The sequence below is a fragment of the Magnolia sinica genome, chromosome 8, assembly GCF_029962835.1.
Source record: "Magnolia sinica isolate HGM2019 chromosome 8, MsV1, whole genome shotgun sequence".
NCBI lineage: Eukaryota > Viridiplantae > Streptophyta > Magnoliopsida > Magnoliales > Magnoliaceae > Magnolia > Magnolia sinica.
The window spans coordinates 85,176,630-85,320,808 of NC_080580.1; the positions used below are offsets into that span (position 1 = coordinate 85,176,630).

Here is a 144,179-nt window from a genome sequence, read left to right on the forward strand (position 1 = left end):
TAAAAACGAAAATGTTCCTTAGTTAATCACCTCCCATGTTGCGGTAGCTTTTCGTAGAAGTCTTGAAAGTCTTTTGAGAATAGAGTGTAGGCCCCACTAAATCAATTATTGGATCTATCTCTTGCCCATTTTAATCCATTCACTTTAATTAGACAGTCATGAATCCATAATAGGATTATTTAAAAAAAAAAAATTGGAGCAGTCAATGGCCCACAATTGCATTAAGGTTGTGAGTTAATTTTAAATCGTTTCCTCTAGTGTGGTCCATTTGTGATTAGTTTTGCCTTCAAATTTGAGCATATGGGATAAAATTAAAACCGTTTTCAGATGAACAGCTTGGATCTGCTACAAGATGATTTAGTGGGCCCCACATAAGATGTGAGATAGGTTCAATAAATGAGTCACTTGCGCAAGAAAGTCATTTAACATTTTCTATCTTTCTTCTTCATTTTTTTCTTCACAAGAGGGGACTATTTTGCCGTTAAGACCATTCACTACCTCCACGAGACCTACTCCAGCAAACTTATGCCATTATTCCATCCATTATGGTAAGCTTCTGAGTTTTTTTTATTTTTAGATTTTCGGCTACATTCATATAAGTTATGACAATCAAATGTAGCTTAAGATTGGGATAATAGCGGCTTTTGTGTGTGTATGTGTGTGTGTGTTTTTTGTTTTCCTATCAATGATAGGAGTTTGTGAAAGTGAAAAGAGTGTGGTAGTTCTCTTTATAATTGTTTTTTTTTTTATGAATGGTGGAAGTTTTGTGAAATGGGTAAATTTTATAATGGAAGTATATTGTAATTGATAAAATTTGAAATAGAAGGATGTTGTAATCAGTGAATGTTATAGTGGAATAATGTTAAAATTAATGAACGGGCATAAATGTTAAAACTCATTGTGGGTCACAAATCTCACGAAAACGGTCATAACTCCCTTATTACGTATTTAATTTTGGTGATCTTGTACTTGTTAGAAAAGTAATTTGATGAACTTTCAAATGACTTTATAATCACCCTATTTAAACACTATTTGATTGCCCAAAAGTGGACCCAAAGTTATTGTAGTTCGTCGATACTCACTGTAGATCACCAATACTCACTGTGGATCATCGGTCTCACGAAATGGTCATAACTCCCTTATTACATGTTTGATTTGAGTTATCTTGTATTCGTTGGAAATGTAATTTGAAGAACTTTCAAATGAATTTAGAATCACCTCATTTTGACATAATTTGATTACCCCAGAGTGAGTCTAAAGTTACCATAGTTCATCGAAACTCACTATGGATTGTCAATCCTATGAAAACGGTCATAACTTTCTTGTTACACATGTGATTTTGGTTATTTTATACTCGTTGGAAAGGTAATTTGTTAAACTTTCAAGTGGCTTTAAAATCACCTTGCTTATACACAATTTGTTTAAAAGTATGTATAAAGTTAGTATGGTTCACAAATACTCACTATGGATCACTTATTCGACAAAAATGATCATAATTCCCTCGTTACATGTCCGATTTTAAATTACCTCATTTGGACACCATTTAATTGCCTAAAAGTATGTCCAAAGTTCATCACAGCATTTATCATGTAATAAAATATCCAAATAAATAAACTTTGAACACTTTTCGGTAATGAAATGATATCCAAATGAAATAATTTTAAAGACATTTGAAATTTCATCAAATTACCTTTCCTATAAGTATAAGATCACCTAAATCAAATATATAACAAGGGAGTTATGACTCTTTTCATAAGATCTATGATCCACGATAAGTATTGGCAAACCACGTTAATTTTGGGTTCACTTGTATGCAATCAAATGGTGTCCAAATGAGGCAATTATAAAGTCATTTGAAATTTCATCAAATTACCTTTCCGATGAGTATAAGATTATCCAAACCGTACATGTAATGAGGACGTTATGACCATTTTCATAGGAATGGGATCCATAGTGAGTATTGGCGAATAACAATAACTTTGGCTTCACTTTTAGGCAATCAAATGGTGTCTCAATAAGATAATTCTAAAGGCATTGAAAATCTTATCAAGTTACCTTTCAAACGAGTATAAGATCATCTAAATTGGGCATATAATGAGAGAGTTATGTCCATTTTCGTGGGACCAAAAAACTTTAAAAAATACTCTGAAGCTTGTTGGAGAAGGGAATGACACTAGATGCATGTCAGAAGTTTGTCAGAATGGGTTTCACGAATTTGACAACTGTTCTAATTGCTAAAACGGTTCCCTCCTGTGAAAAAAAAAATGAAGAAGAAAGAGAAAAAAAATGTTAGATGGCCTTCTCATGCAATCGGACCCACCTATTGAACCCATCCTAAATCTTACGTGGGGCCCACTGAATCATCTTGTAGCAGATCAAAATCGTCCACATGAAAGGAGATTTTGATTTCATGTCATCTACCGAAGTTTAAGGACAAAACTCATCATGGATGGACCACACTAGAGAAAATAGTTTGAAATTAACTTACAGCATTAATGAAGTTGTGGACCACAAACAACTCTCAAATTTTTTTTTTGAAATGTCCCTATTATGAGTTCATGGTCGTCCAATTAAAGTGAACGGATCAGATCAATCGATAAGTTGCCCCAATCATTGATTTAATGGGTCCCACACCCTCATTATAAAAAGGCCCTCTTGACTTCTATGAAAAGCTACTACCTATGCGAGGGGACAGCTGACAGATAGCCATTTCTATCCATAAAAGCCAAGAAGTGCCTAAATGACTAAAAAATAAGTGGCTTGAAATTTTGATGTCAACACTTATATTATATAATAATTTATGGCTATTTTAATTAATAACCCTTGCATAACTACTCACCCAAGCACATGCAACCCACACATATAAAAGTTTGGTGCTATTCATCACGTTTGAGATATATAATAATGTTTGATTGGTCTCAAAATATACTCAGTCCACTCACCATAAGAAATAAATGCTCAGGAAAAAATAAAAAATAAAAAACCAACAACCCTCGTTCATCTTACTACGATGCATCTGACAATCAAAACAACATTGTTGCTAGGCTAATCTAATCAACATCCACAATGCAGGCATGAATGCAAAATATCATATGCTTATGTGGCGCCAAAGTGCAAATAGCTTTCTCTTTATAGAGGGAGGGTCATGATCACAAAAAGCCACAATATGAAGTGACATTCACTCCCTCTAGTGTCAAGTTATGTTAGGACGTGATCTCGAAAGCCACAACAATCCAAAACTCAAATGGGCCACACCATAGGAAGAAGGACCACCAAGGTTTGGATCAAGTTTTATTCGATTTTTTTGTCCATCTTGGTGAAACCAACCTCTTATGAATGAGTTGGATATCAAAGTGGTCCCCAAGAAGGTTTCAATGGTAGCCTTCTTTATCCCACCATGTCCTTTTCATGTGGCTAACCTATGTTTTAAATTTGCCTTACACTTGGAATAACTTTATAACATGAGCTAGCATAAATGATAGATTATGTGGATGTCACGAACATCCCAATGCAGGGCCCACAGAGTTTTTTTATTGCAAGGTCTCCCCACAACCACTATTGTAGGAGATTAGTGGCCATCCACATACCCATCGTGTAGGCCCATTTTCATTTGAAGAAGTGACATGCTTTAGACAAAAAATTAATAACATTAACTCAATTATCATGTAGACCACACTTGTCGGAAAGAAATAGATGGTTAGAAAAGAAGTTCAATTAACCTAATTTAACCACACATGTTTAGGTCAATTCATACATGACATGTTCAAAATATATACCTATAGTGAATGTTCCCGATCTCCCACGTGCATGCTTGCATTCCAATCCAACAGTAGGAATAAGACCCCTCATGGTGAAATCAGAATGCATACTAAGTAACTCAATACCCTTTTATCATACTGAGTAAACTGTGTTGGGTCCACCATGAATGTATGTGGTTTATCCAAGCCGTTCATCCATTTTTCCAGCTCATTTTAGGGGATGAGCCCAAAATTGAAGCATATTCAAAGCTTAAGTGGACCACACCACATGAAACAACAGGAATAATGATTTCCACCATTGAAACCTTCCTGAGGCCTGTAATGATATTTATTTGTCATTCAATATGTTCATAAGATCACAAATACATGGATAGAGGAAAAACATAAATATTAGCTTGATCTAAAACTTATGTGGCCTCTAATATTTTTTCAGTTGTAGATGTTCAATGCACATACTTTACTGTCCACTTGAGCTTTGGATATGCTTCATTTTTTTTACTCAGACCCTAAATTTATCTAGTAAAATGGATGGATGGAGTGGATAAAATACATAAATCACAGTGGGCTGCACGGTGTTTACTCATAGGCACCTTTATGCGCCTTTATTAAGGGGTATTGTACAATGTTATGTCATAGATGCCCATGTAAAAATATCAGATTGAAAGATCTTAGCCATCCAATATTTACATGGTGCATAGCCATCAAAGTGGGCCCGATCACATTAATTAGCCCTAACTTTGTCGGATCAGTTGTAGAAATTGAAAAGGGTGGTCAGGGTATACATATATGGATCATTTCATAATCTCTTTTATTAATGTTTAGGTTTCACTTTTTTTAACATGGTCTCAATATGAAAAGGGCGTTTGTTTTCTTGGATGGGATATTTGAATTAGTTGAAAGGTTTCCAAAAACAAATTGGGTGTGGGGAATTTATTAAAAATCATGACAAATGGCATTTTCACGTATTGTATATTTTATTTTGAAGAATCTAAATCAAAGTTACTGACGTAAAAATCAAAGAAATAGATGAAATTGTCATTATACTTTGTATCTCCGGTAGAAAGATTTTTCACTACAAAATGAATAATCTTTTGATATTTTTATTCGAACATATTTATTTGTCCTATTGCGTAGCACGTCAACAACACACTGAACCGAGATCCAATCTCTAGTCTCACCCACAAAAGATAAAGAAGAAGAAATATAAACTAGAAAAAGAATCAAAGCGTTCCAAACAAACCACAAGACAAGATATACGTGGAAAAACCCCAACAAGGGTAAAAAAAACTACAGATGTAAACTTCCACTATAAAGAAAAACAAAGATTACAAGTTAATATACTAACCTCTCATTTGGAAGTATATAGAAAACCCTTTGTCCACACCTTAGAATTATTTCTTATACCCTAGAAAAGCCCTAGGGACACCTATTTATAGTTTAGGCAACTTCTCTTTCGCACCCTTGTGAAAATCGACTCAAATTTCCATAGTTCGCGTCAAATCCGGAAACAAATCTGCGTAACCTTGACAGGTCGAGCAGACTGCACAACCGGTCAAGCGTACCCCTCGACCGGTCGAGCATGGGCCATGACCGGTCGAGTACCTCGGAACCCAAAAATTGATGCTCGCTGGACTTTGAGTCGAGCTAGTCCACGACTGCTCATGACTGGTCGAGTGGGGCACTCGACCGATTGAGCAGCCCCCAGATGTGGCTCCACATCTCAACAATCTCTCACTTGGAGACACGTCGCCATAAACCTTTGTCTTCTACATCCGGAGTGCACCACTCCCCCGTCTTCAAGCTTGAAGACCAATTAAAGCTGAACAGAGCTTCAGCTTCTCTAGTGTGACCGCCTTGGTCAGAATATTCGCATGATTCTCACTTGTATGAATCTTTTTCAGAGCAATCGATCTATCTTCTAATAACAAACGTATGAAGTAATATCTGATAACAATATGCTTGGTTCTTGAATGAAAGGCTAAATTCTTAGCCAAGTGTATTGCTCTTTGACTGTCACTTACAGCTTGCAATCTGCTTGCTTCTTACCCAACTCTTCCATAAAACCTTGCATCCACACCATCTCCTTACATGTTTCTGTAACCACAACATATTCTACTTCCATCGTACTGATAGATATTATCTTTTGTAACTGAGAGACCCAACTGACTGCAGCACTACCCAGAGAAAAGACAAAACCTGTGGTGCTTCTTCTGCTGTCGATATCTCCTGCCAAATCTGAATCCACGTAGCCTTGTAACTTAAATTCCAATCCACCACGACATAGCCCTACATCCTTAGTACCTACTACGTATCTAAGGACCCACTTCACAGCTTCTCAATGTTCCTTCCTAGAGTTGTTCATGAACCTACTAACAACTCTCATTGCTTGAGCAATGTTTAGTCTTGTGCTCACCATAGCATACATAAGACTCCCAATAGCTGACGCGTATGAGACTTTAGCCATGTAGTTCCGTTTCTCTTGCGTCTTTGTACCTTGCTCCTTAGATAGCTTGAAGTGGTTGGCTAATGGAGTGTTAACCGACGTAACACCTCTCATATTGAGTCAATCAAGTACCTTGGCTATGTACTCTGCCTGTGACAAAACTAATTTCTTGTTTTCCTTGTCACGCTTTATCTCCATGCCTAGGATTTGTTTTGTAACTTTTAAATCCTTCATGGCAAATTCTCTAGACAGTTGTCTTTTGATATATGAGATGTCCTTCATACTTGTACCGGCCACAAGCATATCATCAACGTACAGAAGAAGGATAATGTACGACGTATCAAACTTCTTCAAATAACAACAGTGGTTTGCATGACATCTCATAAAACCATTTCCCGACATGAAACTGTCGAACTTCTTATACCACTGCCTCGGGCTTGCTTCAGGCCATATAAACTCTTCTTCACTCTACATACTTTGTTCTCATTTCCTGGTGCCACGTATCCTATCAGCTAATGCATATATATCTCTTCTTCAAGGTCTCATGAAGAAAGGTTGTCTTAACATTTAGCTGCTCTAGATGTAAGTCCTCTGTAGCCACTATACTCAAGACCATACAAATTGTAGACATTTTCACTACCGGTAAAAATATTTCAGTGAAATCCATACTTGCCTTTTGTTAAAACCCTTTCACAAGCAGTCTAACCTTATACCATTTCGAACCATCATGCCCATCCTTCAGTCTATAAACCCACTTGTTATGAAGATCTTTTTACTCTTAGGTAGAGTGACTGGCTCCCATGTACGATTAGACTCAAGAGAGTCCATCTCATCATCTATGGCCTGCTCCCACTTAACCCATGTATCTGACTGAAACGCCTCTTCAAAACACTCTGGCTCACCATTATCTATCAGCGGTAGATAATATAAGGAGGGTGAGTATCGGACTATGGGTCTCCTCTCCCGAGTAGACATCCTCACAACCGGTGTATGCGGCTCTGCCTTATTTTCCTACTCACTGTCCTTATGCATCACATTTTCATTGAAGACTATGTCCTTGCTTCTGATGATTTTTTTGTTTTCTGCATCCCAAAGCCTATAGTCAAAATCATGCTGCCCGTAGCCTATAAACGTGCACCTCATGAACTTCGCATCCAGCTTGTTTCTATACTCTGCATCAATGTGAACACATGAAGTGCAACCGAACACTCTGAGATGTAAAAGGTTTACTTCTTTCCCAATCCACGTTTCTTTTGGTAGCCCACCATCCAGTGGTACTGAGGGACTTCTATTAATGAGATATGCGACAGTATTTACAACATCTGCCCAAAATGTCTTGGGCAGCCCTACATGTAACCTCATGCTCTTAGCGCGTTCAAGGATGGTCCTATTAATGCGCTCAGCCACACCATTCTGTTGTGGTGTCCCTAAAATCATTTTCTGATGTTTGGTTCCATTTGCTGCACAATACTCCTCAAATCTCTTATCACAGTACTCTCCCCCTTATCAAATATGAGACATTTTATTGTTTTACCTATCTCATTTTCTACCATAACTTTTCACTTCTTAAATACATCAAATTTATGTTTTAAGAAATAGACCCACAGTTTTCTACTGGTATCATCAATAAAGAAAATAAAATAACGTCAGCCAATAAGAGATAATACTTATACTGGTCCCCACACATTAGTGTGTACAAGCTCCAACAGATGCGTCTTTGGAGCGCGTCCCGTCTTCTTGAAGCTTACCTTCTTCTGCTTGTCATACATGCAGTCCTCGCAGAATTCCAAGTCAATAGACTTCAACCCTGGTAGCTTCTCTTTTGACAATAGTACTTTCATCCATTTTTCACTCATATGTCCCAACCTCTGATGCCATAACTGCCCATTCACTCCAGTTGATCCGACTGCGAGTGAACTATACGATCCTGAAGTCACATACAAAGTACCTTCCTTCTTACCTCGAGATATCACCAAGGCACCTTTTGTGATCTTCTAGGAATCACTGGTGAACGTCGTCACATAACCGGTATCAGCCAACTGCCTCACTGAGATCAAGTTACGTTTCAAACTCTGTACATGTCTAACATCCTTCAATTTCAAATCCGTTCCGCCTTTCTGATTTACATAAACATCCCCCTTTCTAACAATACTGCACAGCTCATCATCACCCAGGTAGACTCTCTCAAAGTCACCTGATATATAATTACGTAGAACTTCCTTACATGAAGTGACATGAAACAAAGCACCCGAGTCTATAACCCAAGACTCATTCCTCGCATCAAGAGACAAGATCAACGCCTCTGTGTCACTCTCCTTAGATAGATTCACTGAATCCTTCCCACCTTGAGAGCTTCTTTCTTGTTTCTTGAATGCTTTGCAATCACGTTTCATATGCGCTTATTGCCGCAATGCCAACACTCGTCTTTGTATTTCGATCCCTTGAACTTCTTCCTCGACTTAGAACGCCCGTGTTTATTGCCTCATTTGTTCAGCGATCTTCCTCTTCTTTCAACGTTTAGAGCATTCCTTGAATCCCTTGAAACTCCTGATGCCTTTCTTCTAGATTCTTCGCTAAGAATTAGACCGGCCACATCATCAAATTTCAGCTTTATCGACCCTGAGGAATTGCTCACAACAATCACCAAACCATCCTAACTGTCTGACAAACTAGATAAGATCAACAACGCCCTGACCTCATCCTCAAAAACAATGTCAACGGATTCTAATTGGCTGGTGACTGTATTGAACTTGTTTAGATGTTCAACCACGCTCTCGCCATCTGACATCTTCATGTTGAATAGTTGTTTCATAAGATGAACCTTGTTGGACGCTGAGGGTTTTTCATACATGGTGGCTAGGGTTTCCATTAATGCTTTTGTGGTTTTCATCTTGGATATATTGAAGCCGACGCTCTTAGACAAATAGAGTAGAATCGTTCTTAAAGCCTTCCGATCCAATAAAAACCATTGATCATCTGTCGTCTTCTTCGGTTTTTTCTCTTTTCCTCCTAGATGAATATAGAGGTCCTTCTGATACAGATAATCCTCTATCTGCATCTTCCAGAAGGTAAAGTTGAACCATCAAACTTCTCAATTCTAGTCTTCCCTTCTTCCATCATTGCTCTCAATAGAACTAAACCAATAGCTTTAATACCAGTTGTTGCGCAGTACGTCAACAACGCAGTGAACCGAAATCTAATCTCAAGTCTTACCCACAAACAATAAACAAGAAGAAATATAAACTAAAAAAAGAATTAAAGCATTCTAAACAAGCAACAAGACAAGATATACGTGGAAAAACCCCAACAAGGGTAAAAAAAACCACGGATGCAAACTTTCACTATGAAGAAAAACAAAGGTTACAAGACAATATACTAACCTCTCCTTTGCCCACACCTTAGAATTATTTTTCCATTCCCTAGAAAAGTCCTAGAGACACCTATTTATAGTTTAAGTAACTTCCCTTTCGCACCCTTACGAAAATCGATTCAAATTTCCGCTGTCTGCATCAAATCCGGAAATGAATCTACGTAACCTCGACTGGTCGAGCAGACTGCACGACCGGTCGAGCGGACCCCTCGACCGGTCGAGCACCTCGAAACTCAAAAATTGATGCTCGCTAGACTTTGACTCGAGCCAGTCTACGACTGCTCATGACTGATCGAGTGGGGCACTCGACCGGTCGAGCATGAGCCATGACCGGTCGAGCAGCCCCTAGATGTGGCTTCACATCTCAACATGTCCATCATGATTTACCCTTTCATAAAGTTTGAAATCAAAGTTATTTTGGGATATGTATTATTAGATAAATTAATTCGAGCATTCATCTATTTACATCTATTATGAGATAAGATAATAGGTTTTATTCGTTATGAAATGAGGTAATATGGCTATGCATTTCAACACATTTTCACACCTCAACCCCTTCGAAAATTATATTTCATTTCTCATGCTTTGTTGTCATTTCTAGTTAGTCGTTATAGTAATTGATAGACATCCTTTAATGATATATCTATCCCATTAAGAATTGCATTTTTTTTATACTTTTTTCAATCAATGACATCCATGACCACTACAACTTCAAGTTAGGGCGGTTGTGGCTTAGTTACAATAGTCATTACTACTACTGCCATGGGTTGTGGCAATAATGGCTACTTAATCTATCTTTCTTTTTTCTTTAATAGTTAATAGCAACCATGGCTAGTAGCTTTAATAAAGGCAAACATGGTAGCCTAAACATACTTTATTTAAATTTATTTATCTATTTATTATTATTTTGAAAAAAGGCTAAAGATGGTCTCTAATTTTTTATTTTTTATTTTGCATCTGCGTTACTTGAAGAACCCAATTGGCTTACTTTTTTTATATGAACCATTATAATAATTTTTAATTCTGTTGTTTCATTTTACATCTTAACCATCCATTGTGGAATTACTATTGAAGATGGGACAATCATATTAATAGTCTCAATCGGATCATTGAGCTGAAATTGCACGTGGTACTGGCCCACAGGCTATACATGAAAGGTTGATGGAGCTATAAAATGATGTGTATATCCTAAAGGAAGGTGATTAGGAGCAAATAAAATTTATGCCTTTTTAATTTATAATTACTTAAACAAAATTTTAATTAAACTAGGTAAGACAATTAACTCTAAAACTTCTAAGCCAATATAGAGTATGATCATATAGACTACAAATGATATGTTAATGACGCAATTAATCCATAAGTGGTAGTGTACATATGTGTGGGATATGCTACACATCAATTCCTAACATTCATTTAATCATACATACATATAATTTATCAATCAATTACATAAGCATAATTAAATAAGTGCTCAAAAGACAATCCCAAACATAAGCATGTATAGTGGTTCGATTTTGCTACTCCACTCCTGGCGAACGCAGTTAACCCATATGTTTAACATATTTCACTATCGGAGGTTTTAAATCATGTTCACTTCTAACCTTTACAATCATACATAAGGACCGGTTCCTTCAGAGACTTACGTAGTTTTCTATAAGCTAGCCACGAACTTTAGTCATTATCCAAGGACCTACATTTACTCTCACCGGATGCTCCCGCGGAGACAAACACGTACATACCTGTGTTCGGTGAATTCTACTATACACAAGAGCTTACGTCCTACACAAGAACCTACTAAGTTTTGGTTACAAACTCTTACCATCAATCTTAGATAAGAAAAGAGAGTATAAATTCATACATGACACTTGTCCAACTAAGTTCCTTTGACGCATCGTCTTGGGTTGCTTGACCGATGCTCTCACATACTTCAATCAACTCCCATTTTGTTTCATCGATTTTTATGCCGATGCATTGTCAATACTTCAACTCTAATATAAAACATTTTGCATGCGATGCTCCTTTTGTGGTGACTAAGTTGATGGGAGGTTTGGTGAATCTCTTACAACTAATAGAATATTGTAATCCTAGGTGATTCACCTAGACAAGTGTTGAAGAATATTTAAACAAAGGGTATACCAATAAGTTTGGGTCTAATCTCTAGAAAATAGTGGAGATTGAGTTCATCTTCAACATCGAGGTTGGAATCCTTATTAAAGTGATAAAGCTCAATAAAATAAATTAAATCTCATGAGATTAAAGGCTTGGGTGTAGGATATGAGTAGAGACTCATTTAAGCTTCTATTGCACAAAAAACTCATCAAAATACTCAAATACCGAATGTTATATATAATGAATCGAGTTCCAACAGTCATAAAATGGACAGAAACGACTAATATTTAATCAGACTAAATAGATCATCGGTCGTAACGAATTAGACAGGAAAGCCACTGGACAAATTTTACCATTTTCGGTTGCATTGAACGTAGTCTTTAGTCGAATCGAATGCAACATTTGGTTATAGCTGAATTAACTGAAATTATGTAGTTTTTTCAACAACTCGGAACCTCTAAAGCCAATCTAATTATATTCAAATGACACTCCTAAGGTTAAGGGATGATTAATAAATGGTTTACCTATTAGAGTTAAGATCATTTAGAGGTTTGGGTTGTTATGTGTCAAAGGTTAAGGTCACTAAGGCATCTTATATATTTGTTATTTGCTCATTGATGCTCCACTTCCACTTATATCTTCGATCTTCAACTTTCAAGAGCTCAGACGACTCCTTGACACAATGACTCATATGATTGACAAACAAGGTACACAAATCAGTACACTAATATGAGTTGTGTTACCAACTTTTTCAAATTTAAGATTCGATGATTATATAATTAATGTTGACAAAAATTCAATAATTTTATATAAAAATGATACGCCCTAATAAATGAGCATTAAAATAATTATCTTTTAGAAAGCGCGTACAGGATAGTTATACTATGGATAAACCTTATTAATAATAGGTAAAGAAAGAACAATAATAGGAATTGCAGCCCATCTACTTTGACATTGGCTTCATTTCTAAAACAAACATAATAAACTTTTACTATGTATGTTCCTAATTAATGCATGCGATTATGTAGTAAGTATATTATAAGCTAGACTAGCCTTATCTCTTCCTTGATTGTGATTAGGCTATGCTAGAAGGGCTTTTAAATGATCTCAAACTAGTACATGTACCGGAGCCAATAGACTTAGGGCCATGTTTTAATGACCCAAACCATGTGATGGGCCCACTATTAATAGGGGGATGCTCAAAAGACTTGCATGAGAGCATTTAAAGCTTTTGATTATTAAACTCTTTTTCTTTAAGACTTGTTGATGCTATGAAGAAAAATTCATCAAGAAAATTATGTTTTACTAAATATATGATTTTAAAATAATGTCAAAATTCATTAGAAGAATGTTGTTGGTAAACAATTATGGGAGGCATTGTTTCTTTTCCTACACTTTTTTTCCAGAAATATGATGTATTGAGAAATACTATTTTCTTTCCTAAACTCTTCATTAATCCAAATAAGGCCTGAGGGAAAATGAAATGACACAACGTGTTTTGATTTGTACAGTAAAGCACCTATTTAATATACATGTGACATAGCAATTTAAATCAAAACTTTACACTTACTATGTGAAAAAATGCCCCAATTTAGTGACCAATAACCATCAAAAATTTAAAAATTCAACAGATGAGGAAATCGAGAACGGCCGTTGAAAATGAACATCGACGATTCGAAACCACAAAATAATTTTTGTCGGCCCGATCTATAGGTTAAATAAAAGTTTCGGCGAAGAAAAATCCAGTAGTCCAGAACCGTTAAAAACTACGTCGAGAAGTTTTCGGCGAGTCAGAGGGTACCGTTAAATGAGTTTTTTCACGGGTGCTAAATTCGACGATTATGAGTCATCATTCTAAGCATATTATTTGACGGCTCATAATCGTCATTCTGGGCCAATATTTTTTACATTCAATGCTTTCAAAATTTATTTCGATGTTAGAAAAAAATTAAATTTTAGAGCTTCGAGGCTATGTCTATGTCCTTACACATGATAAATATATTTTATATTATCTAAAATCACCATAATTCACCACACACTAATAAATACATTTTATACAATCTAAAATGACTATAATTTATAATTTTTTTCATTTTCAAATTAGATAAAATACAATACAATTAAAATATATCCAAATTATGAAAGTTTTTAGTACATGTATATTCATAAATGACAGAAAATCACACATTATTAGACACTCATAAATGACACGAAACCACCATTTTTAGGGTGATTTGAATGTGAAATAAGGCTTAAATGGAACGTAATTATAAAAGTAAATAATTATAAAATTTGTCATAATTACAAAATAAAATAATTACAAATTTTTCATAATTACAAATGTAAATAATTATGACATATTTACAATAATTATCTATTGTAATTCGAAAAACCAAACAGGTCCTAAATGTAAAGTAAATGGTCCAACAATGAGAATGCTCAAGTAATTACAATTTGGTCATTTGTACAAATTAATTAATACAATTCAATCCAAATAATACATCTAAATGCAATTGAAAATATAAGTGATTTCACTATAACTAGTTCATAATGAGGGTTTGAGTTTTAATTTTTTGTTTTGAACGGATTCTCTCATAACTAACGAGCGAACTGCTTGCACACCTATCATTATAATAAGATCAGATCGCTTTAATTCATCTTTCTCTTTTTCAAACATGTATTACGAATTTTCAATTGCTATTTCAAAGTCAGTTATAATTGATGACGATGATGAATATGCAGTGAAAGACACGCACCATCTTCCAATGAATGAACGAATTGATAGGTACTATTATTATCCAGGCCGCACATTTACTATCTAAATAAATTGTACCTGGCTTTGAAATGATAGCCTAAAACTCAAAGACACATTTAACAAAAGAGAAAGCAGAAATCCAAACATATATCGTCACAAATCCATAATCTACAATACACCTGATAAACATATTTTATATAATTTAAAATCACCATAATCAATAAATTTTCTTTTTTGAATCAAACAAATATAAGATAATTAAAATATATTGAAATTCTCACAGGTTTGTCTTCTTTCACAGGCTTATAGGCAACATGTGCATGGTGTTATTTCTTAACCATTTTCTATCCACAATTATGAATCAATATTTATATGCTCATGTCCAACTGACTAGAAGATGACATATAACAATCATTCAATGACTACTGAAGAAAAATCAATAGAGAATTTTATACTAGTTTACCAATCTTTCTAACATTGACAATGAACAACCATATTATGTGGTTAGTGGCTTCGATCATCGTAACATTAACCATAAATTTACAGAATTTCACGCAAGAAATATATAATAAAGTGCAACTGAACTTACTCTCCAAGACTGTTGTAATAATAAAGGTGAAGATAAAATAAGAAAATCAACTTCTTCGAGTTTTTTCCTACATTGCCTATTTTAAATGATTACTTATAAAAAATTGTTAATATTTTTTAGAGGTAATAAAAACCAGTGGAAAAAATATATATTCACAACAATAATACCTATATTAATCAAATTATTCAAATGGTGGTGGTTTATTTTTTTTTTACTATACTCTCCTCAATCAACGAAGAGTTGCCTACATAATTATCATCGTAATAAGATTAGATCATTGTAATTTATCACTATTTTTGTATCTTTCTTTTTACTAAATTATATAATTTGCTTGATGTAATACATTAAAGTCGATTATTGTCTTCTGTGACATATTCTCATAATGCTAATATTAAAGGGCTGCATTCATCATTGCCACAAAAAATAATGGACATTCATAAGCATTAACATCCCGGTTCAATTTCTTTAGAGTTTCTAAGATAGCACACCAAACAATTGTAGGCTTATTTTAATCCTTATAATAGAATACTTAGTTACTTGTGATGCAAGAATAAAAAACTCGTTATCTTCTTTAGTATTTCTCATTAATCTGTATAAGTTAACATATATCAAATTCATTATTGAATCAACAAAATACCCATTCGAATTTTTTATACACACTCAGTCACAATACATGACCATCTCTCTGAAGTCAATATAGTCCAACTCAAGTACTTGTTTAATAATGTCATAATAAATGACTTTTTAATCTACCAGATTGGTATTTCTAACACTTGTCATTAAACTAATTATAACCTTCATAAATATCCTAAAATTTTATGTCAACAAGTTCATTTCATATTCTAATATCTAAAAAATTATATCCATTAACTGTCTTATCATTGTATGAAATGACATTAACGCCAGGGTCATTGGCAAGTTACTTTGTGATCGAAGTACTGGATTCGTCGCCTAATTATTTTCTAACCCATGAAACGTAATTCATTGACTTCTTTAATTGTGAAGTTACATTCCGATTATAACCACATGATATATGGCTTTGAAGTACAATACTTTTAATATATTATTAATACTTCCTATGAATCATAATATGAACGCACTTTAGGGCGTGTTTGTTTTTTTGTTTAACTAAGAAATACTATCTCCCCGAGCATTTATTACATGCTTAGGGAAACGCTGTGCATTTATCAGTGACCATCATGACGGTTTCCATTGTTTGAAAAAGTCGGGCAGGAGTGCAAATCTTCCTGCCCACGTTTGTTTTTCGAGGATGTGGCAGTACGTTGAAAAAATTCAGCGGCAGTGGCTACTGACTCTTACTGATGTGACGTTACCAAGTTCTGTGGGCCCCACCTCCTAATGCATGATGTGTATCCATGTCGTCCATCCATCTGGAGAGATCATTTTATGGGTAATATCTAAAAAATGAATCTCATCCAAAGTTCTAGTGGACCCCACCACAGAAAACAGTGGAGAGACTGACAACACCATTAAAAACTCACGTGCGTCAGAAAAGTTTACGATCAAGCTGATATTTGTATTTTCTCCTATTCAGTATCTTTTTTAACTTTTGAACATGTTGGATTTCGAAAAAAAAAACATCAGGGTGGGCCTTTGGAAAGGTTTCAACAGTGGTCGTCAATTTCAATAGTAAAAAAAATTTCAAATGTATATATTCCCTCTCGTGTAACCCACTTTAGTAATTGATCCGCCTCATTCTTGGTCACACGTCATAAAATAATCTCGCAAAACTGATGGACGGAATAGATTTCTTACATACATTGCAGTGGACCCCACCATCACAACGTGACCCCACCAATTCTTGTGGTGGGTCCACTTAAACACCGAGATCTATCTCAATACTTGTCTGATTATATAAAACGATCTCTTTAATGGATGGATGGTATGGATACAACAAATGCATCATGGTAGGGTCCATTCATTTGCCGCATGTTGGCTTAAGCTTGAGACGAAAGATTAGACAAAATTGGCTATCAAGTGGACCACACTGCAAAAGTCAGTGGGGGATTGGACATTAGGATGGGCCCTATGAACTTTTTTAATGGTGAAAATCACCATCACCGTAGCTAATTATGATGTAGTCCAGATGATCTGAGGTTATAATTCATTTTTTTTATAATGCTTTAAAATTATTTATAAAGATATAAGAACAGTGTAGATATAATAAATACATCACTTTGGGCCCACCTAACTATGATCTCTTTTAAGGAAGCGGATTGGCTGGGGTGTACCTCACACTACTACTGTAGGTATGGTTTAAAGGAGATGAAAATAACTCACCCTAAGTTATGAATCGTTACGTAGAAAAAGAAACTATTATAATAACTATTAAATAGAAAGTTGTCATTCTAAAAAAAATACAAAAAAAAATAAAAATAAAAAGATAAGTTGTTCAACAATCCAAAAGACCCCGATATCCACCACATATACATCACCGATATAGAACCATCAACTGAAAAAACATAACCATAATAACAACACCTAAAATAATATACAAAACCAGCAGCGAGTCACTAGGGACGTCACTGCAGCCACGAGACGTCCCTGGGTCGGCTGTCCCTAAAGTTGCTGGTTTCGTCGGAGATGACAGATCGTGACTTGGGTAGTAAAAACCATACGCATCGAATACACCAAGGTTTGTCTCATTGGGCACGACGTCACCTAGGAACCTGCTCCAGGCAATAAATGTCTCTTCTGCATACTTGAAAGATCTGAACCGAGCATGAGAGTAACCATCGACTTAATCCTTACATTCCTCACATGAGTAATAAATACCTACGAAGACAACGTAAATTTTTTCCATCTGTTAAAAAAAAAAGAGTCATTAATCATCTTTAGATTATCGATAATTATATGCAATTACTTACTGGGTAATATGTCAGTGGTGCAATTGTCGCCATAATTAGCGCGAAACTTAAAGCCTGCACGTAGTTCAAATTAATAACAATAATCCCCATTAATGCACATGTTGTGTTCAAGTACTAGCAACGTGTGATTTATTATTCAAAAGTGCGACAAGAAACAAGTAGAAATATCTAAAATTAATTTATACAAGTCCAAAAAATATTATAGTTACAAATTGTCTTAAAGGCAAAGCTTACAAATGATTGCTTCCAGCAAGTCAAAATAGGCAAAATGTTCATTCATACTTGGGGTCCACCCCTATTCAACAACATCCTTATGAATGAAATTCTCTTCTCTTTGGCAAAATTAAGGAAGGAGACCCCATACGCTTCTTCTTTCGATAGCAACTTTATCGCCCATAAGACCTCATCGGTCATGAGTCCCTCTAACTCCTTTAAAGCCAGTATAATTTGTGTCATCCAACCAAAGTTCTTACCCTTGTCGATTGAAATGACAATTGACTTCATGACACTCTCAATATCGACCATCCCGGTGCCAATCATTTCAACAGTTCACTCCACCCTCGGTCTCTTTTTAGAATTAACCGTGGAATTCGTGTTGCCGGAGGCATTCCCATGTCGTGTCGGACTCGGATGAGGAATGTTGTTGCCTCCACGGTTGTCGTAAGACCAATGGATATGCGGTGCATCATTGCTAAGATCTTCAGAAGATATTATGTTAATATCATCATCCAGATCAACAATGTGGCTGAACGACACATCCGTATCTCTCCATCGAGGAGTGGTTGCATAGGGAGAAAAGTTGTCAGTGGCACATGATTTACTAGTAGCCTTGTCGTTTTTGAAAATAAACTCGAGATCATCATATCTGGGCATGGGTTTGCCACGGAACTGAGCAGCATCTGGATGAGACTACACACAATACCAAAAAAAAAGAACCAGTCATTAACATCACACTTTATATGATGAGATATGATTTAACTGTTAAACGAGCTATACCTTAATGTAGTCCATCCACACTTCATCTGATGCGACGATGATTTGTAGGTCTGGGTCCCATCCAAAACCAAACGCACTTTGTAGATCTTTAACAGTGAAAAAGTTTTTTTCACTGTGCGGATGCGATTTTTATGTTCGCATTAGTGATCTTGAGGCTTAACTTCAACATCATATTTTCAATGATTCCTGTAAATGATTCTATTTTAAAGCCAACACCACTTCTTCTTCCAGAAATGAGTAGCTCCATTAGTCCGTCAATTAGGATGTCGTACATGTCATCCATCTAACGAAGAACACCTCCATAGGACTGGTCCTCAGTTCCACTGTTCATTGTATGCTACTTGGGCGATCTCCGTGGGGTACTACTAGGTGATCCCAAGTGAATTTTCGTCGGAGTAAATAGTACGGATCGTTTATTCGGTGACATGGACCCACTTCGATTTACCTCAATCTGTGAAAAGATAATTTATGAATGCAAGTTTAAAAAATTATTCTACCACATGATTAAATAATATGAAGTGAAGTCTATCCGGTTCCAAAAAAAGAGCTTGCATATTTTATTTTATTTTAAAAAATATGGAACTATCGGCATTGGTGATCTAGTTGGGACATTCTTGAATGCTAATTCAAAAAACATCGTTGATGTTCATCTTATTACAATGTATTTAATTTGTCTGACTCACTGGAGGAGCTTGGTTCCACATTCTGGACATTATTTCATCGCGTTTTCTGGCTTGCTCATCTCTTTCTTGTGAAGTGACATTCAAAAGCACATGACCTTCATTGAGGACGGATACTTCTGTAGGTAATGGGGTCACACCATCTGTATTACAACTTGATGACCCATCAAACTCAAACATATCATCGTCTCCAGATATCCTTATGAAGTTGTGTAACACACAACAAGCTAGTCTTCAGAATTGGGAACCTGGCTTTCAAAACTCCAAAACATCTTTCTATTACATTCCTCAGTTGTACATGACGAGAATTGAATAACTCCCGAGCATTGAATGGTTTCCGACTAGTACGATACTCATTGAGATGATAATGCACACCGCGATATAGGGCCATGAATCCAGGTGAGTGCCCATATCCTGCATCCACTACGTAGTATTTACCTACATTTTAAAAATAATTTCTGATCAATATCAATTCTTATTCATTTGATGTTATGAAGTCATCAGACTACTTGATGTCCATGGGTTTACCACAGGGTATTACGAAATGATTGCTTGAGTGAATCAAAGCACTTTGCAAAATGCGTGCATTTGATGCGGAACCTTCTCATCCCGCTAAGGTGTAAACAAACTTCATGTCAAACTTGCAGGCTGCCATGACATTTTGGGATGCGAATCCTTTCCTATTTTGATAAATAACATTATCCACAGATGGTATAAAAGCAGGAATGTGTGTCCCATTTATTGCACCGATAGTCCTAAAGTTAAACTTTTCAAGCATTAAGTGATATTGGCATTTATATTTTGAAGACAAAAGACCGTCAGCAACTAAAATAAAGATATGTTATATCATACTTGAAAGTATTGAGCTCGATGTGGGTTCGATGAGATCTCTACTGCGGTCTCAATTGTAGGGAGCGTAATGTAATCTCCATATAAAGAAACAACTGCATCCAATACTCAATTAAAGTATCAGCTTACTGTTTTGCCTGACCTTATGAAATAATATCCAATCACTCAGTTCCGAACATTATGGCTTAATGTATGGAGAAACATGACTAGCTATTCTTTCATACTTACGTACTTCACATCCGTCAATAGTCCCTTATCTTGTAAGATTGAGTAAAGATTAAAGAACGTGGTTTTCTTCATTCGTAGTCGGGAAACACAATCAATCTCTCTTGTCATAATAATCTCATTGATTATACGGGCATGGTCATAATCCGCACACCTGGACGGGTTGCGAAAGAGGTACGTACGACAGTACTCCCCAGCAGCGATTGCAGCAGATCCCACAACCAATATAACCGCAAAGAATTCCAACTCTTCATCAGTTCAGTCGCTCCCATCCAGGGTGATTCACCCCTCTCTATAGGATGCATGTGACTTTGGTTAGCAGTAAAAAAATTTACACTAATTGGAATTGAATAGGTATGATCCATTTAACTGTCTTAATTGTAGGGACTTTTGAATGTGGGGCCAACTGTGATGTATGTGAAGAGACAAATCCTACTCTCACGAGTAGTCTCGTGTAGCCCACCTGATGATCAGATCAACCTAAATTTTGTACGTGGAACATTTCTCTATCTCACGTAGTGAACTGCAACAGATCTCGTACACGTACCACGTTGGCAAGTGTGGGAAAAGAGAGAGTACAATCGGTGCATTTTATTTTTTTTAAAGAAAACCATATACAAAGGGACAACAATACCACAACTCATGGCATCGTACTATCCTTCCCTCTAACATACCACTAACAAACCAGTACCATGAAAATGGTAGGCGCCACCATGAAAAACACTCATCTCGAAAATCAGACTGTCCCGATCAATAAGTCGTCCACACCTGCATATCGAGTTAATCAGAGAATATCCATTGATTCCAACGGTGTTCCCCATATAATGAAATAAATATTCTTATTTTTGTCTCAATTGATTTTCATGATCAGAAGTACCATTTCAATGGTCTTGATTCGCTATAAAGTGACACTTTGTTAAGAAAGATAGCCAAGTACGATAAGTTATGATATCTGGTATTAATAAGTTTATGTAACAAAACAAAATATTTCCTCTTCTTGAAGAAAAAGACTTCATACTCTGCAAAAGTATGAAGGATGATATGCATGCACTTAGAAATTACACACGTGGTATACGATTGGTCAAAACAAACCGTTCAAATTATGGCAATCCAGTGTAGATGTATCATGAAAAAATTAATCTTAATTCAATTATCTGACCATCGGATTAGTAGACTCAACTGTTAAAAATGAAATATATCCAACGGTCCAATTTACATAAATAATTATCTACAAATAAGAGATTAGAATCATTCAAATAATATGAAATTCGAATCGTAAATTGGAGACAATGAGACGCACAATATAGTCGGTTTATTTGATTTAATAATTCCACGTGGACAATTTTCGCGTGCCTGTGTATGAAGACTCATAAGTAGCCCGAGTATCATACAATTACTCCCTCCAGAAACATCTCCGAGTTGATTTTCCAAAGACGAGAATCGAACGGACTAAGCAACGTGGATTCCGAGTACCTAATCTGCGGATTTTCGCTTTTGCACAAAGTTCCTGCGCTTGGAACCAACGTGGCCCCACTACAATTTTTGTGAAAAATCCACATCGTCCATCCATTATGTGAGTTCATTTTAAGACACGATGTCAAAAATGAACCGGATCCAATGCTCAAGTGGGCTGAAAATGTAATAATTAAACGTCCACAGTTGAAATATTAGTAGTTCCATGGAAGTTTTGAATCATGCTAATATTCGTGTTTTCAGTTCATCCCAGTAGAAATGAAATTACGAACGGTGTGAATGCTATGTAAACATTACTGTTGACCCAGGGAGGTTTCAACGGTAGGAATTTCCCTACCCACCACTTCCTTTAGTACGACCCACTTGAGTCTTGGATCCTACTCACTTTTAATCTCGTATTCGAAAATGAGCTCACAAAATGGATGGACGGAGGGGATTCCTCATAAACATCGCGGTAGGCCCCACCTTAGTTTGCAGAGCAGGAACTTCTTGGTAAAGCCTTTCGCAGGAAATCGGCGTCCCTCATTACTCTACACCGCACTACGAGCATCAAGAATGACAAAAAATTTCAATACTTCGAGGGCACCCTAAGTTATGGTGCTCCTGGTTACAATGGGACACTTGGACAGTGCAGCAAAATGATCCGAGCTGTCCATCAGGTCCAAAACATATTTTATGGGCCACCCTATAAAGTATTAAACCAATTAGAGAACTCTGTCCATTCAATCAATGACCTATAAAATGAACGGTTAATATTATTTGTGAAAGAAAACCTACTCGAACAATTTGAGCAATTTATTTCTTGAGGGGTCATCATAGATTGGTTATGGTCGTAAATAATCACTTATACCAGACAATTCTAACCATCCCATCCATGACTTAAAAAGTGAATGGCTATAAGAAAGAAGTCCAAGTTATGGATGGATTATGTCATCCAATTAATGTGATTTTCACCTGGTAGCCGATGAGATGTATTAAAAACCTGATAGACGGTCCGGATAAAAGGGTTGGTATGTCAATGTCCTCCAATGCAACCAGGAGATCGCATTAGATCATTTCTCAATGATAATTAACGGATTAGAAGGAAGACAAGAGAACAATTCTCCCACCATTTTTCTTCTCTTTTTTCTTTTTTTCCTTCTCTCCAAAAGAGATCCTGAAACTTTCAAGAGGTCCCCCACAAACCCCACCTCCAAATACTAAAAGGGAAAGACCTTACGGTGGTTGTCATCCAACCATCCAAGTGGCCTAGAAGTATGGGGAAAGACAGGTTCCAGGTATAACTACAACACCGGACCCCTCGCCTACCGCTAACCAACCTTCACAATGCCGGCATCCCTCACAGACTACATAAAATCAAGTGGTGATGGTGGACACTCGTACCTGTGGGCCAGACGTCGAACTTGGGTTCCCGACGAAGCTTTGTGATAGATAGAAGATGAACAGTATACCTGCAAAGAGGAAGAACAAAACATCGGTTAGGGAGAATCTTAGCATTATGCTAGGAAGAAACAATGGGGATGATGGATGCCGGTACCTACGAGGAAGGCTAGAGAGGCACGGAGGCGTTCGTTTGAGAGGAGGACGGACTATATAGAGTTCGTGAAAACGCACCGTGCTCTCGCGGAGCATGAAACCGCTGTCGTCCTGTCGCAACAGAGAAGTCTCGAGAGATCGCCCACATCCATCTGGGGATTTTTCAGGATTTCTCAGTAAAATGTAAAAGTAGCAGATCTGCATTTACCAGGCGCGCCCGGATACGCCACCTTCTCATCCATCAAATGCAGGAAAGGGTCGTCATGACCCTTTTCGTTGCGATTTTCCATAAGACGTAAAAACAAGCAGGCCCTAGAGACTTAAGTATACATATGTGCAAGTGTAAATTTAATATAAATGGAAAAGATTAGATGACAACATACTTATCTCACTCAAAATTTAAAAAAGACTACTTAAATTCTCATTTGTGTACTTATTGATACTGTACCAAAGTAAGATTATAAGGCTTACCATTTTTATTGATGGGGCATGTAAGTCCACTATTGTCATTTATGAACATTCCATGTTCTCACAAATGAATTTCCAATTTACATAAATTATCCGACATATAATGCATGGAATACATAATTACTTCTTTTACGAGATAGCATTTGATGATATAACCCTCTTAAAATGTTTGATTCACTGCGTATCGTTTATATCGCTTCATCATCATAATAAAAATCATAATAATTAAATTATGTTTAAAATAATTCATGAATTATTGATGTATTTTTTTTATTACCTCTCAAAAGGATCATCACCGATATCCGATAGATTCACATACGAGTGCTTCATCCACTAAGTGCACAACGAGTGCTTCATCCACTAAGTGCACAAATGAGGTATATTATAAAAATAAAAATGCAGAAGGAAAATACTTTTTACCAACGCAAATCGTTTCTACAATCCGATCTTTCATCGTTTGTAGATCTATATAGTTAATAACCTTCGAGTACAATACATTGAAAAATATCAAAAGTTGTCGAATAGCGGCACACAGTGACTTCTACTTGTATAACTTAAAAGCATGTATTAGCAATACCGGTACTAGTTGTTGCATCATGATGTTATAATTATGTTACTTTAGGTTTTTCAGTTGAAGTTCTTGTAAGTTCACATTATGTTTCTAATTTGATTCATACCTGATAGACACTTTTAAATTATACAATGTTTTCTAAATTATTTATTTCTCTTGTTAAGATAATTCAAAAAGATTTTTTGATAAAACTTCAGTGTTGTTGATATCTACCGACCATAGTCATTTTTTTATCTTCATTTCTTTTGTATTCATTACCATTGCAATAAGGTTTTCTGTCACATTTTTTACAACATACATCAAATTTAGATTGTGGTGAATAGACAAATCTTATAATTGATATGATATATAATTGTTAAAGAATTATATATTAAAAAAAAATCATAAGTAGAATATTAACTTACGCACTTTTCAATACGACAAGTCAAAGAAGATGGATTTCTTTAACCATGAAGTCTCATCGTTTGCAAACATCTTCCTCTTCATGCCTGCTACATTTTTAAAATTAGTCTCAATAGTTTCTAGTTTGAATAATAATTCAACACCGCTCAGATGATGATTTGACTTTTTATTTTTTTTCTCCTCATTAAATTTTATTTTTTGGAATCTAAAAGGATGCTTTAGAGTCATTAAGTATTTTTTGTGTCCTATATATGCAAACTTTTCTTAATGGTTTAGTTATATTGATCATTCTTTCATTACATATATGACAACCATACTTTCTTGTAGTCTCACAGCTCGACAAATGGTCGTACGCTAGAAAATCATTAATAACTCATAAATTAATCACTTTCATGTTAAACATACTCTTATTGGTAGAGTTATATATTTCGATTCCGATGGACCACAAATCATTCAACTTTACAATCGACAGCTAACATAAAGACAAGATATATTATACATAACAATTATAACATGCTAATAACTATATATATTGTTATTATTATAAAAAAGATTCAGTCCATCCATTGCAAGTTCTAACAGAACATTACGTACATCCGCAATAAAGTCTAAAAATTTATGAACCACTACTCTCCAACGAGTATAATCTACTAGCTTTGATGTCATCAAAGTATATTTCTGAAACTACTTTAGGACTTTAACCTTTTAGACTCGGAATTTTAGAATATGATTTTTCTGGCCAATTTTCAAGATTCATTTTCTTCACTTCAAATATTTGATTCTCTTTATTCCTCACTTGGTTTTCTTTGATGTTTGACATGCGAATTCTTCATTAATGACTTCCAAATCTCCAATTTTTAATTTTTTTTAGCTCTAAATCCATCCCTTAAAGCTTATATTCATCATAGTCTTTCGAATCACCTTGCATGATAAAAACGTATACAATTAAATCGAATTAACACTTAAATACCAGGATAATTGATATAATTGAAGGGTTAAATACGCTATATTTGAGTCTCAACACTTTTCAAGCACACGATGCATTATATAGTTTAAATTCAAACACACCATGCACATGACTCACGTGTTTAGTAAATTCTACCAACTAATTCATACCTTAATCGTAATAAAAAAATGAAATTTTACGACTGCAATGTGAAAGATAACCTACAATATCTAAATTAAGTATAAATAGCGTTAACATTATTTTATTATCAATTAAGGTATGATTAGGAAACATATTCCTTACATAGAATCTTAATGTGAGAGAGACGTGAAAAATAAACTTAAAATTAAATTTGATCATTTATCCAGGCTCTTAGTATATAAACAAGGAATAAAGGACATCGAATTAAGAACTTAAAATCATAGACAAAATAAGAGATGGAACCCTTACCTAGGATCCAATATTAGAAGGAATTATAAAATTTGAGAATTGAAAAATCTAACCCTAATTCAAAGTACAACTAGAAAGGAAGATTGAAAAAATAAATGAAAAACCTTAGGAAGAATCACTCACCCGTGTAACATGTATTTCACACCCTAAATGAATCTGGTTTGATTCTGAGTTAACTCAGTGGCTGACTCTGACTTGCTGAAAATAGAGAAATTTCTCCCTCGAACCTTCTTTTTTCTTCTCCTTCTTCCCTACTGTCCAAAAGGTGTTTCTGAGCAAGATAAAGCGTGGCTTTGGGTGGATAGGGCTAAGTTATCCCACCAATGAATCTCTCTCTCTCTCTCTCTCTCTCTCTCTCTCTCTCTCTCACACACACACACACACACACACACACTCACACTTCCTCTCTCTTAAAAAAATAAAATAAATTCTCTCTCTCTCTCTCTCTCGTTGATGTGGAGTATTCTCCCTATGGTTAGAGCTGATTTTATATGTTTAACTGACTTAGTTTCTAAGTTTACTAAATGTCTCCCTAATGACTAAGCAACAAGTTGCCGCAATAGAAACCGCGTGATGTTCACGCTGATCTTGAATTTGAATCTAGTTTTTTTCACAACATTACATTTTGGTAGGTTTTCAGAGATTGGCTAACTTCTATAAGGCCCACCTAATGGACGTTTATGATCTTTGGATCAATTATATAAAGATCATACGGTCAACACATTAACGAGGAAGACAACCCGGCCGTTAATGGTGAAATCTCGCTCAAGTATAATGGCTTCAAATTCTTCATGATGAATAGTCTGAATGGGACCCATGGAGGCCCGTAAGTCTAAGTTTCAGGATTGTTTATAATGTGAATTTGCAAGAAAACTGAAACAATAGAAATTTTTTGTCATGTGCGATCATTTTTCTGAGCACATGATGTGCTCAAACGTCTCCTTGACATTGCTTGCGCTCCAAGATCTACAAACAAATGGTGTAGATTGCACAAAGAGCTCTTTACACAGATATGTAAGAGATTCCTGTCACAACAGTGCAACGGAACACCTCCCGTTTCTAAATTGAGCTCGTGCATGATTTCATGATCTGCGCGATCATATTGTAATGGTTGGGATCAACACTCATGAACGGTTGTGATTAAATGAATTCTTCAATAGGATTCTAAAAGGAATCGCTGTTCGAAATGATTGAGCAATTTCTTTCTTTCTTTCTTTTTTAAAATAATCCAAGTATGCTCGCTGGGTGATATGCGAACTTGGTTTGAATCCGGTTTTTAGTCTTGTGTACATGCCAATGTACATACTGTTATGTTGTATTCTTGAGTATACGCATACATATTCCTGTATTCCTTGGTTCACCAAAATATAACCATTGATCATATAGTTCAGCAACTCGCTAAGACCAATTTCCATCGAGAGGAATCAATTCTAGTTATATATTGTGGTTATCTCTAAGTTTAACAGTCATTGCTGAAATTCAATGATCCGATCTACATTAAATTGCTAATTGATCATCCTACTGTGCTTTCTAGGGTTGTTTAGTTGTTTAGGTATGGGTGGTCTTTTAAACCGACGGTTGGATTGCGTTCTTAAAATGCAAAGGTATACGATGGAGGATACACACAGGACTACCATACAAGTTGGGAGTTTTAGGGCCTATTTGGTGCATGGAATTCAGGCATATTAGATGGGATAGACTTCTTTATCCTTTGCTTCTCACTTGTGATTGCGTGTTTTTGGCATTGGAAACAATGCCGGAAAAAACATCGACTTCAGGAGGATTCACAAAACCTCTTATTCGATTATTGTTGGCTATGGTTATTCCATCAAACCCCATCATATCCACCGGGTGAAAAAAATGATGGAATTTAAACGGAGACATGTCTAGCAGTTCTCTTCCTTATAGGTGATACATCCAGCTGTCACCATCGCCGCTTCCTTCTCCAGCGATATCCCATCGGAAACCCAACTTCAGTCGATGCCCTTGCACTCCTGTTTGAAACCCAACCCCAGCTGTTGCCCCTTCATTCCTGTTGGAAACCTAACACCAGTCGTTACCCCTACACTCGAGCAGGAAACCCAAAAACAGTCCTACCCCTGCACTCCTATCGAAAATCGAGCCTTGTGCTAGCCACACAACCCCCCGCCCCTACCTTCTTCTCCAGCAAAATCCCGTTAAAAACCTATCAGTCGCTACCATTGCACTCCTATTGAAAACCCAACACCAGCCGCTGCCTCTACACTCCTGCCAGAAACCTAGCCCCGCACTAGTTGCATCCTTGCTTGCCCGTTGCAACCCCCGCCTGTACAATTCACAACCCCGCCTAATCACTGCACTCCTGATGCTTGCATGCTATATTGCATTTCCAAATAGCCAAGTGCTTGGGATGGACATAGCTTAAAGCCACCAACTATTGAGCCAAACACGACATTTTAGAAATCCATAAATTAGCTTGGCATTCCTGATTCCAAATATGTTATGGTAATGGGCATATCTCCACTAATTCCATGGCAATCTATACTTTTGACCAATCCTATGCCACCTAATACGTTCTAATACCATGAGTCGAATAGGCCCCTAGGGCCTGTTTGGTTCAGTGTATTTGATGGTAATATTGGAATTGAATTGAAAATACCACTGAACTACTCACATGTCCTGTTTGTTTCCTTCATTGGATATAAGCTTGCATGCTTTGGAAAATGAGCCCTAATGCCATCGACTCAGGAGTGGTAAGAAGAAACCCTCCCTCTGGGATTTCGATGTATACGACCTTCATTCATGTCCTATTTTTTACAAATCGGTGAATGTGGGTGTCTTGATGCTGGCAAGATTTTCTTATCCCACCATGATGTATGGACTATATCCACGCCATTTATTCAATTTTGAAGATTGATTTAAGGCATTGGCGCAAAAATCAGGTAGATCCAAATCTCAAATGAACCACACCACGAAAAGAAGAGGGATTGAATGCCTACAATTAAAAACTTCCCTAGATCAAGTTGATATTTCTGTTTTCCCTTCACCTGGGTGTAACGCCCTGAAAATTGGAGGTCATGCATACGCTCGACTCCCAAGTTCCCGGGTGTCACTTATAACCAATTTTACTAATTTGCGTTTAATCAGGCTTAAAATGCGCAGCATGGAATTCCTTGGAACATGAAGTACAATCACAACTAGTCTACTGAAATGAAAGAGGTCAACATATACAGGTCCAAAAGAATATAAATGGATCACGCAAGGCGTTGCCCAACATAATTACAAAAATATGTCCAAAAAGAATGATAAGCTAAGTTCACCACTCAGCAATCCATAATAGGCTGCTAATCTATGGCGAACCGCCCATCAGCTGGAAGTAGGACAGCTCGTCCTCCTCGTCAATGCCAGCACCGCTCGGCTCCTCGAACTCATCACTACCTGCAGCTACTAAAGAGTCTAGTTGGTGTTTTAAAATACCGTCCCAGAGTGGAAGTGAGTGATCAACTCAGTGGGTGTTATTAGTCTTAAGTCGTAACAAACATCAATTATATTATGAATTTAATGAAAGATAATCATTCAGAAATACCTAACTAATCTTGTTAATGCATATGCATGATAGATGATATGATGCATGCCCTCGCTATAACACTCCCTTGAGCGACTCCATCTAACGATCGCATATAACCAACACTCTCTCAGAGCGACCTCGACTGCTGAGTCGCCAACCTACCTAGTGTGATGCGATGATAATGTTAGCCAAGTTCTTAGCTAATTCCATTCATCCAGCAGATTAGAAAAACTGATACAACCCACGTATAAATGCCCTTAACTAGTTGCGATGCCAAGGCCCCTCAATGCGCGAGGCCAGGGCACCGCGATCCTTGATCTCGTCGGATTTTTCATCCCCGACTTCAAGCACATAGGGAGTGCTGAGAACTGGGATCGTTCACGATCACTACGGGGAGGTTCATCACCCCAGTGTAGGCCGATAGCTCAAACACAGTGTCCCATTCCATCATGCCCGGCTCACGAGTCGGTGGATCGGCTTCAATTGGTTATCAATGGGCTACAATGGTTGTAGGGTGTTTCAGGTTCCATACATATGTGAGCAGATAGGGTTAACAAATAAGGTTGATCAGTAAGTAGACTAGACTGCACGAATTCAAGCGAGCACGTGACAGACGACATCAGGTACGAGCGACCCATGTAGTCGAACTACTGCCGCCCATGCGCTCCCACCTAAATCCACGAGTTTAGTCTCAGGATAGTCCTACCAATGGGACTACCTTCACTCTCCTCATATTCCTGACCAACCCAAGGGTTTGATAGTAATCCATAGCATGCCAACTATCAGGGTTATCAACTAGCATAAACAATATCATGTGTTCATATTTTTTCAACATACAATTCGGATTTCCTAACAAGCAAGCTAACAATATCAGGAAACAAAAGTGCATGTGTTTGTGTGGGGTAGTGAGGAAGCTAAGAACTTCATATATTTCTTAATACAAAAAAATACATAAGGGTTAGCACATCAAACATATTATGAGAAAACATCATGTAAGAATCGAGCAAGGAATATATAACCAATCATCAATTCACACCCAATCATGTTTAGCACATCAAACATTCCATAATCATTCCACATTGATTTGGGGAGGATCTAAGGTATAAGGTCTTGTCTAAGTTTCTTTAGATTACACAAATACATCACCCAACAAGCAAAATCATTACATTCAAAATAAAATTGGTGCTAAGCCACCAAAGAATAATAGTCCGCACCTATGGATCATTGAATACTTTAAGAAACGATCTAGGGTTGCCAAACTCGCGGGTCGATTCGTAGAGATCCTGAGGCAAATGACTTACATGTTAGGATTACATGCATTTCCAAGATCAACATCAAAGATTACAAAAAAAAAGGTGGGTGCTTACCTCCCCAATCGGATGGAAGTGGCTTGTAGTTGTAGATGTGGGAAGGGGAATGTATTTCTCTAAGGTTCCAAGCTTCCTTGGGCCCCACCTCCTATCACACACTCCTTTCCTTTCTTCTTCCTCTCTTTTTCTCCTCCTTTGTCCTCTTTCTCTTCTCCCTTTTCTCTCTTATCTCTTTCCTTTCTCTAGGGTAAATTTGTATGGGGAGAGGAGTGCCTCAAAGAAGACCCTTTTATAATGCCAGATTTGGTGCAAATGGCCCAAGTGTTGGGTTTTTACTATACTAACCCTATGGGAGGGTTTTTCTAGCCTCTAAAGCCTATTATGGGGTGTACAAGTGAATATACACCATAGGATAGTTAGCCCTAATGATGATCTACGTATGGATATGATCGGCTCGCTATTTGGATGTGTCAATCAACGGATATGATTAGAAGTCTATTTAACGGTCACCGATGGTCGATCGGGGCCGCAGCTATATGCATATGAGTAGGGAAATATCTTTACTCCACGTGTAAAGTTTGGTCGTAAACCGACGGTTCGAAATTCTCAACTTTGCATAAGAGTGGATGATCCAATTCACTTAAGTTCTAGCTCCTTTCTTTAGGGTATTTGCACTTCTCATGCACCCGTCATTTAGCTCAAGTTGAGCGGTTCTGGACAATACCTAGGTTCGACTCCCATGATGGACATCAAGCCAAGTAAAACGGACATTATTCTATAGTTTTGGAACTAGTGGCCTGCTAATGAGCGGTTTAGAGCTTGTTTGGAGAATCAGGGCATTTCTGAATTGAATTAGGTATTGAGATTTTTCGTGGGCACTGATTAGGGTTTGGATTAACTATGTTCATAGTGTAGCCTATTTATAACTAGTGAAAGTGGAGATTTGGCCATGATTACTCTAAGCCGTTGGTTTTAGGCTAAAAGAGTAACGGGGTTTACTTGGTCTATTAGCCAAGACCCGGGCCTTATCTGACTCAGCTTCAGTTAAAATTTTAATTTATTTATGATTGTCTTGATTAGTTAGCAATGGGTCGGTTAGATTTTTGGGCCTTATGTGAGTGAATCATGGGACTAAACTTGATGTTCAAGTGATCGGGCGGATTCATTGGTTTCCTACGGTTGATTAATCGGGCTTGTGCGGTTCTTTACTGGTTCCACACGTGTATAGATTAACATTGAGCGGTAATGGTTAGTAAATGATAATATAAGTTAATTACTTAAAAAAAATTAAAGGATTTTTGAAAATCCAAAACAGTAAAAATCTAGGACGTTACACCGGGTCTGTCTAACTTGTTGAACAGGTTTGATGGAAAATAGATATTAGGGTGGGCCCTGGAAGGTTTCAACGGTGGGTATCACTATACCCATTGATTTATGTAGTTTGGTCCATGTAAACTCTGGATCTATCTCATTTTTTTAGCCCATCCCATAAAGTGATGTGGCAAAACGAATGGATGGTATTGATATAACACATACATCATAATGGGGTCCGCATAACTGGGTAATGTCCACACACTACACGGCGGCGGCAGTGGTTTGTGGCAATTCCAAGCAAACGCAATTTGGCTAGTGATGCTGCTACCAGTCAGGTGCCCAGTGGTCGGTGTTATGTGGACCCACCATGATCTATGTGTTTTATCCACGCCGTCCATCTTGAAATATAATTTTAGGGCTTGGTCCCAAAAATGAGGTAGATATAAATCTCAGGTTGACCACACTATGGCAAAACAATAGTGATTGAATGTCCACCATTAAAAACCTCCTAGGGCCAACTGTAATGGTTATTTGACATCTAACCTGTTGATTAGGTCATAAAGACTTGGATGAAGGGAAAATATATATATCAGCTTGATGCAAAACTTTTGTAGCCCCCAATAAGTTTTTTATGGTGGGTGTTCAATCAACACTGTGCAGTCCACTTGAGATTTGGATCAAACTCATTTTTGGGATCATACCATAAAATGATTGGAAAGAATGGGTGGACGAGATGTGTAAAACATATACATCATGGTGGGTCCCATAGAGCACCAACAATGGCTAGTGGCAGGGTGAGTAGCTAATCCGTTTCCATTCCAGATGCGCTAGGTATGGCGGATGAATCTCCACAGCTTTCGCAATTTAACCCAAACATGTTTGTGTAAAATTAGGATATACATTTTCATGTCTTCTCTTCCAAACATGAAGTGGGATGGCCTCCAAGCCGGGATTACACAACAAACCTGATACCATATAATTATTACATTTTGCTAATTCCGTCCCACCTAAACTCATCTAATCCAGTGCACCAAACACCATATAAGATTTGTCCCGGTATTTAACGATATTAAAAATAGTCATGGACTTTTCTAAGTGGGATTTGTAAGTCAATAAGGGGGCGTTCGACGTAGGGTATTAAATGGGATTAGGTGGGATAAAATTTCATTTGGTCCATGCAATTCCATCCAGCATTTGGAGATGATGGGAAATGTTGGGATTAAGTGGGATGGATTTGCATTTAGTCTCATGGAATTGCATTTGGTCCCATGCATGATTTCTATGGATTTTGAAATCCACTACACATGTGGGCCCCACATTGAAGGATGCATTTATCCATGCCGTCCATCTATATACACCATTTACATGTGACATTCTGGTTATATACGTGTACAAGTGAACAACATCTGTTGTGAATTTGGTCCGCTGATTACAATTCCTTGGTCCACCAAACATGATTTTTCTTAATTCAGTCATTCCCTGTAGCAAAAGTTTTATACCACACATGGGATTGGATGGCTACAATATTATGGTATTTTCAGACAAGCAATCATTATGCAATAATGATGTTAATCCCATATAATACAATTCAATACCATTCAATTCCATGGACCAAATGCGCCCTAAGTTTATTAGGAATGGCTCCATCAAGTGGATTCCGTATTAAAGTCAATGAACGGTGGAAGCCACCCTGGCTCATAATGAGTCCCGTCACACAAGATATCTATATTTGTCATTATAATAATGGCAATAACTATAGGTTTTGTCTTCTAACTTGCTAGGTGCTCATGGTATAATAGTTGCATCATAGGATCTTTTGCTGAGAGCGGTCTTCAATAGAGAATACATGCATGACATCCACTCCAATCATCAGGTGTGCCCCATATCTGGCCAAGAGCCCAAAAAATCAAGCTGTTTAAAAAATCATTTAAGAGGGGATACTCCCCCATTAAAATCTTTTAGAATGTGTGGGGCCCACCTGGGTGAATAGATCCCATCCAACCCCATCAAACATACTCCTCCAATTGTGTGGGGCTCACCTTGGTGTATGCATCTCATCCAACCCCATCAAACAGGCTCCTCCAATAGTAACTCTTAGATTTAAATTGCACGAATTTATAAGTTTTAGGCATGATTTTATATTCTTTCCTCTAATGTTAGCTGCTAGATGTAAGACTCCATCAAGTGGGTCACACATGATCATCGGTTCAGATATGACCGTTGGATTATTCAAATTGAGTGATTCAGTGGTGCTTGCTTCAGTTGTGATCATTGCAAATAGGTTTGGGGTGGGACAGTAGAACCATGGTCCCTATATAATATCACATCTGAAGTGGGGCCCACTGAATTGTTCAATCTAAATAATCCAACAGTCAAATCTGAATCGATGATCATGTGTGGCCCACCTGATGGAGTCTTACATTGATTAAACCGGAGTCTCTGATCTACATGATTTCCCCCTTCACCATTAGCATGAGCGGATATGTATAGTGGATGGAGTGGATTTCATATACACATATCACGTAGGGCTCACATAGCTCGACATTAAGACAATGGTGTTGACGTTGAGAACCTTCAACCGACTTAAAAAAATAAGGGCGTGTTTGATTTTTTAGGGCCTGTGTAAATACCCTTGAAATGAGTAATTATTATCATTTCACCCGTTTGAAAATTGTTTGAAAATCCATCCTACTTGTTACATTAGAAACCGGTTCAAAAGAGTTCTTTTATATTTGTGAACCCTAAGCTGATGTATACAATATATCCATTTCGTCCAGCCGTTTTATATTTTAAGGCATGAGTCAAAAAAGAGGTACATCGAATACTCAAATGGCCTACACCACAAGAAATAATGGCCCTAAGAGGTTTTTAATGGTAAGTATTCGAATCCTTTTTTCCCGTGTCCACTTGAGATTTAGATATGCCTCATTTTCTAGCTCATGCCATAAATGCATTAGGCATAATAGATGAACGGTGTGAACAAGTGACATACATGACAATAGGACTGACAAATATACTGTATTGTTCTTGATTTTTGAGTAAAAAAGCACGTGGTTAAATTTAATGTTGAAAAGAGTGAAATAAATACAGGAGAAATGAGCGTAAGATATTTTCACGGTATTTCATGGTGAATTGAAAAATCAAACGCGCCATAAGGCATGGCATGACATGACATGACGATTCTTCTGGGAACGACTTTTCACGGCCCCCTGTGGTGTAATTCATATGAGTTTTGGATCCGTTTTGACTTTTGCCGCGTCCCAATTTCATGGTGGCCCACATTTGAACGACAGGCACGATACACGCCACGGTGGCCCCACACCAATCAAAATGAATGGTCGGTATTGTGGCGTATGTATAACACGCGCCGAGGCGTTGGTCAGAGAATAGTAATAAAGTAGACAGTTTCGCAAGTCACTGTACTACAGAGCAAAAAGGGCATGCCTTGGTATACACGCACTGCAACCACTATGAGAATTAGGTGTACCGTCCAAATTTGGCTTTAAGCTCAAAAGTCAAGTTGATCCGAAACTAAGGTGGGCCACACCATAGTAAACAGTTGAGAGGCCCATCAAAACCTCTTAGATTGTATGTGGGACCCACCTTGGTATGTAAATGCCAGACACTGATTTCCTGTGAAATCATTTAGGTGGGGCTCACAATAATGTTAGTGAGAAATCCATATTCTAATCATTTTTTCAAATCATATTAAGACATGGTAAAAAATGAGCCAATCTAAAGCTCAAGGGGTTGAAATTATAATAATCGAACGCACACAACTAAAATATTTGCAAGCATAAAAGTTTTGGATCCCACTAGTATTTATAGTCCGTATTGATGGCATATAAACATACACTTCGAAATCAGGGAAGTTTCAACAGCAGGCATATCCATACCTAGTTTTTCTTATATTTCAACTCACTTGAGTTTTGGATCAATATTATTTTTTGCTTTATTTTGATATAATTTGAAATAGTAAAATATAATGAACTTGAGTATATTAATTTCTGGCAAAATGAAGGGTGACCACAAGAAACAGATAATTGCATGATTTATGGCCACACCGCATAAATTTAAAGATTTTAAGCATGATTTTACGTTCTTTCTTCTTTCCTTACTTGAGTTTTGGATCTGCTGCATGGTCGGCAGAGTGGAATTCATATATACATCATGGTAAGTCTAATCGTGCAATCTACTCAATATAAGCAAGGATCACCTCATGCAAAATTGATCCAATCCGCTCATCAAGTGGGCCATATCATAGAAACCAATGGATGGCCAATTGGCCATTGATATAATACAACACCGGTCCTCGTTTTACTGCGACCGGAGTCCTCTTGTTGGATGATCAGGATCGTTCGTTGAATTCTTTTCCGCTCAATGGACAATCCACGGTGCTACCCACTGGATGAACGGTTTTGATCATTCTGAGGTAATATGGATGGGCCCAATTCAGCCTCCATCTTTGAGTGCGCATTCCAGCAAATCCTCATTTTCCAATACGTAATGCGCGCGACGTGCGATTGCACCTACCACAATGATTAGTGGCGGGATTAAAAGATGAGATGTTTTTTTAAATCAACGGGTGTGTGGGATTTCTACGAATCCACACGCACTTACAAGTACCACTACGAAACAAGTGTGCGGGATCTGTCCTTTCCATCAGGTGAGCTACCCTTTTAGATGATATGAATTAAAATTCAAGGCCATTTTATATTTTATATGGGCCACAACATACAAAAATAGACGGCTAGAAAGAAGCTATTTCAACCATCAGTTTTACACTGTAGGTTTTGGCCCATATTAAGAGTTAAAACATCTGATTTTTGAGAAATAACATTGAAGCATTATTCCTAACCGAATGGATAGATCAGATCATTCGCGCGTATTTCATGTTGGCACGTACACCTGCGCGTGGATTGGCAGGCTAGACATACGTGCGGGGAATTAACAAACCTCAAAGGAGAAAGCAAAAGTCAAAGAGGCTGCCAGCCGCGGAAGGTTAAATAACTATAGCCTACAGCACCACCCAATTAGTTGGTCCACCAACTCTTTTATGCATGCCTCCAAATTGACCAAGTGGCTTACTGGCCCTCGATCCAGATCGTTGATTAGGTGGGTCTCTACATTGATGGACCACTACCAGAGGATTGCATGGATTGGACAATCCTGTCTAGGCAGTGAGGGACCTTTCATCGTACAACATTGATAGATGCTATTGTTCATTTCTATCATCCATTTGTAGAGATCAGTGATCCAGTGAGATAATTTTCTACCATGGGACCTCCTAATTAACGGTCTGATATCATGCACTGATGTGCCACGTGTCTTAATCCCTTTAAACATTGCAAGGAGGACCCATTCAAGGGGAATCCGATATGACACGGGTTAATTTATGTTGTGCCAGCTCATGTTAATACAAGTTTAAAAGTTATATTTATCTACGCAAGTCATTTGCTTTTCTGGGGAAATTTCGTGTCCTTGTCCTCATTCCCCTTGCATGTCGCATGAGGTACACATGACATGACTTTTGCTAGTATGGAGAAAAGGGCCAGGGAAATTTTTAAATGCAAGTATATGGTGATAAATTAGAAACCTTTCATCCATAAAGAAGGAAGTGGATTGTGGGGCTCGCCATGATGTAAGTGTTTTATCCATGCCGTTCATCATTTTCCTCAGATTATTTTAATGTATGAGACAAAAATGAGGCACGCATAAGGCTTAAGTGGACCACAAAGTGGACATTGAACATCCACAATTAAAAACCTCTTGAGAGATGGAGAAGTTTTGGATCAAGCTGATATTTGTTTTTTCACTTCATCCACGTCTACATGACATTATGAATAGGTTGGACGGTAAAAAAACATCATGATGGTACTTAAAAAGGTTTCAATGGTGAGTGTGGACCTGCTTCATTTTAGGATCATACCTTAAAATGATATAAGATAAGTGATGAATTGTGTAGATAAAACACTTACATCACAGTGGGCCCCATAAAGCCTTGTTCGGATGGATTACCGTCCACGTGAGGTATGACGCAATCTGCATCCCACAAAGAAAGAGAAGTGAAAATTCCTAAATGTGACTAATTGATAGTAAATGAGTAATGATAACAAAGACCTGGTATTTGGTTTTAAGTCTCAGCTACACCTTGAAAATGGGGCAAACTTCAACCTCAGCAACAAGTGGGACCCACTATGAAGTATATGCTATGTTGATGCCATCCATTCATTTTCTCATTATTTTAGAGCATAAGCCGAAGCTGGAGCAGATTCGAAGCTGGAGTAAGCTACACCAAAGAAAACAATAGTAATGATTGAATGCTTGTGAGTGAAATTAATAGGTTTTGAATTTGTTTTATTTATAGGTTCATGATCTAAAGTAACATGACAAGATAAATGAACAACATGGATAAAACACATACACCATAGAACTTGGACGACCCTTCTCCACCCCTATGAGCCACAGGGTACTTACAACTTAAGGGAGAAAGAGTAAAACACCATGACCCTTCAATACCAAAGTCAAGTGCATTGACTCCCAATAAGCATAGTGGAATCAGGGTAACATTGCATGCCTCTCACTTGAATGGGATAATATATTTATAGATTGGCCAGGCCACTTGCATATTTGAGAGATCTTGTGAGATACGGTGGAGGGATGAAGTTAAAATCTACTTTCGTATATTTCTCCAACTACATTTTGATCGGCGTGATCTTCGGTTAAGACCTCACAGAGTGCTCTACCCACATACAGTACAAGATTTTCTCCAAATACTCCTTGATGTGATCCCAAGGTTGGCCTCCGAGGTCGAGGTCAACTCCCAAAGTTAGGCTGAGTCGGGGGGCCGAGACTGGGAGTTGAGGTGGTTAGTCGAAGTCATTACGTGAGAATGAGGTGGGTCACCAAGGTCGGGACCTAGGGTCAGTCCTCCAGGTCAGGATGGTTCCCGAGGTCGTGGTCGATGCTAGAGGTCAAGATTGATGCTTGCAGTCGGCATCTATAGGTATATTAATGGATTTTCTTACCAAGTCTGCAGTCGAGATCTATAGGTATATTAATGGGTTTTCTTACCATGTTTCTAGTACGTCAGGTGAGATCTATTTCACACGTAACGTGAATTATAGAGTTTAGGGTATATTAATGGGTTTTCTTACCAAGTGTCCAGTACGTCAGGTGAGATCTATTTCACACGTAACATGAATTATAGAGTTTAGGTGACTTTTTTTTTTCTTAAAATCTGTGCAGGTCAACATCTTATATGTTATAAATAACAAGCCATCATAAATTATTTGTGATTTACCACAGGTTTTCTTTTTTTCCCTCTGTCAGCTTGTTAGTACACCCCACTGTAGGGATCTATAACAAGACCTCAATTCATTTACCACATGTTTTTCATTTTATTTATTTATTATTATTAGTTTATAACACAACATATACTCATCCCTTAGTGAAATTTCACCACCCATATGTGCTCGAATTCCTATTCAAGCGTTGAAACTCCTGAGAGTCTACCACTAGAGCAAGAGCAAGGCCCTCATTTATCATAGGTTACTTATGTTTACGTGTAACCAAAAAGGCCCTCAATTCTGCTTGTGTCGCATGACTTGTTTATATTGAAAACACAAGCGGCTCAACCTAGTGTTGGGCCTTTACAAAACTAACGGTGATCATCCCATCTCGAAATTTTTTCATGGGTGTGGCCTAATGTAGTTGTAAATGGTCATGGCTTTCAGATTCCATAGAGAAAATGAGGCCGCCTACCTGATGAATGGGGTGGATCTCATGACAGTTGCGCATAAGTAGCTATCGGTGAGCGATGTACGCCAGCGCTGACTCTTTTTATGTTTTTCTCTTACCAACCGTATAAGGAGGACTATAAATTAAGTAGACCGGCGGACTACAGATAATTGCTCTCCTGTCCAACCGATCCAAAACCCAAAACCCACTCCTCTCTCTCTCTCTCCCTTTGCATTTTCTTCCCCAATTCTTGCATTTTCACCCCCAAATTTTTGAAAAATGTGCCCACTGCGTCTGATTTTGATCTTCCTATCAGCTACATTTGCGGGATTTCTACTCTTAAAAGGCCTCAAATCCAAACCCGAACTCGAGAAACCCGACGATTCATCATCAACATCGTCTTCCAATCCTCTCGATGATGACGAACCAGCCCGTCCGGCCTCAAAGGTACTGTGATCTTGCAAAATCTCGTTTCCTTTATGCTGCGTTTGGATGCACTATCGGATTGAATTGCGATTCTTATATTTCGTAAATTGAATAACGCGTTTGGAATTGGATAGACTATCGAATTGGATTGCATTTTTACTGGCCGTGGTCGTGGAAAGTGGAAATATCCTTGATACTCTGGATGAGCGTGAAGGTTCATATACACGCGCTCGGTAATTGCATACTTGGCATACGTGTAACTCAATCTAAACCGTTCAAATCGCTTGTCCCACTTTGGATGGGCCATACACCAAAAATTACACTGGATCTGTGTTCTAACTGTTTGATCTGCAGACCTAATGAACGGTTAAAATTGAAAAAGTCATGGGTACGATTTGACAGAAAAATACCTGATAATCAGAGGTTAGGAACATCCAGTCAATCTGATTTTGTGGTTTCTGGCCCGTCAATGGTGTGTCCCCTGCAAGTGAGGCTATCGACCACTTCATTCACATCCATTGGAGCTGCAGATAAGGAACAAGAAGCATCCAACAAAGCAACTGTTATGCGACGGTTTAAAGAGCCTAGCTTGATGTGTTCCATCAGTCTTGGGGCTTTTGGCGCATTGGTTTGGTTCTTAACAATTGGTATCAGAGCCAACACCATATCCTGTGCTCGAGTCACAGAAGGGGTGATCTATGGAAACAGCAACTTGAACCACAGTGCAGCCACCATGCCCTGGAAAGGGCTACCTGGAAAAGAGGCTAGAGTGAGTGCACCCAAACAGTGGGCTATCGTGGATGCCAGCTGCAGAGCATGGTGGAATGTTATGATCCCGATGGTTTAAAGAACCTAGCTTGATGTTTTCCATCAGTCCTGGGGCTTTTGGTGCATTGGTTAGGTTCTTAATAGCAACAAGGGATCTGATGTCCCGGAGAGAGGGATCAAGCTTCCATGGACCATATGTACAGTTGCTGAGTTAAACGTTTATGAACCATCACTCTTCTCTTCTGTAGCTCACACGGGAATTATAATATCCTCAACACTAGGCTTTGCATGGTATACTTGGGTTTTTTTCGGTTTTAAGAAGTGGGCCCCAATGGTTTAGTGATCGAGGAAAGCAGATTGCCTATAGCACCTGCTGCTTGGGATATCCCTTGCGGCACGACGTGGCCCAAGCTTGTGGGGCCCACCATGTCGTTATCCATTTTGCCAGCTCATCGTAAGGCATGAGTCCAAAAATGAAGCAGATCCAAAGGGACATTGACACCCATTGTTATAACCCTCTTAGGGCCTACTTTGATGTTTATTTTCCATCCAACCTATTCATAAGGTTGCTCCACCTGCATGAAGAGAGAAAAAATGTTAGCTTGATCCAAAACTTATGTAGCCCCGAAGAAGTTTTTAATGGTGAGTGTTCAATCTCCATTGTTTCTTGTAGTGTGGTCCACTTGAGCTTTGCATCTGCTTCATTTTTGGGCTCATGCCCTAAAATGAGTTGGCAAAAGGGATGATGGAATGGATGAAACACATACATCATGGTGGGCCCCATAGAGCTTAGGCCACTTCATGGCACCAAGAATATCCTTGGCAACGGGTGCTGCTGGCAATCTGCTTTCGTGGTAAAGACCATTGTTCTGTTGCATCCCATCATGGATGCACCATGCCCTAAATGTCTCCTAGATTTGAAGATCCTAACCACTAATATCTTTTTTTAACAAATAGCAAATAATCTTTCATTAGAAACTTGGAGAATGCAAAATACAAAAGTCAGAGGTGCTACCCTTGCCACCGCTATACCACAAGCCACCACATTAGCTTCCCGCTTGACACAAGTAAATAAGGTGTTTAACCTAGTTGAAAGGGATCTAATTACATAAAAAATATCCCGAAGCCCCCACTAATATTTTTTTAAAAGATAATAATTTGATTAAAAGGGCAAAAAGCTGAAAAAAAAATAATACAACAGTTGGCCATGCCAGAAACCAACAAACTCAAAAGGCTTCCACTCCCTAATCAGTGAGAGCACCTTTGAAACAATTTGGCCCAAAGAAGAACTCATATTATGGAAACAACAATTGTTTCTCTCCCCCAAATGGACCATAGACCTGCAAGCAACATTAGCCTCCACTTGGCCTTGACTTTCGAACGGGGACCACCAACATGCCACGCGAGAAAAAGGCCTTTCATAGAATTGGGCATCACCTAAGGGATGTTGAAGAAGGGAAGAATACTCGTCCAAACCTCCCAAGCATATGAATAGGGAATGGACAGGCGCACCGCCAGTTGTGCATCCCCTTTGCCCATGAGGCAACAGCTAGTCAACACCATACCTCTCTTTGGGAGGTTATCTATGGTTAGCAGTTAGCACTCTACCATGACCTGCTAGCCACGCGAATGCTGTCACCTTAAGCGGAGGACCACATAGCTCCAGCATGGCCCTTGTTGAAGAGGGTGTAGGAGGAGACAACATTCTCCGTAGGATCGCACAGAGAATTTCCTTGATTGATCCTGAAACCAAATCTAGGAGTCTTTTGAACCCACGGTCGGGCAAAATCCTTCCAACCGGGATAGAAGATGCGAAAATTGAAGATGTCATCATCTCGGAGATGTCGCCTGCAGGGTGGAAGCCAAACACCATCCGAGAACAACCTAACCATATCTACAAAATGGCAAAGATTGGCAACACTGGGAACTCCACACGAAGGGGGGAATCCCCACACCAAACATCATCCATGAAGCTCACTCTTTCACCATCTCCAACAGAAAACCCATTCTCCTCAAAGACTTGGGGCACTAGCTTGGCGATAGACTTCAGCAAAAAGATGCTCGATAAATCGGAGACTGCTCACCACCTCTTAAGCGAAGAACCATACTTGCCCACGATGACATATATCCAAAGACTCCCCTCTTCAACCTCGAATCTCCAGACCCATTTCCCCAAGATGGTTGAATTCACCTCTTCAAGATTGTGAAGGCCCGCAGCACCCTCACCCGTCGTTTTGCACACCTCTCCCGATTCCAGCAGATGAAATTTGCCTTTAGACATCCCTCTCTGCCAAAGGAAGTCTCTACGCAACTTCTCAGTGCACTGGATAACTGATTTAGGGCAATGGAATTGGGACATGGAAATACAAGGGAAGATTGGATGGGGCTGATTTAATCAACTTCAGCCTTCCTCCTGACAAAAGAAGTTTGCTCGTCCACAGTGAGAGTTTTCTTTCCATTCTTTCCAAGACTACATCCTAGAGATGCTTAGCAGGCTGCTTGATACAAAGAGGAAGGCCTAGATGGGAAGAAGGAAAAGACCTGGGAGAACAACCTATCACCTCGGTCATATAAGTCCCTTCCTCCAGCGACATGTAAATCCAAGAACGACGCTTTTGAGGAGGTTAACCTTTTGACCAGATACTACTTCAAAACATCTAACGATATTTCTCAAATTATCTGCCTTAGAGTCTTCCACTTCACAAAAGATCAGCGTATCATCTGCAAATTGGAGATGAGAGAATCTAATATACATTTCGACCTTGAAACCTAAAAGGCCAACCAACTGACCTTTAGAGAGCATTATGCTGAGTGCTTTGGAAACGACTACGAAGAGAAAGGGGGAGAGGGTTCACATTGCCTTGGGCCCTTAGAGGCCCTAAGGAACCTGAATGGAGAACCATTAATGCGGTCGGAGATACTGAATTAACACAGGACTTAATCCGCAATCTCCACTTCTCCACACCGAACCTGCCCCAACATGTAATCCAGAAAAAGCCAGTTCACATGGTTGTAGGCCTTCTCAAGGTCTAGTTTGCAGACTAGACCCTTTTTCCTTGCCTGAACTGAGCATCTATACACTCATGGGCAATCAATGCACTGTCAATAATCTGTCTATCAGTGATGAAAGCAGAACAAAAATAACCTAGGGAAGAACCTTTTTGAAGCGAAGGGCAAGAATTTTGGCTATAATCTTGTAGGGGCTACTGATAAGACTGATAGGCTGAAAATCCTTGAGACAGGTAGCACCAACAACCTTGGGGATGAGAATTATAAAGGACCTACCCATCTTTGAAGGAATCTGGCTGAACTTGAGGAAATCAACGACAAAAAGGAGGAGGTTAGGTTTAATAACTTCCCAGAATACTTGAAAGAAGGAGATCGGGAACCCATCTAGCCCCAGAGCTTTATCACGCTCTGTAAGAACTCTATTTAGTGGGCCTCACTGATCAACGGTCTGGATTGTCATACATTCGGACTGGATGATTAAGTAGACCAGTGGGCCCCACTTCAGGTGATTTGCTGCGCAGTCTATCTGCGCAGCTCTGCGTACTAGGGCTGGAATGCTATAGCTGTCTTACGCAGATAGCAATTTGAGTTGCACTAGGATGCTACAATGTGGAGCGTGGGAGAGAGAGTTGTGATGGGTTTCAAACTCTCTCTCCACAGATTCTATAAAAGAGAGCTGGGTCCCCGATCCTACACCATAGCAGAAATTCGAGTCCCATCTTGTGAATTGCAGAAAGGGTGTGAAGGAGAGGAAGATCCTAAGCTCTACAGGTATTCTGGTATTCTTATCCGGCTTCCATGGCGGTGTCTCAGCTAGGTAAGCTATCCGACCCCTGATCGCCATGTCCCATGCACAGACAGATTCGTGGGCCTATTCCGCATATAGATTAAATCCCACAGTTGGTATCAGAGCCATCTGTGCATCGGTATGGTTGATTCCATTCACCAATTAGGGCTTCAAATTCGAAACCTATACATCAATTAGGGCTTTCGAATTCGAATTCCATATCAGATCAGAATCAGGGATTTTCGAATCCTTGAATCCAGAAACAGTATAGATTAGGGATTTCGAATCCCAAATCCCAAATTGGGAATTTCGAAACTAAAACCCTAAATCCAGTTAATTAGGGAGTATTCAAAACCCTAATCCAGTTAATTAGAGAATTCCAGATCAGCCCCAAATCTAGAAAATAAATTAGGGATTCTGAATCTCGTACAGATTCGAATTAGGGATTTCAAATCTCAAATTCAAATATTGGGGATCCAGATCTTAAAACCCTAAATCGGGGAAAATTAGGGATTTCAAATTCCCAAATCCAGATGCCAATTGGGGATCTTCGAACTCCAAATCCAGATATTAGAGATTTGGAATCCCATATCAGATTGGGGATTCCAAAATCTGTTCATCCAGTGGGCCCTTACCTACGATTTGTGGGAGCTGATTGCCATTGTTAATCTCCAGATTTAAAGTTGCAGGCAATAGCACGCCATCTTCCCTTCAAACCATGTTTCAGAGTCATTGCCAGCGTCGCATGGTTGAATCTTCATCACAGAGGCCATGTCTGCCGCTTCAGATGGCATTCTTGACACCATAGATCTATCTCAGCCCATCAGAACCACCTGATAGTGAGTTGCAGAGAGAGTAGCTTCTTCTCTTCTCATCAGGAAGGCAGAGATAGAGGAATCGCCTCTCTTCTCTGTTGCTTGCGGCGATAGAGGAATCGCCTCTCTCCTCTGCTGCTTGCGGCGATGGGAGAATCCATTTTCAGCTAGGTCATTTATGACCTTATAAGTGGTCGGGTCTGCGGGCCCGATTGCCTACATATTTCGGGTTTCACCTGCGATTGAGACCCGGATCCACCTTCTTAGTGGAATTGGGCCTGGCCCAATCAAGGGCCCATTGTAGATAATGCTGTTCAGACCCGTTTAGGGTGTATGGATCTGAATTAACCCATTCCAATTAGGCCCTTCTCATTCGAGCCTATATTGTGATCCGTTTATTAGATCTAAGCCGTCTATTTAGATTAAAAATGAGGATACAATTTATACCGTTCACTAGATAGGCAATATGGGAATAAGGATCCTTGATCAAGTATTTGATTTGACATTTCCATCTAATGAACACTAATGTTAGGATCAAAACATTCGTCTGACTTGTTCCAATCAATCGTCTATCATGTGAATGCTGTAGAATAAGCTTATTAAACTCATTTATAATGACAAGATCATATAAGAGTTCTGATTCGGCCCTATCACTGGCCCATCACCCATCCTTAGGAGTTGATATGGACCATTGGAATAAATGATGTGAAAATTATCAGCATGTTTCACTTTAAGTTTTCTATATTTTTCAATGATCAATACCGACCATCTTGTGGGCCGCATTAGACTAATTAAAATATAATCCATTGAGAGGCAGGATTATAATAGCAATCTTAAAGTCTATATTTGTAGTTTTGGATTCGGTTGTGTTAGCCACCATAGTGACCTCAATCGATGAAAACTTTACAGGTACAGACTTGTAAAATTGGGATAAGGAGGATTGCATACAGTTGCGTTCATTTTTTCATGTGTACGGTAGCGAAAACACAGACGATTACCGTTTGGCAGTCAAGTGAACGGGTGAAGTAAATGGTACTGGTAATGTAAAGCTGAAAGACTCATCTCACCCACAGGTGTTGAGTGTCTCAGATTTACATGACTTACATCACTTAGCTTCATGTTCAGGAGAATCACTAACATGTTGTTATTACCTCCCACGGAAGGAATGATGATGATGTAACAGATTCTCACCAGGATATGATGGTTGGGCCCATTTTCATCTTGGATGATTCAGTTGATAACTCCCTTAGCAACTGAATTGATTAACTTTGCGTGATAATTTTGTTTATATTCACGAAATTGATTTGTGAAACTATGAACTAATGCGAGTATATATGTATCTCTTTTATTTCAGTCTCAATTCCAACTAATCAGAATCAAGTCCCTGCCCTTAATGGATCTAATTATGCTCAATGGAAGAACGCCATTGAAGTTGTACTGGGCTGTCTTCAATTAGATCTTGCCCTGATGACACTAGAACTGCCAAAGCCATTTGATAATGCCACTGAAGCTGAATATAATCGATGGGTTGCATGGTTTAGATCAATTGATACATGTCTAAAAGTCATTAAGTATTCAATTTCTGAATCGATGAAGGGTGCCATGTCTGAAACAGATAAGGCCAAAGTTTTTCTGACTGAAATGAGAAAACGATTCAAGAAATCTGATAAATCTGAAATGGGCATTCTTCTGAATAAATTGACTCGCTCGTCCTACGATGGAAAAGGCAACATCCGTGAATACATTGTAGAGCAAATCGAAGTTGTTTTTAAGATCCGTGCTCTAGGGTTTGTACTCACTGATGATCAACTAGTTCATTTGATTATGAACAACCTACCTCCCCAATTCGGCACGTTCCTGGTAAACTATAACACTCTGAAGGACATGTGGACATTGGATGAACTCATCACTCAGTGCGTCCAAGAAGAAGACAGGATCAGACAGATGATAAAAGTTCAAAATGTTAATATGGTGACTTCAGGACAAGGGCATGGGCAAGGGAATAAAGGTAAAAGGAAGAGGAAACAAGGTTCTAATAATGGATTCTTTGGTCCTCCATCTGGAAACCATGAGAATCAATCTGGAAATGGATCTAGACGCAAACGGGTTAAAGGCAAACTGTGCTTCTTTTGCAAAAAGGCAGGTCATCTAAAGAAAGACTGTGAAGGTTTTAAGGATTGGCTCATAAAGAAAGGTAATCATTCTGTTCTTGTCTGTTTTGAATCTAATCTGACCGATGTGTCAGTGGATTCCTGGTGGATAGATTCAGGAACTACTATTCACATATGCACTTCTATGCAGGAATTACTACAGGCCAGGCCACCAACTGATGCGGAGCGCTCAGTATACGTAGGCAATGGTGTCAAAGTTGACGTGGAGGCAATAGGAGTCTATAGGCTTAAGTTGAAGTCTGGTCATTTTTTGAATTTAGTAAATACATTCTGTGTGCCGTCTATAAGGCACAATTTAGTTTCAATTTCCTGTTTGGATAAGTTGGGATTTCGTTCCATTTTGGAAATAAAAGTTTTAGTATTTACTTTAATTCGATTAAAGTTGGAACCGCCTCTTTAGTAAACAACTTATACCAGTTAGACTTGATTGCCTCTCACGTCTATAATCTTAATACCTTGCATGGAAATGTAGTGGGATCCAAGCGAAGACTAGACTATGAGAATTCCTCCATGTTGTGGCACAGGCGGCTATGCCATATATCTCGTGAGAGATTAGACGGGCTTGTGCGAGAAGGAATTTTGCATTCTCTAGACTTCTCTGACTATAAAATATGCATTGATTGCATAAAAGGGAAACAGACTAGAACGAGAAAGAAAGGTGCAACCAGGAGTGTAGATCTATTAGAGGTTATACATACAGATATCTGTGGACCATTCCCTACAGCCTCATGGAGTGGCCACAAATATTTCATTACCTTTATAGATGACTACTCTCGCTTTGGGTACCTATGCCTTATCAGTGAGAAATCAGATGCCCTGGACGCTTTTAAAATCTATAAGGCCGAGGTTGAAAATCAACTCGATAAGAGAATTAAAGTTGTCAGATCTAACTGTGGTGGTGAATACTACGACAGATATGACGAATTAGGACGCAATCCAGGGCCATTCGCTAAATATCTGCAGGATTGTGGCATTGTTGCTCAGTACATTATGCCTGGTACTCCAGAGCAGAATGAAGTTGCTGAGAGACGTAATCGCACCCTTATGGATATGGTGCGAAGTATGGTCAGCAATTCAACATTGCCAGAATCTCTGTGGGGTGATGCGATCAAAACTGCAGTTCATATATTAAACAGGGTTCCCAGCAAAGCAGTAAGCAAAACTCCTTTTGAGTTGTGGAATGAGAGAAAACTAAGTCTCCGATATCTACATGTTTGGGGTTGTTCTGCTGAGGCCAAAATTTATAACCTACATGAAAAGAAGCTTGATCCTAGAACCATGAGTTGTTTTTTCATTGGATACCCAGCAAGATCAAAAGGCTATCGATTCTACTGTCGTTCTCACTCCATCAGGATTGTTGAGACTGGGAATGCCAGATTCATTGAAGACACTGAAAACAGTGGGAGCGCGAACATAAGAAATTTTGTATTTGAGGAACAAAGGACTGTGACTCTTGTCATAGTCAATCCAGATCATGTGGACATTAATGATGCAATCGATTCTGCAGTCACTACAGAACACCACGTAGAACCTCATATACAAACTACTGATAAGGAAAATCAAGATCAGACCCAACAAGCTGAACCATTAAGAAGATCTGAAAGAGAGAGAGAAGGCCTGTAAATCGAGACGATTACATCGTATACTTACAGGAACACGACTTTGACATAGGGGTGGAAAAGGATCCTGAATCCTTTACACAAGTCAAACAAAGTGCTGATCTTTCTCGTTGGTTTAATGCCATGAAAGATGAGTTGAAATTCATGCGAGACAATAAAGTATGAGATCTCGTAGAGTTACCCACTGGAATAAGGCCGATTGGTTGTAAATGGATATTTAAAACCAAACGGGACTCCAAAGGTAATGTTGAACGATATAAAGCCAGACTTGTTGCCAAGGGTTTTAACCAACGTGAGGGCATTGACTTTAGGGAGACTTTCTCACCAGTATCCAAGAAAGACTCATTCAGAATCATAATGGCTCTTGTAGCTCATATGGATTTAGAGTTACATCAGATGGATGTAAAGACTGCATTTCTCAATGGGAATCCGAATGAGAATGTGTACATGTTGCAGCCCGAAGGTTTTGTAGATACTGGCTCAGAACATTTGGTTTGCAAACTTAAGAAGTCCGTCTATGGGTTGAAACAGGCATCGCGACAGTGGTACCTTAAGTTTCATGAAGTAATTTCTTCATATAGCTTTGTAGAAAACACTGCAGATGAATGTATCTACATTAAAACCAGTGAGAGTAAGTTCGTTATGATGATTTTGTATGTTGATGACATTCTGTTAGCTAGCAGTGATACCAGGATGTTGAGCGACACCAAGAAATTCTTATCTCAAAGGTTTGAAATGAAAGACCTTGGTGAAGCTTCTTACGTCATCGGCATTGAGATTCGCCGTGATAGAACACTTGGACTGCTTAGCTTGTCACAAAGGGCCTATATTACTAGGGTACTCGAAAGGTATGACATGCAAAATTGTGCTTCAGGAAAGTCGCCCATTGTGAAGGGCGACAAATTTGGTTTATTTCAGTGTCCAAAGAATGATTTAGAAAAGAATCGAATGAAAGAATTTCCGTACGCATCAGTAGTAGGGAGCATCATGTATGCTCAAGTCTTTACGTGACCGAACATTGCCTTTGTCACTGGAATGTTGGGAAGATATCTATCTAATCCAGGAATGCAACATTGGATAGCTGCAAAGAAAGTATTACGGTATCTTGAGAGAACGAAAGACTTCGGACTCACATACAGAAGGTCTGATCAGTTGGAGTTGATCGGATATTCAGATGCAGACTTCGCAAGTTGCGTTGATACTAAGAAGTCTACTTCAGGATACATCTTCACGATGGTGGGAGGAGCTGTGTCGTGGAAAAGCGTGAAACAATCTACCACAGCCTCATCCACTATGGAAGCTGAATTTATTGCCTGCCATGAGGCATCTAATCAGGCACTATAGTTACAGAGTTTCTTCTCAGGTTTGCGGGTACTGGAGCGTATCTCGAAACCATTGAGAATATTTTGCGATAATTCGGCTGCTATTTTCTTTTCTAGTAACAACAAGCATTTGTCAAGGTCGAGGCATATCGACATCAAGTATCTTATTGTAAAGGAAAGGGTTCAGAATCATCAAGTGTCCGTGGAATTCATCGGCACTAAGCAGATGATTGCAGATCCACTCACTAAAGGGCTCCCTATCACGCCATTTCAGGAGTATGTAACATCCATGGGAGTCATTAATCCCACAGATGTTTTCAGTTAGTGGGAGTTGAGCGTACTTTGATTTTCACAGACACTTAGAGATCTCGTTTTATACAGTTTGTTTGGATGATTTTGATATAAAGATTTATTTCTGCTTCTCTATATATATGCGCAAATTTTGAGTAAGTAGAACTACAGTCGTGTCTCGTTGGAGACATGTAAAAGCTTCAGGACCTCTTAAGGATAGGCACATAACATCACATTAAAGTGTGCAATCCTTATACCACATTTCTTAGTTCGTGATCTATGTCGTTAAGATTGAAAGTATTTGCGATAACGCTTAGACTCACTTCGCCTAAATGTTGTGATGACTACCGCGTTTCGATACTAACTGTCTTGATGGACCAGATTGAATAGCATTACTCATATTGTCCAACTGTTTTCATTGGTTAACCATTTGGATATTTTATTAAAATATCAAAACCTGTTTACAAAATTATTATATATGACTATCATTGACATTGCTCAATGAGGCCCAAGTGGGAGAAAGTAAGAACTCTATTTAGTAGGCCTCACTGATCAACGGTCTGGATTGTCATACATTCGGACTGGATGATTGAGTAGACCAGTGGGCCCCACTTCAGGTGACTTGCTGCGCAGTCTATCTGTGCAGCTCTGCATACTAGGGCTGGAATGCTATAGCTGTTTTATGCAGACAACAATTTGAGTTGCACTAGGATGCTACAATGTGGAGTGTGGGAGAGAGAATTGTGATGGGTTTCAAACTCTCTCTCCACAGATTCTATAAAAGAGAGGTGGGTCCCCGATCCTACACTATAGCAGAAATTCGAGTCCCATCTTGTGAATTGCAGAAAAGGTGTGAAGGACAGGAAGATCCTAAGCTCTACAGGTATCTTGGTATTCTTATCCGGCTTCCATGGCGGCGTCTCAGCTAGGTAAGCTATCCGACCCCTGATCACCATGTCCCATGCACAGACAGATCCGTCGGCCTATTCCGCATATAGATTAAATCCCACACGCTCGAGTTCCAAAATAGCCCTCCTGACCTCTTCCTCCGAGAGCAGTCCTCGAGTTCCTCTGCATCTTCTGAAGAAATCCTATCAAAAGCAAGATTGTCAAGGGAGGGGGGAACCTAATCCTCATTGGAAAGCAAATTCGAGTAGAAATCAACAATACCCCCACTAATCTTGTGACTTCTTTTCAGTGGAATGTGCACAATGGCTGTATTTTTCAACATTCTCTTTGTTTACTGCAAATTAAAACACTAGGTTTTCTTATCCAGGTGGTTTTTCTAGGCATAGTTCATCCATAGTGGGTCTTGGAAGGCTGATGGTCTAATGCTCTAATTACTCTACCATGGTCCTGATTCATGAGAACTGAAAACCTGAGTATATTATTCAAAGTCTCAGATTGACGATCCTATAATTCCTTAGTGTGTGCTATTGTATTGCCAAAAGTAGAAGGAAATGGTGTATCTATCAACCAAGGTAGACGTGAAATGCCAGTTCCAGGAATTCATATAATTAAAATTCACTTGAACAACAAAATACTAACTTAGATGTCATTACCTTAGTATTCATATAGAAGGATTGACTCCAAGTCCAAATAGCAGTTGCATTATGTTCAAGTTGGAATTGAAAGGATCGAAGGAATGCATTTATAATTTGAGGGCTACCTATTCATACTGAAAACTAGGGGTTGCTTTTGGATTTTCACTTGAACTAAATTGCAATTTGTTAATTCATGATAGAGGTAATGGCTATAGTGGGTGGCACCACTTTAACTAATTCTAACTTACTAACAATGGAACCAACAACAACAACAAAACCACCATCACCTAAGCCTTATCCCAACTAATCAGGGTCAGCTACATGAATCCTGTCCCACCATTCAACTTTATCACATATCACATCCTCGGTTAAATCATGGGTCATGAAGTCTTTTCTTTCTACCCCCAACCACATCCTTTTGGGCGTTCCCCTTGCCCTTTTACAAGTGTCAACTTGAACCAACTCACTCCCTCCAATTGGGGCATTTCTTCATCTTTGTTGCACACAGCCAAACCATCTAATTATACTTTCCCTTGTCTTTTTAAGTATCGGGTGGTTTTGAACATTGGTATTGTATCGGCTGATATAGCCATATCGTATACATATGGGTCCCATACAATATGAGATGCGTGGCCAAATGGCCCACCCAAAAAATGGGCTGTATTGGTATCGGTGAGATGGGCTACCGATATTGATATGGGCCGATACAGCCAATACAGGCCAACATGCCCATAAAGGCCCAAATTGATTTTTTTTTTTTGCCCAAATTTTCTCTCGTCTCTCTCTACTACATTTAAACCATCGAGGAAGCTTAGGAAGCCATTTTAGACTAGATCTAGGCGTATTTTGAGAAATATAACAAAAAGATTTGAGTGAGATTAAATGAATTGAAGCAGAATGGACCACTATGGGAAAAATAAAAAAGAACGGTGCCATCAACTTTTTTCTTTTTCAGATTTTCATATTTCTTTTGTTTTAATTCTATATTTTGGGCACTATCATGCTCGATTGTGTTGAATTAGTCTCATTTGGTTGACTTTCAACAGGTAAAGCCGATAGTACATTCCCAAAATGCAAAAAAGAAAAAGATAATTCTTGAATATATATATATATATATATATATATATATATATTCCTGTTTTTCTGATATTTTCCTTAATTCGTTGGTTAATTATTATTATTTGTTTTTTCTAGCAATACGGGCCAATTCCAATACGCAACACCTTTATTATATTGTTTTTCAGCCGGGCCGATACGCCCCCTGATAACAATATTCAAAACCTTGCTTAGGCACTACTAAGTTCCCATGAATACATTCATTTCAAAGACAATAATGGCAATTTGGGGACCACTCCCTATGATGGAGTGGGGCTAGCCCACTTTGGTCACTATGGCCATTATGCTCAAGTTGGAATTGTAATTTGAGGCTACTTCTTCAGTACGGATACTAAGGATGTGTTTGACTGCTCACTTGAACTGAGTTGCAATTCATTAATTCATTATAGAGGAAACCACCTTTTGGGTGGCACTGCTTTAACTAATAATGACAGCCAAACCCCTAATTGCACTTTCGTGCAATTCAAGTTGGACTTTGCTAAGATATTAACGAGAATTTGGGGACAACTACCTATAATGGAGTGAGACTCGTCCACTTTGGTCAAGTCTTCTTCTTCTTCTTCTTCTTCTCTTTTTTTTTTTTTTGGAGGAAAGGTAACTAGATTTTTATTAAAAACCTCTTGCCCAAGAACACCTCAGACAGGGGACACCAACTAGAACCCGAAAAAGAAATTATATTATGAACATCGATGAACTTTGGGCAAGAGTCCCAGTCCACCACATCCGGCTTCACCCCTCTCAACACTCCTAGCACCGTCCTTGATGCAGGACATGGAAAATTAAATATGATATGCAAGATTTCAGGCTTAGATCCTACCAATTCAAAAACAATCACACAAATTTCACGTCCCACATGAAAATCCAAACATTCAATTAAAAATGGGAATCTATGCGGGTCCAAGCCGACACAGGCTAGGACTGGACCAATAAAAATTATAAACCAAACGATGTCAAAGGGAAATAAAATCCACTACTCATGCATAAAAATCAGTCCCTAATCTAAGGAATTTCCTAATTTCAATTCAAGGAACCTTAAGGTGATAAAAAGGGGCAAATCAATTAGAGATCATGTAATTTAGGGTTAGGATTGATGAAAAACGGCTATGAGAGGAGAAAAGAGGATAAAAACCTGAGCCACAAGATGATCCCGCATGTGGACAGCAATAATGGCCCAGAAGGACGTGCGTGTGATCCCGGCCGCACGTGTGTGGGGCCCACTATTCAGAAAAAGGCCACCTTGGCCCTGGTCGGCCAGGGTTGGACTCCAAAACCCCCAAATCTCAGCTCGATCCGATGTACGGTTTGTGTGTGGTGCTCCGCCGAAGTTTCAGCTCGCCTGCGGGCCGAAATCTGGAAACCTGCTGTAATGAAGAAATCTGATGCAACAAAATGACAAATTCGAAGTACGGATGGTGGGGGAAGATGGAAAAAAAGATGATGGAAGATGGGGGTGAATTGGGATCAATGTGGCTTCGCACCACGGTAGTTAGCCCTTCGAAAAGGGAGGGCTTCGCACCCACTTTTGAATTCTTTCACAACTCACGAAGAGAGTAGAAAAATAAAGCAGGAATTTTTTATTAACTTCAATGAATGAAAAGAACTACAAGGGGTGCCTATTTATAGGGTGAACCCTATACTCAAAAACTCGCACCATGTGCGACACCTATTACTTGGCGATGAAGTAAACTAAAATAAAAACCAAACAAGGAAATCTAAAGCGTTCACGATGTTCTAAATAATAACAATAAGCAAAACCTAAAATATAAAACCAATCCGACGAGTGGGCCACGATCGTGAGATCCCATGGTAGGCTTTTCTTGACTATCGGGCCATTTTTCTTGACTTCTAGCTAGGAGGCCCTCCCTGGACGTCGTCATCGAGCCAAATCGATGGTGGGGTCCTCCTCCTACGTACGCACGTGCGTAGGGGGGGCGGCGTGAGTGCGCGTGATGTCCCCATCAGTCCTGCTTGAGTTTCAGGAACACCGTTTATTCTCCTCCTCCCAAAGAACCCATAAGACTGCCATAAGAACCAGCTGCTACATCCGCCTTCCTTTCTTGACAACCTGGCTCCCATGCTAGTCCCAGAGAAGATCTTTGTTTGACCCCAGCATTACCCATGGTGTTTTGAATGCCTTAAGGAAGCTATCCCACATGATTTGAGCGAACTTGCAATGAATAAATAGATGATTAACTGTCTCCGCGCTACTCATGCACATTAAGCATTCGTTGGGGAGCATCATTGACCTCCTTTGGAGATTATCCTTCGTAAGCACCCTTTTTCTACCTGCCAACCATACAAATAATGCCACTTTAAAAGGAGCCCTATAGAACCAAGTAAAGGAAGTTTGCTTGCTAGTCTCTTCCTTCGGAGCGCCTCTTAGGAGTGAAACAAGAAGCTTCCTGACATTTTGCTACTCCACACCATCACATCCCTTTCCCCTTCCGAAGGTTGACAACTACGAAGGCCATCCCATAGTCTTAAGGATTCCTCCACCTCCTCATCTGAAAGGTTTCTAAGACAATGGGGAGACCACACCACTGCCTTGTGACAAACAGAAAGGCATCGGACCTCTGTAATGTTCTTTTCTGTTGCAAGCCGAGCCATTGCCAGGAAATCCAATAGAAGCAGTCTCTCACCCACCCACCGATCCTCCCAAACCAAATCCAATGGTGGTCACCAAGAGAGAATGAAACCCCATTTTCAACAAGGGGGGACCTTAGAGACTGTTCTCCATCTCTACTTGAGGCCCAATAAAGAGAAGAATCTTTGACCCACCATCTTCCTTTGCGGACCCCATACCTGCATGCAATGACCTCCCATCCACTTTGGTCAAGTCTCTTTATCGAGTTGAATAATCACAATTCAATTGGATGTCCCATGAAAACTTCCCTACTATTTGGTTATTTCCTTTTGATTGGGCCATGTTTGAGAATTTCAGCATTTAAGAGCTTTGTTTTGCATGTTGCCTTTTCAGGTGCTTACTGCAATCAGTTCGGCATTCTGGACTTGCATCGACATGGCGAGTGGACGCTACTTGTGGAGGAATCTGACATCGTCTTCATCCACATCAAAGCAACAATGATGATGTGACCAAACATGTTGAGGTTTTTCTATGTTGTTTTGTCATGTTTTCGGTCATTTTTATCTGTATGCTCATATTGTAATTTGTAACTCACGGTTTTACGAATAATTGTAAGAAAGGGAAATGCAAGTGTTACTTCCATTTTAATATTTATATTTTCCGGTGGTTTAGTGAAAGTTACAGATGAGCTGTCTGCGAGAGCTTTGCCAAAACCACTTGCATTAGTGGCAGGCATCAAAGCCATGCATTAGGTTGGCCCTGCTGTGTAGATCTGGCCCAAAAATCAGATGGGTCAATTATGCATCAGGTGAGCCACACCATATGGATTGGTTCAAAAATTGCTAGCAGTCCATGTTCAATGTACGTGTGTGGCACACCTGATGATTTGATAGCCTGCTTTGTTGATTAGGTCAGCTACATGCTCAGGTCCACTTGGACAGGTTGGATGTCCAAGGCATGTGCCCATGGGGCTTAGCAAAACTCATCTGGGAAATTGACAAGTAAATCTGCACCATCTAATGTGGTAGATATTTGCAGAATTTTTGTATCTTAAATGTTCGCCTTCAGCATGAAGAGTTTATAGTCCATCAGTCAGCCTTGTTTGTTAGATCATGATGCAGTCGTGCATGTATCTGTCTATGCCTGAGATGCCCTGTTTGTGATCAAGTGTCCATGTGCCTTTTGGTGGGTGTCCATGAACACCTACTCAGTGATATCTTCTTTAGATGCTCTGTCAATTTTGCAAAATTCAAATATTTTCGGTTGAGTTTTGGTGTTTTGATTTTATGACAGTATTATATAGATGTGATTTTATTATTTCACTTCTTTTTTTTTTTCTTTTCTTTCCCTCTCAGAATTAAGATTTTTGTGTTAGATCGAGGTTGTGTTTGGATGCCCCTTTGGAGTGAATTGTAGTAGTTGAATTCCATAAGCTGGAAATGGCTGTAGTTGGGCTAGCCGCAATCCTTACATTGCAAGTTGGATCTTTTCGAGACCAACTTGAAACACATGGAATTGCAATTAGGAATTGGTCACTTTTCATGATCATCGTCATCTAAGCTTATCCCAACTAATTGGGGTTGGCTACATGAATCCTGTTCTGCCATTCCACTATCAAGGACCATATTTTCAGTTAAAATATTCCCACCTCAATATTTCAGTTATTGCAATCCATCTATTTCCACAACTAGGGATTGGTTTCCACTCGCCATTATGAATTAAAATATTCCCACCTCCAATTTGTCATTTCCCCGATATTTGAGTTATTGCAATCCTTCCAACTGAGCATCCAAACAGCACCCTAACATAGGTTTTCCTAGGTGGGTTAGGTTTAGGATCTCCATTCTCAAAATCTCTCTCTCAAGCTCCGTAGGCCTCTACTTTTCTAAGATTGAAATACGAATTCCTTTTTTAGTATTTTTACATCAAACCCTGGTGGAGGAACCTTCCTGATCCGATCCTAGTTATGAATATCAGAAGATCTGATCTTTAGTTTTGGTGATTGTAGTCCGCTTTAGAAAGCTCAATGTGCATTAGGATTGGGATGCATAAGAGGAGTTTTAAGGCCTTGATGCATTAGAACCTGAATACTGTCATGATGCATCTACTGCATACGACTAGGGATGCTTCAGTGATCCAGACCATTGTTATGATGGGCCTCCCCATGGATAGACAATGCCCTGAAGACTTTCCAGATTCCATGATTGTATCCATCTCATCTATGGCTGTCATTTTGGACTGTTATTGTGTTTTCTCCCTAGCTGTCTATTCTTTGGCAACTAACCCAATGGTTAGACTCATCTGATCTAGGAGATTTATTAATCAGTTCAGTTGCAGCAGAAATGAGATAAAAATAGGGAACATAGAAGGATGAATATGTGGAGTCTCACCACAGATATGACCTAAAGGAATGTTATGATGGTTCCGAAATGGAAGGAGTCGAAATGAGTCTATCCAAGCCATTGATCTGACGGTCCCCATCATGGACACGCCATTCCCCTGAAAATCCCCTCGGTCAATTCTTACCTTCCCATTAGTGGCATGTAAATACATGATTAAAAACAAATGAATGAACAAACCACCCCACTTGAGCGTGCCCCTATATCCCAGGGGCGACCCCACTTGAGCCCGGTGTGAAAATGCCCCTACATTAATCACCCCCGGTGAGGAGTCTCGAACACGAGACCTCCTGCTCTGATACCAATTTGATGCAGGACAATTAACCAGTTGCTCTAAAAGCTCGAACTGTTAGAGTGTGGCAAGTTAATCCCTTTATCTCATAGCCCAGGCCTCACATCTCATGGGTTAGGACCTCGGCTGAACCCCCTTCGTGGGCCCCAAATCACATGGGCCGCCCACCCCGAGTGTGTCCCCGCATCCCACGGGCTACCCCACTCGAGCCCAGTATGAAATGCGCATTAATCACCCCCGGTGAGGAGTCTCAAATACGAGACCTCCCCCTTGGGCCCCAAATCACACGGGTCACCCACCCCGAGTGTGCCCCTGTATCCCACAGGCGACCCCACTTGAGCCCGGTGTGAAAATGCCCCTGCATTAGATTTGATTGCTAGGATCTTCCGATATGGGAGATTTGGGAATTGTCCATCCATGATGGGGCTGTCAAGTCAATAGCTTGGATGAACCAACCATGTGCCGCAAATCTACAAACTGAGTTTTGTACGTTGTCCATGGTTATATAAATATAAATAACTAATTGTCACATTATTACATTAATCATTGGTGCTCATATTATCTTATTTAATATTGAATTGGTAATCAAAGATATTTAGAAAACAAAATATAATTAGGTTCAAAATTAGAGGACAGGCTGAGGTTATTCCTTTTTAAATTTTATTTTTTTTTTAAAGATCACATAATTATATTAAAGGGAAAAGAAAATACAAAAAGGAGAAGAGGGGATGCTGAGAAAGCAAGCCCAACTAAACTCCAAGAAAAAGGAAATCACAACCCTTAAGACAGTCAACATGAGTGGCCCATTCTATCATTATGCGTTTAGCCTTACTAGCTACAAACTCAGCAGAATGAGCCATGTCTCGAAAACATCTCTCGTTTCGTTCTTCCTAGACACACCACCAGATAGCAATAATAGTCATTCTCCAAATCCGTGTTCTCTGCTTACCAAGACTGACCCCATGCCATGCTTTTAACAGGTGATCCGTTGAATTTGAGAAGTACCAGCTGATTCCAAAACGAGAGTAGACCATTATGTCATCATAAACATGTTTAAAACCAGAAAAGAATACATATTCTGAAATCCCTAAATATATGAATATTTCTTATTTTTATTTTATAAATATTTTGATAAAAGAAAAAGGACCATTTGAGCTGTAATAGCCATTACGCCTCTGTAATGGCTATTACCTGTAACTAAAACAGTGGGGACCATTACAATTAGCTTTTGGTCAGCGACAAAAATGGCAGACAAACAAGGCCCTAGTTCAAGTTTTTTTTTTTTAAAGCTAGAAACCTGACAAAAATTTCATATAGCCAACTTCAGATGCTTCAACATGCAGATTCATTCGAATAACAGCTAATGGATTGTGTGATGGAGGAATCTCCAGCATCTTCACCACCACTTCTCTTCTTCAACCTTGAACCTGAGGTGATTGTAGTACTAGCGAGCGACAACTCCCTTGCACAAATGAGGGGCTTGACTAACTTCACTGAGGTGGATTCTCCGCTAGCAGCAGCACCATGTCGTGTGTGCCATGAATAGAGACCCAACAAACCCTAGAATAGGGACATGGTCAGACTCATGAATACCAACTCGGGTAATCGGGTGGAACCACTAATTGGGACCGGGCATACCACTGCACTTTTAGCACATCCGATCATCCCTTTTCCGTGTCATTCAATTCATTGCTGCAATAGATGGTGATGGAGAAACAAGAGCACCAGAATCCCTACCCCTGATAGAGTGGGAGCTCCATGATCAACGCCACCTAGCCTGAGACAGGCACATCAATCGATGCGTAACGACAAGATCCATGCCTGGGACAGACGGAATGGCAAGATCCGTGCCTGGGATAAGTGGAGCATTGTGATCAACATCTGGGACAGGCAGGCACCATGATCAAGGTGAATGTTAAGGGAGATGCGGAACACCACGATCAACCACTCTTATAGGGGATGTTGAGGGAATAAGGAGGCAGAACGTCGTGATCAATGCCTGGGATAGACAGAAGCACTGTGATCAATGGTTCTTATAGGCTGATGCTGAGGGAGATGCGGAAGACAATGTTTAGGGGATACAGAGGAGCTGGAACATCGTGATCAACACGGTAGGTGGAGCATTGCGATTAATGGCTCTTACAAGCAGGTTTTGAGGGGATATGAAAGAGGCAGATGTTGAGGGGATATGGAAGAGGCTTACGGAGATCGCTTATGGACATGGATATGAGTCATATGGCCATGAACAATGTACGGAACATGTTGAGTCACTTTCATATTGGAATCAATACGAGTATACAGATATCTAGATCCAAATTGAGTTACTTGTCGTCCAATCTCGCTTTCATTCTCAGTACGGGATAGCAGGGGTAGAGGTATGGATACATCAATGGTAGTGGCTATAGGTCATCATGTATTCTTACTCATATTCCATGCAGTAAATACCTGGTGGAAGTGAGGATAGTGGTTAGTCATCCAACGATAAGTCATCTTTAGAATTCATTGATATGGTCTTCCCCTCCAGATGTGATTATTAAAAATATGCAGTACCTGTTCTATAATTGCAGTTGGATGACAATGATGTGGAGGTCGATTAACCACAAGCTGCAAGATTTTCTTTCTGGTGGTGAATAGGGTATTGGATTGATGCTAGTGGTGAGTGACACATATATCGTAATTGTAATTTGTAATTCTGTAATACTAGTATTTTTATACTTAGAACATATTGTCCATGGTTATATTTAATTAACTATATCATTATTATTAATATGCCGTACTTGTTCTATAACTACAGTTGGATGACACTGACTTGGAGGTCGATCAACCACAAGTCGCTAGACACATATATCGTAATTGTAATTTGTAATTTTGTAATACTAGTATTTTTATATTTATAACACATTGTCCATAATTATATTTAATTAATTATATCATTATTATATCAATCATTAATATTGATATTATTTTATTTATATTGAATCGTTGATAAAAGATGTTTAGAAAATGAAATGTAGGACTTTTTATCGCTAATTTAATTCGGCGAGTTTTAAAATCAGCAAACAGTCTGAGGCAACAAAGAGTGGACCATTATGCCATCATAAACATGTTAAAAATAGAAAAGAATACATATTGTGAATCCTCTAACTATATGAGATTTTCTAATATTCTTTTGGATTCTTTTGGCTAAACAAAAAAAATAAAATACTGTTACAGAGGCACATCGGGCAGGATGGACTACAGCGATAAAGGATTCTCAAACATATTTGCCACATGTTTCTTCAACCTCTAACTTAAGTTTCTTACAAGACTAGTGACATCTCTCTTGAACAAATGAGGTGTTTTAACCAACGTCATACACGAGTAATGACATCATGTTGTGAACGCACGTGAATAGGGACCAGAGCGGACTCAAACATAAGTAGAATCATAAGTAACAATTTGTTCCGAATGCTGAATAAGGACACATGTGAACCCACTTACAGAGACCTGTGCAAACTAATGAACATGAACCCACGGATAACATGACTAGCGAATCGGGATACCGTTGCTTCTTTACTTGTCCAGCCAACCTTTTCTGTGTCATTCAGTTCATCATATGCAATGGATGGAGAAGCAATAACATCATATTCAATTACAGAGATAGAAAAAAATTCCAATAATATTGTGAAATTCATTTTGTCATTTGTGCATATTTGAGTAATTGCCAGAAGTGCAATGATAGAATTCCCATACTCAACAGAGGAAGAGACAGAGATATGGGTGCCTCATTTAAACATTGAATGATGTTGAATGCCATCTACGAGTCAAATGATTAAGGCCTTCAAATGTACGGCTGCACCTTATATTAATTATTGACATCCTATGAAAGAAAAATAACAAAAGAAAAGAGTTAAAATGATAAAAAGAGAGAGAATTCAACCATGATAACATTATTCCTGAAACCCTTGAAAAAACAAACAACAATAGAGTGAAACAATGTAAAAAAGAAAAATAAATAATAAAAAAATTATAAAAAAAAACCACATATTAGACATGACTCTTGCAATCACATCAACCAACATCAGCTTCTTTCCTCCCCTCCCATTCCATCTTAATTATTACTGATTTATTAGAAAAACTGTGAATTATTGCTAAATTCATTATTGTGTTAAAAGTTACAATTACCTGATACAATTTTCTCCAATATCCCAACACTTTTGAGCAAATTTGCAATATTTGATAAAAAAGTTTATGTCAAAAAACAATAATTAGAAGAAAATTAATATTATATTTCTGCAAATATGAATAATTACTTTCAATATAAATAAATACTTTTGAAAAATGTGACATACTAGTAAAATTCTGTATATCATACATTAATAATCCAAAATCACATTAAACATATGAGTTCATTTGGATGTCACAAATCTAGTGACCTTCTAATCCCATGCAAAATATGTTTCTCACAAAAATCATTCAGAGAATCTCATCTCGATCATTCATGTCTCACCCCAAGAAAGACAATGGTTGGGGTGGATCATTCATGTCTCACCCCAAGAAAGACAATGGTTGGGGTGGATCATATTCACACAATCTTTTTGTTTCAAAGATCATTATTGGGAGATGAACAGAGCCAGTGCACAGATGATTTCCACCATACTGTGATGCCAGGCTGAAACTCGATGGTCGAAAACCTGTGAAACAGGTCCACTGATCATTTTCTTTGGAACGCAATTTGATGTCCACTAATTAGGTTGTTAGCATCACCCTGGGTATTTTTGGACGGCTTTTGTACACCACAAATTAAAAAATGACAACCCAAGTATCTTGTCCACACACACATTACTTGGATTTTTTTCGGTATTGGAGATTTTTTGGGAACAATAAATTAGTAGTTGGAAGTAAAAGATCTATGGTATGGATAATAGAACCATGGAATATCTTGTAAAAAAACGACAACCCCCCTATCGCGTCTATATGCTCATTGCTTGGATTTTCCTAGTATTGGAGTTTTTTCTTTTTGGGAGTAGTAAATCAATAGTTGGAAGTAAACAATCTACGGTCTGGATAATTGAACCATAGCCTATCTTATAATAAATGACAACCAAAGTATTCTGTCCATGTGCACATTACTTGGATTTTTCTAGTATTGGAGAATTTTTGGGAGTAGTAAATTAATAGTTGGAAGTAAAAGATCTATGCTTTAGATAACTGAACCATAGACTATTTTATAAAAATTGACAACCTAGAATCTGTCCATACATGCATTGCTTGGACTTTTTTGGTATTGGAGATGTTTTGGGAGCACTAAATCAATCATTGGAAGTAAACAATCCATGGTTTGGATAATTGAACCATGGCCTATCTTGTAAAAAATGACAACCCAAGTATTTTGTCCATGCATCCATCGCTTGGATTTTTATGATATTGGAGATTTTTTGGGAGCATTAAAGCAATAGTTGAAAGTAAAAAATCTATGATTTGGATAATTGAACCATGGCCTATCTTGTAAAAAATGACAATCCATTTTTTTTTAAAAAGGAATTTTCTGATATTGGAGACTTTTTTGGGAGCAGTAAATCAATAGTTGGAAGTAATCGATTTATGGTCTGGATAATTGAACCATAGCCTATTTTATAAAAAATGACAACCAAATTATTCTATCCATGTACACATTGCTTGGACTTTTCTAGTATTGGGGAAATTTTTGGGAGTAGTAAATTAATAGTTGGAAGTAAATGATCTATGCTTTGGATAACTGAACTATGGACTATTTTATAAAAATTGACAACCTAGAATCTGTCCGTACATGCATTGCATGGACCTTTTTGGTATTGGGGATGTTTTGGGAGCAGTAAATCAATCGTTGGAAGTAAACAATCCATGGTCTGGATAATTGAACCATGGCCTATCTTGTAAAAAATGACAACCCAAGTATTCTGTCCATGCACAAATTGCTTCGAATTTTCTGATATTGGAGATTTTTTGGGAGCATTAAAGCATTAGTTGAAAGTAAAAAATCTATGATTTGGATAACTGAACCATGGCCTATCTTGTAAAAAATGACAATCCATTTTTTTTTTTTTTTTTTTTTTAAAAGGAATTTTCTGATATTGGAGACTTTTTTGGGAGCAGTAAATCAATAGTTGGAAGTAATCGATTTATGGTCTGGATAATTGAACCATAGCCTATTTTATAAAAAATGACAACCAAATTATTCTATCCATGTACACATTGCTTGGACTTTTCTAGTATTTGGGAATTTTTGGGAGTAGTAAATTAATAGTTGGAAGTAAATGATCTATGCTTTGGATAACTGAACTATGGACTATTTCATAAAAATTGACAACCTAGAATCTGTCCGTACATGCATTGCATGGACCTTTTTGGTATTGGGGATGTTTTGGGAGCAGTAAATCAATCGTTGGAAGTAAACAATCCATGGTCTGGATAATTGAACCATGGCCTATCTTATAAAAAATGACAACCCAAGTATCCTGTCCATGCACAAATTGCTTCGAATTTTCTGATATTGGAGATTTTTTGGGAGCATTAAAGCATTAGTTGAAAGTAAAAAATCTAGGATTTGGATAACTGAACCATGGCTTATCTTGTAAAAAATGACAATCCATTTTTTTTTTTAAATTATTTTTTTAAAAGGAATTTTCTGATATTGGAGACTTTTTTGGGAGCAATAAATCAATAGTTGGAAGTAATCGATTTATGGTCTGGATAATTGAACCATAGCCTATTTTATAAAAAATGACAACCAAATTATTCTATCCATGTACACATTGCTTGGACTTTTCTAGTATTGGGGAATTTTTGGGAGTAGTAAATTAATAGTTGGAAGTAAATGATCTATGCTTTGGATAACTGAACTACGGACTATTTTATAAAAATTGACAACCTAGAATCTGTCCGTACATGCATTACATGGACCTTTTTGGTATTGGGGATGTTTTGGGAGTAGTAAATCAATCGTTGGAAGTAAACAATCCATGGTCTGGATAATTGAACCATGGCCTATCTTGTAAAAAATGACAACCCAAGTATCCTGTCCATGCACAAATTGCTTCGAATTTTCTGATATTGGAGATTTTTTGGGAGCATTAAAGCATTAGTTGAAAGTAAAAAATCTATGATTTGGATAACTTAACCATGGCCTATCTTGTAAAAAATGACAATCCATTTTTTTTTTTTTTTTAATTATTTTTTTAAAAGGAATTTTCTGATATTGGAGACTTTTTTGGGAGCAGTAAATCAATAGTTGGAAGTAATCGATTTATGGTCTGGATAATTGAACCATAGCCTATTTTATAAAAAATGACAACCAAATTATTCTATCCATGTACACATTGCTTGGACTTTTCTAGTATTGGGGAATTTTTGGGAGTAGTAAATTAATAGTTGGAAGTAAATGATCTATGCTTTGGATAACTGAACTACGGACTATTTTATAAAAATTGACAACCTAGAATCTGTCCGTACATGCATTGCATGGACCTTTTTGGTATTGGGGATGTTTTGGGAGCAGTAAATCAATCGTTGGAAGTAAACAATCCATGGTCTGGATAATTGAACCATGGCCTATCTTGTAAAAAATGACAACCCAAGTATCCTGTCCATGCACAAATTGCTTCGAATTTTCTGATATTGGAGATTTTTTGGGAGCATTAAAGCATTAGTTGAAAGTAAAAAATCTATGATTTGGATAACTGAACCATGGCCTATCTTGTAAAAAATGACATTCCATTTTATTTTTATTTTTGGATTTTTCTGATATTGGAGATTTTTTGGGAGCAGTAAATCAATAGTTGGAAGTAAAAATCTATAGACTATCTTGTAAAAAATGACAACCCAGTAGCTGTCCATATGCACATTGCTTGGATTTTTCTGGTATTGGAGATTTTTTGGGAGCAGTAAATCAATAATTAGAAGTAAAAGATCCATGGTCTGGATAACTGAACCATGGCCTATCTTGTAAAAAATGACAACCCTAGTATTCAGTCCATATGCGCATTGCTTGGATTTTTCCACTATTGGAGATTTTTTGAGAGTAGTAAATCAATAGTTGAAAATAAAAGATCTATAATTTAGATAATTGAACTATGGCCTATCTTGTGAAAAATGACAACCTAAGTATCATGTCCATGTTTGGGCTTAACAAAGTTCTAACTAATCATTCAATATGGAAATTGATATGGGTCTTTTTTGTTTGAGTATCCACCTTATTGTTATTAAATCCAATCTTAATTTTGGCGGTCCACATGCCCTCCATGTAAGATTCACCACATTAAAGCAGCTCTTTCCTTTGCATAAATAGTAAATCCTATGTGGAGGGCATGGGCCGCCCAAGTGAAGATTGGAACCGTTGATGCAGGAATCCCCTGCACAAATGGACGCTTAAGTTGAAATGGAAAACATGATTATCTAGTGCATATCCCATTTATATCCCATGCATCTTGGGCACAAGATGCTTCTTTGTAATCTGGTGGCACCCTCAACAATTCTCTCATTACAATCTTGACCGTTCAAAAGCTTGGCCCAATTGCGAATAGAGTCTATGGCCTACTGAATTTGGACCATTTCATCATTCAACGATCTGGTTGATTGCTAGCAACTAGCTAGATGGTGTAGTTGATTGATCCTTTGGATATAAATGCAATGAAAATTCATTATTTTAAGGATCCAATTCTCAGGACCACCTCACACGTAAGATATTAGATTTCAAACATAAAATCAAATCCATGTATGGTTTAAATCATAGTTGAACATATCCCGATTGTGGAATGTTATTTCCACGAAGAAGATTCTGATACAGATCTTGTAAATTAAGAGTTCTCTCTTAGATCTATTGTAAGTGAAGGGAGCCAAGAGAGCACTGTCAATCCTCTAATAGCAGACGGTGTATCGTTTGTCAATCATTTAAGATAATCTAACAAATGAATTCTGATCCTGCTTCTTATTTGTCAATCACTTAGGATTGGCAGATGATATGCCCCATGTGGAATTACAAGTTGTCACACCTTGAATTTAGGCACCTGGGCCAGCTAGATCCTGATTCCGTATCTCAAAATACGACTTATAATTTAAGTATTCACATCCACAAATTCATAAAGATCACATAAGACAAATCCAAATTTCTATTAAAATATTTAAACATAATTCTAGAGTTTCTTTTACACTTTTACCATACACAATTTTATTTTATTTTATTTTTTAAAATTATAAATATACAATGGATATAAACTGAAAAAGTAAATCTAAAGATAGGCAGATTTCTACATCTATTCTCCATTGTGTTTCCTTTTTAGACTCTGTATCTTAAAATTTTAATATTCACAATGACAAGTGAGCTTAAAAATCTTAATAAGATAATCTCATGCAGTTTACCACATAATAATAATTTAAAATTTTGTATAAAACAAATATTTTTTAGAATAAGATTGTTCCGGAATGCAAGGTTTTATAAATCATCATTTAGAATCATGCATGCTTTTTAATAAAATTATGAATGCAGTAAAATAAGTGAATATAAATTATTCATCATCTCCATAACTAGATTTACCCGAGTTATCCTATTATAATTGGCCAATGCTTTTCAATACAAGTTGACCTTTCAATGGAAACCTTTGGTATAATGCTCAACTATTCAAAAGGGTATATCGTCTTTGCATGTTAATAGAACCCTTTTGCACTCATATTCACATTTAGAACCCTTTTGCACTCATACTCACCTATCTAAATGATTTCCTGGCAATAACAATACAACACTTATCAAGTCTTATGGCAGGAACATTTGCAATCCTCATATGTTCACCCATCCAAAAAATCCACAATGGAAATCCAACATCCAATTTTCATATATTTTTCAAGTATTCCAACAAATATCCAACCCTTTTGAGGTATCAAGCATTTAATTACACTTTCCGTGAACCATATGTGTTTTACAATATACAACCTATTTAACAAATTCAAAAGTAGCTTTCTAAATCATCGCAAATATATTTTTTTTAAGAATAAAATTGAGCATTGGTGTAAATAATTTTTAATTTTCATCAACAAGTCCAACAATGAAGGATAAAATTATAAATTCAAACTTTTAGAAAATTATACAGAAGCCCTAAAAAATCAAAGTTTCAGGCTAGATTTTAGGGTTTCAAGCACAAAGTATCATATGGTAGTTTTCACCGGATCCTTCCTCTTGCTCGGGTGGCAAACTCTCGGGAGTTTCAACAACCCGTCAAGAGTTCGAGTATCCATAAGTGGTGAAATTCCACTAGCGTGAGTGTGTGGGGGTGTGTGTGCGTGTGGTAAAAAAAATAAAAAATAAAAAAATAAAATGGTAGTTTTCAGGTGATAAAGATACTTTGGCTAAGCCCAAGCGCGTGTGCAATAAAGCTAAAGTACATGCCACACATGTGCGAAGATCCAACCATCCACCAGAACAGCACCACAATATCAATGCCCGAGCCCAAGAATCAAGTTGATCCACTAGTCAGGTGGGCCACAATTACCAAAACAAATTCAATGCTCTGAAAAACTTGACTGAAGTTTTATGGATGGTTTGGATCTAGTTCCAACGTGCCGGGCTGGCACACGTGCTGCTCCCATACAGATATGGGAATTCACCACATGAACAAGTGAAATGTGTTAGTTGTCACGCTCGTGCACTGCAGGCACACGTGTGGCCTCAACAAGCTTCATTGAGCTTAGCAATGCTTGCACACAGACAGGGAGCGGATTAGGTGAGACCCCGGACTTACCCAACACGGTCCGGCCCTTACCGCGGGGCCCACCTTGATGTATGTATTATGTATCCATGCCGTCCATCCAATTTTCCAATCATTTTAGGGCATTATACCAAAGATGAAGCAGATCCAATTATAAGTGATGTATACCATACGAAACAGTTGTGATTGACCATTAATGGGCTACGGAAGTTTTGGATCAACCTAATATATATATATATATATATATATATATCCCTTCATCAATGCTTATGTGACCTTATCAATAGATTGGATGGATGGCAAATAAACACTACCGAAACATTACGATGTGCCCTAAGAAGTTTTTAATGGTAGGGCGTCCAATCCCCACTATTTTCCGATGGTATTGTCCACCTGAAAATTGGATCTACATCATTTTTTGGATAGTGCACAGGAAGGTGGGCGTTTTCAATCGTAGAGTGAGAGGGAGGGAAGGTTTTCAAGAGAGAGAGAAAGCATGAAAGAGTGATGAATACTATGAAAATGATTTTCAGAACATAGGAAAGTGCCTAGAGTGGGGAACTAGTTCTATTGGAAACCTAGTTCTAAAAATCACTTATTCAACTCGAAACTTGGTCAAGTCAACTTGACTTGTTGAGATTTTGAGCCAAGCTCTTAGGGATCGATTGGGAGCTTGTAAATGGAAGTAAATGGGGAATGGATTTAGGGGTGAATGAATTAGTAATAAATGGGTTACAAAGTTGTGTTTGGATGGGAGTAAATTAAATGCATTTGAAATTAAAATATTTTATTTGGATGGAAGTAAATGGGAAGATTTGGAATGTATTTGAATTTTTTAATATACTCACAAAAATATATATGATATCTCAAATTAACTTGAATATCCTAATTTAGTGTACATATACAATATGTAATAGAAGGATTGTAACAAGATTATTGAAATATATACTTCAGCAAAAAATGAGAAATTTCAAATCTCATGTAGGCCACAAACTTGTCAATATTTTTTAACCGTCCATTTAGATGGGGATCCTTTAGATGGTTTGGGTCATTCTTTTCGTGTGATTTTAGTGATGTAGCCAATGTTTGCTTTGTTTTGAGTATCATTAATGTGACATGTGTATGGTGGACATGTGCATAGTGCACCTTTGCTTATATAGTGCTATTAATAGTCATTCACCACTTTTTTCAATGGTGCGGTCCACTAAAGATTTGGATATGCTTAAGTTTTGGTATAACGTAATGAAACGAGGTAAAAAGAAAAAATGAATGGGCAGCGTAGATATACAACACATTCATCAAAGTGGGCCCTACACGGTGAGATAACACCCACTAAGTAACACTCAGAGGGAGTGGATTAGGCGGGGTGTTTATTTGTCATTGAACCTATTCATAATGTCACGCATATGGATGAATTGAAAACACAAATACTAGCTTGGTTTAAAATTTTTAGGGCTCCCAAGAACTTTTTACTAGTAGGCATTCAATCCCCACTATTTCCTGTAAGTATGGTTATCTTGACCTTTCGATCTACCTATTTTTTTAAAAATTATTATGTAATAAAATTATTTGGCAAAATGGATGAAAAGCATAGATAAAACACATACATCATGGTGGGGTGTGTAGAGTTTTGACACTTATACATGGCACAGACATTGTTGTGTTTATGCTACGCAATCATAGGCAGAAAAACCCTAACGCGAGTTGGATGGTGACCCAACGTGAGCTGGGTAGCTACTATTGCAAAACAATAAGGGTATGTTTTGGAAAACTAACATTTGTGAGGAATTTTTGGATAAAAATTCCTTTAAAATGTTGTATTTTATTATAATATTAATTCAAAAAAATAGTAAAAATGTTTAAAGGCCGTGGTGCAATGCTCCTCTACTCCTAGCTCATGCACCCTTATCCCCTGCTTCACTTTTCGTCCCATCCCTTTTGACTTCTACAAAGAAGTGATTTTTGCAGTTCATCAGATAATCATGTCAAACATTTATATCATGAGAATTAAAGAAAGTGAGAGGAGAATCGTATCTGCATTGGCTTCTCGTGTGAGTTGCTTCTTGTAAGTTGTGCACCTGTTCTTGAAGGAGCCCAAGTTTCCACAAGGCAAGCAAGCCTTCTTTCCATTTTATTTGTCATTCACCTTGCCCTTGTTACCAATAAAGTTATCTACTCCTTTACTGTTATTTATTTATTTATTTATTTTTACACACACACACACTCACGCCTTAGTGGGATTTCACCACCTATGGGTAGTCAGAACCCTCAACCAGGTGTTGAAACTCCTGAGAGTCGACCACTGGAGCAAGAGTAAGGACCCATCTACTCCCTTAGTTCAACAAGCTTCTTTTGACACCTTATGTTATTGGACCCGTAGAGAACCAACTGCATGCAACTTTTTTTTTTAAAGTGTAACTGAGCTAATCAATATTATAATTATCAGTGAATATACGGTGCATAGGTGTCAGTGAAATGAGGATAACACTCACCATTATAGCTTCTTTTTTGGCTACCTTGAGCATCTTTATGACATGCTCACTAAAGCAATCTCCTCAAGTGGATCCTTACTCTTGCTCTAGTGGTAGACTCTCAGGAGTTTCAACACCTGGTCTAGGGTTCGAGTACCCATAGGTGGTGAAATTCCACTATGGCGTGAGTGTGTGGTGGTGTGTGTGCGTGTAAAAAAAAAAAGAAGAAGATGCAATCTCCTCAAGTTTCATATTGCATAATTTCTTTCAAGGGCTTGGATCTAATCGGTGACATAAGCATTAAATATCCCTTTTAGGCAAAAGTAGATGTCCCTAGCATTTACCATGTATCATAGTTGATTACAAAGCACATTAGCCATGGGACCAAGATGCGCACCTTTGTCACCTTGTTGTCTCTTTTCCATTTAGCATTTTTAGTACTAGTTCAAGCTTTTGAGACTCATTTATCTATTTATGTTGTTCTTCCTTATTAACTTCTTAGAAGTGATGATCTTAGACACTGCATTTTGTTTTGACATTTTGTTGCATAACCATTTAAAGCCTTGTATTAATTTACTTAGGTGTCCCATTAGGGCTGTCAACAGGCCGGCCTGGAGTAGGTCTTGGCCTAGATTTTGAACCGTTTCAGGCTAGGCCTATTCAAAATTCTGAATTTTCAAGCCCGAGCCCAGCCCATTGACACCCACATGTCCCATACATTCTGTTCCAAGGCATACATTTTAAGCATATATAGACACAGAATCCATCAAATCATGCCCCAAACACAACCCTACAACTAATTAATGATTTTCATTGGTGCAAATCCAATCACCTCATCTGAGATGAAAAGCTATTCCACAACAGTAGCAAATGGTTATCAATTAAGTGGGGGAAATGATATTTAAGAAGCAGAAAGATTGTGCTGCATAGATGAAGGAGAGTTTTGAAGGCGAGTAAGAGATCCGGTTTACAGGCCTTTCTTATGTTCTCAAGAATTGCACTATTCCGAGTGCTCAGGTATTTGAACATGAAGATAGTCCTATCAGGAGATCTCATGAGGGTTAGATATTGCTTGGCCTGATAACTCGACACGCACAAAGTGGCATAAGATAATATAACCATGCCTCATATTCGAATTATTCATCCATAATTTCACAGCAAATGTGATACGAAATGCAACATAAGAGGCACTGACACTGGATGGACCCTTACTCTTGCTCGGGTGGTACACTCTCAGGAGTTTCAACACCTGCTCAAGGGTTCAAGTATCCATAGGTAGTGAAATCCCATTACGGCATGAGTGTGTGTGCATGTGTATAAAATATATATATATAAAAGAGGCACTGACACCAAGTTGATTTTTTTGTAAGTGAATGAAAGGCATAAACTGAAAGAAGATAAGACAAAAAAAGAAGTCAATCTCTTCAAGGGGATTGATCCTCCAAAGCATATTGTCAAATTTTCATTGCTTATTCCAAGTCATACAGCATCTGCAATTTATTAAGAAAAAAAAAGAAGAAAAAAAGAAGAAGAAGAGATAAATAGATAAAATAGATAAAATGGCAATAGGTAACAGGCTCCCAGATGCATACTCTTTGATTGACTTGAGCTGTAGACTATATTAAGAAAATACTAAAAAGAATATAAAGAAAGATCGTAACAAGTATGGTAGAAAGAATCCGACCAGGACTGTTCATGTTCTCAATGCCACAGTATAGAAGTTATGATCTTATATCATGCTTCATTGATTATCCCAACCTCTGAATCTTGGATTTGAATATTAGCATCTACATGGCGAGACCCAAAGTCACAGCCGCATGTGAGAGAGCGACAACAGGCCTAGCTTGCTGCTTTGTTAAGTTGGGAAATTTTTGTACTCAATACTCCTGTGAATTCCTATTATTTATTCACCTGTTATTATTAGTTTAATTATTAAATATCGAGTTAAACCGAATCAAGTTTTCGAGTCCACCCAACCAACCAGATATCAAGTAGAGACTATTTTTCAGGTTGTTAAACTATCCTTGGACGGTCATGATTGTTTGATGCATTTTAATTTTCAAGTTAGCAGCTGTAGAATATTTTTTAGAACCAGCCTGCTAAAATGCACCCATGAAGACTATTTCCATAAGATGACTGCTCAGTAGTCTAATAATATAATCTTAAATAATTATTCAAACAAATATCATTGAGGCTGCCCACAGGCAACTTGTATTGGACATCAAAACGTATCATCAGTAATAAAAGAAAGAAAAAGGAGAGGATGAAAGGAAGAAGGAGAGCCTCTATCCTCATGGGGAGGGCAGGAGCTATCTGGGTTTCCATTCATTCACAGGATTGAATGACGATGTGAGCAAATCATCATCCCTATGAGAGTTGCATACAAGAGAAACGAAATTCTGCAAGTGCTCTCTCCTTCAAACGAGAGTGAGTGGTAGTTTTAATTTTCAAGGGCTGCAAAGGTTTCTGAGGTCCTCTTCCTTGGCGAAGGAACTTGGTATCAGCCTGGCAGCATAGGGATAGAGATCTTTGTAAGAATTTCTGATGGTGCCTTCCGCCACTCCAGTGGCCAGCGAAATATCTGTAACAAACACATTCATCATAAGTATCTTCATACAGCTGATTATATACATATAATAACTTACAAAAAATATAATATTGTTAATTATTAAGATTACGGGCATACATACCTCTGAGAAGTTTTTTGTCATCTGACAGCTGGGTAATCATGTAAATAACAGCTGCTGCAATCGATATGGGGCTTCTCCTACAAAACACGCATGTGAGCTCTGTTCATACCAAGACCATCAAGAATGTCACTCAAAGTTAAAACGTGCAAGGAAACTTTTTTCTTCTTTTTTTTTTTTTTTTAAGGTGCAAGGAAAAATACAGATAATTCACAAATTCTGTTCAGCTACCCACGTGTTCATCCATGATAACATGCTTAGAAGACTCGGTAACTCAGCCCGACTCATTCCATCTCAAGTCGAGTCGGGACTCACCCAAGTCAGGGGTGAATCAGTCTGACTTGTCCAAGGGGTGAATTGTATAGGTCTAGTGACTTGTGGTGTCGAACCAGATAGGGTCTGACCGAGTCCGGGTAGACTTGGATGAGTCATACAAGACTCATCTGAATCTTAAAACCACGCATGGTAGATAATTAGAGAACTCTTTGAGGAAACATAGACACTTAATCAGTTCCTGAATTAGTTGCTGTAAACGAATCCACAGAAGATCATGGTCCACCCAGTGTTCGAGTTGTCGGTATCGCTACAAGTTTCGCTGGCCGGAGATAAAGCTATAACACCGTTATCGCCGATAATATCGCTGATAACCGGAAATGCAGGGAAAAAGGGGGAAACATGGAGAAAATGGTGGAATTTTTCAGTGAAACTTTAGGACATGCCTAAATACACATATTTACATATTCAGGAATAAAAAAATTGCAAAAAGAATGCATTAAATAAGAAGTTTCCATTTAATGGGGGCCAAAAGGCATGCATTGTCGTAAGAAATCACTCAAATACTAACCAAAATGAGTTTATATAATACAAATGTAAGCTTATAACAATGAAGACATGCAAAAGTAAATGAATTATAAAAAAAAATACACATTTCTGGCCATAATTCATCCCCACATAGAATGACGAGGTGACTCGTAATCATTGTCTGGATCCCGTGGTAATTAAGAGTACTATTGTTGCCCAACATGTTGGGCCCACCATAAATGTTCGTGGGTTATTCACGCCGTGCATCCATTTTTTCAGCTCATTTTAATGGTTGTTTCGAAATTTGAAGCATGTCCAAAGCTCAAGTGGACCACACCATATGAAACAGTGGTAATAATGATTTCCACTGTTGAAACCTTGGTAGGGCCTACAGTGATGTTTATTTGTCATCCAACCCGTTCGTAAGATCACAAAGACATGGATGAAGGAAAAACACAAATAACAGATTGATCCAGAACTTTGGCCTCATGGAATTTTAGACGGTATAATTTCAATTCACACTGTTTCCCGTGGTGAGGTCCACTTGAGATTTGGTTATACTAAGTTTTTGGGCTAAAGCCCTCAAATTATTGGGTAAAATGGATGGACAGAGTGGATAAAATATGTAAATCAGTGGACCCCACATAAATTACTCAGTACGCAATTACACGACACGTACGTACTCGTGTCCGTAGGGACACGGATTAGCTATGACGGGTTGAGCAGCGAGACTTACTACTGAAGTGACGTCGAGCGGTTATGTGGCCCCACCATGGTTTATGCTTCGTATCCACACCGTCCAACCATTCGAGGATATCATTTTAGTTTACGGAATAAAGAATCCAAATCTCTAATGGACCACACCACATGAAAACAATAATAATTGGATATCCACCATTAAAATCCTACTAAGGCCCACTGTTTTATTTATTTGACATCCAATCTGTATGATTAGGTCATACAGACCTAGATGAGGGGAAAAATCAAATATTAGCTTGATCCAATACTTTTATGGGCTCAAAAAGTTTTTAATGGTCTACGTTCATTCAACACTGTTTCCTTTTTTTAAAAAAAAGAAAAAAAAAATTTACACACGCACACACCACCACACACTCACGCCGTAGTGGGATTTCACCACCTATGTGTACTCAAACACTTGACTAGGTGTTGAAACTCCCGAGAGTCTACCACCATAGTAAGAGCAAGGACCCAAAACTGCTTCCTGTAATGTGGTCCACTTGAGATTGGGATATACATCGTTTTTGGTCTCATACCCTAAAATGGTCTAGAAAAATAAATAGACGGTGAGGATACAACACATACATCATGGTGGGGCCTACAAAATTAGGTGACGTCACCTCGGTAGCGAGTCTCCCTACTAAACCTGTCAACAGCTAATCCGCGTCCCGGACGGTGATTTCCTTCCTGCACTGAGATGCTACGTGGGGCCCATCATAATGTTTTTAAAAAATCCACCCTGTCCATCCGTTTTTTTTTATCATTTTAGAACATCAGATAAAAAATCATATGGATCCAAAATTCAGGGCAGCCGCACGAGAGAAAATAGTGGAGATTTAGTGACCACCGTTTAAACATAATTGACCACTCATTTGGGCCCACATTGAATGTATGTGGTATATCCACGCTGTCCATCCGTTTTTCCATCAAATTTAAGGGGTTGAGCCCAAAATTGATTCATATCCAAAGATTAAGTAGATCATACCACTGGAAATAGTGGGGATAATGATTTCCATTGTTGAAACCTTTCTAGGCCCCACAGTGATGTTTATTTTTCATCCAACCTATTCATCAGATCATACAGACATGGATGAAGGGAAAACACAAATATAAGCTTGATCCAAAACTTCCATGGCCCTCCACGTATTTTTCAACGGTAGACATTCAATTCAACTGTTTCTTGTGCTGTGGTCCATTTGAACATTGGATATGCCTCATTTTTTTTTTTAACTAAAGGCCTACAATTATCTATTAAAATGTATGGACGGAGTGGATAAAATAAATAAATCACGGTGGACCTCATCGAGTTTACTTCAGTTCCAACCCATACGACTTACTCACGTACGCAATCCGCTGCCTCAAACGGATTGGATACTCCCTATTAGGGCTGTACACGAGTCAAGCTAGCTCGAAAAGCTCGCTCGACTTGGCTCGGATTGACTCAGCTTGTTGGCCGACTCAAGGCGAGTCAAGCTTGTTTACTAAAGCTCGAGTTGAGTTCAAGCCAAGTTCGACCATGGTGTATTTCAACTCGACTCGACTCGAAGCTCAAGCTCAAGCTCGAGTTGGCTCGAGTAATATATTTTAATAATATATATTATATATATTATATTAATATTAAATATATATAATATATATATTTAATTTTTTTTTTTTTTTAAATAAGTTAAAACTTAAAAAGTTTTTACTAAAAAACCCTACCCGACCCTGCACGTCCCCATTCCCTCTTTTTCTTTCCCTTACCCTACCGAGGTAAACTCGACTCGATTCAAGATAAACTTGACTCGACTCGAACCACTAGCTCGACTCGAACTCGACTCGAAAGCTTTGGCAAACAAGCCAAGCTTCAAGCTCGAGCTCGAACTCGAGTATAGCATGGACGAGTAAGCCAAGCTTGGCCCACCTTGACTTGACTCGGCTCGATGTACAACCCTACTCCCTACGACTAGCGTGGTCGGTGCTCCGTGGACTTCAAACATGATGTATGTGTATCATCCATGCTGTCTAATTCATTTTAGAGACAATTTTATGGTAAGAATCCAAAACTGAAGTGGATCAAAATCTCAAATGGACCACACAGCGTTGATTGAACTCTTACCATTAAAAACTTCCTAGAGCTACAACAGTTTTGGATCAAGCTGATATTTGTTTTTTGCCTTCATCCAGGTCCATATGACCTAATCTACATGCCGTGTGACCTAATCTACATGCCGTGTGACCTAATCCACAAGTTAGATGTCAAATAAACGTTACAGTGGGCCTAAGAGGTTTTTAATGATAGACTTTCAATCATTACTGTTTTCCAATAGTGTGGTCCACCTGAGATTCTAGTCAATCTCATTTATAAGAAATTGATTAAAACGACGTGTAAAAATGAATGGATGGTGTTGATAAAACACATAGATCATGGTGGGCCCACATAACATTACGACTAACCACCTAGCAGCGTCACTAGCGAAACCGCATCACGCGCTTGACGCTAGTCACAGACTCACGCTACATATCTTCCTTTCTTTTAAAAAAAAAAAAAAACAAAAAAACAAAACAAAACCTAAAATCTCGTCAAAGAGAAAATGCGGCCGAAGAAAGGGGGTTTTTGGAGGAGGATTGTTGCCGAAGAAAGGAGGATTTTCTTGCCTGTAAATCCGGCGCTGTCGATCGGCGTTCTTCTGCTATTGATCGAGGCGATCTTCGGAGCTTCGACTTCCGATCAACAAGTAAGAGATCTTCCCCGTTCCGATATTTTTTCCGATTTTTTTGAAAGAGGGGTTTTCTTACCTATTTATTGGATTTTTGGTCGGCGATAATCCAAGATTTTCGCCAATATCGCTGATAATCCGAAGATAAACGAAAAAATGGGGTTTCGGTCTAGGCCAGCGACACCGATATTATCGGCGACAATATCGACATTTCGTCGACAACTCGAACACTGGGTCCACCATATGAAAATTCAGTAGTGACAACTATGGTGACATTTAAGAAAATCCAGCTTGGAAGGAATCAGCAATTTTTTACAAATACCCATTGGGGCTTGCTTACCTTAATCAGTTATGTATATAGCAAATTATACTATTGGAAGCTGTAAGAACTTGGGGGATCAGATTGTAGTACGCTTGACAAATATGGAGTCCATGCATAAATGTACAATTGTGATTTGAGATTAAGTCGTAAAATATGTGCTCATGATAAAACATGGATCATATGTTCAAGGGGTTGTGGCAAGAGAGGCCAAATTGACAAGCTAAATATTCTCAATAGCAATTCTGAAGTTGTCTAAGGGAACCCTTCATGTGAAAGTGCACCATCAGTCCATGTAGTAAATTAAAAACAAATAATGCTAGCTCAAAGATCTACTTAAATGCTTGAAAGCAAAACTACCTTATATCCAGCTCCTCAGATTTCTGCACGGCTTCTTGGGCAGCTTTAACTGCCTGATTGGACATCCCGAGATGTGAACAGAAGCGCCTCTGTAGATTGACGTGGTGTAGAAATTAGATGTCGATGGTGGAAAATGAACAAATTACAACTGAAGATTTTAAGAGAAAGATGTGCAAAAGACAGGACTAATAGATTAAATGCCACATAATAATAAAGAAATATCATGCAGCAGCACTACTTGAATAAACTTACCAGAAAATCCCCAGCATGTATAGTTCCCATCTCCATCGATTGGCCCATCTCAAGCTCCAGCTGTTTCACAATGTATTCTTTTGCCCGACCAATTTCCTTTTTCGTAGCTCCATTAGCAACAGAGCAAATTTCTAGTTGCAGGTCAGAAACACAGTGAAGCTTATATAAACAGAGGAAGAAAAACTAAAATGCATCCAGACGTTAATCTTAACCAGTACCCTTAACAGTGCGAGGCCGGTCCTCCTGCCGACAAGCAATATATAGGCAGGCAGCAAAAATTGCATCCTGATTTCTTCCCCTAATAGACTTCAGATCTTCAACCTTCTTGTATATCTCGTTGGCACGATCCTTCAGATCAAATTTCAGACCCTCATAAATTATAGCAGATGGAAACACCAACTAAATGAGATTTGACACTACGCATTCCCTTGCAAGCATGGCTGGCCATTGACCATTCTCAAAATGAAAAATGGATATCAAAATAACCAGCAGACAGCTCTGCAAGCTACACACTAGCTAAGGCATTCAATAAGAAAATTGTCCTGGCATGGCCTTGCAAATACCAATAAAGCCTGAAATGACCATGTGAGCATTCATCCATAACTCAGTCTGCTCAGTAAAGTATTTCTTCTTACTAGATCGAATTACCAGATATGCATAGCTATGACAAGAGGAAAGCAAGTCTTTGAAAAGTGAAAAAGAGCAAGTTATGCCAATACGGTAAAATAAAATGTGATCTATATGCCCTAACAAATTGGATGTAAATGGAGGACACAGAAGTGCACAAGCATAATCTGTGAGAAAATAATAACTGTAAAAGTAACAACAAACTACAAGATTTGACAATGGGTGGGTGAGACATCAGTTTGTCTTAGCCAAAAAAGCCCCATCTAATTGTGCTCAAATCTTTTAGGCCTAGCTTGCCTGCAATTTTCCTGGTGTACACACCCTGCCTACTCAACCAGATTAAGCCTCTGGGTGAGTTTCTGGCCCTCCTGGGGCACCTATAGACATTGGAACATGTGGTATATGTGGAATGCATGGGGCATTGGAACATGCGGCACATGTGAGACATAGGCACATGTGGAATGTGGCACCATGTGGGATGCTTCACATTAGATGGGTTGCAGATGTGCACATTGCGAGTTTTTTACTTATTAAAAGAAAAATAACACAAAATATACAGCATCAATACAACCTAGCCACAAGAGACTGAAGAGAAGCTACAGACAGAAGGCAAATGAAAGGACAAGAAAAACAAGCAGGCCCACAGGGGAGATTGGCTGGGAGCGTTAGACAGATCTCCTGTCCTCCACTAACAGATGATCAGGAATCTTCTTAGCTTCATGAGGCGTGTGCATGAAATAAACTATTTTCCCTCTGCACAGGTCCAATGCCTCAACAACCATATCTGCAACGTTCCAGGTATAGTTGCCGTAAATGGTCCAATCAATTGTGTTCCTTGAGTCTCCTTCCACTTCAGCTGGAAACACATCAAAAGATCTGAAGATTGGTTGGAGGCCCACTGCTTCTGCAAAAGTTGTCTCTAATATCGATGGGACCAGAAAATTCACATTGGAAAGCTTCTTCCCGGTGAGCATGGGAAACATATTTTCTTGAGAGGTGAGAAAATAAATGACATATTCTCCAAGAAATTTCCTACTGTAGGAAATGCTTTCTTGCAAAAAAAGGTCAAAAAGAGCAAAGGAATTTCCTATGGAAAGACCTTTTCTTTCCATGAATCCAAACAAGCAAAATGTAAAGGAGAGATTGTATTGAATGCACACGGAGGAATTAAATCAAACAATATTCTTCATGAAAATAGGGAGGAGACAGCGAGAAATCACCACTGATTTTGAGAAGCTTTAGGTCATGTTTGTTTGCACTCCTTTTCATACATAAATTTCTATTTATGTACATAAATAGGATCTTCCCATGTTTGAGTCTGTCAATTTCTGTGAAAATGTTTTCACATGAGCCATTTTTCCAATGTAAATGCACATTATATTTTCACATATCCTCCATAAGGAAACATTTTCCCATGAAAAAATAACCCCTTCTATCTTACCACCGTATATAAGGCCACCGTTTAGATGTGCATAGCCCTAGTGCCTATAACTTATCCACTAAAAGTTATTTTAGAGGGATAGGCAATCAAAGCTGGGCTCACATGATGGAAAGTCCACATCAATGCTCAGAACTTTCTAGTGTACTCAATATGGAACATCCATTTCCTGAACCAGTAATTGGATGGTTAGGATAACCCCACATCAATGCTTACACCTCTCTAGTATAATCAATATGGGACCTGTCCATTTCCCAAACCACTAATCAATTGGTTACAACCATCCAATTAAAGTGATTTGAGAGAAATGGGCCATCAAAAGTGGGCCCCTCACAATGGACAGTTTTTTAGTATACTCAATATGGACCATCCAATTTCTCAAGCCATAAATTGGATGCTTAGGGTCATCCAATCAAAATGACTTGAGAGCAATGCACGATCAAAGGTAACCTCCCACATGATAGATCATCCACATCAACCATTTTTCAAAACACTATTTGGATGGTTAGGATCATCCAATTGAAGTGATTTTAGAGGGATGAGCAATCGAAGGCAGTCCCACATGATGGACAGTCAAAATCAAATACTTAAGACCGCTCTAGTAAATATGGACCATATATTTCCCAAACCATTAATCAAAATCAAAGTGATCTAAAGGCTATGGGCAATCAAAAGTGGGCCACACATGATGGGCAGTCCACATCAAAGGTTAGACCTCTCTCATTCTCAATATGGATTGTCCATTTCCCAGACCACTAATTGGATGATTAGGATTATCCAATCAAATTGATTTTAAAGGGATGGGCCATCAAAAGTGGGCCCCTCAAGACGGACGTTCCAAATCAATACTTAGACCTTTTTGAGCATACTCAATATAGAGCATCCATTTCCCAACCACTAATTAGAATAGTTAGGATCATCCAATCACGTGATCTAGGAGTAGGGGTGGCAATTGGCCAAGCTCTAGGGTTGGCCCTAGTATGACTGTGGCGGCCTGGCCCTAATTGAGCTGGAAAGGCCTTATCATTGGCCCTATCCCCAGCCCTACAAGGGAAAAAGTTAAGTGATAGAAGGTTTGAAAAAATCTAATTCAAGATTCTCTTTTCTTTCCCCCCCCCCCCCCCCAAAACTTTTTTTCTTGGGAGATATCTTCCAGCAACAAAAAAATGCTACATGTAAATGGTTTGGATCATAGAAACATGACTCTGGAGCCAATGGTTGTCTTTAAACTATCCTTGTACATCAAATGAAACCACTAACAAGTGTCTTTGAACTATTATAGCAATGACCACTTGGTGATGGGCTGTGCCAAGCATTCATCATTGTCCCTCGCTTGAAATGGCCCAAGAACCAGGCATAGATTTTAGGCCTAGGCCCAGACTGAGGGCCGCGTTTAGGGCATATGAAAATACTTGACACTGTAAAGTATGTGTAAGTACTTAATATGCAGCCATTTGCATAGTCATAGCTTTTACTGTATAAGTGTCTGTGAAGATAAACATGCCCTTATTCCATAAGGCGGAATTTGGATGGCTAAGTTGGATTTTGATGCAGGTCCTTCCTCTTGGCCATTCTTATAGAGCTAATTAGATGAAGAGGAAATCAAAGTAGTCATATCTCTTAGGAAGGATAAGGGTCCAAGCCCTAATATTTTCTTTTGCGTTTATTCACAAATTTTTGGAGAAGTTGAATTTTGGAACTATTTCAAAAATTTTGTCATTGGGTGAGGCTAAATTTAGGCATTAATGTGAGTTAAACAACTGCTGGCCCGTTAGTTTCGTGGGGAGTATTAATAAGGTCCTTGCAAAAGTTTTAGCTCGCAAACTTAAGGTTGTGATCCCCGTACTAGGGTGACTTTGCTCAAGACGCCAAATTTTAGATGGTGTGCATGGGGCAAAGGAATGCACTCAAAGACAATGGGATTAACCTAGCATTTCTGTGTAAAATGGATATGAAGAAAAGCGTACAACCACGTTGATCTGGACTTTGTCCTCTTATCTTCTAGAAAGAATGATGGGCTTTGGGGCTAAATGGAGGTCACAGATAAAAGATTATTTTGATGACTCAGACAACACAACGGCTATCTCCCTTCTTATTTAACATTATGTTTGAAGGTCTTCGCATAATATTTAAAACACTATTGTCAAATGCAATTGCATATCCGCTTATATGTGAAGAGACCGCATATGCCATCATGGCATGTGTGATCTTGACATGTATGCGATCACACACTCTTAATGTGAGTATTATGCAATCGCATAATGCCCAATGGTTTTTTGTTTTTTTTTTTTGCAATTTCAGTCACTTTTACCTATGAATAGGCACTCAAATTCCCATATCTTCTCTATTCTCTACTCTAAAGCTTACAATCTCTCACTCTTTCTCTTTCTCTTTCTTTTACTTCTCTCTCTCTTAATCTAATCTCTCTACAAGACAACTCTTTCAAGTTTCAAGACTTCAAGTTTCTCTATTACATTTACTTTTCATTTCCCAACCAAGATCAAGATTCAAGAATACCATCAAGTTCGAACTTTGAATTTGAAGTGTTCAAAGATCAAGATTCAAGAATGTCATCATTCAATTCATTGACTCTCTCTCTCTCTCTCTCTCTCTCTCTCTCTCTCTCTCTCTCTCTCTCATGTTCTTTTCTCTCTTTCACCTACATTCTCTCATTCATTCTCTTTTTCTCTTACATTCTCTCATAGTCTCATACTCTCTTTATTTCTTTCTTACTTGCTTTCTGTTTCAACTTTGATACATATATATATATATAGATTTTTTTTTTTGTTTCTGTTAGTGCACTGATTTACGTATCATATTTGTCAATGACGTGAGTCCTTGTGTCATGTGGTCAGTTGAGCCTTTAGAAGCTAAAGACCGAAGACACAAGTGAATGTGGGGCATCAATGAGCAAATAATAGGTAAATGCGGTGCCTTGGTAACCCTAACCCTTGACTGAAAACAACCTAAACATCTAGATGATCTTAAACCTAATAGGTAAACCTTTTTTTAAAAAAAAATCATCCCTTAAGCCATAAGAGCCTAAATTGATCATCCTTAGATTGGCTTTAGAGGTCCTGTGTTTTTGGAAAAACTGCACAATTTAAGCAACCTTCGGTCCCACTGAAAAGGGCTAAAACAAGATAGCGGGCTAGGGTAGAATTCCAGGTAATTCAAATGAAACCGAGTGCCACAGGTTTTTGGTGCAAATGAAGCTTACGTAAATCCTCAATCATATCCCACATCCTAAGCCTCATGTCCCATGTAATTTTATTAATCTTCTTGAGCTTTACCACTCTAATGAGGATTCCAACCTCAATGTTGAAGATGAACTCAATCTCCACCATTCTCTAGAATTTAGACTCAACCTCTATAGGTATATCCTTGTCTAAATCCTTCAGAAAGCCATTCTTGGTGAATCCCCCTAGGGTTTACAACTTTCCATTAGTTATAAGAGATTCTACCTAACCTCCCATCACCTTGGTCACCACATTAGAGCATTGCATGTAAAGTGTTTGATTTTAGAGCTAAAGCATTGACAACTCATCGACATCATGATCAGGTGATCAATTGAGGAGTGGATTCAAGCACGGGAGAGCTTTGAAAAGGCAACTCAAGAACGGCGCATCAATGGGGCTCAATTCGACAAGTGCATTAAGTGAGTTCATACCATTTCCTTGTGTAGGATTGAGAGTAGGAGTTTGTGACCAAAATTTGAATAGGTTCTTGTGTAGGACCTAAGCTCTTGCGTAAGGTTGAATTCACCAGACATGGGTGTGTACGTGTTAGTCTCCGTGTAGGACTAGGACCGAGGTTGTTGGTCAGCCGATAGAAAACCAACTAAAGTCACTTGCGGGAGCCTTCGGCAAGAGTGTATGTCAGTAGGTTCTTGTGTAGGACCAAAGTTCGTGGTGAGTCTATAAAAAACTACGTAATCTCTTGCGGGAGCTGGTCCTTCTGTAGGATTGTAAAGGTCAAAGGTAAACTTGATTTAAAACTTGCGATAGTGAAATCCGGTACACTCATGAGTAAAGTGTGTCAGCCAGGAGTGGAGTAGGGAAACTGAACCACCATACATGCTTGTGTTTGAGATTTTTATTTGAGCACTTGTTTAATTATGCTTATGTGATTGAATGTTTAATTATATGTATGCATGATTAGATGAATATTAGGAGTTGATAGGTAGCACATCCCACACACACATGTACACTATCATGTTTAAAGACAAGCTGCTTAATTATCACATCCATTGTAGCTTATGTGATTGGACCCTTTAATGGCTTGAAAGCCTTAGACTTAATTGTCTTAGTTTAATTTGTATATTAGTTTAACTAGGCAATTGTGTTTTAATTGGCCAAAATTTTATTTGGTCCTACCCCCGAAAAAAAGAAGAAGAAGGAAATAGTCATCATTCCTTAGCTCTGCCAAGCTTCCGTGCATAGCTCGTGGGCTGTCCATGTGCAATTTCATTTTTAAGACCCAAGAGGAGTCAAGTGTACAAGCAAGGCTACAACTACAAGAAACAAAGTTGAACTTACAAGAACAACACAAGTTCAAGATCCAAGAAGACTAGATCTCTCTCTCTCTCTCTCTCTCTCTCTCTCTCTCTCTCCAAGTGTACATGATCATGTCTTCTTCTTTCCAATCTTCTTCTTTGAAACCCAAGTCGAATGACTTGGGATGGAAGTACAGGCATGATCGTAGTGCTATTGAAAAGACACATAATGTGTGAGCTATATGTAGGTTTGCAACTGCCGGTGGAATTGCACGGCACAAGCAATGCCTTGCACACATGTCGTGATCAACTGTAAGAGCATAGACATATTGTTGATTATTGTTGGGTACTTCATTGTAGACCTTAAAGCCGAGCTGCTAATTTTGCAACTAAAGATGGTGGGGATTCTCATAATATTATTGACGACGATGTACCATCAGTAATTTCTCTTGTGGTTCCACAAGCTGGTGAAGTGGTCTATCTCTTGGAAAGTGAGTATGTTGTCGAACTAAGGGACGTCACTCAAATAAGGCCTTTTCATCCACATTTCACAACTCTTCAAACTACATTTGTTTCTTCTTCCTCGTTACCCCCAATCATAATTTAGGTCATGTGAAATTAACATACAATACCTTAATACCTACTGAGTAAAGGGGTAAAGTTTCCGTTTCGCCAGCATTCTCCTTGTCCAGTATTTTATTGTCTCTAATATTACTTTTAATTTGTTATCCATTAGTCAAATTACGAAAGACATAAACTGCAGTATAACATTTTTTCCTGATCATTATGTCTTTCGGGGATCTGAAGACAAGGAAGTTGCTTGGTGGTGGATGTGAGAAGGATGGATCATACAACCTTCATTCAAATTCCTCAAGTCAATTTAGCAAGTGTCTTAATGTTAAATAGGAAGAACTTTATACTAGGCATTGTCTCATCCTTCCAATTTAGTCTCTTAGTCTTTCTAACCTCAGTCAATTTAGTCTAGTGATGTAAAAAAATTTACAATATGGAGCTTTTTTAAACCAAACATCATAAGTATGCTTATCCTCCTATAGAGAATAAGTCTAATACAGTTTTTTCATTGGTTAATCCGATGTATGGGTTTAATTCCCATTGCTTCTATTGCCTTTTAATATTGTCTCGTTTATTAATGATGTTTCTCATATGATATTGATTTATTTGATGAAAAATATAAATGTGGTTGGTTCTATTTTCAAAGTGTTTCATGTTTGGTCTAAAGATCAATTGAATATGAATATTGGTATTGTCTATACCGATAATGCAAAGGAAATTATTTCCAATTTTATGATGCCTTATCTTCAGGAGAATGGTGTTAACTGCAGACCACTTGTGTGCATATTACCCAGCAACAGAATGGAATGGCCGAAAGAAAGCATAAGCATCTCCTAGAAGTTACTTGTGCTTTTCTTATGGGTATGTATGTTCCGAAGTCCTTATGATCAAATGTTGTTCTTATTGCTTATTATTTGATTAATCATTTACCTATTAAAGTTATTTCTCGTCAATCTCCTATTTAATATTTTTCAACAATCTATCATATTCCTAAAATTCTACTGCACATCTTTGGTGTGTTTGTTACGTCTATAACACCAATCCTTATCGAAATAAATTGTCAAATAGGGTTGTCAAATGTATTTTCTTAGGATACTCATTTACTCGAGAAGGGAATGAGTATTTTGATTCAATCACTAAGAAATGTTATGTCTCCATGGATGTTAAGTATTTTGAAGATGCTCTATATTTTTCAAGGGTCAAGGAAAGTATAATTCTCTGGTTCTTGTTCCTATTCTCGAGTCTAGTCCGATCATTTCTGCTTCTCCCATTCCATAGGTCTCTTCTAAACCTGATAATGTTAAAGATATGGTTATTCCCGATTCATAATCAGCTAAACTAAATTTGAAGGTGTATGTTAAAAGATGCTTGTATTTCAGTCATCCCACAAGCCACCATGTAGAATATGCTCCTTTGGCGATAGGTAGTGATAGTGTTCATACTAGCTTGCCTATTTATAGTGATCCATATTTGGACTCATCCTTGAATTTGCATGTTCTATAAGAAAAGTCAATAAGACAATGTACTTCTCATGCTATGTTTCCTATCATTCTCTGTATTCAATGACAAGTCCTTTATATTTTGATGCAGGACAATTAACCACTTGCTCTAAAAGCTCAAACTGTTAGAGTATAATGAATTAATCCCTTTTATCTCATAGCCTAGGCCCCACATCTCAGGGGTTAGGGCCTCGGCCGAACCCCCCTCGTAGGCGCCAAATCACATGGGTACCGCCTTACAGGGGCCGCCCACCCCGAGTGTGTCCCCGCATCCCACAGGCTACCCCACTCGCACCCAGTGTGAAATGTGTATTAATCACCCCCGGTGAGGAGTCTCGAACACGAGACCTCCCTCGTGGGACCCGCCCACCCCGAGTGTGCCCCTGCATCCCACAGGCAACCCCACTCGAGCCCGGTGTGAAAATGCCCCTGCATTAATCACCCCCGGTGAGGAGTCTCGAACACGAGACCTCCCTCTCTGATACCAATTTGATGCAAGACAATTAACCACTTGCTCTAAAAGCTCGAACTGTTAGAGTATGGCGAATTAATCCCTTTATCTCATAGCCCAGGCCCCATATCTTATGGGTTAGGACCTCGGCCGAACCCCCCTCGTGGGCCCCAAATCACATAGGTCCAATTTGATGTAGGATAATTAACCACTTGCTCTAAAAGCTCGAACTGTTAAAGTATGGCGAATTAATCCATTTATCCCATAGCCCAGGCCCCACATCTCATGGGTTAGGACCTCGGCCGAACCCTCCTCGTGGGTCCCAAATCACATGGGTCGCCCACCTTGAGTGTCCCCGCATCCCACGGGCTACCCCACTCGAGCCCGGTGTGAAACGCGCATTAATCACCCCCAGTGAGGAGTCTCGAACACGAGACCTCCCGCGTGGGCCCCAAATCACATGGGTCACCCACCCCGAGTGTGTCCCCGCATCCCACGAGCTTCCCCAATCGAGCGCGGTGTGAAAATGCCCCTGCATTAATCACCCCCGGTGAGGAGTCTCAAACACAAGACCTCCTGCTCTGATACCAATTTGATGCAGGATAATTAACCACTTACTCTAAAAGCTCGAATTGTTAGAGTATGGCGAATTAATCTCTTTATCTCATAGCCCAGGCCCCACATCTCATGGGTTAGAACCTCGGCCGAACCTCCCTCGTGGGCCCCAAATCACATGGGCCGCCTACCCCGAGTGCGTCCCCGCATCCCACGGGCTACCCCACTCGAGCCCGGTGTGAAATGCACATTAATCGCCCCCGGTGAGGAGTCTCGAATACGAGACCTCTCCCGTGGGCCCCGCCCACCCTGAGGGTGCCCCTGCATCCCAGAAGCGACCCCACTCGAGCCCGGTGTGAAAATGCCCCAGCGTTAATCACCCCCAGTGAGGAGTCTCGAACACGAGACCTCCCTCTCTGAGATACCAATTTGATGCAGGACAATTAACCACTTGCTCTAAAAGCTCGAATTGTTAGAGTATAGCGAATTAATCCCTTTATTCTATAGCCTAGGCCCCACATCTCATGGGTTAGGACCTCGGCCGAACTCCCCTCGTAGGCCCCAAATCACATGGGTACTGCCTCACATGGGCCGCCCGCCTCGAGTGTGTCCCCGCATCCCACAGGCTACCTCACTCGAGCCCAGTGTGAAATGAGCATTAATCACCCCCGGTGAAGAGTCTCGAACACGACACCTCCCCCGTGGGCCCCGCCCACCCCGAGTGTGCCCCTGCATCCCACAAGCGACCCCACTCGAGCCCGGTGTGAAAATGCCCCTGCATTATATTTACCCTAAGTGTTCTTTTTCCACTATTGATAAAAATCTTAAAGAAGCTCTTAATTCTCCTCTATGGTGTCAAGCTATAGAGGAAGAGATGGTTGCCATTGAAAAGAATCATAAATAGGAGATGATTGATTTACGTGCACGGAAGAATCAGGTGGATTGTCATTGAGTGTAAGATGGTAGTATGGCTAGATATAAAGCCTGTCTAGCTGTTAAAGGATTTACACAAACATACGGTGATGATTATTCTAAGATTTTTACTCTTTCTTAGAATGAATTTGGTTGGGTAATAATTTCTCTTGTTGCTAGCATGAATTGGTTATTGCGCCAATTAGATGTTAAGACATAAGAGTGTTTTCTTTATCTTTTTTCTTTTTAAATACGGTTTTGATTTGTATTAGATTTACTTGTGTTCACTAAGATCATTTGGTATTTGTAAAGTTACTTGTATAGGGTATTATCATTGTGAGTATGCGTGTGGATGATATCATTGTTAATGGTGATGATGCTAGTACGATTTCAAGTTGAAGCTCTGAGTAAGCTATTTGACATCAAAGATTTGGCTTGCTAAACTACTTTCTTAATATTAAAGTCTCTCGTTCAAAGAAGGGCATCATTTTGTCTTAATGAAACTATGCCCTTGATTTGTTGACTTAAACTGATAATCTTGGTGTCAAGCTTACTGATTTACCATTAAAGATTTAATAAAAAGCTTTGGGCTGATGATGGGGAACCTCTTGATGATCCTTGAATGTACCAACGTTTGGTTGGTCGGTTGATATATTTGACTATTACTAGTCCAGGTTTTTCTCATGCAGTGAGTTTAATAAGTTAGTTCGTACATGCTCCTCATTCTAGTCATCTTGAGGTAGTCCGTCGCATCTTGTGCTACATTAAATCCTCCCCAAGACATGGCATCTTATTTAGCTGTCACAATAGTTTTAATATTGAAGGCTATTCTGATACAGATTGGGTAGGTTTGGCAGATGATTGACATTCAACAACATGGCACCATGCTTTTTTCCCAAGGCAATCTTGTTTTTTTTTTTTAAATAAAAAATAAATCCGAAAACCTTGTTTGAGCCTCGTAATAGACCATTATGGGGCTGTTACGGCCTTTACAGGGGGCGTAACGGGCCGTTAACAATAGTTACAAGTCATTTTGTCCATAATGGTTGTTATGGCCGTTACAACCCCTAATGTGTAACGGTTGCCACCGTTACCTTTACGGCACACTGTTCTATTCTTACTTTTCATGGGCAGACAAAACATACTGAGGTTGATTGTCATTTTATCATGAGAATGTTATTGCTAGCATTATTTTTATACCTTTTGTTCCATCTATTGCATAGACTGTTAAATGTTAATATCTTCACTAAGGCTCTTACAAATGAAGTTGAACAACATATTCTTGGCAAGCTGGGCATGATTGATATGTATGCCTCAGCTTGAGGGGGATTGTAGACGTATATTTGTATGGACGCATGGCCTGTGACTCAGTGGACCGTGACTCTATGAACCGTGACTCCGTTATTCCTCTTATTCTTTTACTTTATTTTTTTTCCCTTTGTGCTAAGGGCACTTTAGATAATTTGGCAATTCGCTTTGTATAAGATAGAGACATCCAACCATAACTGTCTTCCTCCTCCCAAATGCTTTGTTCTCTTTGACAGTATACAATTAGTATATAATTTCATGGTAGTGTACATATTAGAATACAAATTTCATATTACAAATCGCATAAAACAAACAAATATGTTTTTTTTGGGAGTCTATACTCAATTTATACTTGGAACAACACAAAAGATTTTATATATATATATATATATATATATATATATATATATATATATATATATATATATATATATATATATATATATATATCATGTCACAAAGATTAAAAAAAATGTCACAAATAAATACAAGGTCTAGACAAACAAGGCAAAAGAAATTACTATATATGCTAGCAATAAATATTTTCGTCTCACCATTATAATCAACATCTCTCCAATAACAAGCAAAAGAGCATAATTAACAACACAATTGCTATAGTAGGTGATATAATTTAATCCCACTTAACAATACCAACTAGTACAAGGTACAAAAACGTTTATCTCAAATAACAGAAAAGATTTTCTACCAATGGTGAGTCTAAATCTTAAGCCTTAATTCAAATTTGATTTTACAAACTTCAAATTATGAATTGCTTTTAGATTCATGCCAACCATCTTTCAATGGTAAGAGATAATGGGGACCCAACTCTTGGTAAACCAAGTGTGCAAAAGCGCCCCCACCCCCCCCCCCCCCCCCCAAAAAAATAATAATAATAATAATAATAATAATGGTATTACCTAGGTTATGATTCATGGTAGTTGCTAAAAATTGACCAAGCATGCAAGAAAGTGGAACCATTAAAAGTAAAGTGTTTGAAGAATCATAGTATCAAATTATAAGTACATACAGTTAGTGAAATATTATTAGAAATAATTGCATGTCCAAGAAATACAAATCATAGCCAAAACTTCAAACATGATCTTAAAGTGAAGATTGTACCTTAATTGTCGCAACAAGGCCCAACCTGAAACACAATGCAACTAGATTAGTAAACATTTATACAACTCATGTACTGTAAGATTTAACAAGAAAACAACATATAACAAACAAATGAAACTCAATATCAGAAGTGAAACATTATCAATGATATACTATTGAGTTTTAAATAGAGTACAAATTAGTAAAGAAGTACAATTCAAAGGCACTCAATTTTTTGGACTCATGATGAAAGTTATGGCGTAAGTTCAATGCCGGCTGCCAATCTAACACAACCCTCCTTCATCCATGCTAGGGACCGGCAATGAAATCACAAAACTCCGACAGTAATAATGTAACCATTACATTAATTACAATCAAGCAGTATCTGATAGTCTATTACATAGGTTGCTTTCAATCAACGAGATAATCATATAAGTGGCAAAAGATGCTTTGAGAGTATCTAGAGGGGAAAGCCAATTATATAAGAAAACTTGGTGGCATTGTCTAAGTATCCCTGATATTATCATTTTCTCTAAGTAGACGATACCAATAACACTAGTAGTATCAGAAAATCCGGGTATCAGCAATGTATCGTCAATGTATCACCAATATTTTCGACTGTGTAGATTCTAGGTGTAGCTTGTATGGCTAATGTATCGGCAATATTTCAACAATATTGCTAATGTATCGAGATCACCAAAAATCTATCTGTTAAAAAAATCATTTCAATTTTTTTATGTGTGCATGGTTGTATGATGAAATCTATGTTTGTAAGTGCATGCATGCATGCATGAATGGATGGATGGATGGATCATGTATGTATGTATGTATGTATGCATGGATGGATAGATAGTTGGATGGATTTGTAATTATGTATATATGGGTGTGCATGGATGGATCAATATATATATGTGTGCATGGATGGTTATGCATATATGGGTGTGTGCATGGATGGATGGATCATGTGTGTCGATATGTTTTTTGTCATTGTATATGTGTATGCATGCATCCATGTATGGTTGGATGGATCATGCATGTGTGTTTGTATGTATGTATATGCATGCATGCATGGATGGGTGGTTGGATGGATGGATCGTTGGACAGATGGATGGCTCCACCATTTCCCCCATGTTTCCCCATTGTTTCCCTCAGTCAACAAGACATGCTTTTGGGCCCCCATTAAAGGGAAACTTCCTATTTGATTCCTAAATACGCAAATATGCTTCCTTTTCGGTATTATTTGATTCTTAAATATGCATATATGTCTATTTTAGCATCTCCAGTATCATTGAAAAATTCACCATTTTCCCCATGTTCCTCCGATGTTTCCCGGAGTCAGTGTTACATGCTTTTGGATCCCCACTAAAGAAAAACTTATTTTGTATGCATCTTTTTTGCAATTATTTGATTCCTAAATATGCAAATATGTGTATTTTAGGAGCTGTTGGGATCATAAGTTACTTAAAATAAGCTACTTATGCCTAAAGTAGCTTATCTTGGTTTCTACTTATTAAGCTGAAGTGATTAAGTAACTTTAAGTAAAAAAAAGTTACTTATAATTGACCTTAAACCAAACTTATCTCAAATAAGTTACTTATCTACTGCTGTAAGTAGAAAAATTAACTTATTTGGTGGTATCCAAACAAGGCCTTAGAATCTCTTGAAGTTTCATTGAGAAATTCCACCATTTTCCCCATGTTTCGCCAATGTTTTCTTTAGTCAGCGATACATTTTTGGGTATCGGTGATATCGATACATGCTTCTGTATCCCCAGCCAGCTATACATGTAATGATACCAATACTGCGAATGCTGCTTGCTGGTGGAATGATGATGTACAAAAAGCTATTCACAAGATACATTCATGTTTCAAATCCTAACAAAGGACTAGAAACGATGAAAATTTTGAACAATATAGAAATGCCAAAAATAGTAAGAAAATAGTAAAAGGCTAAACATAATCCTTATAAGGATTTTTACAATAGCTTGGGGATAAGAGAAGGTGAGAAAGATGTCTTTAAACTTGCAAAAATTAGAGAGTACCTAGATCATGTAAGTTACATTAAGAGCAATAACGCAATAACCAAATGATACTAGTAAAAGACAATGAGATCAATAAAAGGTGGATACACTATTTTCTAAACCTGTTAAAAGGCATCCACTCTAAGAGCATAGGGTAGAACGAACCATATGCTCAAAGAACTTTGGACACCATAGATACTTTTGTAGAATTAGGATATGTAAGGTGAAAGAAGCTTTGTAAAAGATGAAAAGAGGAAAGGCCATCGGACTATATGGTATACGGATACCAAGAAAGGTTTGGACGTGTATGGGAGATACTAGGTTATGTTGGCTGACAAAGTTGTTCAATAAGATTGTAAGATTGAAGATAACGTTAGATGAATGGAGGAAAAGTACTATGGTACCTATTTATAAGAATAAAAGAGACATACAAAGCTGCACTAACTATCGTGGGAGTGCGATTGAGCAACTATGGCATGAGATGAATATATCGAAAAATCAGTTTGGTTTAATGACAGGGAGGTCTACCACTGAAGCTTTCCAACTTTATTTATAGAGAAATATAGGGAGAGAGGGAAGGATCTCAACATGGTCTTTATTGACTTAGAGAAAGTATATGACAGGATCCCTAGAGAGCTAAATCTGAGGGTGTTGGGAAAGAAAGGACTTAAAAAGGATATAATCACTTGATTAAGGAAATCTATAAAGGGAGCGGTAACAAATGCGAAGACCACTAGTGGAGAGACAAGTGAGTTCGCAATTATTGTAGGCTTGCTCCAAAGGTCGGCATTGAGTATATATCCTTTCACGTGGGCTATGGATGTTGTGAAACTTTGGAAGAAAGTATTGAGCAAAGAATAAGGCTATGACACAAATATATCAGAAAATTAATTTGATCTCATGCCTGGGAGGTCCACCGCTAAAGCTATTTTCCTACTTAACCTTAAACTGTGTATAAGGCACGTGGTCCTATAAGTGTAGGTCCCACTTGGTGAACCACTAAGCAAATTCCAAGAGGGTATACATCCAATCACGAGCCGTTATGGCCTATATGTAACCCGATTTGGTACACAATGGCTGGGAGTAGAGTAGGGAAACCAAACCACTATACATGCTTGTGTTTGGGATTGTCTTTTGAGTACTTTTCTAATTATGCTTAATGTGATTGTTTTGTTGAATTATATGTATGCATGATTAGATGAATGCTGGGATTTGAATAATTAGCACATCCCACACACATGTACACTATCAATTATAGACTAGTTGCATAATTGGCATATCTTTACTAGTTTATGTGATTGGACCCTCTATTGGCTTGGAAGCCTTAAAGTTAATTGCTTTAGTTTAAATTGGTACATTAGTTTAAGTAAGCAATTGTATGTTAAAAGGCATAAATTTTATTTGGTCTTAATCAACCCCCCTCCCCCCCTTAAGACAGTCATTCATTCCATAGCTTTGCCAAGCTTCTGCACATAGTCGTGGTATCTTATCCCACCACACAGTTCCATAACCGTAATAGAATTTATCTTGTTAGAGCGAGCTTTGGCACTGACGATGGCATGGAACAAAGCAATGTTTTTGTCTCTTGCTTTAAACCACGAGGCTCTGGACCGTTGACACTGTTTTATCTCTTCCTGATGAGAAACTCTCGCATATACCGCTTTATGGATCTCCCTTAAGGCTCTACTCTCCTCTGAGAGAGGAGAAGATTCTTCCTAAATATTTAAAAGCCAAATAGCAGAGAGCAAGGTATTCCGTAACGGTAACAATGGTCATAACGGCTACCACTATTACCTTTACAATATGGGGTGTAATGGCCATTACAACGGCCATTACAGTCTCTTTTTCTTTTATTGGAAAAAAATACAACAAACTTGATTTGGTTCTATAATGGACCATTACGGCCCTTACGAGGAGTGTAACAAGCCATTACGGGGGCTGTAATGGCCTTTACGACCTCATAACGTGTAACGATTGCCACCGTTACCTTTACATAATGGCCTTACAACACACCATGATAGAGATGGAGCTAGAAGCCGCAACATTGAGGTCCACCTAAATATCCTTTCTCCATTTAATCAAGTTAGATTTGAGATTTTTCAACTTATGACTCTGGATAAAACTTGAACTACCTGAAAGCTGAAAGGAGTTTGATGCAGGACAACTAACCACTTGCTCTAAAAGCTCGAATTGATAGAGTATGGCGAATTAATCCATTTATCTCATAGCCCAGGCCCCACATCCATGGATAGATCCTCGGCTAAAGCCTCCTCATGGGCCCCAAATCACATGGGTTCCACCTCACATGAGCCACCCATCCCAAGTATGCCCCCTCATCCCACAGGCCACCCCACTCGAGCCCAGTGTGAAAAAACCCCTGCATTAATAACCCCCGGTGAGAAGTCTCGAACACAAGACCTCTCGCTATGATACCAATTTGATGCAGGACAACTAACCACTTTCTCTAAAAGCTCGAACTGATAGAGCATGGCGAATTAATCCCTTTATCTCAAAGCCCAGGCCAATGTTTTAAATATCGACGATATCGGCCGATATATCCCACAATATATCTTGTATCCCACCCGTGCAATACGAAACGCATAGGTAGTGCCAATATATCCCACATGTTCGATCCGGTGAGCATTTTCAATTTTAGATCCCTTTCCTTGTTGAAATTATGTTAAATCTGTGTCAAATGGTTATAAATCCATTGGTTCTTCATGTTTTGCATGAAAAATCATGGAGTTGGAGCATTGATTTCGATATCCATCAGTTCTTCATGTTCTCTATTTTTTTCGAAATTTTTCTTCAACCAGCTATCAATTGAGACTAATTTTGATGTATATAGGAGTATTTGATGAAATGATTATCACATACACTCTTATTTCGAAATGTGAGTGTAGGTGATCCGATTTAGGGGAAATTTAGGGAAATTTTGAATTGCTTGCAATGTTATACTCCAAACATGAAATCAAGTATGGATGAGGGCTGATCTACTGATTTGTTAAGTCCTTGTCAATTTTTGAAAAATAAAAGTCATTTTTAAATTAATAATTAATAATTTTTTTATTAAAATATTAATTTTGTTTTTCACAATTTCCCTTCAACCAGCCGTCAATTAAGACTAATATCGAAGTATTTAGGAGTGATTAATGAAATGATCATCACATACACTCTAAATGTTATGCATTCAATTTGAATATAGTTGCATTAGTTTAGTCAGACAGCGCATAGTTTAAGACCCTGTACGAAGCAAACCTATTATTTGCACTTGTTTTTTGAGATGTTATGATTTAAAAGTGTGTATTAAAGTCTTTTTTAACAATCCCTAGAGTTTCATTGAAAAATTCAACCATTTTTCCAATGTTTTCTAATGTTTCCCAAAAAGTATAATAAATTATCTAATACAAACAATATATAGCTTGTGAGATAACCGATATGTATTTGTATCCCAAGGATGCCATACGCAACGCGATACCGATATTTCGGACATTGGCTCAGGCCCCACATCCACGGGTTAGGTCATCAGCTGAATCCTCCTCATGGGCCCCAAATCACATGGATTCCACTCCCTTGTGCGCCCCAAATCACATGGGTTCTGCCTCACACGGGCCGCCCACCCCAAGTGCGCCCCCGCATCCCACAGGCCACCCCACTCGAGCCCAGTGTAAAAATGCCCCTTTATTAAAGTTCCACTAGGAGGAGATAATGTTGAAAATCCTTCTAAGTGGAACCAGGATATTTCAAACCTAAAAGGCTTGGGGCCCCAACTCCCCTCCACTGACTCGAGAAGGATTGGGCAGTGATCAAAGATGGGACGGGGGAGACCTCATTGGGAGACCAAGGGGAAAGAATCCAGCCAATCCAGTGAAACTAGAAATCTATCAATGGGAGATAGAGTAGGGGGAGGTTGACCATTCGACCAGGTAAATTTAACATTTAAGAGAGGAAGATCGATCAAATTGTTCCCACCCACCCGTTCCAAAAAAAGTCTCATACTTCTAGAGATACGAGAACCATTGGACTTTTCAAAGTAAAATGAGTAACATTAAAGTCTCATCTAATGCAGCAAGGGAAGTCCCATTTAGATCTAATGATGTTGAGATCATCCCAGAGAAGATATCTTCAAGAGGAGCAAGGACCATAGACAGAGGAAAAGATCCATTTGAATCCGGAGAAGGGACTTCTGAGAGGTGTCAACAGATAAATTCTTGAAGTATCTAGCTCAACTTTGACAAAAGCAGTGTAAGCAGGGGTCCTGCTTTCTCAAAACTTTGGTCGGCTGGTTGCCCTCAAAAGATCAAGGCATTTTTATGGGCTGCTGCTGTTAAAGAGATCTAAACAATAAACCACCTAATAAAAGGGGATGGCCATTCTGAATAGATGTTCACTTTGCTGTTCAAATGAGGAATCAATTAATCATCTCCTCAACCTACGCGTGAGAGGTACTGTCTACTGTTATTTCAAAATTCAGTAGGCAATGGATTATACCCTTCAGTCTTGGATTCTATTGAAAGCCGGGTTGTTGAGGCTTGTGGTTAGATTGGGCACACATTGTGCAACATGATGGCTCACGCTGTTTTGTAGTTTATTTGGCTGGAAAGAAATGATAGAATTTCAACAAACAAGAAAATGGTTGTCCATAAGGTGGGAGAGATTATTAATAATACATTGCACTAGGCAAAGGCAAACTCCAGATTTAATGGAATTTCGACTTCGTAGGTAACTTCTAAGTGCACAAAGGTTTTGTTATGCAACATCACCCAAGGTTACATCAAGGCAAATTTTGATGACAATTCTTTGGGCAACCCTTGGGGTTGGTGTTGGGATCTGCAATTATTCTAGGAAATCACATGTGGAATTCTCAGGTCCTGTTGCCATTTGTTAGTCCAATCATGCAGAAGTTGTAGCATTACTTCTAAGCAAGGTATCCCGTATCAGTATCGGTTGGCGTAACGGTGCCCTCCAAAACCGATACGGATACAGGGGCGTAACGGCCCGTAACGGCGCAAAAATTTTTTTTTGCCAAAAAAATATGAAAAAATATGGATTAAATCCAGAATATTCTACGCATTCCAAATATGCATTCATTTATAAATTGAAACATGTTTATGGTGGTGTAACGGTCCACTCTTTGGTGAGAAGTTGTATTGGACTGTCTGATTAATTTTTGAACCAGGTAACTTGAATTTGACTACAAAATTCATATATTTAATTTTCTAAATATCTAATTTATATACTTAACAATTTAATATCTTTCTCCCAATAGTTCTTTAAAAAAATAAAATTAAATTCAGGTAGATGGCATTGCCAATTTCGGGCTGACTTGGAGGACCAATCTATGCCCCAAATTAGCCTCAAATTCATGCAATTTATTGCCATTATCCCACTTATGTATTGGTGGACATTTATTGGATAGTGAATCATGAAAAAAATCAAAAGGCCCTATTTTAAAAAATAAAAGTCTACAAAATAACAATTAAAACTATTCAAATAATTTGATTTTGGCATTGTGAGTTAGCAATTGCAGTTCATAATTTAATTGGTAAATTTTAAGTTAATATATGTCTCATGTACAATTTTTGAAGGGCACGAATTGTGAAGTGTAGCACACGTGTCAAAGTTTTTTGGGCCCCACCCGTGATGAATGTGTTACATTTAAACCGTCCATTCATTTGACGAGATCGCCTTAAGGCTTGACACGAAAAATAATACAGATCTAATTATCAAGTGGACTACACTGCAAAAGCAGTGGGGGATTGAACGTCTACCATTGAAACCTTTTTTGGGATCACAGAACTTTTGGATCAATATGAAATTTGTTTTTCCTCTTCATTTAGGTCTTTTTGACCTAATGAACAGATTGGATGGAAAATAAATGTTATGGTGAGCCTACGAATTGTTTAACGGTGAAAATCATCATCTCCGCTGCTATTTTTGGTGTGGTCCAGACGATCTTTGGATACGATTCATTTTTTGGGTAATGCTCTAAAATGATATTTAAAAATAGATGAATGGTGTAAATATAATAAATACATCACTGTGGAGCCCATATAACTTTGATCTCCTTTGAACCGTTCGTACAACTCGGAGCTCGAGGAGTGTCAGCGGTCGTCTTAGGGTGACACGTACCTATAACAGCTAAGCTGGCGTGTGGTACACCTGCAAAAAAAAAAAAAAAAAAAGAGGAGGAGAGAGGGAAACCGAAAAGAAAAAAGAGGGAAAGAAGAGAGAAGAAAAAAGAGGGAAAGAGGGAAAGAACAGAGAGAGAGAGAGAGAGAGAAGAAGAAGAAGAAGAAAACGAAGAAGAAGAAGAGGAAGAAGGCCGCAGCCGCAGCCGCAGCTACCTGAGAAGAAGAAGAAAAGAAAGGAAAAAGGTAAGTTTTTTCTTTTTCTTTTTTTTCAAGGTCCGTAACGGCCGTTATGGTCCGTAACGGTCATTACGGTTACAATATCAGCTCATCGCCCGTTACGCCCCCGTATCGCGTAATGGGCCCCACCGTTACCGTTACGGCCGATACATAACCGATTTGGGATACCCTGCTTCTAAGCCATCAAGTCAGCTATGGAGCATAATATCTTCCCCATTATTTTCAAAGGTGATTCCATTAAGATAAATTTCATGGGCTGTGGGGTCTGTCTGCCATTTTGAGGATTACAGATTTAGTCAAACAATCGTTGGATCTGTCCATGGGTAAGCAGGTTTCTTTTGTACACATTCCAAGAGACGATAACAGTAAGGCTGACGAGCTGGCAGAAATGGGCTTTGAGTAGGGAGTGTCACATTGTTGGCAGGAGAGTTACATGCACTACTCTATAGCTGTTAGTCGTTTTTTCCTGTTTTTCAGTAATGGGGAAAGTCCTGTTTCAAGTTTCTGTTTCCTGTTCATGAGCACTTGAGGAGGCTCTCTGCAATGATTCTAAATATTGGTTATGATATGGTTGTATCATAACCATATCCGCCACCCCTGTTACATGATATGGGGATGAACTGTTCAATTAAGAAAAATGGGTCGTATCAGCCCTATATTGACACCAATACAGGGCCATTATGGCCGATACATGCTGATAAGGCCATAGAGGCCCCATTTTATTTTATTTTCAAATTCTCTTGTTTTTCCACTTGTTCCTTCAGTTCCACCAAAAAGACGCTCAAAAAACTAATTTTAGACTAGATCTAGACCTATTTTGAGAATCAAATTCACAAGGAGAGATGATTTGGCCTTGATGTCAAAGAATGAAAAATAGACTTAGATGAGGAATCAATCCCCTAAAGCAGTCCATTTATGAACTGTAGCATCCACCTTGAAAGTATCAAGTCATTGCACTACAGCTACAGGCTCCAGATAGCTGAGGAAAAGAGTAACCCCTATAGATGACTCATGCGGCATCAGCACTTGATGCGTTTCATAAATTTCAAACAATGTCTACATGATAACCAACTTAAAAGAGTAAGTATCAAGTCATTGCACTTCTGCTAAAGGCCTCAGATTGCTGAGAAAAAGAGTAACCCCTATAGATGACTCATGTTGCATCAGCACTTGATGTGTTTCATAAATTTCAAACAATGCCTACATGATAACCAACCTAAAACTCAGCACCTAGAAATGCTATAAAGAACATTCTTATCCTTGTTCACAAGCACTTAGCAAGGAACATTGGAGACCTCTGTTTCTTTTATTCATTTCTTGGTAGCATCAATTATTTATTTTCCTTAGTTGCAACCCAAGGCCATGATGCAAAGTATGCAGATTCAAATCCTAGTTACCACAATGAGCATAGAGATCAAATTTTCTTTGGTGTCACTGAGAAAAGATTTACTAGAAATCACCATTCCTTCACTCAAATCACCATATCTAACCACCCAAACCCAATGCATGGAGCCAGAAAATCAACCAAATCCAACAAAAGGGAAGGAAAACACTCCCCAGCATGACCAAATAGATTATCCATACACCTAGAAGCCTAAGGAAGATATCCTCCAAAGATATGTAATGGGTCAACCATACCCACATCTTGCAAATGAGAGTAAGCACATTTCATTGTTCTTGAGACATTGGATTAGACACAAAGGAAAAGTAGATTTTCGACAGATCGTATTTTCATGTTCTAAGCAAGTGGAGCTCAGAAAGTACAAATTGACCCCACATGACCTCAATGGTAGTTCATTCCAAAAGCATGTGTTCAAATATTAAAATGACAATGAGTAGTTGTCCCTCAAATCTTACTCTATGAAGGAATCCAGTTATTCCAGATAAGTATGCTATTTTAGGCTATTCCAGTACTAATTAGCATGGTGTTAGAAATTATGAACAAGCCAAATGAGATTCTCTATTAGAATAACTCCAATTGAATTCAAGTTGATGAATCCTAGCCTTAGCATACAACATCCACTATAAAGGAGCTGCTTGTTGGTGGCATTAATTGCTTAACCATTCCCAGAAAAAGAAAAAGATAAAGGGAAAAAAAGAAAAGAAAAAAGAGCAATATGATTGGCAGAACTTGCTAAAATGTACGATTGGAAAGTTTCTCATTTAACATCCTATTTTCCACATGAGTTTGTGATGCCTCTTAACCTCTTAATAGATTCTGTAGATGATTTATTTACTAAGACTCATCAATTCTATGCTTGGGGACACAACATCCTTTTCTTTTATCAAGGGTTCTACCAATTGATATGTAAATTGATATAATGATATGTTACCATAAATAATTAAAATTCAATTTCTTGATCTGTATCTTCAATTTTTGGAACTTTCGAAGTTCTTTCATCAAGCCCTGATTGTATTTGATTAAATCCAAATATTGTAGACATTCCCTCACTTCCATCCTAGATCATCTCCCGTTTCCCAATGTTTAAATATGCTGCTCGTGTCCAACGCATCAATTCACATCTTGTCTCTTAACTGACTCAATTAACAAGAATGGTATGCAACTACAAACTGCAGAGGTAACATGCTGGGGCAAGTATTTCGATGAACAAGAGACTAACTAAAAGATCTTGGGCAACCATATTGTACAGATTGTTGATCAAAAGACCTGTTCGCCTCCTCACAACAACACGCCACATGGGATCAAATGAAAAAAAAAAAAACCATGATCACAATACAGAGAACGAATTGGGTCTGGGGCGTCAAACGCATTACCGAATATACTCCTGAAAACAATGCACTTACCTAACAATTGGTCCACGATCTTTTAGCAGTCACAAGAAGAGCTTTTGCATTAATCTCACTTGAGGTTAACTACTCAGCCCATCCATGGATGACGAGACCCATGGACCATGGACCATTCTGATTTTATAACTGTCAAGGTAAATGCCCCCAACAGATCTCAGGAATTACCCAGCCAGTGTGTACTGTGGGCCCCACCCTAACATCAAACCTCGGGCTCAATTAGCGCACAACGAATTCCAATGACGATACGCATGTGATCGATCATGGAAAGAATGGGAACACAAAGGGGGAAAAAGAGAAATTATATGATCCCCAGCGAGAAGGTATGCATCATATCATGTTGTCAGGCCCTAATTCCATACAAGTAGGGCCAGTGATCTAGTCAGTTGATCCGATGTACCTGACCTATTCGCCTATTAATGAAGATTGTTGCTGCATCTTTTCTTCTTAACCATATAAATCAGAAACGTAAGGAGATTTCAGTGGCATGATCCATCCATTAATTAACTGATGGGCAAGGAAAGGGACTAACCGATCGGACATCGCAGCGATGTTCTTGAAGGCGAGGATAAGAGAACGGTCAGGATTGGAGCCGCGGTTCTGCCAGCGACCGAGGGAGGATGAGAGGAAATCGGTCTGGACGCCGTTAGGCTTTGAAATGACGGTGGAGAGACCACCATCGGTGAGAAGAGGGTTGGAGGGACCACCGACACGGACGGGATCGTTGTCGCCGGACTCGTTAGCGAAAGTTCTCCATTCGGAGGTCTCATCGACGGAATGAGCCTCAAGAACGAGACCGCACTCGTAGCAGACGGTGTCGCCGGCGGCATGATCGAATACGACTTCCGTGCTTCTCTTGCAGTCAGGGCAATAGCTCTCAGCCATCTGATCTGATCTTTTCAAACCATCAATTTCCCAAATACAGGAAAGAGATAGAAGAGAAGGCTTTTTTTTCCCCTTGTAAGAGCGGCCTTGTCGCCTTTCCGTGTGAAGAGTTGTTGAGAGCTGTCCGCAGCGTGGGGTAACTCTAGCGTTGGCATTGCTGAATTCGTTTGCGCGCATAAATGCACCTAACGCCTGTCGGATTGGGTACTACATTACCAGGACGGTACTGTCAGGGGATCTGTGGGGGCCACTATGACATATTTGTTTTATCCTATCCGTTCATCCATTTTGAAATATCATTTTAGTTAAGGGATCCTGAATGAAGGAAGAGTGAAGGATCGAGTGTATCACACCACAAGAAGCAGTTTTGACAATGAATCCCACCGTTGAAAACTTTCTAAGGGTCTATCGTGATGTTTATTCCCTGTCCACCAAGTTCATAACGCGACGTATACCTGGATAAAGTAAAAACATAAATATCAGCTTGATCCAAAACTTACATGATCCGTAAGAGGTTTTCAGCTGTAGGCATTTATTCATCGCTGTTTCCTGAGGTGTGGTCCACTTGAGCATTTGATCTGTCTCATTTTTGGGCTGATTGCTTAAAATGATTTTTTTAATGGATGGACGGTGTGGATAAAACCTATAATCACAGTGGACCACAGAGACCCTATCAGGACCATCGGTATCTAGCTTGGTTCTGGTGGGTGCGTGTGCAAAATCCGCGAAAGATGCACGAGCCGATCCTGCCAGCGATCGCGTCGCGGTCAAGAAAACTGTAGGTGTTATCGGGTGTGCTGGGCGGAAACGGATTGGCTACTCCCCTTGACACCAGCCATTGTTGGGTGGTCGGTGCTCTATGGGCCCCACCATGATTTATGTGTTTCATCCATGCCGTACATCTATTTTTACAGATCATTTTCAGAAACGAAACCAGAAATTAGCTATATCCCAATCTCCATTGGACCACATTACAAGAAACAGTGTTCAATGAGGGTCAAACATTAAAAACAATTTGGAGGCCATAAAAGTTTTGGATCAAGTTTTTTCCCTTAAGCTGGGCCTGTATTACCTAATCAACGGATTGGATGCCAAATAAACAGTACAGTGGGCCTTATGAGGATTTTAATGGTGGATATCCAATTACTATTGTTTTAATGTGGCGTGGTCCACTTGAGATTTATGTCACTCTCATTTTTGGAATTACACCTAAAATTATCTGTAAAAATTTATGAACGGAGTGGGTGAAATACATACATCATAGTAGGGCTCACTGAGCACCGACCATCAGCCACGGGGCTGGTGTCAGGGGAGTAGCCAATCTGTTTCCCCGCTGGGCATGCAAGTTGAATAACGTGTGAATGGAAGCGGATTGGCTGGTGTAGCTCACACCAGCTATATAGCTGCTGTAGGTACGTGTCGTGCGAAGCCGAGCACTAACGCTCCTCCAGCTCCAAGCCGTGCGAACGGTTCAAAGGAGATCAAAGTTACATGGGCGCCACAGTTATCTATCCCGTTCATCTGTTTTTATAGATAATTTCAGAGCATTATCCAAAAAAAATAAAAAAATCATATATAAAGATCATGTGGACCACACCACAAATAGCAGTGGAAATAATGATTTTCACCCTTAAAAAAATCGTAGGCCCACCATAACGTTTATTTTCTATCGAATCCGTTCATAAGGTCACAAATAAAAAATTAAAAAAAAATCATATTGATCCAAAATTTTGTGACCCCAAAAATGGTTTCAATGGTAGACGTTCAATCCCCCACTAGTTTTGTAGTGTGGTCCACTTTATAGCTATATCTATCTTATTTGTCGTCTCAAGCCTTAAGACGAGCTCGCCAAATGGATGGATGGTTTGGATATAACAGATACCTCATGATTAGACCCACAGAACTTGTTGAGGTCAATATTGCAGCTACATAGCCAGTGTGAGGTACACCAGTCAATCCGCTTCCACTGTTGTTATTTCAATCTAAGTGATGATTAGTATTTGCTTGCGGGAATTAAACCTACCGCACAATTCAAATTTAACTGCTGTCACCCCAAGCACTTGAGAGGCACATATATCGGAAATTGACCATACATGACCGAAGTCTAATAAAATCGATCACTTATTCATCCACTTGCACGGCCTTGATTAAAATGATTGGGTAATTTTCATCCTTTGAAAATGGGTTATACCTCCGTCTTCTATATGAAATGATTTTATTTCTTCATTATATATAAAATAAAAATGAAATTCTTACAAGACATCATGAAGAACAACCGTAAAACGCCTCTAGATGAAAAACTTGGCTTGATAATCGAATTAAATTCAACGTATGATCATATACTCGAATTACAACTAAAGTTAATAACTACTTGATTACTATTATGAATTACACTAAGGAATGTAAATGACAGATAAAAGTAAAGATTATGCTAAGAAATATAAATGATAGATGATTGAAAGATATATTTTGTTTGGTTTGGTTGGTATGAAATGACTTCTTTTATTGAATTTCTTACTATTTATAGCCTTAATATGACCATTTGCATGCTTCCCACTTTCTGATGATTACTATAACAATTTCAGCACCACATAATCTTCTGGAGATTTCTTTCTAAACTTGTCACATTTCCTAGTAACCGCTCCAATCTTATTTACCAACTCGACCATTCTTGCTTTGTGGATGGCGTGGCACCGTTCGATAGACACCAGCTATATAACCATGAAATCCTCCTCGAGTATCTCCGCAGATCTTTGATACACCACGCAACTCTCATAAAATTATACGTGTCCCTTTCTAATTGGCTCTCATAGGAATTGACATAAATAAGGCAAAACAATAGTGGTCAAAAAGCCTTTACAGACTCTTCTATTTTCTAAATCCTTCTTTTTATACGTTTCTTCTTCCTAACTATTCATCTTCTATTAATCAAGCTCCGTTTTTTTCATTAATCGATCATCGACCACACATCGGCCGCATCTCTTTCGTCATTCGCTTGCCCGCGATCCACTCGACCGCTCTTCACATTTTTTTTGTTTTAACCACTTGACCAAGCTTCTCGATCATATTCCATTTCCTGGCTTCCCTCGGCCACTCAGTCTACTTTTAGACATCTCTCGGCCGCTTTTTTTACTTTTGTACAGCTATTGACCGTTTCACTTTGTCGACCGGGGTTTTGTTTTAGTTGCCCTCTCAGTCGACCTCTTGGATAACTCTCAACCACTTTATTTACTTTTGAATTCCTTTCGACTCTTTCTTGTCTTGTCATACTGTCAATTATGATTCCATAAAAAGCACTCCAAGCATCATTGAAAACTATATCTTCCCCTTACTATAACACGTGTCTCCTCCAATTGGGTTTTCCAAGAATTGTTAGAAATATGGTACAACACAAGGTATGATACTTCGTGCGCCTGCACTAAACGTAGCACGCAAGAACTCAAATTAAACTGTCAAAATTATGGAGCCCACTGCAAACAAGTCGATTGAACAAAAACTACACCGAACTAGTGTTTTATATGGTTGACATCTAACAGATGCTTAAAATGGAAAATGATCAACAGTTTGGATTCCAAATAAAATGTCCACCAATTAAATATTAGAGTTACTAAATACATCTTATTTTGTGTAATATCATATTGCATGGGCCTTAAGATTTTTTAGACAGTTTAATTTGAGTTGTATATATGTTATTGGTATAATTTTAATTGCAAGAGTATGAATCATCACGGTTTGTCGTGGTATAAAATATCACTCCCTTTAAGCTTCAAAATTTTAAATTCAAACCAAACACCCATGGATGAAATGTAGGTGATGATCGGATGAAATTCACTCCCACCTTCAAATGCCACAATAAAATATAGATATGGATCAAAAAAATTTGACACATGTGATTTAGGTGGGCCACATCAAGGGAAGTAGTTTGGAGGGTGAACATTGTCATGTACAGAACTTTCAATCATGTGGTCTACTAAATCACAAATGAGGATTATAGTTGGGCCTTATGTTTAAAGTTGGGCCTACATCTGGTGGTTGGAGTAGATTTCACATATTATGGTGGTGCCCACACTAGCCACCCACTCCTTGCTCTTGTTAAGTGTGAAATATTGCATATTTCTCCCTATTTATACCTTAGTTTTATAAACATGAGAGTGCTTAATCAATTTAATTATGCATGTTTTCATGTGCAAGGTGATTTCGAAAGCTTAAGGTAAAATTGATGCCAAAATGAATATTTATACTCAAAAAATTACTAAGTGAAGATTTTGAGATTTGAAAGTCATTAATGAAGAATTCACATGTCAAAAATTCAAGAAAACCAAGTGAGGAATGAAGATAATCAAAGATTTGAAGTAAAGAAAAGGAATCTTGAAATTGTCATGAAAACAAAAATTTTCCTGAAATTTTCCTGAAAAGCATATTATGAAACTCCGGGTATATTTTGGAAAACTGCGCAGAGTGCTAAATTTGAGGTGGTTTAAACCCCGAGTCTATTTTGAAAAACTACGTAGAATGCGTAAATTTAAGGCAGTTTATGGTTTTTTTCAACTCGGTGCGAAAGTTAGAGTTTCACAACTATAAATATGACTCCATATGATGCTCCAAAGCATCTTCTAGGTCTCAAGGAGCATAACACGAGGGTGAAGCAGTCGCCAAAGAGTTTTTATTCTTTCCTAGCTTATTTTTCATGCTTTGTTTAAAAGATTTGGTTTCAATCATGTCTATGGTTGGCTAAACCTTTTAGCTAGGGCTAAGAGGTAAAGCTTGTAATGTGTTGGGATGTGTATTTTGCTTTGATTCTTGTTCTTATTGAACTTCATTGACTTCTAGTTTGATATTAAATGGATATTTTTAATTTTATATGATTTATTGTAACTCAAATTACAATAGATGTTGTGATAGCTCTGGTTATCTTCTTTTCCTGTTTTGTGATAGTGAGATTGGTAAATCCCAATGTTCACCATTGACTCCTAGGCATGGTAGGGTGATGGAATCCCTTCCAATCTTCACAATTCTCCTTCATTGAGAATTAGGTCAACGAAAAGTTTAGATTTGATTTAAATTGTTTTATCTTCCAATTGGATAGAATAGGACTCCAATTTCAATTATGTTTATTAAATCAAGCAAGGTAGCATCTTAATAGCTACAAGTGGATCCTTGACACTCTAGTTCCCACCTTTAATTGATAGTTTAAACATTATTTACAATTACTCTCTTTTATTCAAGAATTCAGATTTTGATCTTCTTCTAGTTCTAGTTCTTTTCAGAATACGTACAAGTTTAGTCCCCGTGGATTCGACCTTGTTCTCACGAGTTATTACTACATCGCGACCCTACACTTAGGATTGTGAACAACTCTCTCAATTTTGGAGCTCCAACACTCTCTCTCATCTACCAAACCTTCTTCTATAAAAATTGTTGGCTGCTCAATTTGTTTTTAATTATGTGGGCATACCAGAATCGATATAACGACTCGATCCAAACCAATCAACTTCGACCCCAAGTATCAAAATAAGCAAATACGTCCAATATAAACATATATGACCAAATTTTGAGAAGATCGATCGCTTACTCAGCCACTTGCATAATTTGATAACGATTATGCGATAATCGAAGGGTGAGGTTTTTCCTCCTAGTATAAGTTACTCTGTGCCTTTCACAATAAAGGACTTTCAGGATACCGGTGCAAATCAAACAAAAGGAAAAACTCACAATCAAGTCACTAGGAGCAACAACAAGAATGCGTCTCTTGAAAGAATTCCTTGATATTGGATAAAGAATAAATCTAGTGTATGGGCGTAGCCTTGGATTACAATTAAGATTATAGCTAAGAATTATTGCTACTAGATTATTACTGCTGTAACAACCCTAAAATTTGGTGCGTTAAAATAAAATAAAATAAATATTTAAAGATTTTATTTTTAAATAAAAAATAAAAACAAGTCAATAGTTGAGTTGGTGGAGACATTCTTAGTTGAGATGTAGGTTTAGAGATCTATTCTTGGAGTAGTAATAATATATATTTTTTAATCAAATGTCATAAAAAAAAAATCAAATTCAAGATAAGGGAGGATGTGCTCATCCTATCTTATCAAGAGAAGTTTCTTTTTTTTTTTTAAAGAAAAGGAATACGGAGAGGTTTCTACTTAATAGAAAAAAAATAGAAAGCCCTAGAGAAAAAGGGAAAGAAGATTCTAAGAAGGCTCAATCAGGTAAGTTCTAATCGTTAGATCTTTTTAATTTTTTATTATGTTGTTAATTTCTTCTTGATCTATACAATGGATGCTGTGGATCATCCACACGATCATTGTATACGTGTGTAGAGACAATTTTAATAAAGTGATGCTTTTATGATTTCAGATATGGTTAGTAATATTCTATGAATAAATTGAATGGATGGAATCTGATTGTGTTAAGATAGATCTGTACGGATCATATGATCCCTAAGGCCAAAATATATAAGGGCCCTAATTTTCAGATCAATCTAACCATTAGATGGGCCACATTAGTCAGATGTAGAAGTGTTTAATAAAGAAATCTTAGATTTTTGCGCAAGTGTTGGTATCACTTGGCGTAGAAGGTCGAGATGGGCCATTGGTGTATATGTGGTTAGATCCATACCATTCATCCAGTGTGCAGAGGCAAAATATGCCAAGACCTCAAGAATCTGGATGATCCAATCATCAGGTGAGCCACCCCGATTGATTATTTGACATTCAATTTTAGGATCTTGAAAAGAAAATCTAAATTTTAATAATTAAATTTAATAAACATATAATTTTAATTATTTAATTATTTAAGATTTGGCCACCTAAGATATATATCAAAGGTGGGCCCCACTATGTAAAATAACTAGATGAATAATAATGTTGTTGATATAACTGATAGGATCTCTTAATTCAAACCTACCCATTTACCTTGTGGATTCTATACTATTAGACTCAGGCGAGTAACCCAACTTATCTCATAATTCATTAAAATTAAAATAAATCGTTTGTGATTGTTTGATCGATTGATATACTGATTTGAGTATTATATTATGATAATTATATGTTAAATTCATATGTGAATATTCTGATCAAGACAACTATGTCAAATATGAAAAATATGTATTTACATATCATCCATAATTCATTACATTTACATAATACATGGTCGATCATAGGGGCTATCTCTGGAAGAAATGTCAATCCTGGTAGAGCGTTACCAGATGCGGGCTATGCCCAAGCCTACCGAAAGGTGGAAGCCTACCCAGCGGGTGGATGCGGGTGGACGACCTCCAACCCAAGCAGATGGACGATCACCCCATCTGATGCATTCATACATCATTTGCATCCATATCATTATATATTCATTTTATGTTATTTTAATTGCTATGATTATGAACCATGCTGGGTTATTTCACTAAGCCTGGCCAGCTTACCTTTTTATTGATGAAAAAACCGTACAGAGGAGCCATTAGCAGATGATGTGGCGCAAGAACCAGAAGGATGCACCGTACCGGAACACGATCCATGTGAAACATGACCATACTTATCTGAAGATGAAGTGGCTGCATTAGACCATTTCTAATTACTTGCTAACATAGTTTGATTAACGTAAAATGCATATCGGTATTGATTTTGAGATTTTAAGAAATTATTTAGATTTATTTCATTGAAACAATGTTAGTATGGAATAAATATAATTGTAGTATAATGATATAATAAATGAATGATTTTTAAGGTTGATTTTATTTTAAGGGTTGCCAAGATTTATATATGCCTGGTTGATTAGCACTAAGTGTTATATATGTGTGATTGAGATTATGGTAGAACTTAGACTGAATATAATTATCATCTCTGATTAAATTGATTAATGAATTAAATTAGTACACTTTGTGTACGAGTTACAAACTGAAACTTGGGTCTGAGGGTGCACACTCTGTACCCAGATGTCAGGGCGTGACATCTACTCTTAGGATAAGCTCAAATAAAAGAATTTGATAAGATAAATTTGATTGTTAATTTGTTGGTTGGTTGGTTGGTTGTGTGTGTGTGTGATTGGTTGAATTCCACTGCTATTTATAGAGTTCTGTTGTAACTTATTCTTCCATATCATTCTTCCATTTATTGCAACGGTTATATCAGTCGAAAAGCCTCTCTCTAGATCATTATCTTATTACATTTCTCCTTATTTGTAACACTCTGAAAATTAGCACCCGAGTACGGAGACTCCGATCCCGAGTTCCCAGGTATTAACCTAACAAAAAAATACATGTGTGCCCTCATTCAGATTTACATTCATTTCATACACAAATAATCAGAGTATGCATTTTAACTTAGTGGAACTAAATTGAAGTAAAAGTAGTCAAATATGGAAACATAGGGCTACCACTCAAAAGTTACAGTTCCAAAAGTGATGACCGCCCATATGAGAAATATACGAATCACAATAATTACAAAAATAACATAATAACAACTACCTAGCGGTGAGAGATATACGAATCACAATAATTGCAAAAATAATAGAATAACAATATAACACCCCATACTTTTTAGTACTCGGGTGTTACCGTGAGAACCTGATTTAGTATAAACACAACCCCAATTTATGTGAACATTCACACACTCTAGCCTAAACTCGACCATTAGGGGTAACCTGCATCCATAGATTGAGCCATCCAACCCTCTAAGCATTGATAAATGGTTAGATCTCTACTTATAGGGTCTTTAGGGCACGTAAAACTAGTAAGGAGAGTGTCTGAAACACTTGTGTTTTTGGATCTCAAAATCTAACTATTGGAGTTATAGATCAATTATGGAATTCGAGGTAGATCATTTGATTTAGGCCTCGCATCATACAATGATGGATATGATCATCAAAACTAGTCATTAAATCCATCTAAGTTACTCTTGGACCATCGATGAACCGTTCTAATATAATCCATCCATTCAAACCCATGATCGTTCATTCAATTGAGAAGTATGGGCCATTAATTATAGAAATGACTGTCGGATTTAACTTAAATCGGGTTACAAACTAGTAGGCATGTTGATCTAGAATAATCTGACCATCAGATGATTAGAAATCATAATTTGAACCCAATAATAAACGTTGCATGGCCTATCTGTGCAAGATGACATCAATTTAAAATAGAGAGTGGCCTTGGGTGTCCCACAAGTTAGATGAGTGGTGCTGATTTCATGATTGGCCCACATAACATCGTTAGGTCAACAAAGATCCACAATTAAAGTCCGAGATTTTAAAAGTATGGACCACTTAAACCTTGGATCTGCCTGAACCTTGGTCTGATGTCTTAACAGGACCCACATGGTTTGATGGACGGAACAGATCCAGTAAGATCACCATTGTGGACCCCACATGAGAGTGCCTATACACGTGAAGTACGTACACCCGCGGTGCACTGAAGAGGAAAATCCGGTCAAATGGCTTTGACCCGATCTCCACCCGAAAAAGAGAGATTTCTCTCTTCTTTTTCTCCCGCCTGTAACGAACGGACGGACATAGTTCGTTTTCTTCGAGCTGTGGGCCACCATGATCAGCCACCCAGGCGATCTGATCCGTTCATCTTGTAGAGAACACGAAGTCGTCCAATCCCTAGCCATTTTCACCTGATGGATTGCACGTGTGTGCACACAACCTCGAGCATAAAACTACTATGTGCGACTGATTTTTTTGAAAATGGAAAGGTTCTGTTTTTCTTGCCTTTACACGCTAGTAATCCGAGTGCCTTCGCCACATCCCATCCTAGCCTTACATCCCAAGACATCCTAGCCCTTCGTACTAGGGCTTTCTCAATAGCCAGACAAGTTTTCACTCACCGCTATAAGTGAAATCAAACCTATTAAGTGAAAATGCTCATCACCGTCCATTAGGTGGGCCCCACAATGTCCTGTGAGCAAATCCAAGCCATCTGGATGCCTCGGATCGAGGGATTAGCCACCCAACAGCATTCCACCATTACCAGTGGGGTCATCTTCCTCGTGCGACTGAAAGACCCACCATCCTTTAGTGGGCCCCCGCTTTCTGATTAAGAGCGTCCATCTGGTAGCCCCTAGCAACAGATGACCATTTATAACAATAGATCTTAGCCATGCATTCAAAACAGGGTGCGATGGATTAATCTCTTTTAACTAAGTTCACTTGAGATAAAGGCTTAGAGCCGTTAAAACCATAGCTCGCCGCTGACTGGTTGCATCTGCACCGTTTGTAATAGGAGCCGAAGGGCCTATAAAGGCTCCTCTTCATGAATAGAAAATGAAAGAGAGTTGAGTAGGAGGTCACCGCATCGGGACACCTCACCAAGATGTGGGTTGGTTTCAGTCCAGCAACCCTGTTGGACAGGTTGGAAGTAAGAGAGAAAGAAGAAGGTGAAAAGAAAGAGAGCAAGAGAAGACGAAAGAGAGGGATGGCGGGCGTTTTTGCTGCGGCATTTGGCTGGGCTAACTCAGTAATTGAGTTCGGGCCGAGTCACTGCCTAGCATGCCACGCCAGCTAGACTTGGACCAAGTTCAGTATGAGTCTAGTCGTCAGCCCTGTCTGGTCATTAGAAAAACAGCCAGGAGGAAGAAGTGGAGAGAGAGAGAGAGGTGCGACTGTGCTATCACACCGAGCTGGGGTGGGATGAAGCTGTCATTGAGCTCAAGCTCAGGTCGAGCCAACAGAGGTTTGGTCGAGTCCAGCAGCTGTTGGATGGTGAAAACAAAGAAAGAGAAGAAAAGAGAGGTGAGGAAGAAAGGAAGAAAGAGAAAATGAGAAGAAGAGAGTGGGTTTGAGAGTGAGTCAACTCGCTGCCTTTGTGGCTGCCGAGTCTGAGTCTGAGTTGGGCTTGGACTTGGTCCAGGTTTTGTTGGAGTTCCAGCAAAAGAAAGAAAAGAGAGGTGAGGAGTAGAGAAAGAGAAGGAAGAAAGGAGAGGAAGAGAGAAGGAGAGAGGGAGAGAGGAAGAGAGAGTTTGGGCTTGAAGTTGTGGGCTGACTCGCTACCTAGTCAGCTGGGTCAAGTTGGTCGTGGGCCTAGCTTGGGTATTGCTGGACATTCCAGCATAGGAAGAGAAGAGTGGAGAAATATAAGGAGGAGAATGAGAGAGAGGGAAATTGGACCATTGGTTGCTACCGAGTCAACTCGGTTGAATCATTGAGTCCGGCTGGGTTGACTTGGGCTTGGATCTGGCCTACTCTAGCCTTGTAGTTGCCAAGTGATATAACTCCAAGGTGGCTTCGTGTCGAGTCGCTGAGTTGAGCTACCAACCGAGGTAAATTGAAACCCGTTTCATCTATTTGTTATTGAGTTGATTCAGTGAGCTTTCGCTGAGTTTATTGCCTGTAGAAAGCTAATTATTAACATTTTCCCTTAATGTTTTGATTGAGTTGTGGCCGCATGTGTATCGATCAGATTTGACTGTATTAGGTTGCAGTCACGTGTCATCTAGCGAGCCACACGTCTAAGTTGTTCGATTGAGGTGATGACTCACCCTTTGAGCTTCACACTTAAATTAATTAATTTGGACAAATATGATGCCTTGATTTCTCTCATTGAATTATTTATCTTACTATATGAATATGTTAATTTGCTGTGCACTTGATTCATGTGTTAAATAATGAACATGTCTCTCTAAATATAGCAAGCATAAATAATTTGATGATAATATGCTATCTTTAGTTGTATATTTGTTAATTAACTATATGCTTACTGCTTACACTTATGTGATGTATTGAATGGAATCTATCATGGACTTACCATCTTGCGGTTCATATTTGACTTATGCGGCTTGGACTGCATATTTGCCCTACGTGCTTTGGTTTGCTTATTTACCCTTTATGGCTTTGATGGAACATTGGTGCCCTTTTTTGTGGCATATTTGTTATATTCACATATTTTGTTGGTTTTCTAACAATCTTACGGTGTTCAGTCGTATTGTGATTTTCGGGTGGAGCGGGAGTTTACTTATCGATTTTCTATCCATCTTGTGGTGTTCAAATACAATATGATTTTCGAGTCGTCTAAAGTTTGTTTGCTGTTATCTCTTCATCTTACGGTGTTCAGTCGTATTGTGATTTCCGGGTAGAGCCGGAGGTTCACTTATCGATTTTCTAGGCATTTTACATTGTTCACATACGATATAATTTCTGGGTAAAGTAGATGTTTGTATGTTGTTATCTCTTCATCTTGTGGTGTTCAGTCATACTGTGATTTCCGAGTTGAGTAGGAGTTCGCTTATCGATTTTCTAGCCATCTTGCGGTGTTCACGTACGATATTATTTTCGGGTGAAGTAGATGTTTGTATGTTGTTGTCTCTTCATCTTGCGGTGTTCAGTCGTACCATGATTTCTGGGTGGAGCGGGAATTCGCTTATCGATTTTCTAGTCATCTTACGGAGTTCACTTGCGGAATGATTTTCGGGTGAAGTAGGGGTTAAAGGTTGATTTTCTATTCAACTTGTGGAGTTCACTTGTACTGTGATTTCCGGGTGGAGCGGGAGTTCACTTTTCAATTTTCTAGCCATCTTGCAGTGTTCACATACAATGTGATTTTTGGATGTGATAGAAAGTTATATGATTGATTATTTGATTATCTGGGCACGCTCACTTGCATTGTGATTGTTATTGTATTTGATAATGATGAGATTATGTTGATTGACTTAATTTTGAGCATATGATCATGATTATGAATTGCGTTGTTTAATATATCCATTCTCATGACTTGCGATCTATCCTGAATTATGAATGATGAGTGCGTAATCTTATAGGGTACTTCTGACTGTGATAGCCATTGACACTATCAAAATATATCAGTTAATGCAGGTATGGAGTAAGCCGATGCTGTTCATTGGGTTGCTAGAGCAGATTGGGTAGTTAAGGAGTTAGACGGGGTCCCTGCGACCCATATTGAGCTCCAGTACTAGTTGATAGATTCCTGTTTTTATATAATGAACCATATTATTTGGGATTGTATGAGTCCTGTATGGGCATTACATTTGGACTTTTATGGTGTTTGAAATGTTTTCATACAATGCATGGTTTACTCAAGCTACATTTGCTGCTAACTCTGATTAATGACAAGCGGTTTAAATTTATATTGAATTTTAAAGGCTAGCACTCGGATTTTTGAAAAATGAGTCATATACTTGAGTTTCAAAAACTGGAGCGTTACAAAAAACTACCTAGCGGGAAGAAGCTAGAAATCTACTAGGTGCCTCGAGTGCACCACCGTCTGGTTCTATTCCCGAGTTATATGTATATGTCAAATATAAGGCGTCAAATGCCAACATAGTGAATAAATATTTCTAAAATTGTTACTTGAGACATTTTAGTAAATCACCAGGTTCACAACGAATACATATTCATACATGTAATACACCTAAGCATGTTATATTTAATATATATATACTACACAAGTTACACATGTTATCAACACAACCGAGTACAAGTAATGATGGCATAACAAACAAATAGTTTTCTAATGTAGTTAGTAAGTATGTTAATATTATAATGAAATGATGCATGCTTCTTACAATCCAATACTTCATCACAAGCAACTTCAAAGCCTATTTCGCAAGTGGCAATACTCCCTCACAAGCAACTCCACTGTCAAATCGCAATCTATCCCAGGATATGCATGATTATCCAAGTGATTATCAGTCCCAATGTAGCGTCTCAGATTTTTGTTATTTTGGATTTTCAAAAATCCTTGAAAATTTTCGATATAATTAGCTTATGTTATCACTTACTGACACTTAACGCTTAAGGTGAGCCTATATGTGGGCGGTACTAATAAAGAACCGCATAAATCTGATTAATCAGCTGTAAGAAGCCAACGAATCCGCATGATTACTTAAACCTCGAGTCTATCCTTGTGATTTGTTAATATAAGCTCAAATCTAACCGATCTATCATTGACTAATCAAGACAACTACAACTAAATAAAAATCCGTCAAAATCTGAGACAACTATAAGTCGGATCAAACCAAACTGAACCAGTTACTCCTTTAGCCTAAAAACCAATGATTTAGAGTGATTAGGACTGAATCACCATTTCTGCTAATTATGAATACACCACATTATAAACTTAGCTAATCCATACCCTAATCATCATGCACAAGAAATATCGTTATTCAATTCATTCAAGAAAATATCATGATTATCCAAATAAGCTCTAAACTGCTCATTAATGGGCCACTAAACCCGAGACTATAGAAAGATGTTCGTCTTAACGGGCTTGACGTCCTTCGTAGGACATCGAGCCGAGATCGTGTCTCGAATCGCTCAACTTGGACTCAAAAGGTCAGTTGATGAAATGTGTGAATACCTTTAAAGCCTGTTAGGAACTTAAGTTAAATGCCCATTTTCACTCTTGGCCTAAGTCGTGGCTTTCAGACCATTAGATCGTGATCAAATTTAGGACAATAACCTAAGTTAATACATGCACATATCTGTATAGTTGCGGCTCCAATCGACCGTCAGTAACCTTTGAACTAACTTCTGATCATACACGTCAATCGGTGTTTTCAAACGTCGAGCCGATCGATTTCATATGTAAATCATCGCTAGAGTCAACTATCCTATGATGTGTATCGACCCTTGCACCCTATAGTAGACCCCAAAGGTTAGAAACACCCTCCTTTTGGGCTAGTATAATGAACACTTAACCCTTAGGTCTATTTACACAATTTTTGATGCTATAAATAGTGTATTTGAGAGCAACCCTTGCTTCCATCCAAAATTTTCCCTAGAGAGAGAGAGAGAGAGATAAATGAGTGTAGAGAGCAAGTGATGGAGATTGGTCTCTTTCACTAAATCCTTCCAATCAAGCCCTAGCCTCGACTGTTCTTATTTATTGAATCCACCTCGCTCGCGATTGAGAGGTAAGAAATGAACCGTACTTCCCAACCTAGGTTTTTCTAGGTTGAATTGCATAATCTCACCTAATTTCTTCAAAAATGGTGTAAGAATCATTTTTCCTAAAATCCTAACCCTATAAGCTTAAAGATCGGAAATCCCTTCTTAAGGTGTAGACTATTATTCATAGGTTGCTATTTATCGACTCTTGAGGGTCTCAGTTAATAATTTATTATTTATAGATATCGTGGTGTATGCTAACCTGTCCACATTTTGATTTGATCACAATATGTGTTATTGCTTATTTATAGATGCTCACATATTTGATAAAATGCCTAAGTGATTGAATGTGTTGTTCTATTGATGTTTATATGTTTGATGGAATGCCCATGTGAATGTATGGTTTTATTGATAATCACATATTTGATGAAATGCCTAAGTAGTTATGTCATTAAATTTATGCTTCATATGAAATCTCGCTATAACTGCATGGTGAATTGATATTCCGTAGTGATGTTTATAATTACTTACAATGTTGGGACAGTCGGCTAATCGCCCAAAATAAGGAGTGGCCCGAGTTAGGTCGGTTACCCTAGGCTTATTCGATTGACCCAGGTCAAACATGGATGACCGATAGTAATTAGATTATGTCGGATGCTTACACTCAATGCCGGTTATACCGTAATTCTCTCAGGTAAATTTAGTCTAACAACCGACTGATCATGTATGTTCACAATGTATGACAAGACCAAATGGAATCTATGATACCCCATTCCTATTAAATGAATCTACTTATAACCATTAGCGGTGCGATCCACAAAACTCATGAGTTATGCATGGTGGTATGAAATACCGTGTCTGAGTTGTTAAGCTGCATTAAAGTGACAAGCCTCACTGTAGTAACCAATGAGCAATCGTGAAGGCTACGGGCCTACTATATCATAAATGGAATATATGCCGCACCACAATTGCGTTTGGGTGACGACTCTTGCATCAATTGTGGTCATCCTCTACCATGTCGATGATGTAACTAACCCTGTGTCATCCAGGTCCTTTGAGATCAGTCAGGCCAGTGTTAGTCTCGCATTGGGTGGGGAATCGTTGCTTGGGTGATGAGTCCAAATACATGGATCAAGGGACACAGGTAACGAGCCGCTACGACTGCCCCGATCCTTGTGATCTGATTGAGATCATGATAAAATGGTGATACCCTAATTTCCCCAGTATGTTAGATGAATGAAATTTAATAACTACTCGGCTAACATACACATCGATCACATTGTATTAGATAGGATGTTGCGATTGGGCAGTGAAGTCGCTTGTGAGGGAGTGTTGGCATTTACAAAATATGTGTTGAGGTCGCTTGTAAGGAGTGTTGGATTGTAAGGGCATGCATTATGTCATAATTTCATACGTGCATCTGACAAGAGTATTTAGAAGTGATTGTTTACATGTTTATCATTACTTGCGTTGATTATGTCGATAACATGTGTAACTTAAAACTAATAGAACCACTGAATTAACTACTCACTCCTACCTATGACGGTGTTTTAAAACACGAAACAGACAATGTTATTGATGCAAGTGCTATCGAGGCCTCTGGCGGGTAGGCTTGGATTAGCTTACACTTTCGCAATGATGTATTGGAAGTGTCGGGTAGAACTGGAAGACTTTGCTTTTATTTAAATTTTGTGCATATATATGTTGGAGTCCCCAACTGGGCATACTCTTTGTGTTAATTTTGTTGTATTATCATTGTGCCTTATATAATCTCTATTTTGGACGATCACAACTATTGGATTTGTGTTTTAATTGTTAGATATATATATTTATGGATTTTTATTATTTCTATCTCACTTTGAATTCAATAAGTTAAATTGCGTTACTTCGATTATTCGTGTGTGGAATGAATGTGAATATGAACGAGGTCACACATGCATTTTTATTTGGTTCACACTCGAAAACTTGGGACCGGAGTCTTTGTACTCGGGTGCTAATTTTTGAGGTGTGACATGCTTGTATCAGAGTGGAGTATTGAGATAACCAGGAACTTTTGAATGAAGACTATACAAACCACAATAACCATATATCGAGACGCTTAAGATTAGATGTTTGGATCCTAAGGAGGTTTTCCTAATTTAAGAGTATTTGGTAATGTAGGAAATCTAATAAATGAGGAATAATGAATCTTATGACCAAATTTCGCAGATTGCGTTATTTTGGAACTCAAGGCTTAGAAATGTGAACCTTATGTTTCGAACAAGAAACAAATGCATTTGATTTGAGGGAAATTATCTTATTCGAACATAACAAAGAGAGTATATGGAGAACAATCATCGTATTATTAATACTGAGTTCATTTATCCCTTGGTATCCCTTGATTCTAAGATAGATCATTTGAAATACATAAATTGAAATTAATAAAGTTCAAATGTCGAATCTCGAATTCGGCAGCATTTCGACAGTTGCTTCGGTCATCTCCTTGGGAGGAATGTTGTGCCAATTTGATCATTCAACTTTTTTCCCTTTTGAACTTGTCCCTTATGTAAAAGGAGAACTTGGAGCAATGAAGGTCGAACTGGACAATTTTGGCAGCATTTCGACCCCCTTTTATAACTGTCCACATAGTGACTTGGTTGCGTGACCCGCACAACCAATCTCTGACTTCCCTTCTCACCTTCAGTCTTTCTTCAGAGATATGCTCCTTTTCCAAAATTCTTCTCTCTCAAATGAGAAGGGAAAATGGGGTATTTATAAGCCTTTACACGTGCGAACCCTCGATCCTTGTGCCATGGGACCCACTTTGCATCAGATCTGACCATTCATTATAGTTATTATATGCTCTTGATTGCGCATGACGCGTAACGATGAAAGTTGGTTGCGCGATCCACGCAACGATGAAATCAGTTGTGCGATCCACGTAATCTTTTGGGTAGTCCAAATAACAAATTAGGTTATTTGCGCAATCCACGCAACTACTACCGGTTGCGCGACCCGTGTAACTGCCGATTAAAGCACTTGATCTTTTTCTTTCTTTCTCATTCTTCACTTCATGTTTACTTTCTGATTTTTAATCTTTCTTCATGATTTTTATGCTCCAACAGATGCCCCCTTGATCAGTTCTTTGTTCCCTTAAATCAAAGAATTAGGATCAATCTTCTCAAAATTTTGAATTCCCTGAAGTCATTATGCGACCCGCGCAACGGGCGCCTGAGTTTCGTCTCGACCCTATCCTCTATAAATAGTCAGTTGGATTTTCATTTCTTCACTCTTCACTCTGCGGCGAAACTTTGCTTGTTTGCTTCCACCCCGTGCAACCAATACCAGTTGTGCGACCCGCCCAACGTCTCTTCGTTCGTGCAAGGAATTTTTGTGTTGCGCTTCCCGCACAACTTGGAATTAGTTGTGCGACCCGCGTAACCGACACTTGGGCTAATTTCGCAGACTTAGCCTAATTTCTGAACTACTTCATTTTACCATGGCCCACACAAAAAGGACCTTCATTCCTGTCAATCCTCCCACTGACCAACCTTCTCACCAAGAATTGCCAGATCCCACCTCCTTTCAAGCTATGGAATCCCAAGCCGTGGAATCTCCATCTTCTCCTGTTCAACCCTCGCGCAAGCGATTTAAAACAACCACTACGTGCCCTGCCTATATAAAAGAGTCAGTACTCCCCACCTTCGACTTTACTCAACGTATTGAAACACTACCATCCCCCATCCACAGAGCCATTGCAATGAGCGATCTTGAAAGACCTCCCAAACACGGTCGTGAATACGACTGAGAACAATGGTTGAAGAGAACAGCGCACCATCAGACGATCAACCAAAAGCATCCCACCAGAGAAGATACTCCTCCACCCTCTCGACCAAAGACGAATCGCCGAAACAAGGCTCAGCAATTTCAAGAGAAAATCAACGAACACAACAGGAAGAAGCTTCACAATTCTTGGGAATCAGTCCGTGCAATCGAGGGTATTATAAAATTTGACAATCCCTATAAGAAAGGTATTATGGTGATCCCAGTCAGCATCCATCGCCACCACTCCATGCTGCTTTGTGAGCCTAAGGATCATATGAACGCATAAAGATTAGCTTACACGGAGTCTTGGTCGTTAAGGGAACCAAGATTATTGGAAGACATTCTGCAGCCACCAAAACCACGACAACAGATTGGTGATATTTACTCCATGATTTTTCTCACCCCATCCTACGATCTCTACAGCCTTTATCTGTCCTGCTTTTACGAGACGCTTCGGCAGCGTTTCAGCGACCGTCGTCTTATCTGGAGTCCAAAGGAGTTCAGAACAAGAGGTCTCTTGACTCCCCGCAATTATTACTCTGAATGGGTTGCAACAATTCTATCGAAACATGCGGGGACTTTATCCACGATTGACATCTTCACCGCGATTGAAGCAACGTCACATCCTTTTTACAAGGAGTCCTCCATTCTGAAGGCTTTTCTCACCTATTGGTGCCCTTCTACTAATTCTTTCCACCTTTCCGAAGGAGAAATGAGCATTACGCTCTGGGACATTCACAGGATCACTGGTCTGCCAATAACCGAAAAATTCTTTGATGAATTTGTCCCCACCAATGAAGAGCTAGCCTTTGTTTCTTCACCTGACTGCATCCCCTCTATCTCAGAATCAACCACTGAACTCTTTAAGGAGATGTCCAATTTTTTATTTTCAGGTTTAATGGTAATCACTCACGAGAGCTGGAACATCTTCGTAAGGGCATGAAAGATCGCACTGAGTATTCTGTCTATGGGGAACTTGCAACATTCATTGTTTACTGGCTAAGCATAGTGGTCTTCCCAAGCTCTAAGTTAGCAGACGCCATCCGCCCCTCGTTGTTTGTAATAGTCGGTGCCATGGCTGAGGGAATGAAATATTCTCTTGCTTCTCCCGCTCTATGCTCAATTTACAGAGGTTTCAAAGAGATTGCTTTTCACATAAAAAGTCCCTCTGTCGGCTTTGCTTCTACCTATATGCCATGACATTACTTCCTCGGCTGGCTTGGTGTCTATTTCCCTTGGACCTTCGAAGTGCCAGAAAAAGCCTATGTCCATCCTTCTCATAACCCTCTCTGGTTTTTCCAAAAGAGAGCTATGGCGAAGAGGTCCTATGACTAGGCAAAAGATACCATCTCTTCTGATTTCAAGATTAACTACTTTCATTTCTGTCTGCCTCGTTACACGACGGACACAGACAAGGTAGATACAAAATCACTTACTACAGGAGAAAGGGGATTCTTTCTGTCGATTAGATTGTGCAGTCTCCCATTGAGGGAGGGGACAGAATTCTGGAGAAAACCATACTATCCCAGTCGTTTTGCTCATCAATTTGACTTCGATCAGACAGTTTTTGAAGACTACAGACTTGTAACTCGAAGAATGCAGAGTTATGGCACTGACCCATTTAATTGGGCGATGGTTTGGAAGCAACTGTTAGGCCGAGCCAATTCCTCTTTCATCATCATGGGCTGCGACCATACTCCTCGGGCTTCATATAACTACATGAGATGGTGGGTACACCAATCATATCTGGTAGGGAAAGGTCTGTCGGTAGCTAAGCCCATATGACTTCCACCTCCCAGGCTCAAGGGTCGCACAATTGAAGAGGGAGTAGGCATCATAGTGTAGACCAGTCATGCTCCTTTTGTTGGCCATCACTGTGTCAAAATATCCGTAGATGAACCTATCCGTGAAAAGAAGCTCGACAATACTCTTGAAGGGTGGATAGCTTGTGGTGACATTCATGAGTTTAAAAAAGTTCCTCTCCACCGTTCAAGAAGAGAAGAAGTCACAGAAACTGTTTTCCCTCTGCCAGAGAACATTGCCAATCCTCAAGACCGGCCAACCTCTTCTACTCATCCTTAACATCAGTCGACCTCTCCTCCTGCCCCCAGGACTGTCCATCCTAGTCCTTCTTTGCTAATGACACGATCTCGAACGCATGCTCAAGCTTCTCCCTAAGAAGGGACCATTGGCTCTGCTTCTCCAGTCTTAGCCGGTGTAGATCCTCAACCGGAAAGCAATTAATCTCTTCTCTTCAAAGGGAAACAAGTTATTATTGAAGAATCTAGCAAAGAAGATTCGGATGGTGAAGGTTCAACTTCTTCATCTAGAAATACTATTTCTGATGAATATGAAGCGGAAGGAGAGAATCAAGACGATGACTATGAGGAAGGGGAAGTTGATATTAGTGGCGAGGAGGATGTCATTGCAAAAGATGTTCCTGCTGATGAAGGACATATCATCTCGACCTCCGAAGTTGTTCCTGTAAAGACTTCTCCCATTGTGGGGGAAGAAGAAGATGAACCCCTAGACTATGGGGAATATGGTTATTCACCATGTAAGGAAATCTTGCTATTTTTGTTTGTTTTTATTCTTTTCTCCTTTTCTGTCTTATGTATTTTATTTCAGGTGATCATGTTGTCGATACGGAGGCAGAGAGTACTTCCCCCATAGATTTACCTCCCATCGTACCGGCAGCTTTTCCAAGATTCTCAATACCTCCACGAGGGTGAAATTACTTTTTCGGTAGAATTAACTGATCTACCAACTCCAACAACCAAAGATTCAAGCACGGAAGCCAGAGTCCTTCTTTTGCTGCTATGTTAGGAACCGGTTCTCCTACGGACCAGGAAACCCCACCTCCCATCAGTCATACTTCTGCAGCAGGTATATATATATACACACTAATTATTTTACCGACATTTATGCACCTTCTATCACTGTTATCACTATTCTGATTTCTTTTCTTCTTTATATCATAGGAACTCCTCCTTGTAGTGGAGCAGCAAGCTCCGAATCTGTGGCCACTGCTTCTGAACTATCGTCCTTTGTGAAGGTTCCCATACACAAAATGCTTTTAATGAAGAACTCTATGTAGGCCATAGTTCACATTTTTAAAGATCCCGAACAATGGCCGGATTTGGATATCGCCATCGAAATCTTGGAAAGTACTCCAAAGACGGTGAAAATCAACATTTCTACCCTGCACGATTCTCTCTTTAGATTCCGTGATTCAATAATTTCTTTAGCATCAGCAGAAAATGTCACTATTGCACTCGAGATTTTGGAATACGGGAAGCAACTAGCACTTTCCAAGGAAAAGACTTCCCTCATCTCTTCTGCTATTTCTAAATTTAATCAGGAACAATTGACTCTTCAAGATCAGTTAAAGGCTTGCACTGCTAACAGGACAGTAATTCAGGACCGCATTGCTCCTCTAAAAGAGGAAATTTTACAGCTGGAGTTGAAAGATCATTTGCAGGAGTCAACCATGAAGAAGATCGAAGAAAAGATACGGGTCAATATCCAATCTGCTAATGCTGAAAGATCTGAACCACTTAAAAGCGAAGAGATGATCGCATCTTTGGAAAATAAGCTAGTTGGAATTCCTGATCAAGCAAAGATCATCTTTGAAGAAAAGTCAAAACATGCCGTAGCCCAGGTTCAGTTAAAGGAAGATTTGCAAAAGTACATGAGAATATTAGGAATTACAGATGAGCTTTGAACCTGTAATTTCATTTATGTATATGTTTTTTTTTTTTTTTTAAACATGTAATTTCCTTTAACTTTCAGCATATATCAATAAAGACATGATGATATTTTTGAGATATTTTGTTCTTTCATGAATTTCTACATCATAAATCATTTCAAGCATATTCATTTATGTAATAATCTCGACATGATATTTAATGAAGAATTGAGATAAAAACATTAACATATTACGATTGTCAGTACGGGATTTCCTATATGAGTATGTTTAAGCCAAATCTAGGGCCGTCAGTCCATCAATGAGTATGTTTAAGCCATTCCTCATGAGTTAATACTGAAATCAAGCCAAAGATCTAGGGGTTCTTACGCATGGTTGGCCTATCTATGGTCATGGCTAAAGAGCTCACACTGTAGTCCGCGTTTTCTTCGCCTGCAAGGTCGGACTCATTCACGGGAGAGCATTTTCATCCGTTCCCCGTGACATTGTTGGAAAGCTATACAAGCGGCATTGGTCTTACACGTGACTAGCCGTTGAGAACTTTCTGGCCTTTTAGGGCTTTTAGTCGTTGGCTCCGTCCGCTGCCCACATGGGTATGCATATGATGGCCTTCATGGGCTTTTAAGGGCCACTGGTTTCTCACTGCTGCCCGAATGGTGATGACGATAGGTCTTATGCGTAGTTGGCCGTATAGGGCTTGGCTAGGCTGCCTTAAAAGATGATAGTAGGTGGTCATCGTTGTCGCGAGCATAATAGACATCTCTAACTGAGATTGATACGTCACCACTTCTGCTAATATCTTTGACGATATTCATATGTGTTGTTCATAATATATCAGCTTGGTGACGATATCAATCTCAACAAAATTTTGTAGAGAGCTCGTTTGGTGATGATAACGACGATCACTTTCTTTTTGTAACACTTGCTAGTACATGTCTTGCTATGCTCGCAAATTTCTTCTTTATTCATTCTCTGATAGTACATAGATGTGGTCTTACTCAATCTTGCCCCCTTTTGATGCAGAATCATTATTCTGATAATATTCTGGATCAGCGGGACGTCTTCATGTCAAATTTCTTCTCATCGGAGCGTGATGTTAGTATTACAGAATTGGCTTCCGTGCGGCAAAGAGAGGGGGAACCGATAGAAAAGTTTATAGATAGATGGAAGACATTAGGAGCCTCGTGTAGGCAGTTGCCGGAGGAAAAGGAACAGGTCAAGATGTGTTTGAACTTCATGGAAATGGGAATCGCATTTGGGTTCACCAGCACCGATATCAGAACTTTCCGTGATCTAGCCACTAAGGCTCATGCTCTAAAGTTGATAACTCGAAAGATACCGGCGTTTCATTATGAGACAGCCAGGAAAGCACCCAGCAGGATGGCCGCAAATACCATCGATCGTTAAAGGAGAAGCAAAGATTTAAGAGACTTGAAAGATCAAAGGTCGGGACGGAAAGAAGAATGAATCAGTCAAGGAACAGATATAGTGGAAAAAGGCCCAAAATGCCCAATTCTCATGAAGGGTTTGAGTTCGATAGGGAAGATGTTGTTCCTATGATGAACCAGCTACTGAAAGCCGGAACGATAGAATTACTAGAACCTAAACGCCTTGAAGATGTGCAAAGAACAGGAGAGAGAGATTTCTGCCGCTATCATCGCCTGGTCGGACATCCGACAGAGAATTGTTATACGTTGAAATGTATAATATAACGGATGATAGATAGATGTGAAATAGTAATTGAAAAAGAAAAAGAAAAGGGCATAATGACAACAGTGAATATGCTCACAATTAGGGAAAGAGCCCGAGAGACGAAAGAGAAAGAAAACTGTAAGACGACAAAAAAGGTAGCAGTGATTACGTTATGATCAAGAAAGAAGATAACAAGCCTTATGAAGCAAAAAACAGGAATTATAAGAAAAGAAATCGTTAAAAGGCAAAGTGACGATGATGAGAAAGAATTGAAGAATGAGACAACAAAAGTGACCTATGATGTAGTAAACCATTTGAAGGGCATACCGGCTCGATTAAGCATTTACGATACGTTTAAGTTGTCAGAGGAATTTCGGCAAAGCTTGGTTCAAGCATTGTCCAATCATGATGTCAGAGAAACCTTGCTGGCAGAGAGGGAACACGAAGAGTACAAAGAGCAAGAAGACTGCTTGCCGGTCGTTTCCTTCTCCGATAATGATCTGATCTGCGATGTAGGGCAGAACAGGCCGCTAGCGATAGAAGGCCATATCCGTGGAAAGAAGATTAAACGAATTATGATAGATAATGGGTTTGCGGTGAACCTCTTACCACTCTTGATGTTGAGTAAGTTAGGCTATTGTTGTTCCGATTTACGTCCTAGTGGAATGATGATACAGGGCTTCAATCAAGATGGGCAACGTGCACTTGAAAAAATCACAGCGACGTTGGAAATAGGAAAGCTAACTACTGATGTCGTATGCCATATTATAAATGCAGTAACGACATACAATCTTCTTCTAGGAAGGTCATGTATACATCAGTACGGCATTATACCATTTACTCTGCATCAATGCTTCAAATACCGTAAAGATGGGATTCAGTATAAATTAATGGCTGATGCGAAGCCCTATACAGAAGCTGTGGCCTTCTTTGCAGACGCTAGTTATTATAAAGGATTTGCTAAAGAAGAAAGAAAGAATGATGAAAACAAAGTTCTGAGGGACATTCAAGTAAAGGTGATAGAAAGAGAAACGGAAAAAGTAGAATCATCCAGAGCTATGGAAATAAAGAAGAAATTCTATTTTGTGCCGAAACATTTGAGACAACCGGGGCAATCGCCACTAACTCTATTATCAACTGAACAGTTGAAAATTTTACAGTCCAATTATACAGTGCCATTGCCTTATGCCGAAAGAAATAAGTCAATTTCGGCTGTTTTAGAAAGATTTCAGGTTAGGGCCAGCGCAAATACCCAAAACCGATAGACTTTTACACTCCAGTAGAAGCAAAGACAGGGGAAGAAACTAAGAATAATGTGTATTGCGGTAAGCTGACACCGCAAGATCTTATAAAATATAACCCGGCAAGTAAGAAAATCATGAGAAACATGGGTTTTGACTACGAAGAGCCCACCGGCCTGAATTATGGAAGAGGAATTTAAATCCCTATCGGGGTTGGTCAAGAGAAGTGAAGAAAATTTCAAGGATTGGGGGCAGAATCGTAATCAACATGGTTACAACTAAGCAATTATCAGAAGAAAATCTTAAAATAAGTTCTTGAGGATATTAACATACCGGTTAATGCTCGCTTCATCAAAGATGTCATCCCTGAGGATATTGTTAATATGTACGTATCGACCCCGAGGCCAGGCTGAAATACCATTGGAATGCCTTGTTGGTCAGAGATGATCCAAACAATCGCAAGCAATACTGGAGTATTGTAGAAAAATTTCCCATGCTAGTAATAAAGTGCATTAAATGCTCCTTTGGTGATCATTCTTCATTAAATTTATGAAAATCTGGATGTTTGAAATTAACTGGGAATGGGATGTCTTCTACTTCTCTTGGATATGGCGTGCGGTATCTGAAACGGCTAGTATTCTCACGTTCTCTCTCTATTCCGACAGCTTCTTCGACGACTTGTCTTACCTCATCTTGTGTCATGGTTCTCGCTGCTGGGACAGACCCCAATGATCCTGGTGGTTGAAAGCCTTCAGGTTGGTTTTCTTGCCCGTTCATTGTGCCCATCATCGGGGGAGTTGCTATCTGGACTACATTATGTGCGAGAGTCGCTAAGGCTTCTCTGAGATTCCTGCATTCTTCCATTAATGCTCTCTGTTCTTCTGTCATTTCATTCATGTAGTTGACATATTTTCTTGGTTCATTCCGGCCATATGTACTGTGGCTTCTCCACTCTTTAACGAAGTTGTATTGGAGTGGAGCGAGAATATGTTGACGTAATAGGACTTACGAAGAAAGGAGAGGATGGAGTTTCATTCGACTTCTCTACGCTCCTACTACCATTGATCGATTGGGGCAATACAGACATTGGTGAACATGCTAGTAATGCCTTACCTTTCTGTTCTTTCGTCCATCTGACTCTTGGGGTGACCAAAGTCGGGAAGTCGCACAACGTTAATTGTGGAACTATTCACCTGCGATATATCGCAGGAGGGGCGAGTTCAGGATTCCTCCTAGCTGCATTACGTGTTATCGGCCCTCTAACTCTTGGCGAAGGCGGATTCATTCTGGGCCTTTTTGTATTTCGTGCTCTCGAGACATCACAACAGTCCAACCCTTGTCTCCTTCCAGTGATTGAGGCGAAGCAGATACAACCCCAACTATTGCTCGGGTCAGGTTGCTTTTGCTTGTAGGAAGTCGAACCATGTGTTCCGGGGGTTGGTTCGGCGCATATTCTATCGTAAATCCGGTCGTAGTGAAACGGAAGTTCACTTTCCATGCAGAAATTGCCATTCGTTGTAATTTGTAATTGGATTCCTTCAGTTATAAAATATAATTATAGTTAGTACTTGAAGAAATGAATAATCTATCTTAGAGATGAAGGGGAGGATGTTCCCACTGAGAGTCGCCATTTTGGCGTCGAAAGATGCCAAACTACAACAAAAGTTCTATAATACTCTCAAAGTTAGTATCGAAATAATAATAAAATTCCCCAGCAGAGTCGCCATTTTGTTTCGAACAAGAAACAAATGCATTTGATTTGGGAGAAATTATCTTATTCGAACATAACAAAGAGCGTATATGAAGAACAGTCATTATATTATTAATACTTAGTTTATTTACATTTCTCGGTATCCCTTGATTTTAAGATAGATTATTTGAAATATATAAATTGAAATTAATAAAGTTCGAATATCGAATCTCACATTTGGCAGCATTTCGACAGTTTCTTCGGTCATCTCCTTGGGAGGAATGTTGTGCCGATTTGATCATTCAACTTCTTCCCCTTTTGAATTTGTCCCTTATGTAAAAGGAGAACTTGAAGCAATGAAGGTCAAACTGGACAATTTCGGTAGCATCTCGACTTCCTTTTATAACTGGCCACATAGTCACCTAGTTGCGCGACCCGCGTAACAAGTTGTTGGTTGCACGACCCGGGCAACCAATTTGTTGATTGCGCGGCTTGCGCAACCAATTTGTGACTTCCCTTCTCACCTTCAGTCTTCCTTCAGAGGTCTGCTCCTCTTTCAAAATTCTTCTCTCTCTCAAATGAGAGGGGGAATGAAATATTTATAGGCCTTCACACATGCGAACCTTTGATCCTTGTGCCATGAGACCCACTTTGCATTAAATCTGACCGTTCATCATAATTATTATCTGCTCTTGATTGCGCAAACTGCGCAATGATGAAATCAGTTGCGTGATCCGCGTAATCCTTTGCACAGTCCAAATAACAAATTAGGTTATTTGCGCGATCCGCGCAATTACTACCGGTTGCGCGACCCACGCAACTGCCGATCAAAGCACTTGATCTTCTTCTTTCTTTCTCATTTCTTCACTTCATGTTTAATTTCTTATGTTTAATCTTTCTTCATGATTTTTATGCTCCAACACCTTATGATCAAATTCACGAGTTTACTTGATTTTGAATGTAGCAATTTGTGTCTTAGGATTACCTTGGGCGATAAAAGTGAGTTGATAGAGACTTTGGTTTGCCCAAATCCATGTTAGTACTACCTAGGTGGATGTCTTGAAGCAATAAAAGGATGTTTTAGAGCCCCAGCCTTGGACAAATCAAAATTCTCAAAGAAATTACAATTTAGTTAGCTCCCAATTGAACAAAAGTTAAGGGTCGACCATAATCTCATCATAAAAAATCCAAAACCCAAAATCAATCTGTGGACCCCGTTTTCTATTTGTATTGCCAACCAACATTCCTTTTGAAATATCGAGGACAATGAATGGGGACCAGATCCACACCATCATATGACATGAACTTGTGAGCTAACTTCCAAACAACGGTACACATGCCACGTACAAATGACCCTATTTCTTTATTTTTGTTGGGTAGTCCAAGATCCCTCCCTTTTTCACGACCTTGGCCTCTGGATAGGATAATAGTCTGCTACAACACATTGCATGCAAACGGTAAAACACATGAGCTCTATGGGGCCCAACATGTTGTGGTTGAGGCATCCACTCCGTCCATCAGGTTTGCCCTTATTTTCAAGATAAAAATAATTTAAAAAAAAAAAAAAAAAGAAAGAAAGAAAAAACTCAGCGGGTCACACACTCCACTTGGGCCATCAATCCCAACTATTCCAATTGAGTGGCCCATCTGAATCACGGATGGGAATGTTTCCTATCACGTGGCCCGCTCAAGCCGCCCATCACTGATCTCCTAGCTTAAAAAAAAAAAAAATAATAATAATAATTCTCTTACAAACCTAATGGGCCGGTTGGACTCTGGTTAGGCTGATGGGCTGTTGTGCACAGTCCAAGCTTAGGTCCAAGCCTAGCCCGATTGATAAGCATGGGTGAATTTTAAGCCTAAGCCCAGACGTTGGGCCCGATACACCAGCCCAAGTCCGGTCTGAAAGACTGAAGGCCAACCCAGCCCATTAACAGACCGCAATTCAAACTGTTCAAAGATGAGAAGATAATTTTAACTATCTGATTTGATTTTCTACGACTTACTATTTTACTCTTTACCATCCACTTAGTCACCATTAATTGGACAGTGATGATTATTTGATTGGTGTAATTATAGACATATTCTCCATCCATGATGGGACCTCAATTTGGATGGTTTAGATAGCTGTTCATCAGTGCCACAATTTAAAGTATGAGTTGCAAATAAAAAATAAAAAATCAATTTACATGGAAAGAGGTGTGGTATTGACTCAAAAGTGATATTGGAGTCGCCATAAGCCAATGAATCTTTTGTGTTGAAAACGCTCCACCATTTTATGTTAAAATTTTTTTGTAATGAGAGTCTTTTGTGTTGAAAGTTATCCGTAACGAGGGTCTTGTTTAACGGGGAATAAAAAATGCACTTTGTAATTATTATTATTTTAATATGAAATTGTCCTTTTGGGAGGGAGATTTTCTCCAACACATCCAAACTTTTAACATGGGGTACTTTTTTGAGCCCACCATGATGTATGTGTTCCATCCATTCCATTCATCCATTTTTAAAGATCATTTTAGATCTTGATATTAAAATGAGAGGAATATAAACCTCAGGTGGACCACACCACAGGAAAACAATAGTGATTGGATATTCACCATTAAAATTCTCCTAAGGCCCAATGAACTGTTTATTTGACATCCAATCTGTTGATTAGGTCATATAGACCCAGATGAATGGAAAAACACAAAAATCACCTTGATCCAAAACTTTTATGGCCCCCAAAAAGTTTTTAATAGCTAGTGTTAATTTAACACGGTTTTCCTGTAATGTGGTCCACTTGAGATCGGGTTATACCTCATTTTTCATTATCATACCATAAAATAATCTAGAAACATAAATGAAAAGCATGGATGAAACACATACATCATTGTAGGGCCTGCATGGCACCGGCCATGGGCTGGTGCGGCGGGGGAGTAGCCCATCCGTTTCCGTGGACGCGGATTGGATACCGAGAGGTTGAGCAGCGAGAGTGGTTACTGAAGTGACAACACCAAGTTACGTGTGCTCATCATAATGTATGTTTTGTATCCATGCCGTCCATCCATCTGGAAAGATAATTTTACGTAAAGATCCAAGGAATGAGTCAAATCCAAAGCTCAGTGGATCTCATCATAGAAAACAGTGGGAAGAGTGACACCCGCCGTTAAAAACTTAAATGGGCCACAAAAATTTCTAATCAAGCTGATATTTGTTTTTTCCCTTCTTTTATGTCTGTGTTAACTTGTGAACAGGTTGGATTTCAAATAAAAATCATGATGAGCCTTAGTAAGGCTTCAATGGTAGGCATCAATCTACCCTCCATTTTTCGTGGTAGGGTCAACTACATATTTGAATCTGCCTCATTCTTTAACTCCTGCACAAAAATTATATCTCCAAATAAATGGACAGTGTAGATAAAACACATACATCATAGTGGGGCCCACATACATCATAGTAGGCCCACGTAACTTGGTGACGTCACTTCAGTTGCCAATCTTGCTCGCTATTCCGCGTCCTACTTGGACTGAAGCGGATTGGCTGGTGTACCACACACCAGCTATATAGCTGGTGTATCGCAGTCAGCAAGTTCTGTGGGTGCCATCTTTAGATATGTGTTATATCTAAACTATCCATCCATTTGGCGAGCTCGTCTTGAACGCAAGTGGACCACACTGTAAAAGTAGTGAGGGATTAAACGTCTACCATTGAAACCCTACTAGAGGTCACAAAAGTTTCCGGTCAATATGAAATTTGTTTTTCCTCTTTATCCATGCATTTTTGACCTCATTAGAAGATTGGATGGAAATAAACGTTATGTTGGGCCCTACAAATTTTTTAACGGTGAAAATCATTATCCTAGCTGCTTTTTTTGGTGTGGTCCAATTGAGCTTTTTATATGATACAAATTTTGTCTAATGCTCTAAAATGATATCGAAAAATGGATGAATGGTGTGGATATAATAAATACATCATTGTGGGGCCCATGTAACTTTGATCTCCTTTGAACCGTTCCTACACATCGGAGCTCGAGGAGCTTCGGGGCTCGTCTTCACATGATACGTATCTACACCAGTTATATGGCTGTGTGGTACAATCCGCTTCCGTCCAAGTAGTATCCGGATCCAGATTTCCTGCTAAAGCCTTCGGCGGAAACTTCCGCACAGTCATGTTGGGTGGGGTCTACGAGATGTTTTTGAGAAATTCATCCCATCCATCCGTTTTGCGAGGTCATTTAAGGATGTGCGACTAAATTTGAAGTTTATCAAATACTTAAGTGTGCCATACAAGAGGAAACAGTGGGCATACAGTGAGCACTGTTGAAGCATTTTTATGGCCATAAAAGTTTTGTAGAGACTAAATTTGGGGTGTTTTCACTCTATCCAATTGGGAATGACCTAATAAAGGATTTGAATAGCATATAAACATCAAGGTGGAGCCTAAGAAGGTTTCAACTATATGAAATTCTTTTCCTAATTTTTCCTCTTATGTGACCCATTTGAGTTTTGTATCCACCTCTTTTTTTTTTTTCTTATTTTTTTTGAACGTCCTAAAATGAGCTCAAAAAATGGATGGACGGAATGTATTTCTCACATACATTCCAGTGGACCCTACCCAACATCCTTGGGCAGGAACTTGTTGGGAAAGGCACAGGAAATCTTGGTTCAGATGCAGATTTCAGGTTTTCAAAGTTCCTGTGTTGAGAATCATTGTGGGGCCCACCATGATGTTTTCGATAAATCCATAATGTCCATCCTTTTTTTTTTTGAGCTCATTTTAGGATAATAGTTAAAAAATAAGCCAGATCCAAGACTTAAGTGGGCCGCAGTAAAGGAAAAGGTGGGTAGGAAAATTTCAACCGTTGGAACCTTCCTAGGGTCGACAGTGATGCTTACATGCCATCCATACCGTTCATGATAAGATGAACTAAAAACAAATATACTAGCCTGATTCAAAACTTCTATGGCCCCACGAATATTTCAACAGTGGACATTCAATTCTCATATTTTCGGCCAATTGAATATTGGATCCGGCTCATTTTTGGCCTCTTCTCCTAAAATGAACTCACAAAACGGGTAGACATGGTGGATTTATTAAAAACATCATGGTGGGCCTCACATAGGTTCCTAGCGCAGGAGCTTCCTGCGAAAGCCTTTCCTAGGAAATCCGCATCCTACCCAATCCGCATGTGTCCGGATGCACCCGAGGTAGGGCTAAAAGTTGGGTGGGTTCAACCCGACCAACCCGTGACTGACCCCACACTGGGTTGGGCTTGGGCCATACAAAAACCAACCCAATAAAACTTGGGTTGGGCTCGGGTTGAGGTCTCAGGTTGCTCGACCCAACCCGAACCTGATCAATATATAAATTCGTCATAAATTAATTATAATTGAGTGCAGATCTTCTATGTTGAAGGCGCATAAAATTCCAATGCCGCCGGGTATCATTGGCCCACTCATTTCCAATTACTCAAGCTAACAAGATATGCCGGATTTCTCTCCCAAATAGATTGCTTAATACATAATACGACTTTTAAAGGAGTTCTTCTTATATTTTAGCTTGTTCATTTAGACAAAAATGAACTTCTTTATGATAAATAACTATATATATAATTAATAAAATTATAGGTACGAAAAATAAGACGTGTATTGTGATCTACCTACTGATTTATTGAGCCATTCCATGAAGGCATCGTCGTCAATTAAAGAATGCTAAGCTTTTTATCTACTGTAAGTAACATTTGAGAGAAGAATTTTTGGAATAATAATAATAATTTACTTAAAATTGGGATCCTTACTCTTGCTCCGGTGGTAGACTCTCAGGAGTTTCAACACCCGGACGAGGGTTCGAGTATCCATAGGTGGTGGTGTGAGTGTGTGGGGTGTGTGTGCGCATGTGTAAAAAAAAAAGAAGCAAACAAACATTCCAGAGAAGAAAAACAGCAGTGGCCCACTTGGAACTCATGCACATTTTCTAATTTTCGTGTGCTCGTGAGGTTGAACTGTGGGGGCCTCACCGTGATGCGTGTTGACCATCAACACCGTGCATTTGATGGGTCTCCTTTAAAATATGGGATATCCCAAAAATCAGCCGTATACGGAACTCAGGTGGGCCATACCATCTAAAATCATGTGAAGACACCGTTAAAACATATAAAACCACTTGGTGGGGCCCACTTGAAAATTTCATGCGTCTGAAACTTGGTCTGAACCCTAATCCAAGTGGGACACACATAATGGATGGGCTGGATTTGCAAACCACATCTTGGTGGGCCCAAAAAATGGTTATGAATGTTTTACTGGTGCATGGCCCCTTTGCACTTCTGTATGTGGTGTGGCCCACACAAGTAACGGATTGACTTGATTTTTGAGACCTAGGCCCACGATGGAATGGTGCATCTGACTGATGGGGTAGATGTTCGAAACGCATCACGGTGGGGCCCACACAGCTAGACCTCATGGGACCAACTCGTGAGGTCAAGGGCATAGTACCTTTTCCCATACACACACACACACACACACACACACACACACACACACACACACACACACATATATACCCTTTAAATTATGGGATATCCCAAAAATCAGCCGTATACGGAACTCAGGTGGGCCATACCATCTAAAATCATGTGAAGACACCGTTAAAACACATAAAAGCACTTGGTGGGGCCCACATGAAATTTGCATGCATCTGAAACTTGGTCTGAACCCTCATCCAAGTGGGACACACATAATGGATGGGCTGGATTTGCAAACCACATCTCGGTGGGCTTAAAAAATGGTTATGAATGTTTTAATGGTGCACGGCCCCTCTGCACTTCTGTATGTGGTGTGGCGCACAAAAGTCACGAATTGACTTGATTTTTGAGACGTAGGCCCACGATGGAATGGTGCATCTGACTGATGGGGTAGATGTTCGAAACTCATCACGGTGGGGCCCACACAGCTCGACCTCATGGGATGGACTCGTGAGGCCGAGCGCATGGTACCTTTTCCCACACACACACACACACACACACACACACACACACATATATATATATATATATATATATATATATATATATATAAGGGGCAGAAGTTCATTATTTTTAAGGATCCAAGTGCCATAGGTGGATATATTAGATTTCAAGTGTAAAATTAAACTTAATGGATGATTTTTATTTATTTAGATCATCCATGCCTATTATTAATGTTTATATGCCACCTAAACCGTTCATGAGGTCATTCCCTATGGGATGAACTGAAAACACACAAATATTAGCTTACAAAACTTCTGTGGCTGAATGTTTCAATGGTAGGTGTTTAATCTCCACTATTTTCTTATCTTGTGGCCCATTTAAGCTTTGTATCTTCCTCATTTTTTGTCTCATGTCCTAACATGAGTTGATAAAACAGAAGCATGAAGTGGATTTCTCACAAACATCATGTTAGGGCCCACCTAGCAATCCTCCGCTGTGTATCACACCATATCAGTTCTCTGGCCACCACGCAGGTCCATAGTGTCAAGCGTGCCGGGCCCATGTGATGTATGTGTCTTATCCTGAAGTGGGGTCCAGGCAGGGGATCTGTGGGGCTAACTGTGATGTATGTGTTTTATCCACGCCGTTCATCTATTTTTCCTGATTATTTTAAGCTCTAATAAAAAAAATGAGACATATCCAAGGCTCAAGTGGACCACACAGTGGAGAATAAACACCCACCGTTAAAAATTTCTTGCGGACCACAAAAGTTTTGAATCAAACTGAAAATTTTGTTTACCCTTCATCCGGGCTTATGTGACCTTATGAACGGAAGCGGCAATTTATGTTTTTTTATGGACTCTATTATCCATTTTACCGGATGATTTTACGGATCAAGACAAAAATTAAAAAATTGAAGCATATCCAAAGTTCAAGTGAAATGTGATTTCATGGATTGAGACTGAAAAAAAAAAGAAAAAAAAAGCAAATCCAAAGCTCAAGTGAAACATGATTTTATGGATTGAGACAAAAAAACAAAGAAAAAAGAAGCAAATCTAAAGCTCAAGTGTAAAATAAGAAAACTTGATTTTATGGATTGAGACAAAAGTGAAGCATATCCAAACCCGACCACAAGAAACAATGTGAATTAAATGTCTATTGTTACAAATATTCTCATAACTACATTAGGTTTTGGGTCAAGCTAATATCTGTATTTTCAGTCAGTCTATGTCTTTGTGGTTTTATAAATATGTTGGATCATAAATAAATATCATTGTAGGCAATAAGAAAGTTTCAATATAGAAATCATTATTCCCATTGTTTCTTGTGATGGGTTAACTTTAGCTTTGGATATGGTTTAATCTGGGTCTCAAGCCCTAAAATGGAATTGTTGGACCTAACAGGGTTTACCGACGAATTACTTAGTATGCTTTTATCTGAGTAAACTCAGTTGGGCCCACCGTAAATGCATTCAGTTTATCCAATCCGTCTATCCGGTTTCTCAGATAATTTTAGGCGCTGAGCCAAAATTTGAAGCATATAAAAATCTCAAGTGGACCATACCACAGGAAACAGTGGGAATAATGATTTCAACCATTCAAACCTTTCTAGTGCCCACAGTAATCTTATTGGTCATCCAACATGTTCATAAGATTAAAAAGACGTAGATGAAGGGAAAACAAAAAATATTAACTTGAACCAAAACTTCTTTGGCCCAAAAAATTTTCAATGGTAGACACTCAATTAACATTATTTCCTATGGTGTGGTTTGGTATTCCTATATACTTCAATTTTTGGGTCAGAACTTAAAATTAACTTTTAAAATGGATGGATGGGGTGGATAAAATAAGTAAATCACAGTGAATCCCATGGAGTAGTTTACTCAGTACGATAAAAGTATGCAATCCTATCTCATTAGGTACCAGTTGGATCACGAATAAATAGCCGATAAACATGATAAAAAAAATCAGTGCAGGTCCATAAACATGGAAGCGGATTGCGTAAAGTAAACTCTGTGGGGTCCACCGTGATTTACATATTTTATCTACTCCGTCCATCCATTTTAAAAGATAATTTGATTGCCGTAGCCCAAAAATGAAATATATCCAAATTTCAAGTGGACCTCACCATGGGAAAAAGTGTGAATTGAAATTCTACCATTGAAAATTTCTTGGGGCCCACAGAAGTTTTGGATCAAGCTGATATTTTTCTTTTCCCATGCTCCATGTCTTTGTGATCTTATGAACAGGTTGGATGAATAAAAAACATCACTTTAGGCCTTAGAAAAGTTTCAACGGTGGAAGTCATTATTCCCACTGTTTCCTTTGGCGTGGTCTACTTGAGCTTTGTGGATACTTATATTTTGGACTCAACTACTAAAATGATCTGAAAAAACAGATGGACGGCGTGGATAACACACATACATTCATGGTAGGCCCAACTGAGTTTAAGTAGGCAATCCTATTTCGATAAACATGATGAACAGGTTAGATTGCGAATAAATATCACTGCGGAGCGATAAACATGATTAACAGGTTGGACGGCGAATAAACATCAGGGTAGGCTCAATGAAGGTTTAAATAGTGGCATCATAATCACCACTGCTTCCAGTGGTGTGGTCCACTTGTGTCTTGGATCTGCCTCAATTTTAGGATGGGATCCTAAAATGATCTTAAAAAATGAATGAATGGTGAGGATAAAACAGTTGTAATTTTCGTCCAAGCAGGGTAGGATGCAGTTCGCTTCCATTTTATGTCATTCGTTCATTTTGATAGGTCAATTTAGGGTGTGAGTCTAGAAATGAAGCTATCAAAAGCTCAAGTGGAACACACCACGTGAAACAGCGGTGATTAAAAGCCCACCGATTTGAAACCTTTATGTGGGTTACAAAAGTTTTGGATCAAGCTGATGTTTGTGTTTTCCCTTCATCCATGTTTGCTTGACCTTAGAAACATGTTGACTGGCAAATAAACATAACGGTGGACCCTATAAAGGTTTCAACGGTGGGTGTTCAATGACAATTATTTCCTATGGCGTAGTCCACCAGAGTTTTGGGACAGCTTCATTTTTTTGGCCGTGCACTAAAATGAGCTCACAAGACGGATGGACGGCATGGATACACAACACGTGTGAGGTGGGCCCCACGGTCACAACCAGACCTGGCTGAAACCGGGCTGGCACGAGTTTGGTATAGTGGGCCCACCTTGGTGTATGCGTTGTGTATCCACGCCGGCCGTCCGTTCTGCAAGCTCATTTAAGTGTATTTCGCAGAATCAAGGGGGTTGGACTGTAGTAACCATATCTTTCGTGGCATGCAGTAGGAACAGTTAGATCAATCGTCTAGATTCAATCAATAAAATCTCTCGACAAAATGGATAGTTAGACTCGTCCAATCTCTTTACTTCTTCTTCCCATATACCATCCGCATGATGACCCAGCAGATCAATAATCCTGATTACTAGACATAATCGCTACTTTTAGGACGAGGGGGGAGCTGCATAGAACTTTTGTGCAACAACCTCCACACGACCTATCCTCTGTCAGATCAAATAATAGGTGGATAGAACTAGAGCTGGGCAGGATCTGACCCGAACTGACGGATCCGACTTGTTTGAACCGGTCGGATCCGATCCAACTTGAACCGAAAGCCAGGATCGGGTTGGATTGAGTACACCCACTTAGATCCACACATCGAGTTGAGGCGGTTGGATAGCATAAATAAATTTTTTTTAAAAAACTTTTACTTTTACCCCTTTTTTTACCTGAACGGCGGACCCTAACCCATCTCTGCCCTCACGAGGTCCTTCTTTCTCTCCTCCTTTATCTCCCGATTTCCCTCCTCTCCTTCTTTCTCTCCCAATTTTGATTTCCGTCTTGTTTCCTTTATAGCACAAGAGTCTCCAGCTTAGCTCGACTCAGCCTAGTCTGAATCGACCGGACAGACTTAACTCGATTCGACTCAGTTTCCCTGATCGAGTCGGAATCAGTTCGGGTCAAGCTAGCAAGGATTTGGATCAGATTGAGTCGGCCCTACTAGACTTGGTCCCGAATTGGATTGAGTTCGGGTCAGGTTCTTAAAAAAATCGGTTCAAGTCGAGTTAGACTCAATCCGGTCTAACTCAACTCGATGCCCACCTCGCCAGTGCCAATGGGCCGGGCTCAGGCCTGAAAATTCTGACTTTTGAATAAGCCCGGCCCGGCCTAAACAGCTCGAACACTTATCCCAGTCCCGGCCCATTACAGCCAGTGGAGAAAGACATTCATACTCTTATCGTGCGCCTGCACTCGAGACCTAATACGTAGCAGACAAAACTCAAATCAAACCGTCAAAATTGTGGGCCCTATTCAGATGATTCGATTGACCAAAGATTATACCGAACTAGCCTTTTGACATGGAAAACTATAAACAGTTCGGATTCAACAACCGAATGTCCATCAATCAGAGATTATAACTACTAAATAGATCTTATTATTGGTAAGATCGTACTGTATTGATCTCTAAAAATTTTGGACGGTTTAATTTGAGTTTTATGTATGCTACTGGTACAATTTTAAGTGCATGAGTATGAACCATCACAGTTTTCCAGAGTATCAATACCACTTCTTTAACTTTAAAATTTTGAAT

At 38.8% G+C, this 144,179-nt stretch overlaps 2 protein-coding genes across 2 annotated transcripts; one reads left to right on the plus strand and one right to left on the minus strand.

Annotated features, from left to right (window-relative positions):
* Positions 1-40,585: 40,585 nt before the first annotated feature.
* On the plus strand, positions 40,586-57,521 carry LOC131253564 (uncharacterized). Its single transcript, XM_058254601.1, has 2 exons — positions 40,586-40,866; positions 57,265-57,521. The coding sequence occupies exons 1-2, from the start codon at positions 40,699-40,701 to the stop codon at positions 57,370-57,372; spliced, it is 276 nt and encodes a 91-aa protein (XP_058110584.1). The 5' UTR covers positions 40,586-40,698; the 3' UTR covers positions 57,373-57,521.
* Positions 57,522-74,876: 17,355 nt separating this feature from the next.
* On the minus strand, positions 74,877-105,788 carry LOC131253565 (transcription initiation factor IIB). The gene is made up of 7 exons (XM_058254602.1): positions 105,289-105,788; positions 93,582-93,606; positions 80,823-80,952; positions 80,605-80,735; positions 80,353-80,441; positions 75,439-75,515; positions 74,877-75,329 (listed from the first exon to the last, which is right to left on the minus strand). The coding sequence occupies exons 1-7, from the start codon at positions 105,639-105,641 to the stop codon at positions 75,196-75,198; spliced, it is 939 nt and encodes a 312-aa protein (XP_058110585.1). The 5' UTR covers positions 105,642-105,788; the 3' UTR covers positions 74,877-75,195.
* Positions 105,789-144,179: the final 38,391 nt, after the last annotated feature.

What these genes read in the sequence shown, in the direction of transcription:
- LOC131253564 (XM_058254601.1), top strand. Translation starts at nt 40,699, where the DNA reads ATGTGCCCACTGCGTCTGATTTTGATCTTCCTATCAGCTACATTTGCG. An exon ending in CAGCCCGTCCGGCCTCAAAG is followed by an intron (nt 40,867 to 57,264) that starts GTACTGTGATCT and finishes TTGCCTTTTCAG; the next exon opens with GTGCTTACTGCAATCAGTTC.
- LOC131253565 (XM_058254602.1), bottom strand. Translation starts at nt 105,641, where the DNA reads ATGGCTGAGAGCTATTGCCCTGACTGCAAGAGAAGCACGGAAGTCGTA. An exon ending in ATCGCTGCGATGTCCGATCG is followed by an intron (nt 93,607 to 105,288) that starts GTTAGTCCCTTT and finishes ATTGTGTTTCAG; the next exon opens with GTTGGGCCTTGTTGCGACAA. An exon ending in TCTGAGGAGCTGGATATAAG is followed by an intron (nt 75,516 to 80,352) that starts GTAGTTTTGCTT and finishes CGTGTTTTGTAG; the next exon opens with GAGAAGCCCCATATCGATTG.